This window comes from Vanellus vanellus (assembly GCF_965231255.1).
Source record: "Vanellus vanellus genome assembly, chromosome: 3".
NCBI classification, from domain to species: Eukaryota; Metazoa; Chordata; class Aves; order Charadriiformes; family Charadriidae; genus Vanellus; species Vanellus vanellus.
The window spans coordinates 65,407,827-65,552,005 of record NC_138907.1 but is presented as its reverse complement, the minus strand read 5'-3'; the positions used below and the strand labels follow the sequence as shown (position 1 = coordinate 65,552,005).

The window sequence follows — 144,179 nt, the reverse complement described above, 5'->3', positions numbered from 1 at the left end:
AATTACTTACTTAAGTAAACATAGCTACAGGGACAAAAACATTATTTCTCCAGGTGAAGCTTGTATGTTAAGAGCTCTGCCAGGTCTGTGATTGCCATTGGTTTGGGGTTTTTTTCCCAATGGTGAACAGAAACTCACTCGTACTTCAATTAAGTGATAATCAACGTCTCTTCTTCCTAGCAGATGTATACCTGACTAAGATTCAATAATGCGGACTATTGACTGGACATCACTTTCCCTAGCAGACACCAGTACTAACAGAGAGCATGACAAGGCTGCTTCTTACTCCAACAATTTAAATGGTTGTTCAGAATAATTTCTTTGCATTTTATGAACCTATTGTACAATAGATATAATATCTCATGTCACAGATCAGCAGAGAAGAAAGATTCCCGCCACTGAATGATCACGACTGCTATGGGAATGAAAAGATCCTGTAACAAGACTTAGAGGCACCAGAGATTAGGTTTAGAGTTCCCCACTCCATTTCTACAGGCAGGTGTTCAAAAACGTAAATTGCATTTTGGCCTTGGGAATAGCCCTCAGTGTCCCTATTACAAAACCCTAATGCATGCCTCCATTTCATCTGTCTAGCAGTACTGTAATTTTATGGCTAAACACGTCTGGGTTTTCTCCCTCAACAATCACTCTAAGAATTACTCTCGCAATATTGCAAAGTCGGGTCATTTCCGATTCCTGTTTCATCTTGTCCATTTTTGTTGCAGCACTGAATCATGTTAACTTCAGACCGTGTAATTGCTTATCCACATGGAAGGTAAGTAACCTCACAAACCACATAATGTGGGATCCAAATGGGGTTGCCTAATGCCAAGGCACCCCTGCACCAAGGCACCAGGCCACCCCTCCTTGCTGCTGCATCTCTGCGTGTCTCTATCCCCAGTGAGTTCTCCCTGCTGAAAATGAGCTAACTTTGCAACCAAGCAGAGCCTGCATTCGTTGTGCCTGTAGCTCTCCTCCCTCTCTGGCACGCAACGTGACAGTCTCACCACCGTCCTCAGACTGCCTTGGCCCAGGCTCTTTTGGTCATGGGTCTGGAACACAGCTTGAAACAGGCTCTGCATCGGTATGGGAAAGCACCATAACGTATCTGCAATAATCACATGGACCTGACGCATGGGTCTGTGCAACACCTGGTGTCTGAACACTTAGCCTCTAATAGAACCTATAGCAGATCCAGGGGATGCTCAAGGTTTAGTGACCACCGAAAGAACTTTTCCATGATACCTCTTGGCTGCAATACTCAGCACTGTCCTAGGAAGCATCATCCATGGGAGCTCCAGGTGGGGATAACATAGGGCACTGCAAGGGCAGACTCCTGCAGCTGCCTTCCCATAGCTGCTGTGTGCCAGGCTACACCGGTGCTTGAACCATTTACAGTCACCATGGAGAGACTGAAGCATACAGAAGTATCACATCCCCCAATTACAATGAGATCTCACAGAAATAAATAGCTATTTGTGAATTTAAAGGGGAAATACAATAAAAAAAATATGAAAATCAATGCCCAGTGACATAATGGCAAACATGAATTATTTGACAATAGCTAATCTATCATCCTTCATTATCAGTAGGCTGCACACCCTTAATAAGAAAAGAGAGGAAATTGGGCACAGTTGTGGCACCTTTCCTTTCATGACTTTCACTTTTAAACTCAAATACTTTTCATCTTAATGGTCTTGCAGCACAAAAATGGATTAGAGCAGCATTGACCTGAGTCACATTTTTGTGTGCAGAGCAATTTCTCACAAATTTTGAAAATAGGTTGGTCTCCCTCCCAACAATGAGATTTCTGCCCTCTGTAATTGTGCTGCTGCTACAGCAGCTACTAATGAGAACAGCACAATGATAAGACTGATTCTCTTTGATTGCAAAGAAGAGCTGAAACACCCACTCCTTCCGAGTGGTAGTACTTGGCAAGATTTCTTGAAGAAAGAAACAGTAGTATATTAAGGTTTATTGAGCCGATAGGAAATGACCAAAATCTTTTCATTTGGGCTTCAGACCAAAGTAAACATTTTATGCATTTTAATATTTTTTTTATCAGTTTGTTCTCTTTTTCTGCCAAACTGTGAATTTATGGATCCCAGCTTGGTATAGAAATGTTAAACTATTGCAATCAACTCTGTAGTCATGAGATAGCCCAATTTTGCAAGCTTGGTGGCTGAAGGTAATTTTGGTCAGGCCTTTGATTAAGCATATTTGCAGCACATAATAGCAATAATTTATTGAAACTACGGCTCATTGAACAATGCTATCTATACTTGTGTGTCAGTGGATGGCTCTTAATTAGTCATTTATGCGCGTGTAGCGAACGAAGTACATCAATTTCTTACTGCCTTCATTCGTTTGAAGAACTTAGAGGCCTAGCTGGGGACCAGCACTCCCAAACATCACCCACATTTGAGGGAGTTCAGTCTTAAACTAAACATCCAATCCCACTTTTTGCCACTGAGCCTTCTGAGTCTGTTGCATCGGTGATAGCAGGTAGAGAGAAACAGGCTAAAGGAAAAATGTACAGAAAACAAGTCATATAAAGTGTATTATTCTTACCAGAAGGTCCCCAGGCAAATGTTTCGGGGCTAGCGCTTCTGACGGTAGAGAGGGCAACTGTGCTAAAGCCCATTTTATTAACACAGACCCAGCTTCTCCCCCCCCTTTATTTTTCCCCTGGTAAAGATTGAAAGCAGAGACTGAAAATAAAGAGGTAGGCAATGTCTTTCATCTGTCCTAGAGAGAGGGAGGTGGTCTGTCCCGCGGTGATGCAGTGCCATCTAGTGATTCTTTCCTTCAGGGAAAAAAGAAAAGCCCACTAAATTACTTCTCTAGGATAAAAAAAAAAACCAACAACACAAACAAACAAACAAACAAAAAACTAAATTACACTTTGGTGTAGAGGAGGGAGTCTGGCAGGCACCCTGTTCCATCACAGGGTGTGGGTGTGAATAGGCTTTCCCCCTCCCAGGCAAGAGCTGCTGGGGAGGTTGGGGTTGAAAGCCATGGCCACCTCCACCACCTTCTGAGGGTACAGGGAGCCAGCGTGCCAACTCGGCGGCTGACCCCCAGCAGGCCAGCGGGTCTCCCCATCGGCTCGCCAGTGTCAGGCAGACCAGCACGTAAGGACGCCCCGGTTTTAAGGGTCCCCAAGGCCCATGTGACAGCAGATGTATAGCTGAGGTTCACTTAACCAGCACTTTGCTTTCCAGGGTTTAATTAGCTGCTGCTGCGCTAAATTACAGCTCCCAGGAGGCAGGGACACGTCAATGCTGTTAAATGCTGGTGCCTGAGTGAACCTGAAGGAAATCTCTAGCTCGGTGTCAGGAGCAGTATGTCCACCCCAAAGCAGTGAAGGTGACCTTCTTTCCACCCCTCCTGCTTCTCACCCTCTGCTCTGCACACTGTCAGGGGGGTTGAAAATACAAAGTTGTTCAGTGAGTGGTGTCCAAGCCCTTCCACAGCTGTCTAGACTCCTGCTCCCTTGGTGTTCAATTTGTTCATGTTCTTAGCTTTTTTCTGACCCATCACGAGAACAGGTTTGCTTGGTTCGTTTGAGGGTTTGTTTGGTTGTTTTTTTAATAAAACCGGTGACTGAGACATTAATGTGTGATTCCAAAGTCCTGGAGAAAAATAGCAAATATTACCAACTATCCTGATTGTTACCATAAGCTTTGCAACGCTGGAGCTTAACTGTCTCAACTACATATAGCTAAATCCAAAAGTTTTATTTCACAGCTGTGGAAAACTCCAAAAATGGGAAGGAAGCTTTTTTTTTAAGGAAAGTAAAACCAAAATTTCTCAACACAGGAGACTTCACGAACATTCAGTGATCTCTGGATGATGACAGTTACTCAAAAGCTGGTTTATCCCCATCCTTGTGAACTGAGGTTCAGATGTTGGTGTAGGTGCCTTCCAGAAGCTACACGTTCCCACGAGCTAAGCGCCAGGCTGGATGCCGGGAAATCCCACATATTTCTGTTTCCGCTTCTGTCTGGCCTAAAGAAACCCATCCCTTTGTATTGCTGCATTGTTGCCCCAGGCCAGGAGACCACTGCAGGCAGCACATACAGGTGGGGACTGAGGTGGAGTTGCATAGTCTCAACATCTGCACATGACCACTATGTGTGTCCACTGTGTCAGCAGGTGCTGATATGGGACTACTGCCTTTCCCTCACCAGCAAATCTATGTTTCATCTTCTTCATTACTAGCTGAGAGGAAGATGAGTGAGAGGAAGACTAGCCAACCAGTCTGGGATTTAGGAGTGCCAAATACAGCTCCTTGCCCACCAGACGCCATGGTGACCCCGTGTTTCCCTGGGCACATAAGGCACAGGCGTGCTGCTTGGCTCCCCTATCCAAATGCACTCTTTGGCCATGTCCTTGCTCTGAGGTATGACTCAGAAATACATCATTCCCTTCCATTTCCCCTGCCTGTCTTCTTCCCGTGCTCCCCATTGTCCCCCAAAGAAAGCCCAAGGCACCTGGGAGGGATCAGAGAGAGGGAACACAGGGCACAAGGCTCAGCCTTTGAGAAGAGAGAAGTTAAGAATATTGTCTTATTTTGCAAATGGGGAAAATAAGGACCAGAATTAAAAGACAGTCACCCAAGGGAATAAGATAACCAAATAGCAATCAGGACCTCAAGGTTCTAAGCCAGTTTGAAAGCTAGCAGACAGCTGTGCCTCCTATGGCAAATGGGTGGTTCTACCGGCAAATCCGGAGTAGTTATCTGATATGTATAATATATAGATAACCAGATATACTGGATACATCTAATCACAGAATCACGGAGTTTCAAAGTTGGAAGGGACCTCTAGAGATCATCTATTCCAACTCCCCTGCTAAAGCAGAATTGCCTACAGCACATTACTCAGGACTGCATCCAGGCGGGTTTGAAAATCTCCAGAGAAGGGGACTCCACAACCTCCCTGGGCAGCCTGTGCCAGTGCTCCATCACCCTCACCGTAAAGAAGTTTTTCCATGTATTTGAACGGAACTTCCTGTGTACTAACTTGTGTCCATTGCCCCTCGTCCTGTCACTTGGAACCATTGAAAAGAGCCTGGCTCCATCCTCCTTCAACCCACCCTTTAGATACTTGTACACCATTATAAGGTCTCCCCTCAGCCTTCTCCAGGCTAAAGAGTCCCAGCTCTCTCAGCCTTTCCTCATAAGGCAGATGCTCCAATCCCTTAATCATCTTAGTTGCCCTTCACTGGACTCGCTCCAGCAGTTCCTTGTCCCTCTTGAACTGGGGAGCGCAAAACTGGACACAGTATTCCAGTTATGGCCTCACCAGTGCAGAGTAGAGGGGGAGAATGACCTCCCTCGACCTACTGGCCACACTCTTCCCTATGCAGCCCAGGATTCCATTGGCCTTTTTGGTGACAAGGGCACATTGCTGGGCCATGGATAATTTACTGTCTACTAGGACCTCCAGATCCTTCTCCTCAGAACTACTTCCCAGCAGGTCCGCCCCTAACCTGTACTGGTGCCTAGCATTCTTCCTCCCCAGGTGCAGGACCTTGCACTTGCTTTTGTTGAACCTCATTAGGTTCTTCTCTGCCCAGCTCTCCAGCCTGTCCAGGTCACGCTGGATGGCAGCACGGCCCTCTGGAGTGTCAGCCAGTCCACCCAGTTTGGTATCATCAGCAAACTTGCTGAGGATACACTCTGTCCCCTCATCCAGGTCATTAATGAATATATTGAACAAAATTTGACCGAGTATTCATTAATATATATAAAATAATAAGGTAAAGTATGTGCTTTTAACCACGGCATTCCTATGTACTTGGAATTCAAGAAATAGCAAACTAGACCTTCCCTGTGGGTTTCCAGCCATAAATAACATAAGATGTTGACGAGAACTGGTTCTACCAGTCACTGCATCCCACAACAAAGATGTGCTCAGCATGCAACCAGCATGTGAAGGGAGGCACTGCCATTCCTCAGGAACCAGAGTCTGCAACAGGGTTGGAAGGGATCAGGATCAGCACAGGATTGTTTGTTTTATTTTTGCTCATTTGTGGTGAATGCATTATTCCAAACAGCACTGCCTCTATCATGGCTTGTCTAACAGCACTATAAAACCAAAAAAGGGTAATAGAAATTTCCTAACAATTAGGAGCAAATAATATCCATGTCAACAATTCCCTGATTCACACAAGAAAGGACTATTTTTATGTTTAGAGATAAAAATTAAATGGAGAGCCCTAAAATATTGAACATTAAACAATATATTACCTTTAAAACCATTAAGAATATTCAAGAACACTAGTAGTGCCATTCATTATCACTTTCATAGCCATGTTTCATGTTAAAAGTCAAAGCACTGAACTCATGCATTGCTAAGACTTGCTAATACAGCACCAAAGTAAATGGAGGAAGAAGGACTCCTTCCAAACGGAAAGCCTGCATCCCAGGAAAATGTTCCAGCAAAGGTGATGCATTTTTGCTCTCTGTGAGGACTTCAGGATTAACCCAATACTTGGGAGAGGAGGGGAGTGTCCCACAGGCACATGACTTCTCTCTCTCATCGCTATGAAGAGCATGCTGGTGAAGAAGGAATATATTTCTGAAAGGATTACCAATAACTGTTCTCACATTTTCTTCCAGTGATAAACAGCAATATATCCTAGCAGAAGTCAAATTCCTGATGCAGAACCAAACAGGAACTCATGCACATTTGTGTTTGAGCTAGTCTTTCCTCACTGGTGCAGTGTTTACTCTTTCCCATTGCTAACATTTTTTTCCTTCAACTGGAAAGACTTTCCTGAAAACTATAGTTTGCATATTGGGCCATAATAACATCATGGTCATCCAGATTCTGAGAAGATCAATTGAAAACAATGGGGAAAAGGCTTCTTCAACGGTAGAGGAACAGATCCTGAAGCCTGTAATATTTCAAAGCTGATCTTTGTTCAGCACTAACATGTAATCGTCAAACTCCATGAGGCACAGGAAGCAGCCCTTTGCCCTGTTCTGTCCCATCAACCTCCCACCTGGATACCATAGCCAGGATTGTCACCTTCTCAAAGTATGTGAAGCAATCCAGTGAAAGCCATGAACAAGAGAGATCCAGAAAGTATGACATACGAGGGAGGATTGTGTGGGGTAAAATAATCTAGCGACATATAAAAAGCTAGTGCAAAGAGGAGAGACATAATAAGATCTTCCTGTCCATCATGGATGGGAGGAAAATATAACGACATTCTTTTGCAGTTAAGGGGGTTCAAGTTGGATGCTAGCAAAAAGCATTTTAGCAGTATAGGTAGCGATACTGGAATAGAGTGCCTGAGAGGCTGTGAACTCTCCACCATTGGAGGTTTTTAAGGATAAATTTAATAAATATACAGGTATAATTACTCTGGCCTGAAGCAGAAGCAAAGCCTAGACAAGTTCATGAGGTTCTTCAAGCCCTATTGCTCTATGAGCCTCTGATATTAAAATTCTAGCCTAGCAAAAATGGGTTCCTTCCAACTGCAAACACAGACTCAAATTAAAAGTAGAGCCCGATTTCACACACAGTAGTGTAAATCAGGAGGTACTAAGCTAAAGGCAGTGGAATAAAGCCCAAAAAGATAGTATTCAAGGTCATTAAACTAATGGATTTTAATGGAATATGTGGCAATTTCAAGATACTTTTCGTACCCACGCTAGTTTCTTTGTTCTGTTCTATTCCGGGTTTTGTAGCAATGACAGTATCGCCACCTTATTACCCTGGCACCTGGGTAGCGTAGCAGGGTGGAACAAAATATTAGCCAGGAGAAAAATAAGCTGATTTGGTGCTCCTGCACCACGTTTGAAACCCACTGATGGAGATCAGTTTGGAGATCAGTGCATTCTTTATATAACTGCTTAACAAACGAATTTCTCTGGCTTCTGTAGCTAACAGTTCCACACAACTTTCTTTTTTTAACTGGCTAATTTTGTACATGGTAAGTGCATTAATTAAAAATGGAACCAAAGGGCCTAGCTAAATCTTTGATCTTCTCTGTGGCCCAGTTTCCCCCATCTGTAACACAGAGATCGCATTTTTCTCACCCTAGATGTCTGCTGGATGATTAGTTCATTAAGATTTGTAGGGTGCTTTGTATAGCCCCATATTATTAAATTAGATCATAGCAGATATTCCAACCACCATTTTAGAAATTAATTCCCATTTGTTGGGCTTTTGATAGAGTTCAGAAAATGGCTGGCAGATATGTTTTTTCTTCCTAGATAGATACACACTGTCACCCAGCGTGACTGCCCTTGTTAACAAGTTTCCCAGCAGCCTCAGTGGGAACGGGGTCAGATCACACTTTCTCCCTTTGCCTCCAGGACGCACGACTCCTACCGACACAACCAGCGCCCTCCAACAGATAGCTTCACTTTTGCACTTGCACCCTGTCCTGGAGGAAATCCCTTACCCATAACATCCCAAAAAGCAGGGCTGCCCCTTTGTACGCCTTTAGGCAACTTTCATTGCATACAGGAGCATTTCAATGTCCCTTCTATTTAGTGTGAAGGGCAAGGTAGTTGGTACAACAGTAGTTTTAAGGCAATTTACTGATTGGCAAGGACCAGCCTACCCTCGCTGGGTAGAATCATAGAATCAGTGAGGTTGGAAGGGACCTTTAAGATCATCAAGTCCAACCATAAAAATCAGCTCTCTTCAGAGGTAAAAAAGATGTAGTCTGCCTAGTTGCACAAATGCCACAGAGCATCACATTTAACAGGGATTATATTTAACTCTCCATGTGTGGACACTCTTATCCTAGAAGTAACAAGGGCATTTTCCTGTTTAACACACTTCTGAAGATGAATGTTGAATGTAAGTAAACTAAGCAGGAAGAGGAGATTTGTATGCCAGGAAATAAAAAAGGAAAGTTTATCACACTTAACATGAAGACAAGGCAAAGACACAGTGAGACACACCTGAAGCTATGGTTACCAAAAACCCAGGCTTAAGGCATGAACGAATCACCTTAAAACATTTGACTACACACGGGTAGCCTGTATACTAGCAAACAGGTATTTGGGTGTGTGAGGCAGTGGCCACTAATTCACCGAGGGTATCTGGGATGGTTTAATCACTTTCAACTCTCAATGCCTTTGACTCAGGACAGCTTGACTTATCGTGGGTGAAGTTATTCATGTGTCTGTAGCTAATTACCAAGCAAGGACAACTTCCACTGAATACTACAACAATGCTCTTGCTCGAGAAGCGCAGTAACTTCACTATTTCTCATATTATTTGGCAATTGTGTCCTATATTTCTACTCTAGCAAAGCTCCTTATTTTCTACCGTTTCTAAATATAAGTCTGAAATAAGTAAGCATTAACTTCAGGTTAGCTTTGAATGCCAGATTATGGTTTCCATTGTTCATTGCCACAACAGACTACTAAAGAGGCACCTCCGCTCAGTTAAATTTAAAATTTTGTCTTCAGGCATAATATCTCTAACAGTTGCTCGACTCTAGCAAGGTATTTAAGCATATCCTTAAAGCATGCAAATTGTCCTCTGAGGTCAGTCAGAATTTTGTTTAAAAATAAATCTGTGGTTAACTCAGCATACAGACTTTTTTTTTTCCCCCAATAAAATATAGCTACCATGGCAACAATCAGTAGCATAGCACTTGTGGTGAAATCCAGTGTGTGTTTTGATTATTAAATGAAGATTCAAACCTTCAGAATTAATTTTTTTTACTAGCAGCTAATGTCCTTCCTGTTGGCCCAACAGACTGCAATGAGTCTTTATTAGCTCTGATAAGCAGCACCAAGACAACGATGGTACCGCATGCTCTAAAAGACCGCTTAGTATTGCGGAATAAACAAAGCATTGACTCCCTCTATGATAGCCCAAAGACGACTCTATAGAACAGATATTTAACCTACAAGGAAACGACCTTTGCCTTGGTAAGGAAAACTTTTCATTCATCTCCTCAAAAATTAACACCTAATAGACTCTTCTGCAAATGCTGATCATGATCAAAGCAGGTACAAGAGATATCCAATCCATGATCATAAGTTTAGAGTTTTATTGTGTGTGCACAATATGCATTCGATTTCTGTCAGAACCTTACAGGGCAAAGAGCAAATATAGTATCAACTTGTCCACTGAAAGCAGGGAAATATCCCTAACTAACCAGAAGAAAAACTAGATAGAAAAACTAGATCTATTGGAAAGAATAAATAAAAAATATCAATGAAAACAGAATAGGAAGGGAGAAGTTACTGTGTGGCCTGAAGGTCATAGGCAAGTTTGTACAAATTTTTGAAACTATTTTCTGTGCTGAAAAACCTCAGACCTCCTAAATTGCCTGTTTTTACGAGATGCTCTCAAGGCTGGTCCTGAACTACCTTTTGGGAATTTTAGGAGGAAAACTCAGTTCCCCAGCCATGTCCCCACGACCCAGCTGAAGCATGGTTGGGCTTTTGCAGCTTCCAGCTATCCCCTCTGCCCTTTCAGTGACCACACCTGGTAGAAAAATGTCAGATGTCTTTCCTTGACGTCACTCTAAGATCACTTCTACCCAGCGTTTTGCTATCACCTGCCACAAAGGCACACGGGATTTATATGAAATCTGAATACAGGCCGCTACAGAAGACAACATCAACAGAAACAGTGAGGTCCTGAGGGTGTCTTGGGATTCAGCATGCTCTGATACTCTATTTCAAAAGTAAAGCACAGACAAGACCCCTGAAATTCAATTCAAATACATCTCTGATAGCAGGAGGCATACACTAAGTCTCCGAGAGTATAGATGAAAAAAAAATGGTAGGTACTTTCCATAGCTTAATCCTAAAGGAATCTGTATTTATTCTGACAGTTTTCACATAAAAGAATGGTCACTTGTTAATGACAGAAAATAAATAAGTAAAAATACTGAACAGCATTCATAAGTGCTATCTCACAGTGGATCCGAAAAGCCACTTTAACTCTGCTTAACTAAGCTAGCTTCAAAATGGGAACACAGGGGTGGAAAATATTTTTTGGCTCTGCTACCTATTTTTGGACTTGTCAAAAACAGTTTCTCATAAAATCAATCATATCACCTAGATTTTCCTGTTTTCAGCTGATAAAATATTTATTGCTTTTCCCCCCATACTTCTTTCGTACTGCAGTGCTTCTTCATGCACCGTAACTGAGCTTGCCGTACCGTAGCCAAACTGTGTTTTGCGAAGCCTGATATCTACGGTCCAATTCATAATGTTAGAGTCAGGTCTTATAAAACTGTGAATATCATATACCCTTCCACTTAAAAGTCATTAGTTTAAGTCTCAGCCTAGCCAGGGGAAGCTGAAAAAAGGGACATAACAGAATTATAATCTGCCACTAGAGCTGCCTGAACATTTTGACAGGCACAGGTTCACATCAATTTCAGGCAAATTTCCAAAGATCTGCTGTTTCAAAGTATATCACATCTGGATCTGGTCTAAAACCAGGCTTAGACCTTAGGGACAAAGGCCTCTCACAGGAGCAGCTTTCCTGCTAGCTTTTCAGTCCTTTTTCCTTTTGCTGTTGAGTATTTCAAACTTGCAGAGGCAAAGGTAAAGTAGACAGGAATAACGTCATGATAAAAAGCTGAGAACAAAGGTTTTGAACATCAGAACCAACATTTGGTTTGAGAAGTTGGTGATCTTCAGGTAACTACTTCGTTTAAATTCTTATTCGTGTTTTTAAAACATTTTTAGTCTTTCACTGTCTTTAACACTGGACACAGATGCTTGTGACAAAGATCTATGGGCTATGAGGTGGAAACCAGTATTTCTTCCTTGTCCAGAGGAACACTAGAGAGCTACTTGCTGGGAAACCTTCTTTGACAGCCACACAGGAAAGCCTCAGGGAATCGTTTGTCACAAACCCTGTGACAAAACCTCAAAACTAGGGATGTCCTCCCATACACATTCCGCACTTTTAAATGGTTGTAAGTGACCCACTATAAGAACTTGATGCTCCTTTTTGTTTCAAAATTAATCAGCTTTTGCAGAAGTAGCAGAACTGTTTCATCCATTCTCTTTTTAATTTATATAAACATTAGATTTATACATGTGTAACCACTGATTTTGTACTTCTAAAACTTCAAGTAGTGCACGAAAAATATAACTTCCTGCAAGACTGAAAAAAATCCCACCTTGTTGAGAGAAGAAAGGAAAGAACTAAGAGAACTTTCCTCTTCTGATATAAATGATCAGTCAGATAAGTTTTCTATAGCTACCAGCAGCTTTGGTTCAAGAATATTTCACTTTGTAATTCAACACTACTGAAACACCCCTTAAACTTAGTCCTTCTTGCTATGTACTGCCACAGAGGCTTATAACTACCAGAATATACGCTTGCTCTAGCAAAAATCTTGTACGCATACACACACCACCCCCCACTGCAAATTATTTTATTGGCAAAATTCTTTGTGGTGCTTGAGAGAAGTGCTATCAAATGGTCTTAATTCTGCAGACTAAGGCAAACTGTTCCTCAAATAAACAGCAACCAGGCAGAAAGGAAAATTCATTGCTTGGCTCAGAAGTCTGTGAACGCTGAGGAGAAGAGACCTCTGCGTGCAGGGGGAGTTCCTCAACCTCCTCCCATCCCATGCAAATCAATCAGCACTACAGCTCTACACACCCTTCAGGGTCGGTTTTATATTTAGAACTTAATCAAGAATAAAAAATAGCAAATCATACACCCACTCTGCTTTGGGGAAACAAATGTGCTAGTCAACGGAAGATATAAATAATCACACGATGACACAACAAAAAGCCTCATCCGGAGGCTGCGGTGCAAACTGCTGTCCACCGGCCAGCAGAGCTGCTGGATGTACTCCATTAATCTCTTTTCCAAAGTGATGGATTCTTTTTTTGGGAACTAGCCCAGTTCACCGAGGAGTCATTTTTTCCCCCCCATCAGCTGAGATCAGTCACCAGTAACTCATCACTTCTGATCCAGCCCGTGTTCTTCACTTGTAACTGAGACTTTCCAGCAATGATACCGGTGCCGGCCTGCAGGAAACACCTCCGAACTCCCTATTCATAGTCTGGGCAGGGCAGAGGAAGGAGAGAGCAGGCAATCAGATACAGAGTGATAGGAAAAGTGTGATCTTCCTTTCCCTCGGTAATGACACCATTTTCTCCCCTCAGCTTTAACCTTTCAAAAACATTCAAGAAGCCATGTGAAAACCCACAGCCCTGTGCAATCTAGGCATAGTAACGCCTAATTTTTAGATGCGAAGCAAAATCCGTAGTGCTGGGCGTGGGTAAATAGGCCAGAGAAAGTGAACGTGGCCACTCAGCTCCGGGGAAGAGCCAGTCTGGGCTCCTACTCCAACGACTGCAGGCACTTCTATTAAAAACTGCTTTTATGTTCCATTAGACAAATTGTACAGTCTGTCTTGGAAGCAAGAAAACAAGAGTTTTATGTACCCATCTCTCCCGCTTTGTCACAATTTACCTTTAGGGAATGTATGAAAAATAAAGCTTTATCAGGGACTTTCATGCCCCCTCCCACCCAGCTGCTACTGAGGTCGGCATGGGGCAGAAGTAATGACGCTTCTTAGACACACGTTAAAGGAGAAGCCGCTGCCCGAGCATTCACACACCATTCAGGGTGTTGCACACACACCAACCGAGTCTTTCAGTGCTCGGACCAGGGTCCCTTTGCAGCGGGCAACACCAGTGGGCCAACGGGTGCCCTTTGACTCCTCTCACACACACACACACACTCTTACTCTCAGGCGCACTCCCTCCTTCTTCAGGCTCAACCCTCGTTTTCCCACAGCAGAGTCTCAGACATCAGATTTAAAAAAAAAAATAAGTAATTTAATTGAAAGGTAGAGCAGCAAGGTCAGCCCAGGGTTGGGTGCCTCCAAAAAGGGAGGGGCCTCGAACAAAGAAATCCCCGGGCAATTACACCCTTACCATCTACACGCCCGCCCCTCACGTGCTCTTTACGTGCCTTTCACTCCAATGATGATTTTTGGTCTGGGGTCTTCTAACACGTTACTGGATTCTTTCTCTGTGTCCAGGCAGGCAGATCACTGGCTGCCCTGATCCTCTTGATTTGCAGTCTCTGCTGAGGGTTGTAGCCTCCCCATCGTCTGGTTTATGCTTCTTGTGCACCTGTGCTGACTGGCAGAACATGGGGAACTGAAAAGTCCCAGATTTAGGGAAAACACTATCAAAACATCAGCGTGTTATCAACATTTTTCTTACACTAAAAGACTAAAGGCAGCACTGTACCAGCCATTAGGAAAACTACTAGAAAATTAACTCTATTGCAGCCTAAAGGCTTCGGGAAATCTAGCTACTCATGGTAAGTATAGCTAGGCAAACAGCATAAATCACACCATATTGTAAGCCTAAGTAATTTATTCTAATTAAGACTTACTAATTTAAGCTAAACATCTAATATCTCTCAACACACTCATGTGAAAGGTTTGAGAAACCTGGAACGTTTTGACGTTAAATGCAGAGAGGATGGCGGGTTTGTGTGGTGGCTAAGCAGGGGCTGTGGAAACTGCAACACGAGAAGTCACTGTCTAAAGAGCCCTAAAGTCTTGCCTTGTCTGTCTAAAGCCTTTGGTGAACCTGGCTTTGTAAGTCTACTCAGCTTCACAAGTGACCGCAGACACGAGTTACTGCAAGCGTATAAAAACAGCCTGTGGTCTACTTTTGTCCTGGTAGAATCCATTCTGACATACCCCAAGGAACAGGGTCAAACTGGTAACTGGTGTGAACCAATGAAGCTCTGCCCAAATGTACCATCTGCAGATCAAACCCCTATCAGCCCAAATGTGACTGGAGGTGAGCAGGGGCAGAACGGTAAAAAAAATATGATTGGTTTATAAGGAGGGAAGTAGGATATTTACTGCTTTCCGGCTGTCTTACAAGAAAAGAGCGCTCATACGGCAGGCTTCTGCTCTCAGGGAGCTCCTCAGTGGGGTGAAAAAAAATCGGGGAGTTTATTTACATGCTCAGCTGCTCTCTCAGTTGACCTCTAATAGGAACACAATCAGCATGAAATGAGGTCCAGACTACCGTGGAGAATTGCCAGATAATGAGATTTAAGGAAGAATACACGAGTTTATATACACACCTCAGCAGTTAACCACTGTATCAAGCAAAAGATACGCTGCCACTTCAGAGGTTAAAAGATGTTCATTGTCACAAGGGACACTACAAAGATCCTAGTGCAGGACAAGTGTGTGTGTGTGAGTTTGAGTGTGTATATACACCTGCTTCTTCCAGCAGCAACAACATTTTCGTTGCACCTCCCCAGATACCTCAGAGCCAGCCATAAACTGCCGGACCTTCTGTCAGCTGAGCTGTTGGTTCAGTCCTGGATCAAGTTAGTGACGTAGCTCAAAAGCTGGTGCTGCCCGATGCCTTTTTGATGAGCAGCACGACGTGAATGAGTTGGATCCAACCCCCAGCAATAAGATGACTGCCAGCACCTTTGCTGGTAGTTTCTGTACACACTGAGAATGAGTTTCATCTTTTCAGTCCTAGCAGGACAGAGCTGAGGTCCTACAGCAGAAGTTATTGCCCGATGTGCCTCTATCTGTGGAAGAGCAAATTTAGGTCTCTTGGACTATTAAATCCACCAGCAGTTCTTCATAACTTCCCTACAGTTTCCTCAGAATTAGGGGTGGTGGAGGAAACTAGTCTAAATAATCACAATGCAAACATTTTACAGTAGAAAGAAAGCACCACCCTAAAAATAGCATGGAGCCATCACTTTAAATTACACGGAGCAAGAGCAACGCCCCTTCAGAAACTGTAATTTCAAGGTAAAGAGGGTGGTTGTTGAGGAAAGAGTGTGTGACCCTGCCCGTATTTCTTCTCCAGAGTAGTTGGGGATGTGCCACGAATAGCTGTTACCAACCGGAGCCACTCCTCATTCCCTCACGGCATGCTCTGCCTTGCCACCGAAGGACAAAGTGCCGCCGCCGCTGTGGCTGCTCCCTACGAGCAGCTCGCAGCCCGTTTATCACCGTGAACCTGCGGCAGGGAGCCAGCGGTGCCAAAAGGCAGAAATAGCAGCACTCCGTTTATCGCCCAAGGCGGAGCGCGTTTCACACCGCACAATGCGGTGCCAAAAGGTCCATGGATAGGGTGGGGAGAGTCCCCTCGCCTTTTCACAGGGCTCATCACTTAGTCTTGACGTTTACAAGAAGCGCGGGGAAAGGTTTCTCGTTTCCATGTGTGGCAATGTGACCCTCACCTCTCAGTTCAGGACGTGGTCTTTATAAAGATTAGACTGCAGGGGACACATCCTGAGGAAAGGGTGCAGTGCCGCTCTCCCTGACCACTGTCTAAGAACATGAACTCTATTAACCTTCTGGGGGGGCTTGTGGAGGGAAAGGGGGAAAATGAGACAGCTGCTGATCCGGGACATATGGTCACCTTTAAACAATACTTTGGTCACACAGTCTAATGACTGTCTCTTTACCTCTGCCCCCATCCCACGCCAGGGGAGAATCGTAGCTCTAAGTGGAAAGTTAAGAGCTGGAGCTGCAGATTTAGACTGTGCTTGGCCAAAGTTCCTATTGCGATGACCCAAAGCAAAGTAATGAGAACGGGCCGAGTCCTCCCAGCTCTGCAGGGCTGGTCTGAGCTCCACAGTCATGCTCACCCATCTAGAGCAGAGCTTCCCCTGACTGTAGAGAGACATCCATTTATGTCGGAAGAATAAAATGCTGCACCCAGCGTTCTCCCTAGGACTAGAGAGCACCTTTCCTCATTCACGTTTTTCCATTAACAAAGTTTGGACCAGTCTCCCCTACCGAGAAATAAGAGTTACTCCCATTCCTGCTGTTTCAGATGTCAAGTGTTTTGCGTGGAGATCTGCAGGCTCAGAAATTAGACCCGTAGCTATTAAAAGCGTGGCCAATTTTATCAGGGCCACACAGAAAGAGAAAACGGATTTCACATGAGGTTTCTGAAACCCTGGGCAACTTCCAGTATGGTTAAGACAGCATAACCGTGGTTCAGCCTGCCTAATGCTCCTGCTGCTCTGGCCATGCAGTGCTTACTCCATGCACGATCACTGCTTTGAATGATCACCTTTCTTAAATTCAACTCAGAGAATACCTAAGTCGTCTGCACATGGAAAGAGAAATAATGCTGTGAATTAATCACAAAAATGATCCAGCTTAGCTTCCAGGAACAGAATTCTTTCAAGAGCTGTCAAAATCTGACAGCATCCCGATGGCAGCTCCATGAAGTTCAAGTCCAGCCCTTTTCTAGTCCAGCCCTTAATGGCTGTTTCCTTAAACCAAAATAAGTTAAGCCCCTAAACTACTTTATGGCAGTGAAATCCAAATGAAAATTTAGTATTGCTCAGAATGTTGCTGTAGATTTGTGATTTTCCTGTCCTGCGCATGGGTGAGAGTCAACAGTTGCTTTTTCTTTGTGTACATGGTTTGAGTGCTCTCAAAGGCAGAAGCCTGTAAAACTTTTTTTAATTTTTTCTTTTCTGAGCTTCACCTGAGTCTAGTTCTCTCCTATCTTCTGGGTTCTTTACAGCTCTGACTTCTCCTGTGGTATAAATACCATCTGCTGTTACTCTAAGGTTTCTTTATGATTTAGAGGTACATAAATGGATTTGTTAGAGTCACCTACAGCGAAATAAGAACTACCCAGACAGACTGCCTGAATTAAAGCAGTCTGATCTCCCAGCTCTCATTTTCACTTTTCTAAGTTTTCGTTCTTATTTTTCTACCTCATTTCTGTTTCATCTCATCCTTACTAGATACCCAGCAGCCAGAGTACCCAGCAGCCAACACCTTTTTCATAGAATCATAGAATAGTTTGGGTTGGAAGGGACCTTTGAAGGTCATCTAGTCCAACCCCCCTGCAATGAGCAGGGACATTTTCAACAAGATAGGTTGCTCAGAGCCCCTTCCTTGAGTCCTAGCAGTAAGAATTTTCCAGGATGCTTGGAGACCACATAAACCGCATTACAGCCAAAGAAAGGAATATGCAGGAACATTTTAGTCAGGAACCTTCTGCCTCCCCCCTCCAAAGTGACTTTCTTCTCCGGCAAGGTTATTCAAGCCCTTCAGGGTATGAATGCATAAGGAAAAAAAAAAAACATCTTCAACTCCCTTTGAAGAAAATACCTTGTGGGTATTATATTCTGTCCATAAATTGCCTCAGCAGCAAAATGAAAAATCCTTCACACTTCCAGATGTAAGATGTGCAAAGAGGCTTAATTAGCTAAAGTTCATATGCTGCTTTGAAGATGGGAAGACCTCTGAATGAAGTGCTAAGAACAGATAACCAGAATCCATCTTTTCTGGTATAAAAAAAAAAAAAAAAAAAAAAAAAACCACAACATAAAAGCAGATTGATGTTGCACAGAAAATATATGCCAGCAAAATTGTCCAATCATAGGATTACTCATCAAAGTTTTACTTGAAGCCTCAGGGATTGTTTAGATACTGGTATTTCCAAGCTGTATCTCAGTTGGAAATGTTATTTCACTACCCATTTTTGACTGGCAACTCAAACAGGACATTAGAGTAAATATTGCTAGAACACTATGACATTTTCTTCAACAATCGGGGCTCAGAGCTTTGATGTTTAAAAGACAGGAGATTTCCGACAGCTTTGTCAAAAAGTGATCTTTTTTGTGTGTGTCCAATTAGCAGCCTAGCTAAAAATGCTGTGTCCGAAGCACAGTATGTCCATTAAATAATTCATATCGCTAACTAATACTAGTGAGAAAATGTATCTAGGAGCAAAACAACAGCAAGTGACGCCGAGTGCATGAAAGCCCATTTCCAAATATTAATTAGGAAGGAAAGAAAGATTAAGCATATTTAGAAATCAGACAGAAACACGCCTCTCACTGAATTTTGTCCTTGGACAGAACATTATCATCTTCACATCCAAACTCCATAAACTGCAATAACCCAGCCAAACCTCAGGAAGAATGACTGGAGGAACGACTTTCCTCCCCCAGTGGTGAAAAGCCACAGATCTCAGGTGAAGAAGTGCGAGGTGCTTTGGTAAACGGTGTTTTAAGCCCAACAGGGGAAAAGCGGTATTGATCAGACGTTGAGAAGAAAAGCAAAGCGAGTCCTAGGCAGGATAACAGCAAAACCAGGACCCAGCCATCAGCTGATGGTCAAAAGTAGACATTGCTTTGTATCAGCTGAGAGGATCATGACCTCCCCTGGACCCTCGTTCTTCAAATAAGGGAATTTTATTATTTTGATGAGTTGTGGTGTTAAGCACTTCAAATAAATAGCAGGTTGTGCTATAAAGAGCTCAGGAATCTGAAAAATTGTTTTTCTTTTAGGCTGCTCACGGAAAGAAACTGAACAAGAATGTAAGGTCTCAGACCAGAGTGAGATTTTCTTTGGAAGCACGTGGATCAATAGCTCAGCTTGCCCTTCTTACTGGAGCACCACACTATGGAAACGACATATCTGAATAGTTATGCACATACATACATACACATATTTATTTTTCAAACACAAAGCAAAGGTTTCAAAACATATCGCCAACAGAGGAAGCAGCCTGAAGCTCCTTGCAGGGGTCAACTGATTTAGAAGAATCTCACAGTGCTGTAACAGCAAATTTCTCTTCGAATTGCCAATGAACTCTTGTGCATGTGGCCGTTGCAGGACGCTGATTTTCACCCCGTCCAGTATAACTCAAAGCCACAAAAACCAGAGACCCATTTGATAATCAAAAAAACCCTCCACACTATGCATTTGAAGGGGCAAAACTGACAGCTCTGAAAAGAAAAAATATTAACTGTAGGAATATAATTATGGGCGACGAAAGTATCGTTTCCATCCTCAAAATGCTTAGTGCAGTTCTGGGAGAAAACAGCACAGGAAGGAGGTAATCAAACTTCTAAGACTATCTTATCATAGCTACTCAATGTCCTCTACATGGAAAACTGGCTCCAGTGTCTCCTTGGAAAAGGGGTAACTGAAATACAGCCATTAAGCAGGACTGAAATTGTCTATTTTCAGCTAACGTACTCATGTGAAAACACGGATATTTTAGCACAAGAATCTCAGAGTCCCAGACTGACATTCTGCTGCTTCCACCAACAAATATTTTGGTGTTCCGCCTGAGGACAAAAGCTTGCATTTTCAGTAGGTAAACATAGTTAATTCACTCAAGTCAAGTAAATGTAAACAAATCCATTTAAAAAAAAAAATTAAGACAAGATTAAGAAATGTTCCTTTTATTTCCTTAAAAAAAAAAAAAAAAAAAATCAACCCTTGAAAATGTTATTTTACAGCTGCACAAACTGTTACTTTTGCCTGACTTTTGTGTTGGGTCAGCCAAACTTGAAGAAAAACAAGAAATCTCTCTTTAACCAAGGGTAAACCCTGTCTTTAATATACACTCTTCACAAAGAAGAAGAAAATTCAGTTACTGAAATGGAAGCATAATCATCTTATTATTTCAGGAGCTTAGAGTTAATTGGACAAGTTTAGCACCCTGTGAATAAACGTGTGTCCGTACTTCTCCACAATAAATGGTCTGTACTTACTTCCATTTCTCTGAAACCAGAAAATAAGTCTCATTAGCATTACCCTGAAAGAAGCCTTTGGCTCTTTGGGGGACTTATGATGTATCTGCGCACTCCACAACACCTCTCATACCCAGGGAAATACTCTTATTTCATCTTGCACATAACTGCACAAAGGCCCCACATGCCCACGGTGAAGTTGCACAAGTACTGATGCCTTGGTCTTGACCGCGGTTTAGCGTCTGTCTCTCACCTGCTCACGTCCCAGTGGACTCTTCGGACCAGGGATCCTTACCTTCACCAGAGCCAAGCTGCAAGGTCCAGCGTATCTTCCCAAAGCCCAGGACAAAGACTGAATGGTCACAACCAGGTGAGAAACCTTGGCCTGATCCACATGACAGGTCACAGCTGCGCATCTTCCCCTTTCCATGCTTCAAATCACAGACCATAGACAGTTCAGAACACTTGTGCTCCCTACTGTGGGGGCATTTGCATTTTCTAGGAGATGATTAAGGACACCCTGTCCCAGAGGGAAACACCATAATCCAGGTTGTGCCATGGACAACAGACAGGACATCTGTCAGGTGTGCTCCACCACCTCCAGCGTTTTAGAAGACAAAACTTGCTTTTCCACATACCAGCCCCGTAGTGTGCATCTGCCCCTCTGGACTAATCACTGATCCTTGTAATTGCTTCCCCGCATCTGAACACACGTGCGTACACACACACCTGTTGTCTTAGTAACGCACGTGTTTCTGGAGCCAAAGGATGTCGCAACACATGGTCCAAGGTCTAAGTCCCACACTAGAAGGACATTTTTCAAAACTGGGAACGATTTTTGTCCCTCCACATCCTTTAAAAGAAATCAGAAATAGATGCATAACATGACAGTAATACTACATACAAAGGTAAAGATTATTTGCAGTTTCCACACACTTCTGCTTATCCCCTCCAGGATCATGCTGGCTCTCCCGTTAATTGCAATGATGTAGCAGAGCTCATGCTGAGTTCTACTCTGTTGGGCTAGTTTGGCCAAGCTAGTGTCCTCACACTGATTGTGCTTTCCCTCATGATCTCCAAATCTTTTTCAATTGCTCCTTTTTGGGAGGCAGCACCATACACATGCAGTTTCTGGACGCATAGCTAGCTTTCAGCCGCATTAAAATGGATCCAGTTTACCCAGCTATAATACTGCAGAACTTCCCTCTTTTTCTTATTATACACCACTCTTCACCTAGAATACAAGTGTTACCAATAGGGATTTTATATATTCTAGAACAACAGAGCTAGCTCATGGACACCCTCTAAGTACAAGCATCGCCTTCCGGGTGGAAAAACAAATGCTCGGAAAGAAGGGGAACAGAATTCAATGAAGAAATTGGTCCAGTCACCAGGATTTCCAGCAACTATTCTGGGTCTCCTCTTTTCATTACATTTAGCTTTCTACAGCATACTTAACTAACTGAGGTGGAGCGTGGGACCCAGGTCTTCTTCCAGCCTAGGAAAATTTCATTCAATTTTCATTTTTCACTCTCTCACCACACAGGAAATCCATAGGCTTAATAAGGACCTTGAAGTCAGGTACTTGGACACTCCAGATGACATCCCTTCTCGAGCTGAGACGGGTGTGGAGCAAACATCCTTCCAGACTGAGCAAAAACTTATACCTCAGCCCTGAGGACAAGCCTGACAAGGAAGTCCTCACAGTTCCCTCAGGATCCACTGCACTCCCACCCCCCGCCTTTTTTTTTTTTCTCCTTCTTTTGTTGCTCTTGTTGTAAGAGGAAAGAAGGATAAGAGAGCTGACTCTACCTGTGAAGCTGAATCTTAAGGTACAGCTTTCTGAAGTTTCGAAGTTCAAAGCTAAGGGTCTAAAATGAGCTTAACTTACATTCTAGTTCTGCCCATTTAAGTTAGGCATGAAACTTTCTTTGACCCAAAATGTCAAGTCTGTTTTCATCCCTGGGAGTTTTACAAATACTTCTTGTTTTGCCTAAGTTACAAACCCTGTGGGAAGAGGGACGTAGCTTTATTTGAATATAAACATTAGAACTGATGTGTCTCCTCTCCAAAGTACGCCCAGAGCCTCCCTAAGCAAAGCTGCTTTCAAGCATTATACAATAGCTAGATACAGATCTAAACATGCTAAGAAAATATCTGAAAGAGAACAAAAATAACCCTATGCTAATTGAGAGCTGTAAAGTATGGCAAATATATTACTACCTACCCTTGTAAAGTAATAATCTCACACCAGTGAGATAATCTTCTGGTGTTAAACAGAACTGTACTCGCTCCATCTGTAAGAATTAACAGATGGAGCAACTCTTCAGGCTTTACGTAACAGTAATTAAACAAATCCTCACAATGGCCGCATGTTTTCATGCGCAAGCCAGGGCAGTCTACAAAAAAAAAAAAAAAAGCTTTGCTGTCAGGCTGGAAAATTCCAGGTCGCATAGCCCAGAGACCTCCACGAGAGCCGTCAGCCTGATGCCTTGGATCAGCCCACCTCATCCTCCAGTATATGCTCTTCACTGCACACTGCGACCGAGAGCAGAAAATCGAGAAACAAAGCAGCTGCGACAGCCACCTTCATCATCTGCAGGAAAACGTTCTTTGACTACTTCACCTGTAAGATGGGAGACAGTTATGCACACACCTCGCTATGTTAGAAGTCAGTCTGAATAAAGACGATATGGGAAAGTTCACAGCATTTGGCACGTAGGAGAATTCAGTGTCCCCACAGACTGCCCCCTGGTACAAGCAGGTTACGTCTCTCGTGTCATCCGCTTCACAGCCACGAGCACCAGCAGCTCTCTTCTGGGCTAGAGAGGCTGGAGGTGGGCATGTGAAATGCAAGAGTTACCCAAAACTATATATAGGCAGGAAAAGAAATCTCCCTGTCAGGTAACACACACACAGGTGTGTATATATACACGTGTGAAACTGCTCATCTAAAAGGGCAAGAAGTGGGAGAATAAGCAAGTACTTATACTGCACCTTTACAGGAAAAGGACGGAGTCCATTGCAGATGGAAAATACAAAGAGGGACAGTACTTTGTAGCTCCACTTGGGCTTTCCCTCCTGACCAAAAGTAAGCAGCAGCAGCAGCACCAGCAGACCTCCCTGATCTCTGGGGTGCTAGACACAGGCATGACCAAATGGGGCACCCCAGGAGTTCACCTCTGAGAAACCCCCAGATCCATGCTGGACATGAATCTGCCACCTCCATGCTCCTCACCTGGGGGTCCTGTCAAGCTCTATCCCCTCCCCATCTACTACTCCACCTCTCTATAAAATACCTCGGGTATCTTGAGCCAGAAACACAGAGAAGACACACTTTGTCTCCTATAGATGAAATATATACAGACATCTGCCATCACATCTAACACCAAGCCAAAATCAACACCTGAGAGAAAATTCAGCTCACTAAAACTGAACCTAGGCCAGGTCCGGGTCGGTGAAGGAATCCATCCAAACCTACTAACTGTGTAATATCCCATCTGCTGTTGCCAAATACACCTGCCCCACAAATTAATGAAGCGTTTCACAGCTTTTGAGTTTTTTTGCTCTTCCAAACAGGATTTGTAAAAAAAAAAATAACAAAAACCAAAACCGCAGATAATTGGCAGAATGAAACATGCACTGATATAGCTGCTTATTCCCCTCCCAGCAAAATACGTGACTAAGGGATTTAAAAAAACAATGCAGGTGTTCTGCTGCCACCGCATGGTCGTGAACAGACCTGGGCAGAGTTTTAAAATAAAATGTTTGTGCTTCTTCAGAATACATCAATTCACCAAGCCTATCATTTTTATGCATTTCCTTAATTCATCTCCAGTTGAGGGCACTTGTTCCAAATCCACCAGATGACCAAGGTCCAAGCCTGCCTGGCAGGTCAGCCCTGCAACCGGGTTGGATCCAGAGATTTCAAGGTTCATCACACACTTGGGCCTCAGCTCTGGAGTACAAGTTATTTTCAAAAAGTCTTCTGAAAGAGAAAAATCAGCTTTTCAGCCAACTCGGGATGCACGTAGCAAATGTTCCTGAAGGGGGAGGGGGTGAGGAATCCATCCCCTACACTGTTAGAGCAGTCCCTGGCATGACTTGTGCGAAGTGGGGACAACAGCATGACTATTCCAGTGATTCCTCTCACGAAAAAGAACTTAAAGAGAGAGAAAAGACTGACTTTCTGTAGCCATAGTTTGAAACACCCTGTTGCTATCTTTATTTTTACTAAGAAAAGTGCAAATCCAGCATTAGCTTGGCCAGACTCCAGAAAGAAAAACTAAAAACTCTCTGGAAAATACGCTCTTGAAAGCTACACTATCCAAAAAACCCATCTTAATTGGAAATATCAAATAAAGGCATGGATTAGTATTCAAGGCCTAGAGCCTCCTCTAGGCTGTCTACATCAGTTTTATAAGTTATTACAGCCCTGCATATCATAGCTACACAGCTCTAAAAATGTTATAAACTATACAAAAAATAAAATTGCATTTTCTATTAAGCCCAAATCTCTCTCTGTTTTTTTCTTTTTGGTGTGCAGAGGAGCAGTAGAGCAATTTGCCACTCCATTCTTTCACATCTCATCATTAATAATTTTTCATCAACTTTTGTATTTTAGAGGTGCCTTCCCCCCCCTCCCCCCCTCAACAGCCCTGAAAAAACATCCCAATGACTTATTAGGTCTTCTCAGAATACAGGCATTTATGAAACTTCATACAGCTATGTTTACTGTGAAATTCAGCTCAAAACTTGAAAAACAAATCATGAAGGACTGCTGTAAAAATTCAATAGCAACATAGCCATCTCAGGATGGAGAGAAAATGTGTATCCAACTTTATTTCTCTTTTTTATGGAAAGTGAACAACTTTGTGAGATATGTGATTAAAAAAAAAAAAAAAAAGCTCTGTAAATGAATGATGGAAAGTTGCCAGTGGTTTTAGATTTTGGTGACAAACATTTCTAAGTTAGTTGTCTTAGGAGTCACTTCCAGTCTTTATTATTGAAGAATGACAGTATGCATGATGTAGCCAAATCTTTGTTCAGGGATGTAAAAATCTCCACCACTGAGGCTTAGAAGTGACAAAAGGCTATAATTTCAAACTAGTTAGAGAACACGTCTTCGGATGATTCAGCTGCATACCATAAAGCAGGTTATAATTAAAACGTTTATTGTCTCTGTATGTCACAAGAATTTCAGGACCCCACGGTTTAATACCCCTTAATGGATTAATAGTACTGCCTTAGGCATTCGGTGTGCTGTTGCATTAGTCCTTGTCTGACATCAGTGAAGTGCACTATGGATTGGTACGTGGACCATATGGTTTATAGTCAAAATGGGCTGATTCCCATTACAATATCAGCCTCACAATGTGCTTACCACTTTGTCCCTCAAGGTAATTCACCTACCAGAGGTACAGTCATATAATATCCTTTCTCCAAACTGCCTTAGAGGGAGAGATTTTTGAGACAAGAATACTCAAAAAGCTTTAGGATCCAAAAGATAAGCCAGTCATTTGTCTTGGGATGGTTGATCGTGGAGTCCTCGCTTCATCTTCGACATTTAACGTGAAAAGCTGCATTCAAGGTTAGAATTTGGGATGACTGTTTTCAGCTGTCATTGATATTACTTGATGAAAGTTCAGTGGAAAGATGGCCACAATCACACTCTGTGTTCCAGAAAGCCATTTATGGTAGTGCAAGTTACTGTCATTTATATTACCCTAAAATACTTCCACTGACATATGTCAGTGCTTTATTGTGATGGTTTTGACCTCAGTGAAGAACTCATAGGAATCCTTCGCTCCCTCCCTTCCTATACCTGAGGCTTTCATCCCACCAAATGGCAAGTTCAGATCCCTAATGAGCCAGCAGTTGGTCCACACCAATCCAGACTGTAGTCTTTGTGCCACCCGATGAACACGTCCCACATTGCTGGACCACACAGTGGCTGCCAAACCATATTTCACACCGTTGGCTCTTTCGATCACTTCTTCTTCTGTATCAAATGCTACCACACATGTCACAGGACCAAAGATCTCTTCTTGCATGCAACAAGATTCATCCTTGACTTCGGCAATAACTGTGGGCAACATGAAATAGCCTTTCTGGTTGCCAGCTGGGAGAGCCAATGAATCTACTCCCTCTCCGCAGAGGACTCTGGCTCCTTCAGCTTGGGCTTTCTTCACATAGCCCCTTACCTGGGGAACCAACAAGAAAACATCACTGCTAAAGGATACCAAATCCGGAGGGTTCGCCTCTCCAGTCTGGGCACATTAACAGGACCCCCTGAATATCTCCACCTGGATCATGCTGCCTCTACTTCCCTCCTGACAACAGAGGGTCATTCCCTAGCTTTTGTTATGTTGCTGTAACAGTAACGCTGGGCGTTGCTTGCTGTGAAACAATTGTTCTCTCTCTCTCCAAACACAGCCTAACGGGCAACACCGCTGGCCCTTCTCGCTAAGTACTCGCAAAAGGATAGGGGGTCCCTGGTGAAAACACAAGTGGTCTCAGAGCCTCCCTCCCTTCTTCCAGGAGCCTGGGCAGTTTGACACGTATTCCATGCCACGGTTCACTCATTTACCTCAAGGCATCAGGAATATTTTCCTACCTCACAGGCAGGCGCATTAAATGTTTACACGCCACAAGGATGGTGAAGCCATGAATGCTATAGAAAAACCTCATCAATAAATAATTAAAGCTGTGTCTGTGGCTGCTGCTGTCACATGCTACCTTGAACACACAGGACATGCTATTGATCTGCTTCTGCTGTTCTGAAACCATTGCCTGGTTTCTCTCCCTGTAGAAACACCACAGAGATACCACCGGGTTTCTTTCTCTTTTTCTTCTTTTAACCACCTCGGTAGGTTAGACTCGGAAGTCCTCTGCAGCGCCACAGACCGAGGACCCCGGGGAGTGGGTGTTTCTACCACTCCACTTCAGAACAGGCCTGGAGAACCTGCTGAGGCACCAGGAAGCATGACAAAGGTCTGGCTTTCTCTCTCACTCTGCGGTTTTTGATCTGCTTCTTGCTTATACTGATTGTGTCAGATAGTTCTGGGATGTGAACAACTGAATTCTTGTCTGACACCGTAAAAGTTCATTTTATATAAGCCACTAAGGCAAACTATGGTTAACAGTGCACCATCCCAGCTGCCCTCCACACATATGCAATTCCAAATTACTGCAGGCAGTCTGAAGTAACTGTGGGCTTGTATTCCCTAGAATTTGCCAGAGTGGTATAAAAATAAGACTTTTACCTTGTTAACTACCTTATCAGGCAAATAAGTGAGCTTAGCAAATGCAATATTTAAGACCATGAAAATGTTGCTGAGCTCTAAGATTGGTTGGTATAAATTCAAGATTTAGAATTAACCATTTTGATTTATTTCACTTCAGTCAGGAAGAAATATTGTTAAATTATTTTCCCCGTGGGATTGATTTTTACAGAGTAATCACGTGGTCCCAGGCCACGGGCAACAGAAACCACCGTATCAAAGGAAACCCTTATAATGTCTTTAGATCATCATCCCTCAGAGCTAATCTTGGAGAGGACATGGTCCTTTCCGTACACCTCTGAAATCACCTTTCATAGCCCTCTAAAAGATGAGATCACGTAAACTCCATGTCACATCACCTTTTCTAGATGCTCTTTACTTATTAGTGCTCCCACATCGACTGTAGGATCTGAGGGGTTCCCAGTCTTCCACTTCTTGGCCTCTGCCACAAACCTCTTCAAAAACTCACTGTATATGCCCCTCTGAACAAAGATCCTGGAGGTGCAGAGACAGATCTCACCCTGCGGGTGGGAGGGGAGGAGAGAGAAAAAAAAAAAAAAAAAAAGAAAAACAACAATATCAGTTCATATTACATTGTACTATTGACAAGTATTAGGAGTCACGTGCCAGAATAAGACTTGTGTCGCGACATCCTCAGGACAGCAAGAAACATTCACTGCAAAGTAGGACTTTTCCCAGATTAAAAAGGAAAAGAGAAGAACAAGACAAAACCGCAATAACGGGACTGTGTAGTCACTTACTACTGCAAGTAAATTTGATTTTTCATGGATTATATGTTCTCTTCTCCAATATTTTTCATAGGAAATGTGATTTCCAATTCTAAACTATCTCTGCCTTCATTTCCTAAAAAATCCCTTTCTGACACCAAGCTATTTTTCTGCACTTTTGCCCTGGTACAGTTTCCTCGTTTTGGTCATCTCTCCTGAGGGTGGTGAGGAGGGAACAGGACCGTTTGTAGAACTTTAGGGGAAGTCTCCTAATTTAATTCCAGCAAATAGCAAGCTTCCCACTTACTTGCAGGGTAGGATCTAAAGGCAGCTGCTTCCTGGAGGGATATCTGATCTATGATAAGCAATGTATCTATTTTGAGAGGGATAACGACACCTTGGTTATCTTCTGATGGAGAGCACAAAGAAGAACCCTTTATTATTTTGTTTCCCTGCTTGTGGAATAATGAAACCTTTTGCATATTTTTCTGCTTCGGGTTTGCTCACAACATAGAATCTTGAAACAGACCTTGGCAATGTAGGATTTGGATCCAAAGGTACGTATGTACACGTACGTGCTCATGCACACACACACTCTCAGACACATGCGCACCTCCTGCTGCAAACAGTGTTTATACACTAGAGAGATGGGAGGCACCTGGTTGGCAAAGCTGGACCTCAGGGTCGTGGGGATGCACTGGCTCAAGTCAGCATCGTCAAAGATGATCGCGGGGTTTTTGCCTCCCAGTTCCAGCGAAAGCCGTTTGCAGTGCGGAGCACTTTTCTCCGTGATCCGCTGGGCTGTCAGTGTGCTTCCCGTGAAGGAGATCAGAGGCACATCGGGATGGCAAACGAGGGCTTCTCCTGCCTTGGCACCCGTTCCAAACACCACGTTCACCACTCCGTGGGGTACCCCTGATGGAAGGAAGGCACACAAGTCATCGCACCCCTTTCCCTTGCTCTGTGGGTTTCGCCTCGCTGGGGTTCGTCCCTGAAGTTAGAAAATTACCAATAGTTCTAAGGTGACAAAGATTGACCCTTAACTTGTATAGTAGCTGAAACATATGATGTTTAGTAACTTTAAGGGAGTCATGGGTTAAAAGATAAAACCAAGTCCACTGATCAGTCAGCATCAGATATCCATCATCAGAGACCCAGTTTTCAGTCATTCAGGAAAGAAGCAGTTGCCCTCCCAGTTTTTCTTAATCGTGCACCAAATACAGCCATGACACAGCCACTGAGAACTGACTCTCTCTTACACCCTCATGGTTCCTCTGCTGGCACCATGGACGTAGGACATCCTTAAGTGGAGTGCAGGAGAGGGAAGGGGACACAAGACGACTTTTCATGAGAAGATAGTTGGGAAAAAAAAAATGGGAATAGCTAGGCTGGAGAGATGGGAGCGTATGAAGACAGGGAGAGCTTTTCCTTCTCCAGCGTGACATTCAGCTACGGTAAACAGTCTTTCCCAAATTCTTTCACCACTTTCTGATCTCTGCAATAAAAATGGTGCGCAGACAAGCAGTTCCACCCTGTTCCCCCTCCCTAGCACACTACAGGACTTACCTGCTTTCTCCAAGAGTTTGCACATCATCCAAGCTGTGACAGATGTCATCTCACTTGGCTTGGCAACCACAGTATTTCCACATGCAATGGCAGGAGCTATTTTCCAGGTCAACAAATATAGTGGCAAATTCCAAGGGCTGATTAAACCAGCTACAAAGCAAAAGCAAGAGAGACAGTATTTCATTCTGCTGGGATGCAAAACTAATTTCTCTAACCTCAAGCACTTATACACCAATTCAGATTTATGAAGGGAATTTGGCAATGGCTTTTATTTCCGGACAGCTGTACAATAAAATTGCAGATAGAAGCATTTCTCACTGGGAGATAATTTTAAAAGGTTTGTGCAAATGATCCTAAAGGTGGTCACCTGAACTCTCTGAATAAGTTTTGCTGCTTCTTCAGGGCAGAATCTTACATTCACAACAAGCTTTTCAGTGTTTTCTAGGAACATTGATGCATGGTTAGCCATAACAACTGGTTACATCAACTGGGCTGTGGTAATTCTCCATGTTAGCAAACAGCAAGTTAAGGTAACGTGCCAGCTCAGATCACTCTTGCTTTCTGTTGCTCTTCAGAGCTTCCAACCCCCCCCCCTCCCCGCCCCCCAATTTTGATATAAAAAGAGCATGCATAACTTACAGTGCATATTTTTCCTGATAATTTTAGCCTGGCTTATCAGTGCCAAAGTTTTTCAGTGTACAAACTGCTGTTTCCACAGATTGCTGAATTACCAGAATTTTTTCAGTAATTGCCTTTGGGAATATTTTCACCTTACATATTTATAGGACATAGTGAAAAAAAAATGTTTGTAATGGTTAGGTGTGACTGCTCACAAAAGCCACAGGCCTGCTCGCTGTTTGATAGAATAGATGCACCGAGGGACTTTTCCATATGAGAGTAATTTTACCAGAAGTACTCATGTTACCCACTGCTCAAAAAAAAACTTTCAAATGGACCCTCTAGATTAGCCATTTTTTTTAAATAATTCAAGTGTGAATGTGGAACATTCATATATATATATATATTTAGATAAAACACTTATTTTTGGAATCATTACGAGCCCATTACTCCTCAGCTCGGCACGAGCACTTTATTTCTGGAGCATGAGCAGCATCTAGTGGCTGAGTTGAGCAGTTCCCCGGCTAAAAGCGGTTTAACCACCCGTGTGCACTCCAGCCACAGGCTGGAACGTCACATCGCCGACTTCTGCTGCTCCCCTAAAGGCGAGGAGGATCCCGCTCCCCCCGCAGGAGCAGCAGCTCGGTGCTTCTGGATGCCCCACTGATGCCCAGCGGTAACACCTACTTACCCACACAGACACACACGTACAAAACCCAAGAGACATATTGATGGTGAGAGCTACCCAGTTAAAACAGACGCTTTTTAAGGCATATAAGCATTCTTTTTACCGTGCAGCAGCATAACTGATTTTACATAACGCTGCTCATGCTTTAGCAGACTGGTCATGTTTAGCACATGATCCAGAGACGGCAAATACTTCTGAAAAATCCTCTTTCTCTGTTGAGCCACTGCTGAGGCAGACACTCTGCCAAGCTTTGAAGCGTTTCAGGAGCGCCATACCAACTCCCACAGGTGTCCTCGAGGTGTAATGCACGCAGCCCATGGTGGCCATCTCGGTGCACTCTGTCATGTGATGAAGGATGGAAGAGGCAAAGAATCGGAAGTTGTACGCGGCGCGAGGGATGTCCACTGTTCTAGCAAACGTAATAGTTTTTCCTGAAACAAAGGCAAGCACACTGCTGCGTTATCGTGGGCAGAAACGGTGCTTCAAACTCTGCTCTGAGAGCTGATTTGCATGTTTTTTGGGACATGCCTTTTGTCCTGCACCCAAGGAATCTGCAGCACAGTGCAACCATAGTCAGTAACAATAGCTCTCCTGTAGTATTGCATTCCAAATATCTAACAACTGAAGTCAAACTCAACAATGCTGAAAACCAATAACGCCTCAGCAATCAAAAAATCAGTAATTTCTGCAAAGTTCATGCACATCAACTCCAATTTGCACCAACAGCTCATACCATACTAAAATTACGGACCGCATCCTCCATTTCAATATTCAGCAAGACACTCTGCATTTGAGATCAATAGTTCCAGTTTTTACCCTGATCCTTTGACTCTGCTTGCGCAAATGCTTCCAGGTCATGTTCAATCAGGTCTGCCAATTTGTTCAGGATCTGAGATCTTTCCAATGGACTTTTTGAGGACCAAATTGGGAAGGCAGTTTTGGCAGCTTTGACAGCAGCTTCCACCTAAAGAAGCAAAAGAGGGATGGTGAATATCAATAGAAGGCCTCAGAAAAGATATCACACAATCAGCAGATGAACTCATATTTGAGAGGCTGATAACCCAGACGACATTGTTGGAAGACTGCATCTCTTCAGGGTTGTGACTATTGACAGCTTCTCCATTCTCATCTTCTCAAGACACCATTTTATAATTCAAGACAGTTACTTTTCTTGACACTCTATTTCACTGTAACTCTTGCTTTCTCTACATTCTAGCAACTTTTGGGCAACACTCGAGGCCTGGAGGAAATGCTGGACCAGTCAACTGGCACCAGCAAGCACCACTGTCCAAACCCATGCAGAATCTTGTTTCTCATGGGGGAAAGTGCAAGAATCGCCCAGAGCAAATCCAACCTCAGTCTAAATGTCCACAGTCCTTGTAACACAGGACTTCAGCCACAGTGGGCAATGATGAAAGTAAGGGGTGGGGGAAGGAAGAGACTCTATGCCCTGCCAGCCTTTGATTTCCTCCCCCCTTTCTCCCAGGGTGGTTCAGGCAAGGACTAAGAATATATTTACAGAATAGACAGAGAAAATTTTTAATCTTACCTGATCACAGCTACGAACTCATTAACGTCTTCACATTAAAAAAAAAAAATAGCTCCTTTCTAAAACTTTTGGGGTTTAGTCAATTCTCTCATCAGATACCTAACAAAGTCTACTGATACGAAAGATCATTATATACATTTCATATAGACGCCTACCAGTTTTGCCAGTATTTTGCCTGAGATGTACATAACTGCTGCATGGTCCTTCAGCTTGATCTTTCTGAATAGTGGCAGAACACCAGCACTTTTCTGAAGCAGACCAGGCTTCAGAGGATTAAAATTCACCAAAAAGAGCTCTCTTCCATCAATCATTTCCTCTGGGCTCTTAAATGAAAGTTATCTGCATCTATTAATTTATAAGCAGTCCCTTCTCAATGTTGTTTACCAGTCTAAAGATGTTTACCAACATCCTTCCATATTTTAATTTACTGCCCTGTTTCCCAATTTTTGCTTCCTATGTATCACTTCTTAATTGCTTCCAATGTCTAACGTAATGCATCAAGGTGGGCTTTTAGCCAAAGCTGTCAGTTTCCCATCATTTTTGCTCATAAATTTCTTCAGCTTTTGGAAATCTGCCCAAGTCAATAATTAGGAGGATGCTGATGTAAGATTAATCAGATAATTCTGACCTCTCCTAATGTTGCTACGTTGCAGTCACTGAAGACTCCTTTCCACGAACTCCACAAAACTGAGCTCCAAATTTGTTCCTTCAGATGGTGCGGGTGTTATAAAAACCATCTCAAAATGTACAGACTCCCTAAAAATAAGGACCAGTGTTTGAGGGCCAGAACAGTAACTGGTACGGAGGCCAGGGTGGGAATAAAGCAGCTCGCACAAAGCGGCACAGATGACTGGCCAAGCTCGGACTCTTTCGACTGTAGTTGGACAACCCAGTGCTCAGGTGCCAATGGCGGCAGGCTGGCAGCCACCCGGCAGCTGGAGCGGGGCCAAGGCAGGCCTGGGAAAGGGGAACCGCGGCTTCTTGAGCGAGTCAGGTGCGGATGGCACGCTACCCTGAAAAGGTTCACCCTCTCTGAAACCATACCCCCCCCCCCCTCCCCCCCGCTTACTAATTAACTTGTTCTTCCACCCGCCCGTCATTAGGTGCCATTGTGGTGCTGCTGCTTCTCATCTCTTCTCTCCTCTCCTCTGTGGCCTTTTCCACCAGGTGCTTGGTGCATCAAGAGAGGGCTGGTGTGCAAATAAGGCTATCTGCATTTTTAACCCTCCAGCGGGTTTAGAATAAGGCAAATGTTGCATTTTCACAGACAGCAGAAAAGACAGTCAGCAAAGAAAGGAATGAAGCGGCAGTAGAGAGATCTAAAAAAAGGAAGAAGAAAAAACAGGAGAGAGATTTGTACAGAAGAAGTAAGAGAGCATACAAAGGTTAAACAGTTACTTAGACAAGCAAAAAGCAGCAAAGAAAGTCGAGCCATAAAGAAAACACACATAAGAATTCAACTATGAACTTGTGTGTCTGAAACACTTCCTTCTGCTTTCCTCTTTTGCACAAGACAGACAGAAAAAACACATAATCCAGACCTGTCATTAAAGGTTGATACCAAAATACCCCAAACTGCCCTCAGGACGTGATGTTGTGGCATTTCAGTACTTAAAGGGGGCCTACAGGAAAGATGGGGATAAACTTTTTAGCAGGGCCTGTTAAGAGAGGACAAGGGGTAAAGGCTTTTAACTAAAAGACGGTAGGTTTAGACTAGATATAAGGAAGAAAGTGGTGAAACACTGGCACAGGTTGCCCAGAGAGGTGGTAGATGCCCCATCCCTGAAAACATTCAAGGTCAGGTTGGACGGGACTCTGAGCAACCTGACCTGGCTGAAGATGTCCCTGCTCATTGCAGGGAGGTTGGACTAGATGAGACCTTTAAAGGTCCCTTCCGACTCAAACCATTCTATGATTCTATGCTTGCTTTCCCAGTAGATGATGCACAGGATCAAGGTTCTTTAGAGAGAGATGTTTGGTTTTTTTTTTTTTTTTTTTAAAAGAGATTTTTGCCAGGACTAATTAGCCCTCATCAGCCTGTCTTTTGGAGATATAGAGATATAGGGCACCTGTTCGGCCTGCTTTGGTGCTGCTATTTGTAATTTAAGACATCTAGCTAGGGGACAAATTAACCCCTGAAAAAACATTCCATGTTTTTGGCAGAAGCTGGCTGAAATGGCTTCTTCATCTGACCTGGTGTTAAATTCCAGGGTCAGCAACAGAGTCGGTCTGTCTCCATTCTGCCTTCTAACTCTCCATTAAAATTAACCAATAAAACCAATGTCCAACAGGACACTGAGCCTTGCTTGAAACCAGCATCCCAATTTCCTTGTTGAACCTGGGTCTAGAAGCTTACTTTGAAATCTCCAGATACCCTCTAAGTAGTATGCGATTGCACTTTCTCCTGCAGCATATTCCATCAGTCACCAGCGGATGCCAGCTCTGCAGAGCCCGACCTTCTTGTATAGTTGTCTAAAGGCAGAAGTAAAGCACTTGCTGGCTTTACAGGTGGTTTATCTGGGCTCCCACTGCTATGCACAACCGCTAACTCAGAAAGCTGAAAGAGAAAAGCCATTGTTCTTAACATTTATTTGAACTATAGCTGCAGAATGGCCAGCAGCCTATTTTTGTTAGGCTGCTCTGGCATTCTCACGTCTGTCTGGTTTTAATGATTTTGCAAATGAATGAATAGGAAGATTTGCACCTGCACATCAAAGAGAAGTCTTTTCAGGCATAATTAGGGTTGGCATGAACTTACAGATGTATTCTAGCAAACCCAACCTGTTACACTTTAACCCTCGGTCATCAGCATCTAGCAAATATTTACCCAGTTGAAATGACAGTGCAAAGGTTTCTGCTGAGAGAAGCAAAGATAAAAGATGTCAACAGGACTGAAATCCACGTGAAGGGAACAGCTACACACAGTAGCAGTTTGTTTGAAAAAACATTTTGAAAACTAAAATATTCTACGCCACTTGTCAGTACTTTCCAAGCCCTTCACGTTATCCAAGCTTTTCCAGTCGTTTCTCTCCTCAGTAAATCTGAAACACTGTCAGACACACACTTCTAGGTCTCTTATAAAGTAGCATTCATGAAACTGCAGCTCCCCAGACAAATGTCACATTGCTCATCCACACCTGACCACAGAAAAGGCATCAGGAGACATTCATCCCGCTAGAGAGCACAGCGCTAGGAAACACTACATTGATGCAGAGGACAGCCTACATTATAAGGAAACACGCTCATTGCAGCCACTTCATCACCTCCACTTAATATCCAACTGCTAATATCAAAAGCAGAGAGGTCTGGAAGCTTTTTACCATACTTCAGGGAAGAGCCAGTGAGCCAAAAATCCTTTTAAATGACAACTGCAAATCCTCAAGACACTAAGGAAGAACACATTTAGTTGCATACAGTGCCTCAAAGTTTATTTACAGAAGAGATCAATAAACCCTCTTCTCTCTTCCAGATTGTTTATACTTACTGCCAGGCTGAGCTTTATTGTTAACAAGACATCTCCCATGTCAGCTGAAGGAGCTCCACTGAAGTTAAAGCTTTGTTGATTTATACCAGCCTAGGATCCAGTCTGTAACTTTCTAACAGTAAAATGTAAAAAAAATAACAGTATTTGCTGTTGCAGCAATAGATTACGTAGTACTACAATGCAACCAAGAACTTACTCATTTAAGCAATAAAGTCTTCAGGGTTTTTCTCTTCTCTCACCTTCAGCCTCTCCCACTCAACATGTTAATGTTACGTGCATTTAATGTTTTCACTTCTTTGTACATTTGGATAGTACTCACCTCTTCTTTGCCACTGTCTGGCACCCTGCAATAGATCTCTCCGGTGGATGGGTTATAGGAGTCTATATAGGAGGAACAAGGAACAAATTTGCCAGCTATAAAGTTTTCCAGTACTAAGAGAGCCTTTGGGTGAGCCATCGTTAGCCGCTTGCTGCATCTGTGATTTTTTTCCTAGAGGTACCAATTTAGATAAGTAGTTCTGCATGTATTTGCACAGCGAGGCTGAACTCCTCCCCCTCTCTCTCCGTCTTCCCCGCACCACTCGCTCATGAGTGGGAACAAACCCTAGCAACAACAGCAGAAAAAAAGGAAAGCGGGGAAAAAATTACTATTTCTGTGACACTCGCGTCTTTTCTAGGAGTTGAAGCAGGGAGGCAGGATCAGCAAAGACGTTAAAAAACAGCTCCTCTCTGTCTATAGGAAATAAAATACTGAAGAAGGGGAGAAAAAGAAGGGTTTGACAGGGAAATTTCTCCCTTTACCAGTTTTTCAAGCTCAAGTCTGAAGACAGACATTTTGCAACAGCTACACAAAATAATTCAAGACCCAAACACCTAGCCAGGGACCTGCTCCTTATCATCAGTAGACATAGAGAACAGACACTTGGACCAGCATGTCTGCAGCTCGTGTTTACTGCTTTGTCATCATCACTATGTTTCCTTGTAACACCCAAAACAACAGTTCTGCCAAACCAAAAGGCTTTAAACATAAGAAATCTTTTTTTCCACCAACATCCCCAAACATTAAACAACGCAAGCAGTCTAGTGGCCCTTCAATTCAAAACAGTTGAGAAGCACAAGCCTACCTGGTACACTCTGTGGTATGTTGTCAGAAATCCAGTGTTTAAAAGAGAAGCAAGACACTGTCTTTCATGCTTTCCCTTCCATAGATATTCCAGTGGAAGCCACCTTACTATAGGGAAGCCTCTTACATATAATTCGTTTTTTCTTTAACTTCCCAAGAACCTGAGCTGCCCAGTAACAGCTGTTTAAAACACATTTTTCTCCAAGAAAGAATGCTTAGGCTATCAAATTGCTCTAAGACTGCATGCCACCTCCTCACACTCCAGAGATATTCAAAACACTGCACCCATATTGGAGAGCAGTATGTTGTCACCAGGAGATTGCGAACGCCTCAATCAGCAGTTTAGAAAGTTTTTGCTCCCTAGACCACTGCCAAGCCATCAAATTCCTTGTGGGTCAACCTGTAAACACATATTGATCTAACAAAGGTGATACGTTTTTGTTGCACAACAATCATTTATGCACCAACAAACTGGTGCCTCGGGGCAGAGTTCAAACCAATGCCAAAAGGTACTGCAGTCATGTTGAAACTGGATTAGGTAGTACCTCTGGCTGTCCCAAGCCTACAACCTGGGAACGCATACAATAGCTTTTCTGTACTCACAGAATGCCAAAGTCTCAAAGTTTAAAGCAACCATGTGTGAGAAGGGTTAACAGGGGTTCATCCTGTACCACACTTCCTTGTCCACCAACAGCAAGGAATTTACTGAAGCCTTAAAACCGAAGACACATTCTTCTGCCTGTAGCACTCCAGCTGTCCCCTGTCTTAAAAGCAACCTAAACATTTTCAAGTTTTGAAGGTAAGCTCAAGTGGAACAGGTTCAGCGCAGGAGCTTGGCAGTACGAATCTCTGGAATCCAACAATGGCACTGGTACCTTCACAGTGGCATGTTGAAACTGGGGAGTATTTAAATGCAATTTCTGGACTATAAAAAAAAAAAACCCAATAGTGATAACTCACAAACTTCAGTTTTCAGATTTGTAAGATTTTACAGAAGTCATTTCCACATAAAGCATTGCTAATACTTCTACAAACGTGCCTGCAAGTCAACAGTATAATTTATCTGTGTGGTCAAGCGAAGGTATCTGCTGAACTGGGGCTAAAGCATGTCAGTGCATGTCAGTGCAAAAAAAGTTACCTACCAAAAAAAGCATGTGGGAAGAGTAGCTAGGGATGACACACGACTTTGAACTAAATAACAATCACAGGCTTTTTGCATTCTTCACTGCACAGGGCACAGCTTTACTTCGGTTAACCCCAGGGACTGATGCTCTGGAGCAAGTACTTCAGTTACTGCCCCACGCTACTAACCCTGGTCAAAGTAGACTTGTCTCCACCCCGCACTCACGTAATACCTGTGGTCCTCTCACACTTCCTATTGAAAATAAATCCTCCAAGTTGTCATAAAGTGTGTCTGTTCTAAATTTGTGTTGGAGGTGGCAGAAGAACCCTCTTTTCAGTTGGGAGGTTCCACCTGCCCTATTACTGAAAAGTGGGAAGGAGTTACAGGCTTGAGCAAGCATGACAACATGGCTTTAGTATACATCCCATGATCAAACTGCCAGCTTTTGTTCAAAAGAGCACTAAATCTGGATGAGAGATGTGTACGTGCAGTAGATGCACTGAGTAACACGTGAGAAAAACTGAAATTATTTCCACAGAAAGATAAGTCGCGTGCCAGTTTCATGTTTTAACTCATAAGTTTACTCTGAAACTTCTGAGTTATGGAAAGTAAAGAATGATTTAACACAATTTAGAAGTGTTTAAACGACAAAAGATCAAGGAGACAAAAATTATGCTCAGACAAAGTTATTTTATTATTCTTATAGTTTAAAAAATAAAATTAGCCAATGTTGGCACAGCTTCCACTACACAGCAAGAGAAAACTTTTTTTTTTAAATAAATTTGGGACAGGGAAAACAATCCTGGGATAATACCACATGCCATTCTCTTGAAACCAAAGTAAAAGTTCTTTTTTCCCTGAATACGCATTCAACTCAAACCTCAAAATATATTAGACCAATAAAGTTATTTTACTGAATTAATGTGCAGCAAAAAAGCAAATCAAAGAAAGTATGTAAACAATTTATGTCTGGAAGTAAGGAGTTTGTTTCATGATGATTCATCCTCTTTTTCTCTAATTCAACTTTCTAAGATTTTTCCATCAAGGTCTCTAAGGGTTAAATTCCTCACGGAGTAACACACAAGATTCTTGAGATTGAGAAGTGCAACATTAGCAGTTCCTTGTCAGTTGGCATCTTGTTCTGCAGTGGGAGAAACTGATGAAAGGCTCCCGAGATGTCTCACATGATTTAACTTTTGTCATCATAGTCTTCTCCCCAATTAATTGCACTTGTTCCTTCAACTGAAGTAACCGGTTTCTTAAACAGAAGTTTGGATATCCAATTGCATTTTGGTTGGATGGTGGAAGTTCTGGCACCACTGTCATTCTTTAATCTAAATATATAAGCAAATGGAAAAGAAAAACGCTACAGTGAAAAACGAAGTAATAAATGCAAAACAATCACAGCTTTTTTCAACATGATATAGTTAAATGTGGAAAAAGTAATTCCTTTTGCTCTGAAATTCTCTAGAACGAGATCACAAGTAGTAAAATAGTTATTCCCAAATAAAAATTATTTAGTTATTTAGTCCCCAGTTCTACAAACGCTGGGCATCATAGATCTAAATAGGACCCCATTCACTTTAAGTTAAATGTAATGAAAAATGGGTGCAGGATTAAGGCCTTAATTCTGGATCCTACTTAAGATCAGACAGATTGTTAAGAGCATTAAAGCTCCATAAGGCACAGAGCCTCTGACAGACCTAGCACATCATTCCTACACACACAGGGAGAAGCCTGAAATTCTCACGCTCTAGTTCCAAGTTTTGACACTAAATGACTCAGCTTTAAGTCTCAGTACCAGAACTCAGTTAATGTGACTAAATTGCTCTCCTTCAGGCCTAGAATTAGAACTTAAAATTCTAATCCAAAAATCATAGCAAGGTTTTTTTAAAGTGACAGATAGAGGGACATTAATATTTTTTGCTCCTAGTAGAAGGGAAAACATTTATATTTAGCCCCACAGCCTTTGCTGCTTCTCCCTTACAAAGGATCAGAAAATATCTATAGGCATCGGTAAGAATCAAATGTACTACTGCCTTTAACACTAACAGGAAAAGATCTGGGACCCAAACTAGCCACAGTAAAAATGGCCAACAGTTCTTATTTACAAACTACTTCCAGTATATTTATACAGGCAATTAGATTTCAGAAAGACTGATGTATGATAAAATAGTGAAGGGTTATTTTTTAAACTCGAGAGGGGGAAAAATGTACAACATTCAAAAATTTTAAATAGAGTCATTTTTGCTACTAATAAATGGAGCAGAACTGTGGCAAGCTTTCCTCACATCTTGCTAAAGCACTGTCTCTTTTTCAGCAGAATAAATTCACTTTTTAGGGCAAAGGGTGCAAAACAGGTCTTAACCATACAAACTAAATGCTATGTGAAAGTTAACACCATTCCTTTACTGTAAAGTCTGTTACGAAAATGTCATACCTCTGTTACAACTCCTGCAGCAATAGTGGAACCACTGTAGCGTAACATAAACCTCCCAAGCTCTTTAAAATCTTTATACAACTCCAGAGCAACAGGTCTTTGCGTTTGTAGTTCTATTAGAGCATTCTGTCCTTTGGTCAAGAACCTGCAGGTCAATAAGCAGAAAACTCCATTATAAATATATGCATGCATAAATGGAAAAGAGAACGATGAATAAATTAAAAAAGTCAACTTAAAAAGCCAAAAGTATAATGATCAAGCTTGATTTAAAATATAACCCAAGCCACCAGACTGAAAACTCATTTGCTTGGAGCATACCTTTTAAAAAGGCATCCGCGTTTTCTTTAAACGCTTCTAGACAAGAGCATCCACCGTGACATTTAGCAAATTGTTTTGAAGTTTAGTATCTCATTAATACCTGCTTTTTCATGTCTAGTAGAAATCAAGTTTTGTTTCAAACCCAACGACTAAAGAGCAAATTCATTGCTCTGTAGAAGTCATGATTTTTCTTCCCACTACCTTTCAGCAACAGTTTCAGCCATGCAATTTCTGGGAAAGGATTATTCTGTTCTGACAAGGTTGTATGTATCAAATAACATTTCTTCCCAAATACAGTTTTGAACAAGTAGCGGGATGTTCCCATACAAGTTAAACTATGGGAAGACTCCCTAAATCTCTTTTTCTTTGACCCACTGTCTAGTCGAGTTTATTTTAGACAGTAACCCACCTCCAGAATTATACCAAGGATCCCATGGTTTTACAGGAAGACAAGAGATAATGTAAAAAAAAAAAAAAAAAAAAAAAAAATCCTTTAAGTGCAGGGCTGGTGGATCTAGGATTCATTCCCAATTCTTCAAGTGATTTTAGGCAAGTAATTTTACTTCTCGAGCGCTCAGCATTTATTAAGTAGGCAGGGGGTTTTTGCTTTGTAAAGCACTCTGAAATCTAAACATGAAACCAACTAAAACAACGAAAGCATATTCTTATGAACATATTACTGCTTCATAATAGAACCTGCTTGACGTATATTAATCAAAAGTCAGCCCATTTCTTGAGTAATTATTAACTATTCAAAACACTTACTTAGGCTTTTTCTTTGTCACTTCACCAGTGCTTTTGTGCAGGACACTCAACAGTCTTCTGATAGTAGCAGGTTCACTTACGGTTTGATAGTGTAAAAGCACCTAAAAATATTTTTTTTAATTATTAAATATTCTACAATAATCAGAAATCCTAGGTGTTAATACTTGAAAACATCAACTTAAGACTGATTTTTTTTTAAACAAATGCTTATAAAACTTCTCTCACAGGAGTCTGCCTCACATTCAGGAACTGTTCCTAGTTCCTGAACTTCGTGATCTCTACAGATACGACACAAAGGTCATGTATTAATTCATCATAAATAAATTTTTCATTAAGTGTTTTGCTTTTGCCACTTCAGTGCAGTGCTGTAGCATGAACTGATATTTTATTCATTTTAAAAGGTATCTTACAACTAAGCGCATCATTATACTCCTACAAGGTGTGAGCTTTCTAAAGGACAGCCTCGGCTGACTGTGGTGGAACTCATGTTCTCTGAAATGGCTCAGCTATGTATTAAAAGGCAGTAAGAATATGCACAAGCAGCCACAATAGCTCCTTACATCCTCTTCAAATTACAGAAGAACCCGTTTCCTCTGGAGGGACAGAACCACTCCTGGACACTAAATGCCTCTCATATTGTGGGGTTCGAGCATGGAGAGGAAAAGCCTGAGCAACCTGTAACAAACACAGGAACTTTCACAGGGACTTACAGGAAATCCTTTAGTGATTGGAACCTCAATATTGAAGATGAGAACCCGAGCTCTGAAACGAGTGCAAACTTTAATGGGTTCCTTGGGATCACAAAATACACAGCCAACACTACAAGAGAGGAGAATGAACTGATATATTATCTTGACATATGAATGCTAATCATTGTATTGGAAAAATATAAAATATTTAAGACAGACAAAGCAAAGGCAACACCACTTTAATATAACTGGGGGGGGGAGAGGGGGGACAAAAAAAAAAAAAAAAAAAATCAGGAATACCATATTAAAACCTGTAACGAAATTAATTCCTAGACAAATGTCTATGGTATTTTGTGGGTATGCATGAAGAGGTCTGTCTAGTTCAGTGAACAATTACGTCCATTGCTAACCAGTTTCTAAAAATGTCACTGTTTCCTGTGTGTAGGTACTTTGAAGAATTAGACTTTCATTCAGAGATTAATTGTTCCAGATCAACAGCATAAAATACTGCAGGGTGCCCAAAATTGCAGTGCTGCTGCCTGTAACTCAACTATTTTGTGGATAAACGAACATCATGATCAGGACTTTCAAAACTTAAGCTCTCAGCAGCACTCGTGCAAAAACTACATGAAGTCACAAGAAAGCTGCTGCTCATTACAAGTCAATAAGGTAGACTAGATACAACTTTCAGAGCAGCTAGTTTTAGCCATTTAAAATAAAAGGAAAATTAATCCCACCGAGAAAAACATGACTGAAGAGAACAGCATGATTAAACGTATACATCAGATGTAATCAAATTTCATCTATATCAGGAGGACTTAAAACTTCGTACCTTTTCTCGATTTATCTCCAAATGATGAATGACATCAAGGTAACGAATTGACTCAAGGCTTCATTCAACAAGTAGAAGACAAATTTTTCTTTCCTCCCCATTTACCACAGAGAATCACACCCCATTATGAAATGGCAATACAGAAAAGCCTGTGCTTTTCCCTTAAAAGCAGAGCGTAACTTTGCAAAACTACCAATGCAAGGAGTTTTTCAAACAGGAGCTTGGAAGTTTGTTGTCTGAAGTCCAACTGGAATGTAATGAACAAATTATGGATCCAATTTTCTAGCCTGAACAACAACTGATGCTCACCTAAAAGCTTGAGGCTAACACTTAGCATGAAACCTACAGATTGAAATAGACACAAAGAGATTTGCGGTGTCTCACTGAATGTCTCAGACCCCAAAAAAAGAGGGTCAGCAAAACATTTACCGAAACAAATATTACAAGCAGCTAAGTGTGTTGAATAATCAGTTCCCATCCATTCCACTTGTCCAGATTTACTTATTGGTACGCAATGGCAGTTGTTTGGATACTTTTTGTTAGAATGATTTATGATTCGATAAGCTCTTCAAAAATCTTTTGTTTCATTTAGCAATTAGGATTTACTTAATTCAGCAATTAAAACGTCCAAGGACAAGTCTTAAGGAAAAGGCGTTGAAGGTTACCAGAGTCAGCACTAGGTAGGGCAAAGTATGAAAACTAACAGTATTCTTCTGAGGTTGCCGTTGTACATCTAAGCAGATGTTTCCAACGTTTGTACATGCAAGCCAGGTGATATGCATCACTTCGGTTTTAAATATCCTGGTAGCCACATCATTCTTCAAGTAAACCGCTGATTGTTAAGTGTAATAGTTATAAAGCTTTTCATTAAAAACAAACCGTTACTTAGACTGAAACCCAGTTTTGCTCACTTGATTTTGATGATATCCATGCCGGTCAAAGTGAGACTAACGTGATCTCCTGCTGCAGCCCAATCAACTGGTTCATCGTGCAGTGTGATTCCTGGAAATGAGTAAGAACAGAACCTCACAGTGAAGTACCTAGGTTCTGAGCTACAAACAAACAGCTCTGTTTGGGCCATTTGTGCTTCATCAACCATTACTCATCAATTTTCAGTATGAATGGGTTGAGAGTAAAAGCTTTTTAACTGAGAAGACTGAGGAAGCTTTTTTTTCCCCCTTAGTGAGGATGCACTATTCTCTCACCCCACCCTGCACAATAACATGGCTCTATTTCAGCCAGAGGAGGGGACCTGGCACTTGTCACACAGCGCAGATGACGCAGTCCTGAAAATGCCGTAGTACTAATATCTCCGTATCTGCCCCACCCATCCTTTGAGGCACACGCACACCCTAGACCGCATCTTTCATATACTTTAATGGTACTATGTCAACTTTCATTTACCTTAAGTGGGTTTGCTGACTCTTTCATAAAAAAGCGTAACTCATGCCTTTCGTTCACGACGTCGCGTCTATTAGAAAGCACCTTTAAAAGTAATTTTATTCTGATTTTGATGTATTTTAATCGCTTTACAAGATAACCTGGCTGGTGGGTGAGGATAAAACTAATTGCTCCCGACTTAACATTTTGAGGTTTCTGCTAGACACAAAGAAGGAAAGAGAAACCCCCCACTTTTTATGAACACTGAATACATTTACAGGATCTAGTTCTATTTCACAACAGACTGTATTTATTGATTTGCAAATCTATTCCCAAAACCACTTGTCAAAAACATGCCAGAAAGCATCATTCAACTACAAGCACGTTAAGTACTGTTTTTTTAAGCAGTGTTGATAATTATTTCACATATATGTGTCATTCTCACAGAATAAACAAACCTCAGCCTCTTGAAATGAAAAACTGGAAGGAATCCTGATGTACACACTACCTTTAGTAAATATTGTATGATAAATCATCTCTTCTTTACATTAAATATAAACAATACATGCCTAATGAACTAATACCCCCAACCTTCACCTGCATTTCAGCCATACGAGAGGCAGCACGAAAGAAATAAAAACACAGAATTGTACCACCGGAGATACTCCGACAAAATACATCTTTTTCCACAGTACTTCCTCCATTCCCAAAATAGAGTAGTGACTACAGTGGCCCGATACCCACATTCATCCGTGTTATTGTAACATTCCTGTGCATACAAACAATCTGCACACAACCATATAAATTGACACTGAACGAGCTGGTTCTGGAATAGAACAGGACAGTCGAACCAGCACATTGCTGAATTCAGACTAAACAGTTGTATACAGAAACCTATTCATTTATTTTCAGGGCTTAATTTTTTAGTCATTGGTCAATGGGTGGGGGGAATAAAAATCACAATTTTATCTTTGTTTGCATATGAAACAAAAACAACTCTGCAGTACAAAACCAGCAAGCTTAATCAGGGAACAGCTAAACATTTAACATCTTGACAGCTATTCCTCTTTTCAGAAATCAACTGCATTGAAATTTAAATCCAATTTTCTTCTCTTTTGTTGTTGCTCAGGACAATTACATCCTGAAAGTTTGTATATTATAAAAGGATCAGTGACAAACATCATGAACATCAAATAGCAGAGACTTAATTCTCAAGCTTTTTCACATCTAGTCCATAAGATTAATTTCTAAAGGTTGTTCAACATCCTCACACTTCCTAACAGCAGTAACACTCCGCAGCAAAGCTGCATATTAATGATTCCTGTACTGCACGTTTTCATAGACATTGCTGGAACTCAGATGTTTTTACAGGTTTTTCATAAAGTAATGTCAAAATTCATGAGGCTATAACATTTGGAATATCTGATATGGTAAAAAAAAAAAGGTTAAAAAAAACATGCAAGATTTCACATACTCTTCATAGACATATTTATACAGACACAGTCACATCTAAAGAAATTCGTTTTATGCTTTCACATTTTATGTTTGACAGTTAGTATCAGTTTGACAGTCTGTTACCATTTCAGTAACTGCTTCTAGCCCAGTATTGACCTGAAAGTAAACATGCTTCTGAAGACTGTACCTTTTGCAGTGCAAGTTTCATTGGGAGGCATTGCCAGAAGTCTTTCTCCAACTTGAACATAGCCTGCTTCTATTTTACCGGTCACACAAAATCCTGATCCTTGGTCTGTAATAAACACAGTTATAATTTCAAAAAATTTCATAATAAGGTCAATTTCCCATCGCAAGTTAGGCCTTCAGCAATGCAAAGATAAGTTTTTAATATAATAAAGACTTTTTTTCCCCCAGCAGCATTCAGTACTTGCAAGTTAGCCAGCTGTGCATCATAATGAAAATGAAACATTAAATTCAAAACCTCTAGATCTTATGTTTTTCAGAAGTAAGGGAGAAATATACTTCTTTTAACAAATGTAGGTGCATGAAGAAATATTTTTTAGTTTTTCAATATTATATTAAGACCCTTAATTTCTAGCAATTTTATTTAATTCAGCACTTTCTAACTACAACTACAGATAAAAAAACATACCAGAGCTCCCTCATAAAAATTTTCATGCTTACAGGTGCAAATTCCTATGCCATTTACTGTTTAATTCAGTCAGAAACCTACATGTTCTGCCTGCATATTACTTTTGCTCCCGGAAAGTCAAAGATTGATTCAGTCCTATTTAATACAAGGAGCTATTACAATTGTGGATGACTTAAGGGTTTCTGAATAAAGTTTTTCTGCTTCAATGTTCTAATACTCTGTTCATTATTTGAGTATTTCAGTTATTTTCAGTAGATGTGCTACACACGCACATTTATGCACATACACCTTAAGAAATGCCTCATCTCCTTAGTATGTGTTTGCAGGTGTGTTTAAAGAGAATCCTCTGAAGTGATTCCACAATGACATTTTCAGTATCCATACAAACAACAAATATACCTTTTGCTGAACGTGTGATAAGCAAGCATCTTAGTATTTTGTGTGTCACATTAGATTAAAAGCTTAATTTCAAGCTGAATTCAAAAGAGCAAATTGACCTCAAATCTTGAGGTCACATACTACCAACTTGCTTTTTTGCATTCATCACCATTATTGATGAATGTTTACATCTATCTAGCTCGAAAGATACTACCACTATGCCTGCAAGCTAATTTTCTCTATTCACTCCAGCAAATGAGATGAATGCAGCCAATTAACAGATGACATCAGATGTCAAAGGAACAGAAAACTGGAGCAGCAGACGCTTGCTAGAAAAAGAAGCCTCAAGTCATGGTACAAATTACCACCTCAGTGTGGTATACAAAAGAACCTGAAGAAGCTGGCTCTCAAGCACTTGCAAGCAACCAGAAACACGAACCAGTTCTTCAAGGTTCCAAACACCCCCAAACACGATCAAGAACAGTTTCTCTCTCTCTCTTTTTTTTTTTTTTTTTTAAACATCATCACCAGCTCTGGCTTGGTAAACCAGCATGCTGTTTGAAGCTTCACCCTCTCCCATGCTGATTGCTTCCTGCAAAGCATCAAGTTTCTTCAGGCCCCCTTTAAATCAATCCAAGTACAGAATGGATAGTGAGGGACAGAATCAGGGCATAAAAAATGGCTTAATTTCTGTGTATCGTGGTACTCAGGTTCTGCCAGGACATGTTCTTTGTCCTCAGGATTTGGCTGCTGGACAAGGCTTTTCTAAAGTCAGGTCAAGTCATACCTTAGACAGCATTATAATATGGTAAGTGGGGACTGCTGCAGCAGTGAAGGAATTTACTGGGACCTCTTGAATGAGGAGATAGTTGGCCTGGAGAGAATATTATGAGGGCTATGGAAGACAACAGCTAAAATCAGGCTGAGGTAGATGAATCATACATGTGGGTAACCTTAATAAAGAAAGGGGTTTTCCAAACTACATAAGAGTATACTCAGCACTCTCACTTTTTACACACTTCTATGGACAGACAGCTCCTCCTGAGCATGCACAGGCACTGGAATAGAGCTCAGAACAACTGTTGCTTCATGTACTCGTACCTGCAGCTACTTCCTCTGGTGTCATACAAGTTAATTAAGTTTTGAGATCACAAGGTAAGAAAGAAATAGCCTGAAAAAACACACCTAAAAGGACACATTTAGTAAAAAACCCTGTATATGTAAACTGAGTCCTTTACAAAGCTTTTTTTTTTTTTTTTTTTTTTTTTTTTCATACTTCAGCAAAAAAACCCAGACTTTTCCAAAGAGTGGATTTTGTCAAAACGGTCATTTTGTGAAACTTAGCTCAACACAAAAGTGATTATTGCAACAAAAAAGCTGTGACAATATTTTGAAAGATCTCAATCAATACTCCTACCACACTTTCCCACAGCTCACAAAATTAAAAAGAAATATAAAAAAAACCAACAGTGAAGGCCTAGATGATGAAACTAGTGGTAACACACTAGGGTAAATTCTCATGCAGAGTTTCAATATTTAACGTTATGGCTTCAGTACCTTAAGTCAGCTAACCCAGGGCACGTGCAGCATCTAGTGTTTTCTCAAAGACCCACATGAACATTGCACAAAACTGATTTTTTCCAACTACGATCAGTATTTTCATCTGGTTTGTTTGTACTTCCCCTATAAATACCCTACATATAAAGTAAAATTTCTTTTTAAATATGAATTTCAATAATAATATTTGATTACAAATATTTACAGCATTTCAAATCATGCTGTCATTTTAGCTTGCAACATTTCTCAGGGGACCCATGGAACATTTGAAATGGGATGAGTGTTACAAACCTTATTTCTTCTAAATTACTTGTAAATACATTAAACAGGAAAAAAAAGAATAAATCAAAAAAAACGTAAGGGCTCAAGGCAGTCTATTTTCTCCAGACAATGGGAATAGATACTTGCTTATACTTGTTATAGATACTTGCTGTCCGTATCTCTATTAGTGCTAGGGAATAGCTAGGTGCCTTTCATTAATCCTTGACTGGTTGTAACCTTCTCACCACCACCACCTTATTCTTCCACCTCACCCCACCAAAATGAAGGAATTTAGCATTATTTACCACTACAACAATGAACATAAAAAGAACACATCAAGCTTTTTTTAAAATCTAGGGAGTTGAAGGTAAAAGCTCAAAGTCACACTCATAAAAAGTTTAAGAAACATTCATTTAGACAACAAGAACCAGTTTGGGAATGAGAAACTCCCAAATTCTGTCCCTCAGAACCATCAACTCATTACATAGCTAATTAGCTGGTCAGGCAGATTTTCCTCCTCAGTTTCTTTTCCAGTGTGTTTCTCCTCAGTGGTACTATCTAAAATTCAACAAAGAACAGTGCTTGAAAACTTACTATTCCTGCTCAAGACTACTGATGCACACAAGACTTCTACTTTAAGCCTTATTTTTACATCATTTTTCAACACTTGTGTTAAATATTGGTGAAATTATGATGAAAACATTAAAAAAACAACCAACCTTTAAAAACATCAGCAACACACAACCTAAATGGTTTATCCACTGATCTCTGTGGTGGCTTGAAAGAATCTGCAAATAAATTGATAAGACCTTTCAGAATTTCTGTATTCAGTAACTATCTCAACAACTTCTCACTTAGGGATAAATCAACTGTATCGCATTCCAAAGACTTTGTCCCAGACGTCCCCCAAAATAAAAGCTTTGACATACACAGGACTAAGAGATATTAGTTTTTAAATGAGGGAAATTGCACTCACCAATTTGCTCTAACAAACACTTTCCTTTATACCACTGTGTGAGGTCACTTGACTGACCCCTTGTGACCAGATTTTCACCCCCAAGGCCACTAGTTGGGATATAAGCTACATCTGATTCCTAATTAAGAAAACAAACAGAAGTTACACATACATAACAACAGGATCTTCTAGCAGAAGCAAGAGATGCATTTTTTCAATATTATGCATCTAAGCTATGAAAGAACAGTTGGCATATTTGTATTTCCCCTGGAGATGGCAGATTACTCAGTGGATTCATTTCCTTTCTGTTTACCTCTTGCCTGATAGAGTTGGAGATATTTAAACATGATGACAGTAACATTAACAACTAGAAAATGAGTTCAGGTAACACACGCTAATTCCATAACTGACAGGCAAAACTTCGGTTTGAATTGCTGGTTTATTCATAGGGATTTCAGGAAGGCCACAGCCAGTCCAAACAGATAGTAGTTGGAAGCAAGGAAACATGAGAAGAACAGTTAATTATGGCAAATGGAGAGTATTCTTATGAGTTCACAATCTACACTGACACCTGCTCTGGTATAACTCTCTACTGTCATTCATGTAAACCTGACCATTAAGATAGACAATCCTTGGTTTCTTCTGCTTTGTAGACAACAATCCCAAGAAGCTAAAAAATGAGATTAGTGCCCCAAAGATTCAACAGACCTAAACAAAGGATGATGACAGAGTATCAAAGAACTGACTAACCTTATCCAGGGCTCAATGTACATCCTGCCAGTAAGAAAAGGAATCTGCTATACTGTGTGCACACAGTAGTAGCAGGAAAGTGACACAAAATAACCTGACTGTAAGAAAAGCTCATCCTACCCAAATGCCTGAACAGAGCAACAAAGACCTCACAAGTTTACATTACCTTAAAGCCAGCTTGTTTAAGAAATTGGCCGAGCTTACTCGTGATTTCCTGAAATCTTTCCTGTTGCCAATTGACCTAAAATAGAAAACAGATTATGACAATAAAATTGTAGATGACCATAAGTCAAACATACAGCTGCATGTCATCAACTCTGAAGTATCAGTAGGTGTTCTTCACACGCAGCAACCAATGGATTTATAAAGATGAGATTTCCAGGTGGATTCATAGTCAAATACATAAAAGCATACACATTGACAATTATTAATAGCAAAAACCACACCACTTAACTTGCAAGCCCCTTTAGTTTGATCTGTCCTTGAACAGCACGTTGTTTTGGTTTGGGTTTTTTAAGTTCACACAAAATTCAGAGTCAGCAAGAACATATACAACATAGTAATAATCTAAAACACAACTAGTAATATTTAACACACCTTACCAGGTTTAAATAAAGCTCTTGGAGTCTTGACCTGAATGACAACCAAGATGCCCTTGCAGATGCCACAGGGTTAACTGCTTACTTGAGATTTTCTCAAGTACAGGAGGGACCCCTATTCATTTTAGCATCAAAACTACCCTTCTGTGTGCTTTGAAAATACACTCATTAAAAAAAACCCACCAAGTATTGTAAAGTCCAAACACAAGAGACAGAGCTGAGAGTCAAAGAAAGGAAGAATACTTTATTAGATTCACAACATTGATCCTTAAACTTAGGATCCACAATCCTAGATGGAAGCCCGCCAATTAAATGAAAAAATTAAGCACTTACCTGATCCATTTTATTGACTGCAACAGCTAGCTGTGTCACTCCAAGAGAGCGCACTAATAATCCATGTTCTCGAGTTTGTCCACCTGTCTCAAACCCTGCTTCAAACTCTCCTCTGCCAGCATCCACAACCAAAATAGCCACATCAGCCTAGATTAACGAAAAAGTGCAAAAGTGGTTAAGAGGTGGAAACAATCTAGGTAAATATGTCAATCAGTAACATTTCACAAAAAGTGTACTTCACACGGGAGGAATCTGAATGTGCTTCAAATGTAATTGAAGCTGCTCAGTCCTATCTGTGTCATACCCACTTCAGTGAGATATTATGGCATTACGTCATCTCATGTCATACACCACCATTTTCTGTTAAACACAAGCCAGTTCTTGGTTTTGGGAGCCTGTCTTCTTCAAACTACCTGCTATGGATGTGCTGCACAGACCCCAACTAAACAAAAGCGGCCCGTGCTCCAGAAGCTTAAGAACAGGGATGAGCACAACGTCCAGTTCTCCCTGCGTCAGACTGGACACCTTCATAGTGAGACGCTGCAAAAATTACAGATAAATTACTTCACTGTACAAGTGGGACAACTGGTTGACTGCATGTTGGACCTCGTTGCTTCACAGTCCACTCAACACACTGGAGTATGCCAAAATTATGAGGTGGAAAAGACAAAGTAGCCTATTTCATCATCTAGGCAAACTCTCTGCCAGAACATTGAGAGCAAATAGGTATCACGCAGTCTACAGCACTGCACAGAAGTCAGCATGTAAACATAGGGAAAACCCACAGATTTTGCTGTTAGCTTTAAACACTGCTAATATTTCTTCTACTTTTCCTCCTTTGGTAAGTAACAACCAGTTACACCATCAGCACGTACCAGGCAATGGCAACAGGCATGAACAATAAAGGTACTACTGTCAAGAGGCAGGTGTAAGACAATTTCATAGGACTAACAAGATGGACATAAGGGAAAGAGAAAGGAGACAAAAATTGGACTTTCTCCCTTTCTTTATATGCTTATGCTTCAGGATGCCAGGAGAAGGATCGGAGATAGCACATTGTCCTGGCTCCGAATTCCCCTCGCCTTGCCCTAGCCGTGAAATCCCCACAGCTCATACAGAGACAGCACAAGTGTGAGAATGGGAAAAGGACAAGGGATGAATTTCCCCACAGCGCTCAGCCTCAGAAGTGCATTGCAGTGAACTACTCCCTCAAAAAAAATAGACATCCTGTATTTTCTAAATCAGAAAACTTGTACCTCGGGACTTACGTGAATTAACCATAATATATCAAAGGCCAGATCCTGGCCCTGATAAGGCTGATTTGCATTTTGCATAACAGCAGTTGGGGATTCACCTCCTAACAGAATTCTCCACAATAGAAAGGCATCAGAGCCATTTCCACATTTGCTTTCTTCTACCCATTGCTTCAGCGCTGAGCCTACTCTAGTAGGCAACAGAAACTTGCCAAGTTTCAGTGATTCCTTAACAGGCTTCAAAACAGACCAGCCCCTCACCATCCTGAGAGCTGGGGGAACACAGACATACCAAATCTTATTTGGCCAGCCCCATCTTCTGCTGAACTGATACAACTGCTGGTAGATCTGCAAGTCTTCTCTTAACACTTCTCCCTGTACTACTTTTCCCCCAAAAGACAAACCAATTTAAATTGAAGTTGCAAAGAAAATGGCGTGGATGAGTCAACATTTTCCACTGTTCTGAAATTAAAGACCCATTTCTAATTTTAAAACTCCTGAGCTACCTACAACATACACTCCACAATACTTTGCAAAATTCTGACTCTTCTGCAGCCTCACCACTGAGTCACAAGGTCTGAATCCTTACCGAGGCTCTGTTTAAGAGCTAAAGCAGAATTTGGGGCAAACCAGTCTTCCTACAGTAGTTCTCTATCTGTAAAATCACAGTACCCATCCTTACTGGTATTTTAAGATAAAATTCACATTTCAGACTGTAATGATGTGCACAAAGCAAAAACCTCTATACAGTCGTTTAGCTTCAGGAAAAAAAAAATAAAATGTTTGATTATACCTCTACTTTGGAGAATCAACTCTACTGTTTAAAAAAGATGCCTTTAAGTGGAAAAAGTTTCACGCATTTTATGTCATGTAACCACGTTATTCTTCCCTTCCTCTGATTTATTATTTCCATAATTAAGTAACTAACCTATATGAGAATGGTAAGTGCCATACTGAATTCGATGTGGAGTGCCCAATACTTTTGACTTTACCCACTGTTTGTAAAGCAAGTGACACATAGTGTCTGCAAATATCCTATTGACAATACATATGCATTCTGCATAAACTTTATCTATGTTGTTTTCTCATCTCATATAAAATACATTGTTAAACAGAAGAATGCCTTCTGTTTGACCTCTCCAAATCTTTTTTCTTTCAGCTCAAAACCACTCAAAATCTTTACAAGACCACTTTCACAGAACTTCTTGTTGAGTAGACATATGCCACATTTGAATAGCTTTCAAAGCTCAACTCTGATTTTATCAAACTGCAACTCAGTATTCAAATTACTTCCCTAATAAGACTCTCCTCCAAAAAGTTAACGTCCCAAAAAAAGAAAAGCAACTGCCGTTAAACAAACACTTTTTTTTTTTTTAAGTTTAGAAAACTCATGTAAACCTCAAAAATATCTTAGCACCATCAATAATTCCATTTCATCTTCAATTTTAAAAGCAGAAGAAAACCAATTTAAGAAAAAGTTATAAGTAATAATGCTACTGGAAAAAGAGTTTTCAACCATCTCTACCTGTGCAGCTCCTGTGATCATATTTGGAATGAAGTCTTTGTGGCCTGGAGCATCCATCAGTGTAATTACTTTAGTCTTTGTCTCGAATTTGGTCATACCCACATCCATTGTCACTCCCCTTGAACAAAGCATATACGCAACACATCATTAGAACTGCTTTGAAAGCTTCATAGAAATATGAAGTAAGGTATTAAAAACACAATCATAAAATCACTTTATAGCTTTCATTTGATTTAACCTGCACAAAAAAATTTGAAAGAAACCTGCTTGCTGGAAAAGCAGACCTCTAGAGCTGCCTTTCAGTAACTCTAGTCACAAAGAAATAAACACCCAGAATTCATAGTACTAGCTCCATGTCCCAAAAGCATAGATTATGTCCCAAAAAGCACAGTGAGAACAGAGGAAAGATGAAGTCAGGCAAAAATGCCAGAAGGCCTGCATGGATGAATAAGGAGCTCCTGGACAATCTCAAACACAAAAAGGAAGCCTACAGAGGGTGGAAACAAGGACAGGTAGCCTGGGAGGTATACAGAGAAATTGTCCAAGCAGCCAAGGATCAGGTTAGGAAAGCTAAAGCCCAGAACCTGGCCAAGGGCATCAGGGGCAACAACAAAGCCTTCTACAGGTATATCAGTGACAAAAGGAAGACTAGGCAAAATGTGGGCCCGCTCAGGAAGGAAACGGGAGACGTGGTCACCCAGGACATGGAGAAAGCTGAGATACTCAGTGACTTCTTTGCCTCAGTCTTCAAGGACTGGAAGAATGAGGTACCACCCACTGTAGGAGAAGACCAGGTTTGAGACCAGCTGAGGAACCTGAAGGTGCACAAGTCTGTGGGACCTGACAAGATTCATCCACGGGTCCTGGACTGGTGCAAGGCATTTGACACCATTCTGCACAACATCCTGGTGGATAAGAAACTGGCTGGATGGTCACACTCAAAGAGTTGCAGTCAACAGCTCCTGATCCAAGTGGCAAGCAGCGACAAGTGGTGTTCCTCAGGGGTCAGTACTAGGACCGGTGCTGTTTAACATCTTTGTTGGTGACGGGGATGTTGGGATGGAGTGCACTCTCAGCAGGTTTGCCAACACCACCAAGCTGTGTGGAGCAGTTGACACACTGGAGGGGAGCCTGGACCTGGACCAGCTGGAGAGGCGGGCCTGTGCAAATCTCATGAAGTTCAACAAGGTCAAGTGCAAGGTCCTGCACAGGGGCCAGAGCAATCCCAAGCACACATACAGGCTGTGTGTAAAAGGGATTAAGAGCAGCCCTGAGGAGAAGGACCTGGGGGTGCTGATTGATGAGAAGCTCAACATGAACTGGCAATGTGTGCTTGCAGCCCAGAAGGCCAACCGTATCCTGGGCTGCATCAAAAGACGTGTGGCCAGCAGGTCGAGGGAGGTGATTCTGCTCCTCTACTCCTCTCTCATGAGACCCAACCTAGAGTACTGCATCCAGCTCTGGAGCCCCCAACATAAGAAGGGCATAGACCTGTTGGAGTAGGTCCGGAGGAGGGCCACAAAGATGATCAGAGAGCTGGAGTACCTCTCCTATAAGGACAGGCAGAGAGTTGGGGTTGTTCAGTCTGGAGAAGAGAAGACTCCGGGGGGACCTTATAGCAGCTTTCCAATATCTGAAGGGCACCTACAAGAAGGCTGGAGAGGGACTTTTTACAAGGGCATGTAGTGAGAGGATGACAGGGAATGGCTTCAAACTGGAGGAGGGAAGATTTAGAACAGATATTAGGAAAAAATTTTTCACTATGAGGTTGGTGAAGCACTAGAACAATTGCCCAGGGAAGTTGTTGAGGTGCCATCCCTGGAAGTGTTCAAGGCCAGGCTGGATGGGGCTTTGAGCAACCTGGTCTAGTGGAAGGTGTCCCTGCCCGTGACAGGCTGGTGGGAACTAGATAATCTTTAAGGTCCCTTCCAATCTGAACCATTCTATGATTCTATGAACATGGAAATTGTACTGCGTATTTAAATCATTACTAATTCTACTTTTAATACTTAGCTCTTCAGGAAAAAAAGCATCATACAGTAACAGAAACATAGCCAAGAATAAAAAAAAAAGTAGAAGGTATGGGACTATAGGAATACAGTTATATATTTGCAAAGATCTACATGCAGAACTGCTGATTTTCAAGGAGGGATCACAGCACTTTGACTCCAATCCACGTGTTCTGCACAGCACATAGGATAGGATTCATCTGATCACATGCAAACACCTATCATGCACACGTCTGTATCTGCGTTAGTCCCTGCATCTCCCTTTATAGACAACGAAGACAGGCACTTTCAAGGGACAAAACTTTTCACGTTAGCACAGACAGTTAAAATGCAATTTCCAATGACAAAAAAAAAAAACCAACAATAAAATAACCACCCAACCCCCCTGAACATTTACAGATGGCTCCAGAAAGTTTTTCTTTAAAAATACAAAACTCAAAGTAAAGAGAAAATGGAATTAATCAAAAATACCAATTCAGAAAACTTATCCCTTAATAATTACAATTTATCTTCTGAAGAGAAAGCTGGTACATAAATGCGTAACTGTTGGATACTAGAAAAATCATAGACCAAGGGACATCACTTTTAAGAATCATGACAATTATTCCACAGACTGTACTTTCTGTTAACATTTTACTCTTTGCAGGCAATAAATATTTGTCTCTATTTCCAGTTTCACATGTTAATTACAAGCTACCAAAGGTAGCTTGTATTAATAAAATAACACACTCAATATGGTATTTAATCATTCTATTACAGATCTTCAAAGTTTGTCCATTTTACACCCAGCTACATTTACGGGGATTAAGAAAAAGACCTTTCCCCCATTCACGACAACACTACCACTACAATATCATCAGCCCTAACAGATGTAAGGCTACTTTTAAAATTTATGTTTGGTTGCTTCAGGATTGTTCCCCTCCTTCCCTGTATCTGCACCCCCCAACACACAACCTCCCACTCAGGCTTGTATGTGCACTTCGTAAATAAAAGGACTCACAAAGGCAAATATACACAAAGGCTATATACACAGATGCTGCAAAAGTGTATCCACCTTTAAAAACAACAGCAGCTACACACTCAATAGGGACTGCTATATTCTATGTTCTTCAACATGAGTTTACATTGTGAAGGTTATCTTTCCAGCCAGAAGAGCTTATACGCTATGAAACCATGGGTGACAAGTGATTGGAAAAAACATAAACGCATAAGAAAATGCCTTTTTTTATTTTGTGAACACAGAATATCATGTCTTTAGCTTCCCATATAGTGTTCTAAAAAGCTCTTACAGATTTTTTTTTTTAAATTAGCTTCACTGTTTCCCATTACATACTTTTTCAATATGATAAAAGTTAATTTTAAATTTCATATTTCAAGTTAATAAATTAAAGGCAGTTTATAAAGAATACAAATATAATCTATTAATTTATTTATAGATTTTATATTCAATGTAATGCAAGTCACATGTGATGAAGTGACATGTCAGTGCTTAGTTTATAATTCTGACACCCTTTCACAGAAAAATTTAACCTGCAACTTTCCCATACAATGATAACCAAACTGAGAGAAATTTGGCAGCAATAAACCAGAAAGGCAGCTTTAAATGAACTAACTCAGCTACTAGAAGCATTCCGCATTGTATATAGTCCTACCCTGCACTCTACAGCATGAAAATATGTGAATACTCAACTTCTGACTCGCATTTCTTATAACCAAACGAGGACAGTATTTTTTTTTATTTGGATAACAGGTACTCATATAGACAAAGAAAAATATTTCCTAGTAAGTATTGAGTGTCTTTAAACATTTAGAATATTTCTACCAAAGCATTATTAGTAGACTGATATTTCCTAACAAATACTGTTCTTTCAGAGGAAAAAAGGTAATTCCCATTAAAAGATATTTCTACCTTTCTCTTTCTTCACCAGTTTCATCCAAGACCCATGCATAGGCAAAGGAAGCTTTGCCAGCCTTCTTAGATTCCTGTTCGTATTTGTGCATAGTTCTTTTGTTCACATTTCCCAAAAGGTAGAGCAGATGACCCATTAAAGTACTTTTACCTGCATCAACATGTCCTATGGAAGGAAATAAATATATCAATTGTATTAATTTACACACTTTAAGTATAGTACAAGAAGAAATATACTAAAACATATGAAAATCACATGCAATAATAATGCTTATGGAATCCATAGAATTTCATAATCCTGTAAGACAGAGATACAGAGAGACAGTCTATTGAAGCAGTCAGTTAGTATGACAGCCATATAGTACCTCCAAATTCATACTAAAAAGAACACACTGCAAGAATGAAACCAAATCAAAATATATTTTACTATACTGTCAAAAAGGAAGCTAAGTCAACCTCACTGCCCTCGTCAAGGACATCTGAATGTACGCCCTCCAAACAATAATGGTCAAGCAGATATGACTGAAAACGGTATGAGATTTCCCTTCCCAGGAGAGAGGACAGTTTTGCTTCTGTATCACTTCCAGATTCAATCTACACAGTTTTTAATTTCTAGGTTGGTAAAAAAAATGTAATTTAACACTATTACCTATTACCACCAAATTAAGCAGTTGCTTTCCTCCTTGTCTCTTCTCCAACTCCGCTTTCACATCTATTTGCGGTTTTGCTTTGCTTGACTTTTTTACTGGAGTAGGCATTGTATTCTGCTCTTCTGAAACCTGCATTACTTGGGATGAAAGAGTAGATTTTGAGACTGCCTCAAGTACCCCAGAAGCCACACTGGCGTCTTCAGTTAATAGTCCTTTGTGAGGTGTGTTAGCATGGCCATTTTCTTCTGCAATCACACTACGGGGAAAAAAAGAGAACACAAGGAATGCAAATGACAAAGAAGCCATAAAAATATAGGAAAGAAATTGAGTTTTCCCTTCACTATCATGTAAGCCCCAGTCAAAGAGTATGTGATACGCCCATTAAGGTGGAAGTGATAAGCAGCTGGATACAAACTGCACAGATACCAGCTCCAAACATTTCCTCTAAGAAGCACTGTGTACAGAAGCAAGATAAGAAATAATCTTGTGAAATACATGAAACAGATAAACAAAAGCTTCCCACAGCGACTTCTTTTAACAGGGAGGGAAAGCACCATCACACAGAACAACTAGATAGATCTGGTCGTCTCTGAAGTAAGAGTCCAAGTCAACTTTGAAGCATTGATCCCAAAACAGCTTCCACATACACTACAAGTATTGCAGCTGAATGTAGCTATGTTCTATCGTGAGAACAGCAATACGGCATGAAGAGTAGACACTCAAGTCTCCCCACATCCCATGTGAATTTTTCACTCTCTGCTTTCTGTTTACATACAGAATCACAGAATTATCAGAGTTGGAAGGGACCTCTAGAGATCATCTAGTCCAACTCCCCTGCTAAAGCAGGATTGCCTAGAGCACATTACTCAGGACTGCATCCAGGCGGGTCTTGAAAATCTCCAGGGAAGGGGACTCCATACCACAATTAACTTCCCAGTTTTCCTCTTTTCAACTTCCATAAACAAAACTACTTATTTTGGTACTTCAGAATCCCACATCGTGACACCTCTGCTTTTATTTGACGTTACTTCTCATTTTCTGTCTGCCTCGGAGTATTTGCATTGTATTAGTCCCTTTCCATTACGTATATCTTGGGAAACAATATCGTCCAGGCATGTTAGTCTACTGAACCAGGTAGTTCAAGAGTTACGATCTAAAAAATTAAATCTAAACAATATTCAGACCGAACGCAAAATTAGCCTCTCATTATAGCACTAAGCAACATGGGACATTTTATAGGTCTCCCTTTTTCCCCTCAGTTTCAGAACCCACATATGTAATCAGTACTGCAGCAGCCTGATTGATTCTGACGCCTTTTTCATAAAGCCCAAAGCCAAGTTCTTCTCTTGATTGTGAGACCTCAAAGCAGAAATGTGACCACTTGGGTTCTTTGGCTAGAGTTCCACAACCCAAGACCAGGGTTTCGCATCAAGGCTAGATACGCAAGCACATTTCTCAAATTAGCTAAGCAAATAACTTAGTTTATGCCAGCCATGCTTGCAGGGGCACAGATGGTACCTGCACTTCTGCATAATGGATATACAATTCTGAGTAAGGTCTAGTCACAAGAACTTACCCTATCAAAATATTCTAAACCACTTGAAGGAGAAGGACAAGTTTATATCAAACTACTGCCTTAGGTCACACAATCATGACATTTTAGATTTGACACTACGAAACCAGCTGTACTGTATCACCAAGTATAGCCTCTCTCATGCCAACTCTCATGTTTTTTGAAAGCTTTCCAAAATATATTCAAAGACTGTCACATCACGCCTATTAAAAGACAAGAATGTATTTTGAAAGACAGGCTACTAGTAAGCTTCAAATTCTATTTTGTTTAGCTAGGTAATGATTTTTTTTCAGGTCTTCTCAGATCTTCTTGCAGGCCAAAGCCTATGTCAGTAAGGACTTCAAAAAACAGGATGGATGCTGAGTGGTCAAATTCAAACTAATTACTGAAAGAATCATGATTATTGCCAGATAAAATAACTACTCTCTCAATTCTAAGTAGCTTTTATTGTGACTACCGCTCCTTAAGGCTGCCAAATAGTTTTCATTTGGGGTGGTGCAAAGAAAAAGTGCTAGATACAAGTGAAATAACGACTAAAATATGACTCCAGCCATCATAACATCAGACCTTGCTACTTTTTCAAGGGTGCAATATTTGAACAGTCAGTACGTTGCTCCATTTAGAGTTTTACAGGTTTCAGATATTACCATGTTTCGGAAACCTGAAAACAACCTGTGCCGTGATAAACCTAGACCTGCCATTTCAGAGGAGAAACATCAGAATGGATAGAGGATATGAACTACTTACAGAGCATCTCTGATGAGACAATTCAGCTTTTTGCTGACCAATGTCAGGGAAAGAAAGGGAAAGTAAGTTTATTGCTGGGTACCTAAACAGGAAGATGGGCAGATGAAGTGTACAATTCCAGTCTCATGGAAGTACATGAAGAGAGATAAGACCCTGACACATGGCAACCTGATGAGTGGTTTATTGAAAGCTAGATAACAGCTCAGAAAATGCTAAGGAGCTTCATGTCTAACAGTCCATAAAAAGAAATTAATGACATTGAAAATGCTTTTCAGTAAGCCTTTTCCACTGAGATGTTTCAAATTTATTGAATTGAAAATTTCTGTCAGAAGACAGCATATATGATAGTACAGTAGTACCTAGTGGGTTGCCAGTGTGGGCAGTTGAGGGCATAAACAAGTCGACTGCATGAGCAAGCATCTTTGGAGGCAAACTTCCAACTTAGTCTGAGTTATGTTCAACCACCACATCAAGAAAAACTTATGTTTGGAAAAAACACTTCCTAACCAATTGCTTGCATTTTTGTATGAGAACTTGATAGAGCTACCAAGAGCGGTCTCAGTTTGCTAACAACTGTGCCTGTGTGCCACATCACTGCTAGCCACTAACACGGTGCCATTGATTAAGCAACTCGACTTCTTTACAAGGACAGAACCATTAAGCACCTTCTATGTGCACTGGGGTCATGTACTCAAGAAAGCTTGACCATCAGCAACTCAGGCAGAAATGTCAGAAGTGCTTACCACAGCTTTTAGTTAGGAAATCAGCAGACGTACAAAAACCTGGCAAGGACCAACATTTAGTCAAAATTAAAACTGCCAGGCCAGAAACTTCCTATGTTATCTTGCCAACAAGCACTGTAAGCACAAACTGACTAAACAGTTATGGTAACATCACTGTTTTCCGGGGAAAATGAAGAAATACAACATATGTTGGTATAAGGCCTGTTAGAAGACACTCAATCTCACACAACTGTTGAAGGGTTCACACTACCATGCATTCAAAGAAGAGCCTGAAAGCTTATCCGCTGAAGACTAACTCTGCATAATTTAACTTTTGAACTTTATTTTCAATCTTCTAGTCTGGATGTTTAGTGAATTATTTTTATACAACCGACTCTTTCGGAGCACTTACAGTCATTACAGGAATGTCTACATTTATTTCCCCTTTCAAAATTATTAATTACACAATATTGGTCAGGCTGGTTAAAATAATCACCCTTTTTTGCTCACAACTTCTTCTGCTTCCTTCATGATTTAACAGGAAGAAAAAGCCTGGCAAATAATTTTGCTAGAGCATCAGAAAAACAGTTTGTCAGAAGTGAGCAAACTCCATTTTCTGTAGACAATCCCACTAAGAATACCCAGCAACAAAGGCAATCAATGCTCAAAGCAATTCATGGCTTCTAATAGTCCATTCATCTTAAATAAGAATCATTTATTATTATGAGGTCATACCTCATAAGAAGATTGAATCTGACTGAATAGCTAGTCAAAGAATGGTTATTTTTGCTAACGTTAGGCCACTGGTTTTAAAAACATGGTCTGTGAATTACCTTTAAGATCCTATAAAAGGTGGTAACAAAAACTAGTTCATACTATACAATCAATACTATACACACTATACAATCACGTTCTAATGGCATCTGCACCCACACCATACAAATATTTAGGCGTGAGAGTAGAGGGCACAGTTACAGGGTGTTTTAAAATCCAAACTGCTATGAATCATTTATAACACCGTGCTATAAACTATGTACTTAGAAATCTGTATTATTATAAACTCTCTGCAGTACATTTATCAATGCAACATTAAAAGGTAACATAAAAAGGGTGTGAAGAGAGTCAAAAGAATGAGCCTTTCTTGGACTTTAATAAACACAGATTCATTCTGTTCCCTGACAACTCATCCTTATGCTGTCAATAATCCAGAAGATAACTCTAGAAGAAAAACAACTCTTATACTCATGGACTTGAGGCAGGGGTTCATGTTTTGCTTTGCTTTTCAAGTTTAGAAATGGATATATACAAAGTCATTACAAGCTCACAAGACAATGCTAGTGCTTCAGCTCACCACAATATATTTAGCACAGACTTTATGGAGAGACTGTGGAAAGGAGCTAGTCAAGCTCCAACCGTTAGGAAAAGAAACGGGAGAGCAAGTGCCACTGTCCTACAGCAGAGAAGGAAAAATATGATGTAGATACGGTCAAGGCCTCCTCCCCCATTCTTCATGTCAAGGTCCTAGTGACTTGGCAGTGCCTCCACAGTGGCCTGTAGGAGGAAAGAAGAAAGGAGGCCATCACAGACTCCTTGATGCAGGGGTCTTTAGACATGCAGATAACTTTACAATTGAAATTGTGCTTTATTCCATATTCATAGACTGGCTGTGCTCCAAATCTTTTTTTTTTTTTTTTTTTTTTAAACACAAATCACTCCACTTCTTACTATTCCTCCCACTAAAAGCTAAATGCCTAATCACAGTATCACAGGGATTGGAAGGGACCTCAAAAGATCATCTAGTCCAATCCCCCTGTCGGAGCAGGAACACCTAGATGAGGTTGCACAGGAAGGCATCCAGGCGAGTTATGAATGTCTCCAGAGGAGACTCCACAACCTCCCTGGGCAGCCTGTTCCAGTGCTCTGTCACCCTCACTGAGAAGAAGTTTCTTCTCAAATTTAAGTGGAACCTCTTGTGTTCCAGCTTGAATCCATTACCCCTTGTCCTATCATTGGTTGCCACTGAGAAGAGCCTGGCTCCATCCTCATGACATTCCCCCTTTATATATTTATAAACGCTAATAAGATCACCCCTCAGTCTCCTCTTCTCCAAACTAAAGAGACCCAGCTCCCTCAGTCTTTCCTCATAAGGGAGATGCTCCACTCCCTTAATCATCCTAGTTGCCCTACACTGGACTCTCTCTAATTGAATGCGCATTCAATTTCTACAGCAAAAGAGGCTTGTTCTCAATTAGTTTTTTCAGCAGTACCACTAAATAACTGAGGTGAATTAAAAAGCATCTTCGCAATCACAGAATGGTCAGGGTTGGAAGGGACCTCTGGAGATCATCTAGCCCAACCCCCCTGCCAGAGCAGGGTCACCTACAGCAGGTTGCACAGGACAGCGTCCAGGCAGGTTTTTAATGTTTCCAGAGTGGGAGACTCCACAACCTCTCTGGGTAGCCTCTTCCAGTCCCTTTCCACAGAGCTGCTCTCCAGGAGGTCAGCCCCCAACCTGTACCGATGCATGGAGTTATGCCTCCCCAGGTGCAGTACCCTACACTTGCCCTTGTTGAATTTCATAAGATTTCTCTCTGCCCAGCTCTCCAGCCTGTCCAGGTCACGCTGTAAGGCAGCACAGCCTTCTGGCGTGCCAGCCACTCCTCCCAGTTTAGTGTCATCAGCAAACTTGCTGATGGTACACTCTATGCCTTCATCCAGGTCATTGAAGGGGATGTGGGAGACAGTGTCAAAAGCCTTGCCGAAGTCAAGGTAGACAACATCCACTGCCCTCCCCTCATCCACCCATCCAGTCGCCCCATCATAGAAGGCTATCAGATTAGTCAGACATGACTTCCCCTTGGTGAATCTGTGTTGAGTACTTCTGATAACCTTCTTTTCTTCCAAGTGCTTTGAGATGACACCCAGAACAAGCTGTTCCATCATCTTTTGAGGGATGGAGGTGAGGCTGACTGGCCTGTAGTTTCACGGGTCATCCTTCTTGCCCTTTGTGAAGACTGGAGTGACATTGGCTTTCCTCCAGTCCTCAGGCACCTCACCTGTTCTCCAGAACCTTTCAAAGATGATGGAGAGCAGCCCAGCAATGACTTCCCCCAGCTCCCTCAGCACTCACGAGTGCATCCCATGGGGCCCCATGGACTTGTGGATATCCAGTTTATCTAACTGATCTCTAACTTGTTCCTCATCAACCAAGAGAAAGTCTTGCTTCCTCCAGACTTTCTCTGTTACCCAGTCTGGGCCTGGGTCTCTCGAGGACTGGCCCAAACAGTGAAGACAGAAGCAAAGAAGGCATTCATCAACTCTGCCTTCTCTGCATCATCTATCACCACAGCACCTGTCTCATTCAACAGCAGACCCACGTTTTCCCTAGTTTTCCTTTTGTCTCCTACATACTTAAAGAAACCCTTCCTATTGGCCTTGACATCCCTTGCCAGGTTCAATTCCAAGGCTGCCTTGGCTCCTTATTTCATCCCTGCATACCCTGACAGCATTCTTATACTCTTCCCAAGCGGTCAGCCCCTTCTTCCACCTATTGTAAACTCCCTTCTTCCACCTGAGCTTTTTCAGAAGGTCCCTGCTCAGCCATGCAGGTCTCCTTTCCTTGCCTGATTTCTTGCTCTTCAGGATGCATCAATCCTGAGCTTGGAGGAAGTAATGCTTAAATAGCAGCCAGCCCTCTTGAGCCCCCTTACCCTCTAGAGCCCTCTCCCATGGGATTTGTCCAAGCAATTCCTTGAAGCAATCAAAGTTAGCCCTCCTGAAGTTTAAGGTGTCAACCCTATTTGTCATTTTGTGTATACTGCACTTAATCCTGAACTCAATCTTCTCATGATCACTGCAGCCCAGTCTGCCCCCAACCTTAACATCCTCCACCAGTCCTTCTTTGTTTGTCAGTACTAGGTCCAGTAGTACACCTCTTCTGGTGGGCTCCTCCACCACCTGAGTCAAAAAGTTATCATCAATGCACTAGAGAAACCTCCTGGTCTGTACAGGCCCAGCTGCAATATTGAGGATTTATCTGAAGGGATTAACACACAGGTCCTAAAGGCTTAATTTCTTATGTCACAAAAAATAGTATGTCACTAAAGCGGTAGCAAGCATGATACAAACTATTCCAGGGTCCCTCAAGAGAAGCAGAGTGGCTGAGAACCATGTTAGAGCCAACCATCTTTCCTCAGAGACTAAGCCATCACTAGCCTATCCAGGAATTACTCCAATCTAAAGATGAGGAAGAGTTCTTCTGATCTCCTCTTCCTCTATGGAGTAGGCACACATACACAAAAGCGTGGCAGCTGCTAAATAAGTATAAGAGATACAAATTTTTGTATTTGTTCTTTTTTATAAACAAACATATTAAATAGTCATTATTACAGCTAAAAAATTCAATCCCTACTATCCAGGACTAGCTGGCAGATCTTTTTCACTCACTTAAGACTCCTTTCTTTTTATAGACTTCTATCCAAATTTATTTAATCCACAAAAGTCCCCATGAAAAACTCCAACTTATAACGAAGTGTAGTAGAAACACCAAAGATGAAGGTGCCATGAGACAGGAATTTCATGATTAAGTCCAGTTGTCACACCCAGAGTCACTGATTAATAGAGGCAAGGGGGGGGGGGGAGGGGGGAGGGATAATTATGTTCCCTTTCATATACTGCAAATCTCAAACAGCACAGAAAGAGGATTTTGAAAGGCCCAGAAATTTTTCATTTGGAGCTTAAGTGGCTGAATGGAAGTGATGTCTCTTAGCAATGGCATTTAGCAGTATAAAGGGAATAATGACATCAGCTTCACACCTTGTATTAAATGTGCTTAAGAGACTACATAGATGCAACTCCTTGCTCTCCACTCAGTTATCAAACATGCACAAGATACTGTAAAATAAAGACCATGCTGCTCTCTTACTCCCAAAAATGCTTTCCAGATCAGAATTACAAACACTGTGGGATGAGGTGGGCACTGCTTACACTTGCAAATTTTTTTCCTGAGGATAAATTATGGAATTTCTTGCCACAGAGTAGGTAGCTATTAAAAGACTGGGTTCAAAACCAGAACAAGCATATCAAAGTAAGAAAAAAATCCATTAACCATTCTTAATAGAAACAGCCTAATCCAAAAAAAAAAACCAAACCAAAAAACCCACAAACAAACAAACCCAAAATACCCCAAACACCACCAAAACCCCAAACAGTGAGGAGCCACAGAAAGCTACATGTAATGACATTTCACAGACCATTTTCCCAACACACATGCCCTGTCCTTATACACTTTAAGTATTCACTGCTGGCTACTGTTTTAGGTAGACTCTGGATCCAGATGTCTGTTTTCATGCTCTCACAAGACATCTCCCCCAACAGTTCCAAGTCAGGATGAAATTAGAACACTACTCAACCACTCTAATCTAGCTAAAGCATAAGGAGGAGCAATTTCTTCTCTACAACAGTTGTACCCTGGACACCTGTTAAAGTTAATAAAAGCTGCAGAGGAAAGCAAAGTTTAGCCCTAAGTGATTGTTTTCACCATAAATTGTTCTTAAATGTATTACTTCCTTTGAAGAACAAGCAATTACAGTTAAGATTTATTGATTTCATAATTCCACTTAGAGAACTAAATTTAAAATAAACGAACCCCAAGAAAGTTCAGTATTCTATGAAGCGGATGTTTAAATAATCTGACTAGCTGATATCTCTCTGCTCTATTCATAGTGAAAGGATTTGTTAAACTCAAAACGTGAGGTACCATCTTCTGAAAGTAATTCTGAGTCAAACAAGAAGCTGAGATGGTTAGTTCTGGAGAGTGACACTAAAACTGCTGTAAAAATAGAAAAAAAGAAGAAGAAAACTTGCTACAGGTGCATCAGTCTGAAAGAAGAGCTGCTGATGTACCTTGATGTACGAGGGATTGGCTTACCATGGAACTTCAAATCCCATAGATTGTTTCTTTCCAGACACTGTCATTTTGGTAACTTTTGGCACAATTTCAGATTCCATTCTGGCTGACTGGAATTCCCTTGTTTTTCCTAGTAATAGACAAAAAGTAAGTTTGAACTTAAGGTTGTGACTAACAGGCGTTATATACAAGTTTAACAAGTTACATTACTTCTCTTCAATCCAAAGGTACCAGTCTGTGGTGATGAATTCTCACACTTCAGTGTCTTACTTGCATATATTACATATTTATTCAAAATAATCTACAAGCAGTTATACCTTTGCTGTGCAAATCTCATCTGTATCTCCAACCATTCATGACACCTACACCATTCAAGAGCTTTACTCGCAGCAGTTCTGCAGGATGCCGGAAGCATTTCATGCAATATAAGGATGAAGAAATGTTTTGCAGCTGCTCATTAGCTCATTAGGTTAATTCTTATTTAGACGTTCTCCTCTGCCTCAACATTATTGAGCTTCAAGGCTACTGTAAGGCAAAAAAATATGTCTACCTCGGGTACTGCTAGCAGCAGCACAAGCTTTGTGTGGGCTATCAGGTCTTCCCTGAAACCTGTAAAGAGAGTGGTCTCGTGCTGAATTATGGCAAACAAGCCAAGCAATACTCAAAAGCTAGCTAATATAAAGGTTACTTAGAAATAATTACCAGAACTGAGTAACTTAATTACTTTAAAGGTATTAATTTTTACCATAACTTAAATGAAAACACAATTACAGCAAGTTTCACTCTTAATTTTGAAAAACTACATTTTCACCACTAATAGCACTACAGTGCTACTAGTTTCTTGTCAAGCTGTAAAAAAAAAAAAAAATAAAATAAATTAGTTACTCTGGGGAGGGGGAGTTTAAATAAAAGTACTAAACTAGCTGTTTTCTTTCCACAATTCCCACTTCAATGTTAGGATCCCATTCCTCTCCAAGGAAAGAGACTTCCAGCTTTACAGTGTGAGTGGCAGCGGCTGTACCTTGTGTTCTGAAGGATGTCATACACACAGGGAAAACAAAACAACAACCTGGATTCAGAACTAAGCTGCAAGTTTTAAAAAATCTGCACCTACAGATATATCTGAAAACCAGAAATATGCCACCAGCCTTCCAGTAATAGCCAGTTTGGATAGTCAGAGTGACGTGAATACTTATTTTGAATAACAAGTTAATCTTTAAAGTATTTTAGATTCCTACTGTAAGATGAACTGTTGGAGTCATTTGGTCCTACTCATTTAGGTTAACTCTTTATTGCATTCTAAAGTATGACGGCTACACCTTTAAGACCACAGAATCGTAATGGTCTGCAGGTTATATAAAGTTGTGATGAAGGCTGCTGAAGATTTCATTTAAGGAAACAGAATGCCACAGATATGTCTATGACAGCATACCAAAAAAGCTGTTGCACAACTTTTTCTAAACAATCATACTATAGATTGAGACATTCTAATTTAACTGATGACTTGGTGTTTATCTCCCTCATTTGTCTTATCTGCTGATACTCATTTTATTTATATGCCACCAGGAAATCTCTGGAAGAAGTAGACTGTATATGTATTATTAATAGTTGCATACCAAGTACACTGTAAATAATGAAAAACAGTAAGAGAAATAAAGGCAACAGCAGAAATCATGATTCAAAATATTCAAAAAGTATGTAACTGACAGACAAATGGTAAAGATTCAGAATATAAAATTCTCAGATGACTGGACAAGGACTCCTAGTTAAGTACATTTTGTTTCAAGCCCCTACACAGATCACCTAAAGCATTTTTCTAATAAGTAGCTAATCAGCTTGAGTTACAGTAAAAATTACATTACTTTTGTTGCCAACTTGGTACATTTTTTCCATTTCAATTCTAACAATTTTCAAGCAGCCATCGCTTTCAGCTGCCAGTTAAACATGAATACTTCACCTGTGATTTGAAAGCTGAATTACAGTTAATTCTCAGAAAATACCATGTTTGAAATCTGGCTGCTAGGAATTAATAATTACAAAAAACGCAATGAAATTGAAATAAGATTAGTTGAAAGAAACCAAGGTAACAATTCATATCATATAACTTGAAAATAACTTGCAATCTATTAACAATATTGGCTACGTATGATCCAAAACCAAAAGTCAAAGGTTTTATAAAATACATCTTCTCTAATCGATTTAGAAATTAAGCTTCACTCTGAACAAATACTGTGGGGTGTCTGACACTGATCCAACGTTAAATGTACAAGGAGACAAAATATATTCAACAAATAAAGTATTTGACAACAGAAATTTAGAACTAGAGATTAGGAAACACTAAAACTTGAAAGAAGATACAAAAACAAAATTAGAAAGAGCAAGAGACAGTAAAGTAATTGTTCATTGACAGCACTGACAGTTTGTGTGTTTTTTTCTTTATTTATTTTTCTAAAGCACTAATACTTCAGCATAGGTAGAGCGAGGAAGCAGACCAGCATCATAAAAAGACAAACCAAGCCATAGAAGACAATCCTGGAATGGCGGTATTCAAATAGATGCACAGACAATGCAAGAATTATTAGTTACACTACTGACAGAAGTGTCACATATAATTTTGACTTCAATGGTTTTATAACCAAGTACAATAAAAATCACGCAGTGCATTTGAGATAAGGAACAAGTTTGCCTTTTGTGCACTGCAGGTACCATTAAAGATTAATAATTACGGTTTTCATTACAAAGGACACAAGGCCGGGAAAGGAGTTGAGTTTACTATCTAATCTATAGGGCACCAGAGAAAACCACATGATAAATTCTTATCTGCTTTAGCAGGCAAAACAAAAGCTATTCAGCACTTAACAGATAGTATGCAAATCCTTAAACTGCACCTTGGAACTAAAAGGAAGTAAATGCACAATGCTGATACAATTCTTAAAACACTTCTTAATAAACAAGCAGAGTATCCTATGGCAACTGAAGTGCGTTACAAGACCAGAAAAAGTGTAGGAGCAGTAATCCCAGTCTGATTAGGACAAGAGCAGCTGTGAGGAAAATTAACCTGTGGAGGGAAAGAATATATAGGATATATAAGTTTTTGCCAAGAACGGCTTTATAAAATTCTTCATGCCTACTGCCATTTGGACATTCCTAAACACAAATGTAAGCAATTCAATGACAATACATTTCCTAAATCAAGTGTACACATAAAATGAAAACAAAGACAGATACATCTTTCACAAACTCCTAAAGAAGCCCCAATACCTCCTTACTACGTTTCCTTAAGTCTAGCATTGCAAAAAGCAAAAATAAGAGCGGATTACATGCAAGTAAACACATCGGTTGGCCAATGGTGTCAAATTGCAGAGCAAGTTATTTTACTGAAGAGGACACTCCATAAAAATTCTGGCAGTTCACTAACAACACTAGGAAAACTAGAAAGAAACTTCCCTTCCATGAAAACAGAAAGTATATGTTCATAAATTATAACAACATAAAGGCTTATGAGCATGATAGTTCTCACAATTCAGAATGTCTAAAAACCAAAACTTCTAGCCTATTTTAAGCAAAGTAGTTTTCAGACAGATATTTGGTGTTTATACTGGACTGATGACAAGTTACCTAAACAGTAGCTAAAAGTCAAACACTATTACAAAACAATACATGCACTGATGAACCTTGTCTCAGTGTTGAATTAGGATGAGCCTATGAGATGTGGTTTAAGATGAACTGACCACTGGGGACATGGTCAATACCAAAGGGAACAGAGAGACCTGCACTGACATTGCTCCAGTACAACTATGACAGCGCATGATAACTTGACAACCAAAGATCTCTTCCCTTTATTATTCTTGTCTTTGCTTTTACCTTTCACGTGACTGCCAGTTGGTCTTCTGACTTAAAAACCTTTTGAGTTAGTCAAAAAGCATTAGTAAGGACACCTGCTGTAACTTCAAAATTATTGGAAGTACAACCCCAAAATCTGATGGCACAATAAAGTATTTGCTGACTGATAAACAGGACAGACACATATATACAGAGACAGCAATTACAACATAGGGATAGTCTTTAAAAATTAAAACAGTCTCTCTGGGTGTCCAAGCTGGAATAGCAAAAGCGTATGGATATAGTCAGTCATCTTCCTTTGCTGTAAGCAACTCACAAGATTTTGGATTTCCTTTGTAAAAATAGTTGTAAGGAGTACTTGTAAAGATTTAAAGAAACAAACTGAAAGATTATTCTGGCTTCTTTATCACACATAACAGGCATGAGAAGTTCTTTTTTCAGTTTTTGTTCATTTATATACTTACACTGAACGTAACAGAAAGATAAAAATCATTTTTTTCTCCAATTCTGTTGGAGGTATGGAAGTTATGTTTCAGTACTTGGAAGAGTTGACTGTCAGTCTACTCTGTTCCCAGGTAGTTTAGAGGCGCACAAAACCAACAGGAGTCTGTTAAACAACCATCATCTCAAGCAAGACATGTTAATACCCAGTGAAGCAGGGATACCAGTGCATTCGTAGAAATTCATACATGCACTGGGTATTTAAATCCACACTGACTTCATTCAAATGGCCACACCTTTTCAACAACAGAAACAAAATGCCACCATTTTCGATTCCTATACACAGAGGCTTCTCCTCCCAATTTGTCTTCCCCTTATCAAACTGCAAAACGGCACTGAAATTTTAAGCTCAACTGCACCATGGCACAGAGAAGCCTGCTTCTGAAGTTTGCTTCCTCAGGGGTCGGTACTGCGGCCTGTACTGTTCAACATCTTTGTCAGCGATATGGACAGTGGGGTCGAGTGCACCCTCAGCAAGCTCGCCAATGATACCAACCTGTTTAGCGAGGTAGACACGTTGGAGGGGAGGGGTGCCATCCAGAGGGACCTGGACAGGCTGGAGAGGTGGGCCCAAGCCAACCTCATGCAGTTCAACAAGGCCAAGTGCAAGGTCTTACATCTGGGTGGGGCAATCCCAAGCACAAATACAGGCTCAGCGGGGAATGGCTGGAGAGCAGCCCTGAGGAGAAGGACCTGGAGGTGCTGAATGACAAGAAGCTCAACATGAGACAGCAATGTGCGATCACAGCCCAGAAGGCCAACGGTATCCTGGGCTGCATCAGAAGTGTGGCCAGCAGGTCAAAGGAGGTGATTCTGCCCCTCTACTCCACTCTTGTGAGACCCCACCTGGAGTACTGCATCCAGCTATGGAGTCCCCAACAGAAGAAGGACATGGACCTGCTGGAACGTGTCCAGAGGAGATCCATCAGCATGATCCGAGGGCTGGAGCACCTCTCCTATGAGGAGAGGCTGAAAGAGTTGGGGCTGTTCAGCCTGGAGAAGAGAAGGCTCCGGGGAGTTCTTATTGCAGCCTTCCGGTACCTAAAGGGGGCCTACAGGAGAGCTGGAGAAGGACTTTTTATTAGGGCATGTAGCGATAGGACAAGGGGGAATGGCTTTAAACTAGAAGAGGGCAGGTTCAGATTAAACATTAGGAAGAAGTTTTTCACTTTGAGGGTGGTTAAGGCACTGGAACAGGTTGCCCAGAGAGGTTGTTGAGGCCCCATCCTGGAGGCGGCAAGGCCAGGCTGGACGCGGTCTTGGGCAATATGGTCTAGTGGGAGGTGTCCCTGCCTATGGCAGGGGGTTTGGAACTCGATGATCTTCAAGGTCCTTTCCAACCTAAACCATTCTATGATTCTGTGAAAAGCAGATTTAATAACTGAGGCCTCTATCAAGATAATTATTCCCTTCCTATATGCTGTGCTATGACTTAAAACTAATTTTAAGGCCCCACAATTGTGAAAATACTCCAAATATGGACTACACGTGAGACAGCCAGATGCAAAGATGCCAGCCTGTTTACACACAATTTCATTCTCAGAAGCATGTATCACCTTTCTGCCCACACGTGAGTTTAACATCTAAATACATCCATCCATAATTGTAATCAGCTGTTTCAAAATTCTGACTGTATCATATCCCAGCTAACGAATTTCAAACTGTTTATATCCTTATGTTTATGCCACAAACTCTGCAAGCTTCTAGCCTTTAATTAATAACTATTATTTGCCTTAAAACAGTGGAACTGTAGTTTTCTCCCTTCAAATTTCACAGCACATACAAAAAACAATAACATAAGGAAGTATGTTATTTTCAGTACTGTATCTTTAATTTGACAATTTTTATTTTTTTTTAATAATTCTACTGAATTATTTGACACCCAAATTCTACAAAATGCTGTAGGACATAGCAGCAACTTGCATGACTACTGAACTTATAACATCCCAGATTTCCTAAATTCCTAAAACCAGAGTTTGCTAACCTTTAAAACATTGTACCTGCATATCACTTGCCGAGCACTCATTCCTATAACTCATCATTTAAATGTCTTTGGATGTAACAGATCAGTGACAAAGTCTGCTGCATGCATGAGAAGTAAATTCTACATAGAGAAATCCTTTCTTAAATATGCGTTGCTTATATGTAAATCAACATCAGATAACTGGGAAAGGAAAAGTTAAATTATTTAGAAAAGTGTCCCCCTCTCTTCTATGATCCTAGGAGCATCAGCAGCCCTCCAAGGAGCACCTCTGATAGCAAAGAAACACCACCTAGCTCTAATAAAAATGCCACATGTGAAAAAATTGCAAAATAAAATGTTACCTTAGTATTTAAGTTATACTAGTTCAATGTACTTATTTTTCGGAAAACGCATGACATTATACTACTATTGACCGCAATATACAAATGGGTGCTACCAAACATCCACAGCACCACTGCTGAGACACAGCCATTTTAAAGGCACTACTGAAAACAATTCTCCAAACAAGAACACTGAATTTTTCTTTATAAAAGAAAGGTTATTTCCTAATAGAAGCCACAGTCAGGGGTTTTCCAGGTAGCTTCATCTTGTTGTTATAACTATTACCTTCTCTGCAAAGTTTCAGATGGTGAATATGACTTTTCTTTTTTCATGAAACTGGGAGTAGGCATTTTCACTGAAAAATGCTGAAAATAAAAATGTCTACTTGCACCTGACTGCAAGAATTTTTTGTTTTGTTTTTAAGGTTTGATAGAGCAGGAGGGAGGAGGGATACAGCAGGCTATTGAGTGATATTCCTGAGTATCTCCAACATGGGTCCAGTTTCTGCGGCCCACATCACACAAACAGCACAACAACTTGCCAACCCAAGACTCAAGTTCCAGAAATAGTTTGCTTCACTACTTGCAGCTGCAACAACTGAGTGTGCAGCAGGCATAGTCAGCAGGGCTGGCAGCCTCACCTATTACAGTCAGCTGCCACTTCTCATTGCTCAGGCTTCTCTTTTAATGCTTGCAACTTTCAGCAAGTTGAACTCTTTAGTCCAAAAATTAATTTGTTCAAGTGAGGTACCTGCCTGGGGGTTGACTTTTTTTTTTTTTCCTTCAAGACAGGGAGAACAGGGAAACTGGAAGAGAAAAGATCAGACAGAAAGGTTTATTTTCAAAAATGGCACCTGAAGAAAATAATATTTGCAGAAATTAAATCCTTCAAGTGATCTTTTCACCTTCGGAAAATCCACTTGATCTGGCCTTAGAAAACAGTTTGCACATGCTCTTATGGCTCAAGTTTTAACAACTAAATCCCAAAAATACTTTATCAATATGTAGCTGCTGTGACTGTTTGTGACCAGGCTGGACTCTGTTGTGTCACTTGAAAGCAAATCCTACCTCTCCTGTGGTCTCCGTAGTTTCCTAACGCATCAGTAAACTGGAGGAGTGAATCTGCCTCAGATAATCATAAAAAATAAACAAAACTGGGGGGCAAAAGAAAAAAACACAACGGTATAGTGAGCGTTTCTTCTAGAGATTACACAAACATCAGCTGCCCCTTTTGATGTTTCTGATACGTAAAAACGTAAAGGTCCAATAGAAATTCACAACAATCAAAACAGCGACTTTCTCATTTGTCAAAGTATACAAAACTGAGCGGCAAGAGAAAAAAACAACAGTATAGTAAGCATTGGCAAGCAACAAGACTATCAAGCAAGCAGATTATCAGACAATGAGTACAAGAACAAAAATCAATAAAGCAGAGAAGATTAAATGAGAGCTAGCCTAACTTGGGGAAAAACTGCGTGTAAGGGGAAGGAGAAAGTAAGAGTCCACATATCTAGTGAGAAGTTACATGCAGAGCTAAACACGATCAAAGGAAGCAGAAGAGGATCGAACTGAAAATGAACACAAAATATGAGTGAAAAAAAATGAATGTGGAAAATAATCCTGGCCAATGACTGGAAAATAGGTAGGAAACTAGAAATGGCTAGATAAGGAGTTTGGAATGATAAAGTGGAAAAAATGGTACTACAATGAAAAACTTGGAACGACATGAGGAAATGTTGTGTTTAGGGCACAAACAGGAATTAAACAAAAAAATTTGAACATGACTAAATAAATTAGAGTACGAGAAGGACACAGACACTGACATTACATCAGGTTGAAGTGGATGGGGTGGAATGTGTTGCAACAAGGCAATAACACATTTTCTTTCCTGCCTGGAACTTGGGAACTCAGCCAAAATTTCTGGAGTCTACCATTTCTCTTGCCATCAAGATTTCCTCCCCAACTGAAGCCAAATGATACAGAATACAGCACTTGGCTACTGCTGCATTCTCTTTCTCTTCTTACCTAAAATAAACACCTTCCCATGGAATTCTCCTGGCCATCAGAACTTATTCAAATTACATGTACTCAAATACTCAAACAGCACAACATTAACATTACCTATCAAAGCCATTTTTAATCTGTGACTCTTTATTGCAATCATTCCATTGAATGGTGTTCATTTAATTTAGAATATCTGATGTCCCACAGAAACCTTATGTCTCAGAGAATGGTAAAATATATATTTTTATATAAAACTTTTTCCTGACCTCTATTACAGCTGTGAGAATTCAGTGTTTTAGCAAATTAAACTCGTATGTCTCAATATCTGGATGCTTGCTACGACATTCCAGTCAGCCTCTATCTCTAAGAAGTTATGTTTACGCAACACACGTCAACAAAGGAACACATAGATCAACTCTATATGTAGACCATTGGTATGGTCCTTCCAGAAGCACAGATATTCGGTCTGGTTTACATTCATCGTTAATATATTAGGGGAAAGAAAGGCACTGTCACTGGAGTAAAAATCTCAAGGTTTCCAGTTTCACTAAGCCAACACTTCCCGTGTAAAAGAACAGAGATCTGCTGTACAGAAAGGCAGACTTGGGGGGGTGTCTGTTTTCTTCGAGAGATTACACAAACATCAGCTGCCTCCTTTTGATGTTTCTGATACGTAGAAACGTAAAGGTCCAATAGGAATTCACAACAATCAAAACAGCGACTTTCTCATTCGTCGAGTTTTTGAAAAGAATGTCCCTGTGGTATTTCTCTTGCCTACTGCTTACAGTTAAATGGACTAAAATCCAGTCTTTCACATAATCGTAACTCAGTACAGCTCATCCTGTAACTACTGAAACCTTATTTGGGGGAGGTGTATTGCTTTGCACTCTAGCAATGCCAACAATGCCCCTTCTCAATCCGTAACTGAAGCTACGAACCGCTGTAAAAATAATTTATTAGACATTTGCAGTTGTTCTGTAACAGCACCTTTACTCCCCCACACATACACAACCGTAAGTCGTTGGTGGTGTTTTCTAATTCAACGAATTTTTCTTAAATGACTGTGAATCGTCTTTCACTGAGATTTAGAAAAAGCTCGGTCTGATATTTCTGAAGTGCAACTTCCTACCATAAATGGTCATGTAAAGAGCAGAGTCAGCACTATGGGCAGGATAACCCTAAAAAGATATCCCCTTTAGCCAGTCACTTAATTGAACAGAATACACAGAGTCCATGCAAATTACCAGAATTTCTGTTAAAACCTTGGCCCAAAATGAGTATGTAAAACTGAAAGTACAATATGTACATTCTATTACAATTATATTGAATTTCCAAAAATAACAGACGGCAATTTCAGGTTTAATTCTTAACTAGTATTATAATGCCAGAGGATGGTGCTATTTGCCTGCACTTCATCCAGGTAATTCAGAAACATGCCTTTTACACATTGACATGATCTACGCAAGTACATTCCTGTTGATTTTACTGCAAGGGTGCAAGGCATTTTACAAAAGAAAGCCTTCCTGATCCACAACATCTATTTATGCACTAAAATTACTCCAGTATGAAAAAGAAGTTTAAATATAAGAAGAGTAGTGAACAAGAAAAGCATACCAGCAAGTTGATAGTATATAAAAAGTAAAATCATACATCTGTTAAACTCTTCCGCAACCACTCTGCAAACTTTTGCCAGAAACTTAATGGGGTGGCTTTTTTAAAAGTTGCAGAAGAAAAAAACGTATTTACTAGTCCTGCACAACTAAGTATGTTGAAGCTGAAAGTATTTTCAGCATTTATTAGTTCCGGAAAATTGTAGTTTGCAAACTTTTAGTGTAATGAGAACTTCAAGTTAAGATTAGCTAAAATCTTATTTAATTTAATTTACATTCTCTGGATGCTCTACTCTCCCACTCTGATGGTGACATTACAACCATACTAGACCCTGACTGGGCCAGACAGCTGACATATCTGTGGGAGAATTAATCAATTTTTTTCTTAAAAGTCAGTCAAATTTCCAAGTTTTTACTTGCCCATTCATTCATTTTTTTATTTCTCTACATAGTTAGCCCTGTATAAGAAAAATACATTTACTTGATGCCCCTCCATGATTCCAGGGATGGCAGTGAAGATATCACATTGCAATCTGCACTACCACAGCACAGGGCACATTTCAGAGTAGAAGATTCACGGCTTCAGAGGACCAAAAAGAATAACCTAATATTATATCAAGAATTTATCAGCTAGCGAAAAAAGCAGTTTAGGAACTTACACAAGACATGATTTCAAAGAACAAAAAATGTTCAACAGATTGAGTGCAGTTTAAAAGAATAAAGAAATAATCAAGGTCCAGCAGTACAGCAATTATTGAAAACACTGTGTATACACACCCTCTCCTTACTGTAAACTGAAACACGAATGCATTTAATAACAAAAAATAGAAATTGTTCATGTGTACAAGGGAGACAGACTCACTGACTGACAGACTTCTGCATTTGTGCATGCAAAGTTATGGTAATTAAACAGCAAATCCTCAGAGACGTCCACTTTTAGTTTGTGGGTTTTTTTCCTTAAAAAGACAAAAGATAGACATACTCTACTTACATATTTTACAAAAAGTCAGCCAAAGACTCCAATTTTGAGAACTATGATGAAGATGAAAGGTAATGACAGTACGCATTAGAATTTCATTAAATGTAAAGATGGTAGGAATGGTGGTACAGGATTGCCAACAGAAATGGGACTGAAAAGATGGAAGCGCATTATGTGGAACAGCTCATATTTCAAGGGGGTTTACTTTGCATGGTGACAAAACTGACTTCTTGAACATGCTCGCCATGCCCACCACCTCCTACTCAATAGAGATGGAGACGTCTTCCCAAGCTAGTAGTTGGGGTACTTGTCTGGGATCTGTTAAAACTAGGTACAAAGTCCTTACTATAACCTACAGAAACTATAAATGAATACATGTAACATCCACAGCACAGCAAATATTCAGACCCTTGACGGGTTTGGGGTTGTTTTGTTGTTTGTTTTGGTTTTTTTCCCTTTGGCAAGCTACAATCTTCCAATTAAAAACTATTTCACTATAGACTACTAATCTGTTTTAGGCGTAAGCCTCAGTTGAAAAACAACCATCTTGGTGTGGGAAGTTCAGTATTTGTTCACGGATGGAATTCAAAGCAGACCTATCTCACATTTTTGGTACAAATACTTAAATGCTAGTTAAATTCTACAGTTCATAACCATAGCGGAGACTTGAGGTCAACAAGAACTGCTTCAGGACATTGCACTGCTTCCACTAAGACAGAAAATTGCTATTGAAGAAAAAGATACTTAGGTACAACGAATGAAGTTACAGAACTTTTTTCTACATGAACCATAAATACCCTTATAGGAAACAACATGCCAAAGAGTACAGCTACTCTCTATACTGAAAACTACAATTAGATATAAGAATACAAACAAAAAGTCATTGCCGACAAAAAAAACCAAACCTGTAATATGGTGAAAACTATTGTGCTATTACAAATCCCAAAATAAAAATCATTAAAAGACATTATTTTGACCAAAGAAATTCGATACAGTCATTTTCCAAACTGTCATAGAACAATGTTTAGTAGTTGTGTTTCTTGACCATGAACGATTTTAATAAATTGAAGAAACTGATAAGGAAAAAGCTGACCATGTTCACCAGAATGGAAATAATGATGCTGGCTATGATGAAGATGAAACCAGCAAAACACAAGACTAACATTCTAAAAGCTTGCCTGCTTTGCAGAAATGATTGTGTTCTATGTAAGGCCTCCAGCTCAGTGAATAAGCCACGCCTTTTACTCTGATGGAAAAAAAACTTCCGAAGGAACACGAATAAACCAAGAAATAGGAACTAGCATATCACACATAATAGGTGCTCTCACCTTTTTAAGGCAGTCTAGCAAAACAGTGTCTTCCCATGTGCCCCCTAGACAATAGCATTTTTTTTCAGAGCAAGTATTTGCAGCCGTGCACATGGAAGCCTTTACTTAAGATAAGTAGCTAGCTACTGTAAATATTTTTTTTAAAGAAAAAAACAAGATGTCTGCTCACATGAACTAATAATGCAGCTGATGGAATGATGCAAAAGGTACCTGAGAGCAGACGAGTCCAAAACACAGAGCTTCCAGTCCTAGCAGCTCATAAACCCCTGATTACAAAAGAGCCATATTAAAAGATGGATGACAGAGCAAGAGATATGACATTTTACAGGGTTTTATAAAACAACATAGCTTAAAGGTACTGTAACTTGAAAATCCTACCTCTCTTGCTATTCCAACCAGCCTCTTAATATCCAAAACTTACGAAGTATTGGAAATGTATAACCTTGAAAAAGTTAAATGATACGTTGAGTTTACTTTTAAAAGCTGTGAATCTTAAACAGTTTAATACATACATTTAAACGTCACCTGAACAATTACTTTGAAGAGAAAACTGTTAAAACATGTTCAGATATTTACCATTTTTAATGCATCAGAAAGAATAAATGTTAAGAAAGGACAAATTGGAAACAAAAGGCATTAAAATGCATTGATCTCCTTTGCACATGTAAATTAGGTAAAGTTAAACATTTCACACAATCTGTTCAAAGAATATTTGCTGAGTGAACATACACCTTTTATAGTACTCATTTTATTAGGACTAAATGTAAAATAATGAAGCAAAACACATACACTCATCAAAACCAAGCAAAATAATTAACAAGGTGTTGTTTTTCCTGTTTTTTCCCCTCCAAATTAGAGACTAATATTGATCAAGTACCTGCTCTTCCCCTCCTTAACTGTTTCAAGATTTCATATTAAGGGTTGATGGTTTATGCAATTAGTTCAATTTTCCATTATTCTGCAACTACAAAATATTACGTAGCTTTTTTAAAAAATTTAACTGCAGGCAGGATCACAATTTTTCAATAGAAATTTCAGAAATGCTACTTAAAGTTTTAACACTTTTTCTTATATCCGATTCAGCCTAAGATAATTAAAAAGAAATGAGATTTATAAATTATTTCTATGTAGAAGGGACAGTTTAACTATTCTTTAGACATTCAATATCAATTTCAAAAAGATAACACCAGGAGAAAACACGATTTCCTCCTTTTAGCAGAATCTTGTTTTCAGTGTTCTTACATCATGAAACCAAAGGCGGTAGGTGCACCATCAAACAAGACGTTCCTACAATATGCTCACAACCTACCAATTCAATACTAAAGATTGCACCTTACAATGTGCTATTTCGCAGTGTGCTCTCCCTGCTTTTTGTATTAGGTACCACTTAAAATCAGAACATCTTCCCACCATTACCCAAAGTCTTACTCCTCTCCTTAATGCTATTTCCCACTTATTGTAGAACATCAGAAGGAAACAAAGGGAAATGAGGCTTAAAGTCAGCTCACGTTCTTGTCTACCAGTTTTTGGTACTATGTCCATAGCAACGGGGTATATGAAGGTGTGTTATTACACACGTGACTGCTCGCTACCGGAAGAGACCTTGACTGGTCATAATTATTCTAGAGAACCAGAACTTTATTCTACTTTAGTACTGGGATTCAAAGCTCAGCTTTTCTGATATAGCTAGCTGCATCACCACTAGAAGCTTTTGCTGGTACACCTTCCAGATATTCCTGTGCTGTAAAGGACTTTTTTCTGTATGTACCTCCTAAACTTGAGCAACTCCTGCCATTTGGAAAGAGTACAATTTCAGTTTTGTCCTCTACTACACAGATGAAAATTCAATAGATCACATAGAAACCTACTAAACAGCAGCTGTCTTTGACAAAAGACAAACAATAACTAAATACATCCACAAGAGAGGATGACCACATTCTTAAAGCGCAGATTGAGATGCAAGGTGTTAGATAGAGTAGTTTGAAACTACTAAGGCGTGTTTACTGCCACATAATTTTCTTCAAGTTTGTTTCTGTCAAATTTTCTGTTTGTCTTCTCTGTAAGATCAACAGGCTTCAACATCTACTTTTGCTGCTTCCTTTAATTCTAATTGAAGGCACCCTGCTCATCTCCTAAATAAACAGAATTAGTTTGCCACACTGTTATCTAGCCTTGTTCATACAATAGAGTACATTTGAGGAAGAGCAAAAATGCAGAGGAAGCAATGGCTATTAAAAAATACAAAGAATAGGGAGAAAGAAAAGCTTTAGCGTTCTTTGTTATTTAAATGTGTTAGTGGCAACACATTTACAGACAAAGAATCTTTGAAACCTAGGTGTGAAACTGCTAAAGATCTCTGAATCTAACTTGCAAAACAAACTCAAGCTGCATCAATGCAGTAGGCTGATCCAGCATACTGAATTTAACTGCTGTCCAGAACTTCTGCAGTATTAAAAACAACATATTAGTAAGCGTTGCTACGTTGAAAAAAAGGCAAACAAGTTCACACATCTATTACTACTATTTTAGAGCCAAATCTTAAGCTATCTGAAAAGACACAAAGGCAATTTTCCTGGACCACCACTGTACGCCACACTTTTCATACAAACACTTACCTACAACAGATTATACACCAGAAAGACATCATTCCATAAGAAACACATTATGGATGCTACCAGTAACAATGGATGTTATTAGGGACTTGGTGAATCTAACATTAATTAGACGATTAAGGTGACAGTAGGGCTTTCAGTAGCTAACTGATATAAAAAACTAGGATTAAGTTCTAATTGTATTTATCAGGGAAACGGTTGCAAGAAGTGCAGATACTGGCGAAGCTGAATGCCAGGAAAAGTTCATTTGCCAGTGTGAAGCAGTGCCTTTCACTCTATCATGACTTTAGAGAGGACCTTGCATGGACTCAAGTTCATTGCTTAACGTTTTCCTCTTCCTTGATGCAGTGAAAGAGTTGTTAACCGCTTAATATTTACAGCAGTACCTGCAAGCACACAGATAGCATCCACACCCTTACAATAGTTTGTTCCTGTACACTATCAGAAAAACAGCATTAAAAGCATACCATTCAAATCACATTTCTGCTTGAAAAATTGTTACTTAAAATCTCGTAAGAGGTACTTTTCCTTCTGTTCCCAACTTAAGCATTCAATAGCACTTAGTGTATATGCAGTTTCCCCATCTTGCCTAGTTGACAAGCAAAGTTAGTCATTTTCCTGTTTATGTGGGTCAGCAACAGGGAAGAGGAAAACATTAAAAATAGGAAAATGTGATTCTGAAACCACAAAAGTGGTAACAAGGACTCAAACAAGGAGTACCCAAAACAACTTCAACTCATATTTTGGAATTAATTAGATATAAAATTTCCATTTAGGCTGAGCTTTTATATGCAGTAAAGGTATGGAAGAAGAACTGAACCAACAACCAGTCAAAGCTCTTCCATGTCTCTGCCAATTGGGCATCACAGCTTCTGCAGACAGATGTATTTTCCATATTAAAGTTACCTAGTTTTCCGAGCTTTTGGCATTTTAAGCATAAATTTCTACCAAGGATTCTGACAGTGAACTCATGAGTTTTAAGATTCATGGCCATTTCAAGTGTCACAAGTATAGCAGAAGGGAGGAACCTGGTACATTAAGCATTTGTAACTGTGCACTCTGCAGACAGAAATGCTAGTTTTATGAAAGAATACAGAAGCTGAGATAATGAAAAGCAGATAATATTTTCTCACGCAAGAACAAACCAGTTCAGGTGCAAATAGAGGCACACAAGTAGTGGGTGGGTGCCATTTCTGTTGGCACCTATGTGGCATAATACACTAGACTATGCAAATAGTATGTTTTGTAACAATATTGAATCACACAGAATAATAAAAAAAAAGTATAACTGCAGAATCGCATCCAGAAGACAGTACAGAGAGAAGGTAGGTATTAATAACGCAAATTTTATATGGAAGGAACAATAGTATTTATAGCAAAAGACAACTAGCATGAACAGACACTGTAAAGTAATTTCGCGTTTTAAGCTTTTTTTACACCTTCCTGGCTTTTATCTTTAACTTCATTTCTGAATTTTTACATATGCTTCCTATTAGCATTCAATCTCCTTTTCATCAGTAACTGATATATTTTAAACAGTTTCTTTTGCTCCCACAATTTTGGATTTGATATGCCTGTACTTCTAATATTTAGATGTCTTACTAGTATCTAGAGCTGAAATGCATTGGTTTACAGCTGCAAAATACTACCGTCTAAGCCTTGTCAACAGCTTTGCTTTCAGTACTCAAGTGCAAACTTCAGACAGGACTTAGAATCTTTAAACTGATATGCAACAGCACTACACCAGCAACCATCCATCCTTAAAACGTGACAGGATTTAATAAAATGTGATTCCACCCATACCTTCCTGGCACTCCAGCAATCACATCTGAGAAATTAGTAAATTCTTCACTTTACCTTCTAAAGCAACAGAGAAAACCAACTGATGGTTCATCTTTACCATGACCTGAAGGGACTGAGATAGAAGGCCACTGTAAGAACAAGTGGAGCTACTGTTTCCCCAGGAACTCTGTTTCTTCTGGAATCCCAAAGTTCTAAAAAGGACACAATCATTTTTATTTTAATCTCAGCTCTCTTGGTTTCCAAGCAAAACACCCAACTTTCATACATGATACAGTTAACTATGAAAATGATTGACTTTGTATTGGTTTACACTTTGTCCTTTAACACTAGTTGGGTTTACTTTTTTTTCGGACCATAAAAGAAAACTCAGAAAAAGCCTGGAGTGTCACTTTTTCCAGTGTAGGTGTACAGTATGTATGAGGAGAATCTCAAAAGGGTATCTCAAAGGATTTTTAAAAGCTTTTCATTGCTGGTGACACATTTTTCCCTGAAATAAGCCACTTCCTTTCTAAAACCCACACAGTACCTCAGTGTCGAGATTCAGTAACTTCTCGAAGTCTGTGTATATATTTTTCTTACAGAAAACACGGAAGTCTTAAATTCTCATTACTTTCCATGATTTAAGATATAACTATATCATCAGTCATGTCAGATTTCAAACATTTCCATTCAGTAAAGAACACATTCTCTTTGTCACAGACTGAATACGTGCCATATCTGTGTATCACTGAGCACAATGGGCTCTCATCGCTATAGCAGGGATTTGAGAACTGTCCAGTTACTGAAAAGTTACCATAAACAACTGAATTTGGGGACAAAAATTTATTCTGAGCTACCCAGGTATAAATACTTGACTTTCAAATGTGCAAAATCAAAGTCTTAGAGCCTAGGATGATAAACGGAATTAAAACCTGACGGACTCTAAGCTAATGAAAATATATTGTACATCACCATTAAACTTCAGAATGTTTGCTCCTCCAGGATTTCTTTCGAATTCTCCCTATAAATAAAATCCAAAGTATCAGTTTGTTTGTTTTTTCATTTAAGACTCCCAACTTTGCTAGTCCATTAACCACAAAGCAGAAATGATAAAAGTTATCTGTTAAAGCGCAATAATCTGCATTCTGACACTTCACACTAGGAAGCAACTGCTATCGCCGTGTCCATCTGTAGCATACAGAGACAGAAGACAAACAAGTATTTGTCCATGGACTGAGAAACGCCCATCATTCTGAACCAAAACCAAACTTTGCTGCATTCAACTGAGTGAAAATAAAAAGCTAATTACGTTAAGTCACACTGTGGTAACATTTGTGGGATTTTTGTTTATTTGCTACTGGTGTAAAGCAAAAATGAAGGAAGGTATTTATAAAGGAGATGCAAAAAAAAAGAATTCCATAAAATTGAAACATAAACAACATTAACAAAATGCAAGCTAAGCACCTCCTAGTTTAACTTGTGACTTGTATTCTTTAAAGTGCCCACACTGTTTTAATAGCTACATCAAAAACCTAAATACATGTAGTATTAATAATAATCATAAATCAAAAATAAATGCCAGTGAAGAAATACCTCCTTCTCTATTAGGAGAGGCAGCAAAGCAGTATAGTCCAATATTTAGAAAACTAGACTTGAGCTTGAGACCTGCGCTCTATTCCTAGATTATCTGCCATATCATGAGTAAGACTTTTCAACTTCCTGTGCCTTACTTTCGAGTCTTTACTGTGAAGCTTGTTTCTTATTAAATATTTATACATACAGTCTTATAAAGGCCCCGTTCTTGGTGCTATTCCTGAGAAATTACCATAATGCAAAATAGACAGTGCCCCCACAAAGATAGCTCAACTACAAGAATGACTTCATTTAAAAAAGACTAGATTCCTTGCTACCCCAAAAATAATCAAACTAAACATGCTCAGTTCACAGTAGTTTTAATTTCCTGCAAGGACTGCACATTTACAGACATATGACCTCCTTCTTGCTCCTACATCACTAAAACCAAAAATCTTAGTGTCATAAAGCGGTTAACAATTCCGTTAATGGTGCCCAAAATGGAATAGAATCTAGCTCACTCACCAGTATCTGTATTTGTTCGGCAATACTAACATGGGCAAAAAGAAATGAAAATGCAGTTTAGCCAGAAAAAGCAAGAAGAAATGAAATGAATATGCACAGAATGCAGATCCTTTTGACTAAGAAGGTACCATTTTTTACATAAACAATTTTTTGAAATTTGAACTGTAAGAAAGGTTTCACAGAGAACCCATAAATATCAAACAAAAATACTTGCTTCTCTTCACTATAGCGAAAGCAAACTTACTACAAGAGTGCATTTCAAATTGCAATCTCTGACCAACATTAATACCCACTCCTGAGATCAAGTGAAGGATGCCCAAGAAACGCTACATATGTCAAGAACATATGTCACCAGTCAAAAAGAAGTTTATATTAAGATTTAATTCTTTGATTTTATGGACAAAAAGACTCAAAATAGCCAACAGAAATACTAAAATAATGTCCATCTTCATCAGCTATTACCTCCATACATTGACATGATGATGAGTAAATACTTCACAAGCAACTCTTCTCTAAAATCTCTACGTTCCCATTATAAAAGAGTAAGACAATTTTCACTATGTCTCCATAAGTCTGTATTTCTTCACAAATTGTTCATGAATTCTTTTGAAATGTACCATTTTAATCTCTGCATTCCACAACCATTTTTCGGGTTCTAGTCATCTTCTGGTCATTCTATTTCCAGAAAGTTGTAGAGAAGGGCAATGGGTTATTTTCTAAAGGAATTCTACCAACACTATGCATCCAAATCAATTACTTGACAAAGTAACAAACCACTGACATACTTCAGAAGACACTGAGAACTGTTTTTAATGGGCCATTTTTAAGTATGCAATGTATTATGTCCACAAACCAGAAAAGAACACTTCCACGACAACATAGACACCAGAAACCCATGAACCATTTCATAAGAATCATTCATCTCAACAATCATCCAAAATCACAAACTGCAATTAGCTTTTACTTTTGGTAAAAAGTATACTTCAACAGTCTGTGTAAAACAGCAACTGGCTGTACAGTACAGCAATACTAAAATAGAGACCGATTCCCATTGAACGGCGTTAGGAAAGCAATTTGGGAAGACCAAAAGAGCTTGCTTCGATAAATAAATAAATAAATCACCATTGGCTTTGATTTTTGTTTCATCACATTTTTTTCTAGTGCAGATTAAACACAGCAGTTTCAGAAAAGAAGTTTTGCTTACTTTCCCACAGAATATCCTCTAAGGTCAAACATTAGCACATACAGAAGTATGGATAACTTGGACTAATGACATTTCCTCATCATCTAAACAGCAGTTTGGACATAGCGAATTGAACATAAAAACTACTTAAGAGTTTATCAGCTGTCTACACTTCACACAAACCAAAAAAAGGATTTAAGTTATCCGTAAAAATTCAACTCAATTTCCAAAGAACTGAAAATTCAGAGAAGCATCCCTTTTCAGAACTTTAGGAAGTTTATTTTTACTGCATGAATTACAATGTGATGAAATTTTTGCTTTGCTTTTTTTTCCTCCCAACTACAATTCATAATCAACATTTAATACAAAAACACTTTAACAACGTTGAAAAGCTGAGCATTTTAGATTTGAAAGAGATGTGAATAATTATGTTTATAACCCTAAACTACTGCCCTTGTACAAAGGTACTGCAATAAACTCTGTATATTTCATAAAGACAACCTGTATCCTACCTCCATGCAAATACTTTGTACACCTATTCATTTTTGCAGTAGTAGTAGTAGTTGCTCTTTAACTTTTTGCATAAGTATAGATTTTCAGAAATTGCTGATTACTGAAAAATTTATTTGAACAACATGATTAGAGGAAATAAGGCAAAACACAAAATTGTAGACTACCTCACTGCACCACTTAATCTCTTAGAAATAAGATTTTGAAATGTTAATGTGCAACAGTTCCAGAAATTCAAGGCTTGCTGCCTCTGAACCTTAAGATCCTGAGAAATGTCTTAATTCAATGAGAAATTACTCATATAGTTATTTCTGAATAAAAAGTAAAAACCAGGTATGTGAAGTTTTAACCACATGGGTTTTCTTTAAATCTGAAGCTTGTCTTCCTCACATTCTATACTTTTCTCAAAACAAAAGTGGTTTTTGTTGTAATTAAAATACAGCTAAATATAATTATGTTAAATCACATCCCAACAGGTACAAAGCATCAATCATTTTTGATATCCCAATAGGTGCTGTCATTTTCCTACCCTTCTCATACTTTGACTTTCAATTTGCCCCGGTTTCCCAAAACAAGTTTAGATAGAAATGGGCTAGAAAAAGGAAACCTAAAAAAGAAAGATGGAACAGGTATTTAGAGACATGTTAAGAATGTTGATCTTAAGAAATCAACTACAGTAGCTCTAATTTCTACTGTAAGCTGAAAACTAACTTTAGACAGTTATTTTTTTTTCTTCTCTCATCTTTTCCTTTTTAAGACCCAAACAAGGTTTAAAAATGCTACCAAAATGATCCAAAAAAAAACCCAAAGCTTTACAAACGCATTTCTAAACAAAAGCAAACTGGAGCCTCGGTATGGTATCTGAAGACACGTTATTAGATGCTAGTTTTTGCCTTACTTTCTCCAAACGAGAAAAGCAGTTTCTCCATGGAAAGCAGTATGCCCATACAAAACTAGACAAGAACTGGAGCCTGTTTCCACAATAGATAGAATCATTATAGAACATTCAATCACAACTCTATTTCTATCAAGTAAATTAACACGAATTGTAATTAAGTCAGTCCTTTAAGAATATGCATTTTATTTAGGTACATAAATCAATGTCCACAAGGCAATTTTATATCGAAATTATTCAGCAGCCACTTAAAATGTACAAAATAAACTTAATGTACAAAATACCTTAGGAGTATACAGTCTGAATAGCAGTAGTATGTCTATGTAGTTTAATATTATCTTTTTATGTCCATATGCAAACACAGACACAAGTACTTTGCAATGTTAATATGCAAATTCCAAAACAAATAACACAATTACCCGTATTAGACAAAGAAACACACTAGCTGCAAAACCGGGGTGGGGAGGGGAGTTTTATGCTTAGCACAATGAGCTTATTTTATGTATGTATAAAATAGACAGATTTAGTTAACAAGAATTCTAATATTCATCAGGCAGAAATACTTCATGGCAAAGGCCAAACACAGACTTCTTGTACAAAAACGCCATATACCGTAATATTATGCAGTATTCCAAGACAATTAAACCTGTCACTAATGACACAAACCCAGTTCTCAGTAAGGAAATTAAGGAATAGTTAAGGAAACTATTAAAATGCCCGTTTCATTTAAAAAGTAAATATAGCAACACATTATCTTGTGTTTAGAAAACCAAGCCTCTAAAATTTTCCAAGCATGGAAATAAATAATCTCTGCTGCAAATTAATTGGAATTCAGGTTTATCCACCACTTAGGCAGCTCTACTGCGTTCAGCCTGCAGGTTTGTACTAATTCAAGGCTTACTTCAGAATTCAGTATTGCAAAATGAAGAAAAAAATCCTCCCCTACTACTTGTACACTGAACAGCACGTATTGCTTCTTCCAGATCACTAACAACACTGAGACGAATGCAAACGAAGAAGTATTTATGTATGAAAATCTAGCTACCCAACAAGATCCAAAGTTGTTTACTAAGGTATCAATCCCACAGTGAGATCCACAATAAACATATAATGCTGATGTCCTTTGCCTTCAGTCACTTGTTCGGCCTTTACCTGCACGAAATCTATGGGAAAACCGAGCTCCAGGTACTTCATGTTGCCACCTATTACTTGTACGTACTTTCCAATGGAATCCATAGGACATATGTTTAGGTGTATGTCCAGTTCAGGCTCTAAAATTATTTAAAACGCTAAGAAGTTTTAGGCAAAGAAAAGCAGCCATAGGAATGAGAAAACAGACCAAAGAGAAGTTCAACAAGAATAAGAGAAAGGATTTAGAGGGAAAAATGAAGCTATTCAATACAAATTTAAGAAACATGCACGTATTCGAAAACTCCACCTACATTAATTAGGGCCTCAAGAGTATCTGGAAACTAAGAAAGCAAAATCACCTAACAATATAGCAAGAATCACGATGCCAAACTTTGCACTAAGATTTTACTTTTGAAAATTAGAATTTCTCTACGAGAAGAATACACACAACTTTGGAAAAAGTGAACTTTAATTATAAACTCTCCAAATAGGACATTTCGCCTCAGTGGGACTTGGACTTTTAAGCAGTGGGAAGTTAATATTTGGACTAACTACAGAGAAACTGATCACTAAAAAAAACATTTCATATTGTTCAAAGAGCAGAATTTCCTATTAAGACTAATTAATAACACAATCAGTATACAAACAGCTAGACTTCTATAGAAAGTCTTCTGAGGAAATAAATCAATTATGCTCAAGAACTTATCAGATCATAGTATGTACACTGGATTGTATTATTTACACATCAGTGCTTTAAGGCACTCAAAATAGGTAAGGACACAGAAGGTTAGATTAACATGTCAAATAGAACATAAAGACTGCGGCGCTGTCATTATATAAAACTTTTATTAGTAAGGGTAAGAAACATTAATTTTGTTTAAAAGGTTAGAGGTCACACTCTTCATAGTCCTAAATGACAATAGCATCAACAAGTAAAATATACAGAACATGAAATTTGTACCTGAGAGCACTGGAACATGTTTTATTTTTATTTAGAAACAAAACTGTAGTGCAACCTGAAGTCAGGAATAAATCTAAAGTTTTTGTCTCCTTTTCAATGTAACATGCTCAACAAAAAATAGATTAAAACTAGATGAAAACTATATCTACTGTTCCATACTAGCTGCCAAGTTTAGCATGAGTAAGTGTATGGCAGTATATGAACAAACATATTTTTCTAGTTGCAGCAGTATCTTTATTGCACTTATTGCTGTTCAGGATCTAAAATACTGACAATGACACTGGAAATATATTAAAAGTAGTAATGTGTACTAAAAGGAAAGTTGAAACATACATGCAGTTACTAATTTGACTAACAGGAGCACAAGAATGTGGTGCTAAAATAATAAGTCCAGAATGTCCTGATTCTGATCTTCCATCTAAAGATTCAAAATAACAGCAATGGGTGCAAACAGTAGAAGAGAATATGTTTCCATTACTAAAGGAAGCTTTCTTCAAAACAGTCAAGAGGCAGACACAAACACCACTTATGCTTTGCCTGATTTTTTTTCCATTGAGCAAAGACTTTCATGCTAAATTTGAAAGAATTGTTATTCCAATACTTTTCTGAAAGACTTGAGAAAAACACACAGAATCCTATCAAAACTTCTCATAAAATACATGCAACATGTATATACCTACAAAATAGCTGTTTTAAAATCCACATTTTGACAGCTAATTGGAGGGGGGGGGGCACACAATTTTAATTGCTTGCTCCCCTACAAATTTGGTCCTATCAAAAACTATACATGTCCTACCGCAAGTAAAACTGTCAAAACCTGAGGTTCGTATGGCTTTTCAAAACTAAATGTATTTCTGTTGCAAATACTAAATGTATTTCTATTGCAATTGATATAAAGATAGAAGAGAATAATGACATTGATTGGAAACATCAATTACAAGACAGGCAGTTTAGTAACATACCTTATCAGAAAATCTAATTTTAAGAACATTTAATAAAACAGTCATAATGTAAACTGAGGTTCCCGCTCCCCAAACTATACACCATATAGCAAAACTAAATTGCTTAACAAAATAATAATTATGTTCTTCCCAATGAACTGTAGCTTCAACACCCAGAGAGATGTTTCAAGAACTCTAATGGTGTTTATAGAATTTTGTACATACAATATCTAGATACTAGAGCTCAATATTTTGCAAAAGTTAAAAATGTTAAATTGTCAGTGAAAAATAGGCAAAAATAAAGATATTCAGTGCAACAGCTTAAAAGTTCCCATACAAATTTGGTACCACACAGCGAGAACTGTAATGTCAATTAAAAAAATAGAAAAATTCAATTCTGGATTATAAATAGGTCCTATATAATTAAAATTGGTTTCAATACACCAAGATATAAACGTTGATTTTTTTTTTTCCCCCACTACTCTCTTGTAAAAGCTCTTTTTTGGTTAGCTTTCACAATATCATCAGGAGATGCTGATTTGAAGTCAAATGGTGTTATGGCTATTATAGGACCAGTTTCCTTGGGTTTTACATCTTGTACTTGTCTACTGTACAGGAAAGCTTTATGTATACCAACTGCGCGCCGCTTATAACCTTTTGGAGGATAACGGAGACACAAGGTTAAAGCAAAAGCTGAAGGTCTTGCACGCAGCGCCTTCATCCATGAACGGGATAAATCCTGCCTCTTAGGAGTAAGTCCTCTTTTGGGTTTTTTATTTGTTTTGGCAAAACCAGAACATTTTCCCGGTTTTTCTTTTAAAAGTTTAGTTTCAGGACTTAAGATATTTGACTGTCCTACCACATTTTGTTCTGCAGATACATCTGCATTTTTTACAAGGACACTTAAATCAATGGTGGTTCTTTTAGAGGGCCTTAATTCATTTTCATTGAGCATGGGGAAGTCCATCCTTTGTTGAGTTTTATCTATTTCAATAGTCTCTGCTATTAAATCCGAGAGTGATAAATTCTCAACCTCCTTTAGTGGAGAAACTTTAGAAAGTGCTAGAGAAGACAAAGATCCTGTTAGCTCTGGCATCGCCCCTGAACTTTGGGGTTGACTTACTAGTTGTGATAACGGTGAGGTTCCCAATTTCGTATCAGCGAGACTTGCTGTTGACTGTGTATAAAGATCAGCCAAAGAATAACAGGGGCTAGCACTGCTTTCCTGGTGCTCCTGAAGTAAGTCAGCCAATGATGTACTTCCAGACCTTAACAATGGCAAAGCAGCCAACTCTGAAGAGGGGCTTTCTTGTTTTCTACTTTGCACGAGTGGAGAAAAATTTTCAAGAAGTTCATTCTTTCTATTTACAGTATGACTGACTTCATTATCAAGAGCCAATTTTCCTAAAATACTTGTTAAACACGGAGGATTGTAAAAATTTGCATTACTATTACAATCAGAAGTATTTGAGGAAACAAGAGGAATGCTGTCTTCAGGACTCAGAGAATCACAAACCACATTCTGCATCAGCAAGGATTTCAAGTCCTGCGTTTCCTTGCATTCCAACTTCTTAAAGGAAGAATTTCCAGATGGGTTACTTCCTATGCTAAAGTAAACATCTTCACTTTCAGGAATCGAACTTAATGCATTAGCACTTTCTGTTAGTTGATTCTCTGCCTGTTTATTCACAGGTTCATAAAATGATCCTTTACACAAATCATCACTGAAAGAAGATGACAGAACAAGTGAAGAGGATTTCAATCCCTTCCTTTCAGATGAAGGTATATTGGATTTTTCAGCATTAAGGAGCATTTTGTCATTTGTAATTAAAGAGTAACAAGCTGAAGCACTTTTGGCTGTCAAGTTTCCAAACTGAGGTTTGCTGGTGCTGTCAGCAACATTTTCTACTGCACAATAGAAACTGTCTGTGTCAATACACATTTCTGGACAACAAAGTAAGTCTCCTTACCTTACAATAGCCAATAATTTTCAGATGGAAGTGCAGTCACAATGAAATATCCAATTTTTTTTAGAGTTGACAGCAGCAACAAAAAAAATCAAGAAGAAACATGAAAAGGCATTTAATTACTAAGTGTTATCCAAAGATATGCAATGTACTATAATTAAATTACAGGTATCTACTGAAATACTTAAGAAACTTTAAAAATCAGCAAAGAATGCCAGTAAAGATTACAAAGATTTAAGCATAAATCAAAATAAGGCAGTTACTGTATAGACTCTACCCACAACAAAAGGGAGGTATTGGGCATGGGAGATGTCAGTTCACCAAACAAATAATGGAAGTGCATAAAACTTAAAGATGTTGGTCCAACTTTTAGGACATGTATTCATTCAGTTAAGACATGTGTTAGAAATCAGAAATTTACTATGAATTGCAGATGGTTACAGTTTGAATTTAAGCTGACACTAAGGTTTTATTTTGACTTCTGGCTGAAGAAAAGCTACTGTTTCCTTTAAATGTTTTCAGAACACAGAAATAGAAGAGTAAGTTGGTCTTTTTAATTTTCTAATAAATGACTAATGCAATAACAAGCATCTTCACAGCTTGTAAAGCCAAAATTAAACTGTACATAGAAATGAATCATCTTGAATGTAAACAACTAAATTGACTGTAAGCAATTAAATAGAAGTATACCTTTTGTCGTCTTTCCTACTATCACAGCGTCCTCATTCTTGGTCTTCACATTTTGCTTACTGCCTTGTGAAAGCACAAGATCCAGAGCCTTCTGTACATCAAATTTACTATCCAGTACTGCTTGCACCATTGTTTGCTCTGGTACAGACTCTGCCAAAACTTCTCTCATTTGATCAAGGCATGAATTAAGATGGGCTAAAAGAGATATATTACTGTTATAAGCTGCACAAAAAAATGTTTTAAGTGGCCTAATCACTAGCACCACATATCTGATTAAGAAAAACAGGAGAAAAATATCACAGTAAGAGATAAAACCTTTAGAAATTAATTTTGATCTCACTTATTGCCATGATAAACCTTGTCCTCAAACCCTGCAGAATATTTGACTAATTTCAGATATTGCTATAAGGAACATATCACTGAATAGTATTTATTAGTCTATAAAGTCTCAATATTGAAATACTTTGATGTTGTAAAATTAACTATCTTCACTCCAGAGAAGAAATACAAATAATCACCTTAAAATTACCCAAAGTAATTTAGTAAGTCAATGTGGAATCCCACTGAACAGCATATTTTAAGTGTTTACAGATGCTATAATTAACACCCAAAGTCAAACAGCATTTTCAAGGGCCTCAGGCCTTAATAACTGAAAACTCTAGATCAACACGCCAGGTTTGAAACTACCCACAATCTTTACCTTTCCTAAAACTGTAATACAGTTTTTGGCTGATTAAAACAACTTTCTTTGGAGCGTATTTCTGCAACTAGTGTAAGCCTTGACTAAGATAAGTTTTTGAAGTTTTGACTTGCCGCACAACAAGAGATTGAAAATTCACAAGGCTGCCACTTGCTGGAAGTAGTGTGCTGATCAGACATACCAACACAAGAGTACAGAAGAAAATCTTCCTGAATATCACAGTTTCTGACAGTTCAGATTTTAGAAAACAGGAACTGAACAACAGGAAGACAACTACAGATTATTTATTTGAACACCTCCTCAAAGATGATGATGTTTAAAGAACTTTACTAAGGGAATTCAACACCACAGAATTCCAACTTCCTCAAGGTTACTTAAATCAGCACCCTCGGCCTGTAATCCAAATAGCAAGTCGATGTTCCCCAGATATTTCCTCTGCAAAACAAGTACTGGCAGAGCCCTGCACAATGGGCTGGTTGGCATTTTACTATCCAATGCTCAGCAAGGACAATCTTGCCAAACTCTTTGCAGCCAGACTGACTGCAATCAATAATTTTATATTAATAGCCAACACTGTACGCTATACCAAACATAACAGGTCTTGTGGGACCACTACTCAGTAGAAATGGTTATTTCTCGGTTTCTTTTCCATCTTTTTTTAGTCCAGAATATTACTTTTCTTCTTCTTCTTCTAATATCAAATCTTAACTGAGTCTGTCAAAAGCATTCTGAAAAGCCAGAAGCTATTGTCTAGATCACCTGTATACACATAGAAGCTGATTCTTTCAAATTACCTTCTGCAGCATTATTTCCTGCTGTAAAAACATGCCTATGATACTCCAATTTATGATATTTACCTATACGTCTATGCATTAGCATAGCTTCTACCAATTCACGTGACGCACAATCTAAGTTTCTTCTTTTCTATCTATTGTTTCTGAACTTTCTACAACTTGTTTTAAATACCAAATTTCATTCATGCATTTTATTATCTATTCATTCACCAACACACTTTACTCTGGGCTTATCAACATTATTAAAACAACCCTGATTATTTCCAAAGTATTAAAAACTACGTTAACTATTAATACTTAGGAAACAGACTAATGAATCTTTTCACAAAGCATGTCATTAAGCTATCAGGTTTAAAAAACAAAAGCAAGTAATTTTTTCCCCCAACCATTCAGCTCAGAACTCAGCTTGTAACATGGAATTCAGGGCTGCAGGACTGAATGGAAATCAAAGTCTAATGAATTCAAGACAGGGTAAGAAAAGACCCTAGAAGATACAGGTATCTAAAGATATTGCCTACTGTTTCAAGGAAATGCTCGACTTTGAAAACCTCTCAAATTCTGCTAATTGACATAATTTGGAATGCAATACAAGCAAAAGATCATTCTACAAATACTCAGTTTCTAACACTCTTCCCCAAGCACCCGTTTGTGAAGACCTTGAACTAGGTGGATGCTTGGCCTGAGCCAGCACAGCTGTTCTTACGTCTGAATTTTGTATCAAATTTCATTATTTCTAATAAGAAACTAAGAACATATTTCAATGCATGCAACCAAGTTACAAGTACTATACAAAAGGTAGTTACAAACTTGCAGAATCACACTGAAGCTATGCTCATGAAGGGTGTTGTTCTACAAGATTACAAGATTGTGAGCAGCATCAGACAAGTAACAAATATTAATTTAAGCTTATTTTAGTAAATCCTTAATTCATAAAAAGACTGTTCTGAGAATTAATTATTTTCTACAATTACCTCTGTCAACTTCAGTCAACTGATGATTGGATGTAAAATAATCAGCAGTATCATCTGTACCTTCATACCCATATTCTTCTTCTAGTGGCTCAGCAAATGTCGCTGGTTTGTCTCGTCTGGAGTAGATAAATTGAGCTGCTGCATTAGGTGAAAAATAAAGTATTAAAAAAGTGAAATCTTTTTTCCTCCTTTAAAAACTAACCATATCTAAAAGTCAAAAAAAAATATTAGGATGCTGACCTGTTGCAGTGGTTTGCTTTTTTTTGGGGGGGGGGAACGACATGACACACACACTACTGTGTAATGACTACTAGCTGAAGACTGTACAGAGTATACACCAGCTCATGCTAGAATGTAAGGCATTCATCATCACAGTGAAAGCACAGGCTGGATAATATCCTTGTATCCATGTAATGCAATAATTCTGCAAAGTTCAGTATTCAAACAAAAGAATATACTCCAGGTTTGGAAGATGGTAATTCAGTACAGATAATACTATTTATGGCCTAATGTCTTCAGAACCTTACTCCACTATTATTTTTTTTACCTCAGTTACAAGGGAAAAAAAAATATAATGAAAATAACATTGCTTTTACAATATGGTACTGTCAAACTACCGATAACAATGTAATGCAGTTGAATGCATTCTTTTCTTCTTGAAATTTCATTAAAAATACAGCCCATGAGTTGAAAGGTACATTCACACAAAAATTTAAACAAGCGTGTAATTCCACTCTGATTTCACAACACATTAAGGCATATACAGTTCAGGTTCTTGTTGAACATGAGCTCAAGTCATTACATACTCTCAGAAATCTACAAAGTATAATGTAAACAAATTTCCTTATGTTATATAATATTCTCCCCAGCTCTGAAATACATACTGAAAGCATAGGTATATTCAGCAGTTAACTGGTATAGCCTTAGCAACTGTTTCCCAAATGCATACCATTTTGTATTCACTCACCATAACTGAAGCAACTATTAGAAGATTGCTATACAATCTAGATCAGATTACTTTATAAATGAAGCTTAAATAAAAATGATTCTTAAGAAAATTACTGTGCACAAGCAAGAATTAGTTTTGCAGTTTAGCAGTTTATACGTAATTTAAAAGTAAACACAATGCACATTTTCAGCACAAAATACAAGGCTACCTTAATTCTTAGAAAAAGTCTGAAAAATTCTAGCTATTAAACTTAGAAATTGAATGCGACAATCAATTTAAACCAGGGAATTCGACTACAAATAAAAAAAACAGACATCTAGATTCGCTTATATAAAATCAACAGGATGACAAAGGAACAGATTTTTAAAGACCTAATTAACTCAAGTACCTGTGGCCAGAGGTCACAGACTACATCACAGTCACAGTGGGTTTAGATCCAGCCTAGTTACCTGCAGTAGCAACACTTCACATCAACATTAGCCATACTATTTTCAGGGCCTACTCCGCTCTAGAAACACTGCCACCAAATCTGGGGAAACGCTGACCTGACAACCTTGCCAGAGATTTGACTGGAGAACACAACCTAATGGGTCTACGCTCAGGTTGAATTCAGCTGAGCTGAGCCACTCCAATTACGTCTTACCTGAGCACACAGCATCACTATTATTATACCTACTTTGCAATATTATAAATGCCAGAAGGCTTATTAGCTCCACATGATCTTGCATGAGAACAGAAGCCAGCGAGGATAAGTGCTGCATCCCACAATAAGACTCCTTACCTCACATTTTCTCAAAGTTGTGGAGAGACATCAACTACCAGGTGCAGAATCACAACTGTTAAGCCCAGCTAGATCCTACTAACAGTTTTCAAAGACACCAAATATTTCAAGTCTATCAACACATTCCCATAAACCAGATTTTTGCATTATCAAGTATGTTCTGACCATCCAAGATAATACACTTGTACAACTGAAGACATGCCCATTTGTCTAATGTGACTTCCAAAAGTACAACAACATCTAACACTACCTAACTGACTTTAACAGGATTATGGCTGCTAGGCACTTTTCGAAAGTTTCACTAGCTTTCGAAGATTGTTTTATTCTAGAAATAAATATCAGAGTAGAAATCAATGGACAATGTTTATTTGAACTAACCTGTTGAAGGAGAAATGCAATAATCATCTTCTACTGACTGGCCATACACATCATCATCTTCAAAATCTGTGAAGCAGAAACAATAAGATTAGTCTGCACAATTTCTAAATACTTAATGTTATAATTATAAGGGTAGTTTTTACACAAGAAATTATGCATCTGCAGTACTGCAAAAGTTAAGTACTGCTTATTTACATAGGTAAGAAATTCTAAGTGACAATAATAGAATTTTGACGTGTAATACTCTATTTGTTAGGAAAGCTGAAAATTTTCAGGAACTGCCACGTGTCACACCTTTTCCTTCAGCATCTCCTTTGGAAAGCTGCCCTCACAGTCCAAACCCAACTTTCTTCAGTTCCATAAATCTTTACCGATGGCACTTCCCTTCACATTTCTGCTTGACCTCTCAATAGTCTTATCAAAGACAGTTCAATTACAATCTCTACTCCAACAACTCAGGATCAGCATTTCTACTCCATACTTATCTACTTCTCAGCTTTCTTCTCTGTTCAACTGTCATGGCCATCTAGCTTTCAACTTGAGTTCAGCAAGGCAAAAACAATTTACAGTTCCATTTGAATACACAAAATTGTTTCAGCCAAAAAGCAAGTTACTTAAACAGAGATATATATTTTCCCCTTTAAAAAGTTATCAGGAATTGGTTACCAGGAAACTCAAGGAGAAAGTAAATTATTGCCCCCTCAAAAAAAATCCTAACAAAACTTGAAGTCTTGAAAATAAATTTGTGATTTTGACTAAGTAATAATTAAATGCACAAAAAAAGTAATGAAATATTTTTAAAGACACTATTGCATACACTTGGCAGTTTCACAAATAACATGTATTGTTTGTTGTTTTAAAAGAGCGGAAAAAAGTAGCTAACAGCTAAAAAAAATAGGCAGTCTGATACTAACTTACAGACCACAGATCTGGGATATTACAAACATTGTATCCATTTATAAAAGGCTCAGAATTTGGGGCATGAAAGGTTCATTATCTCTCCACATGGAAAAAGAAAATTAAAGTAAACTTAACTCTATAATCCACTGTAATTTTTTTTTTAAAAAAAGTGCCAACCAAAAGCAGTAGCTAAAAGGGCTGGCACAAGTGTATGAAAAGTGTAGTGAAAGACCCAGGAAGCTACTTTGGAAATTAAATATCATGGGGCAAAGAAATTGTATTACAGGCTTGTTTTGATTGCTTGTCTTTAAAAAAAAAAAAAAAAAGAGCATATTGTTATCTACTTTTTGACCATGTTGAAAAGAACACACTGTCTCTTGGTTCCATGCTATAACCAATTAACTTATAAAAGATCTAGAGAAGAGGTATACATTTTTTTCAAGGTAAGAACACTTTTTGTAGTTTGGCCAATACTTGGAGAGCGTCAAGGAGAACTCCAAGATGACTTCTGTAAATGGTTAAAATTCACAGCTAGTAGTAAGTGAAATCAAGGTAAGTCTTGTCAGTGTGCATTACTTGAATCACTTGTATATCCCATACTGGTTTAATTTCTAGACTAAGTAAAGACACCCCAGTGAAAATGGCTCTTGCATTGACCATAAAAATAGTTATTTTAAAATGACAGAAATTACAGAGAATAGAGTAGATGCCACAGAAGCATTCCACAGTATCAACAACTGTATCACCAATATACTCTCAGCTGGAATACCACATTCAGTTCTGACCACAGAGAGAGGAGAAATAGAATATGGTCAAATAAAGGTCACAAAATCTAAGGCCTCAGAAGCCTTTCTAGGAAAGGAGACCAAAAAAACCTGCAAATATTTACTTTAGAAAGGAGACAAATAATGGGGAGAGAAAAAGCATTACAGAATCATAAGTGGCATAAAAAGAACACATGGAATTATATTACACAAAAGAAAAGACACAAAAGTATACTTCGTTTGGGACAGAAATTACTGTATGCAACTACAACAGTAGTACACAGTGTAAGTATAAAGACCACACATATACACACTTCTAATTAAAACTGATGTGTAATGCAACAGTGAAGTTTCAAACAGCAACTCAAGCCTCATATGGCTTCAGTAAATTACTGTGTAACTCAGCAACTTCATTAAAAGAGATTCTAATGAGTGTACAAACAGTGAAAGGAATTCTACAGATTAGGCACCCAGCTTCACAGATGACAGAGATTCAGTTGAAATCAACATTTCAACCAATCTTTGATGAAGAAAATCTCTAGAGGATGAAAGAATCAAGCAGTAAAATCCCCAATCCAGCCTAAGATTTTGCCTATATTGGCTAAATTTGCACTAGTAAAACCTGCAAGGTAGGCCACACAGATGTCATGGCTCACAAGGATTTACATACTTCCCCAAAAATTCCAAGACTACAATGCAAACCCAATTTGCGCTACTATAATGCATATACACATTGCATCTGTCCGCTCAAAAGCAAGAGACCAGAGGCAGATTTCTTGCAATTTTTGTGTATTTTGTGTATAACCTGACAAAGTGAAGCAACAAAATAGCTGCTCCCATACCTAAAATACCAATATCAACTGAGCGCGTCCATTTTTCTACAGCCCAAGCCAACACAAAAAAAAAAATCACTGAGAAAAAAAAAAGTTGTGATTTACAGTTTGTCTAAGTTAACAGGACAAGGCACAAGGAAAGCTGTAGCACTGCAGGCACTAGCCGAGTTCTTACACAAGAGCTCGTTCATTCCATGCAGGCTTAAGTAAAATACGGCAGAAACGTGTCTGAAAAAGAGGTTCTTCCTTAGGTGCTCAACTCCATCCTTAAGAACCACGTTTCTTCTACAAGGAACGGCTGTTGCCTCTTATCTATTATTACGGCTGAACATCAGCAACAATTTGCTAGCGTTAGACCGGGAACACAAACTTTTAAAGTTTCACGAGAGCGGAGAAGGGCGGGTTCAGTCGTACCGAGGCTGGTTTTCGAGCCACTCCCACCCGCCAGAAAAGCGGTCAACTCCGCCAGCTTAAGGCAAACCACGTAAACCCTGCCGGGGCTCGGCCTGCGTGCCGGGGGCGCGCTCCCTCCCCGTACCATCCCCCGCCGTGGGGCAGCCCCCGGCAGAGCAGGCGGCGGCCATGAGGGGCAGCGGCAACGCGGCCGCGTGGGCCCGGGCGGGAAGGCGGCGGGGGAGGGACGGGCCTCGCACGGCGCCCCGTCCAACCCCCGCGGCGGGGAGCGGCGGGGCGGGGGCTTCCTTCTCCCCGCCCACCGCCGCCGACAGCCCCCCGCGCCTTCCCCTCCCCTCTCCTCTCCTCCCCTCCACCGGCCCCAGTGCCGCCGCACCGGCGGACACCGCCGCGCACCTCTGAGGGGCGGAAGGGTCCGCCGGGGGAAGGGATGCGGGCCCGGGGGGGGGGGGGGGGGGAGGGAGGCGCGAAGGGACCGGCGGTTGGGGCGGCGTCCGGGGCGGCCCCCGCAGCTCTGCCGCCGGCTCCTGCTCGCCACTACCTTCGTCGTAATTATAGCCTCGGACGTTCCTGTGTCGGGACATGATGGCGGCGGCAGCCGCCGCCTCGTTCTCCCACGGTGGCTCTGGCGCGGCGGACCTAGGGCGCCATGTTGGTGTCCGGCGGGCCTGGCGGAATCCCCCTGCGCAGGCGCGCCGGGCACCCTTCCGGCCTCTCCGCCGCTGCCGCGCATGCGCGGGCTCTCCCGCCTCGCCCGACCGCTTCCTGGTCGGCCGGTCGCGTGGGGCGAAGTGGGGCGGCTCTCTAAGCCGCTCGCGCTCCGCCCCCGCGCCGGGCCGTTGTCCACGTCAGCGGCGGGCCCGAGCCTCGCGCCGCCTGGCCCGGTCCAGGTGAGGGGGTGGGGACGTCGGCGGACCGGCCGCAGGGCCTCCGCCCCTCACCTCGACCTCGGCCTCCTTCGGCTTCCTCAGAGGCGGTGAGGGAAGAGCCGCTGCGGCACCGCCCTTTGGGAGGTCTCCGGTGGCGTCGTGCTCGGCCCCCCGGAGAGCAGGGCCGGCGCAGGGTAACACCTTTACACCTCACCTGTCCCCCGACAGGGAAGCAGGCCCGTCCTCGCCATGCTGCGGCCGACGCTGAGAGTGTCAGCATCCAACCATCCCGCTCATCCTGCTACCGACCCTGCCATGTGTCCGATCCTACAGTTGGGTGCAGTTTCGGCATTTGAAGTGTAACTCATTTCTACATCATTATTCACACTCCAAGCTTAAAATATGCTGAACTTCTGCAGCCATATGTGCACATATGTAAGTAAGCATATTTAAGATTACTCCAAATGGCTACATCAATGACAATGTAGCATTCTGGGTTGGCTTAAGTTCACTGAAGGGTATGCTCATTTAAACACACTCTTAAGGTACCGTTTCCATATTTGTGTACCACCACAGGCACAGAGTTTGAAAGGCTTTGACATGAAAGACAAGTTTTTTTTCAGTTCTGGATCTGAAACAGCTCCAGTTGACCTGGTTTGTTGGTGACCAGTAGCCATTACAATCCAGTGACCGACTAGTGGCTAGGATTAAATGAGCTAGCTGTAGGTAAATGCAAACGGTGTTAATTAGCATTGCTATTGGCAGTGTTAAGCACCACAGTGTCAAAGCATTAGGCTCTGTGGAGGTCTTGATTTGACATCATTGGCACATTGCTGTAGACACCATCTAAAACCTGCAAGTGCTGTTGCAGTGCCAAGGGATTGGGTAATCAAGGAACATCCCTACAGCTACCCCACTTGCTGGGTCATAGAGAGAAGGGCAAGCAGAGAAGACCATTAGCTTTGGTGGCAGAGGGAGATGGGAGAGAGATCCCTGTTCACAGGCCCTACCTGTGATCCCTGCTGAACTCCAGCTCTGACAGACTCAGTTGCTTCTACATGCTCCAGCCCAGCAATTCCCCGGATACCTGCATTCACCTGCAGGAGCTGCTAGGCATACGTTCCCGTTAATACTTCTCAAGTGGGATGTCTCCATCTTCAAAACCTTTAATACTTTATTTACTGTCTTTTTACCCAATCTTGACAACATCAGAAATCCAGCCTCCTCCAGCCACCTGCATGCCCCAGGTGTCCTCTGATATCCCACCGCGTAGCCACACATCCCTACAAACACACATACCCTGGTTTTGTAACTGCCACCTAGCTATTGTCTCATCCTGGCCCACATGCCAAAACTGTCACTATCTGCAACTCCATATCCTTCCTGGTCACCGCCAGAGACAGGGTGTGTTAAACATAAACCAAAGTTTGTGTTCGTATACAAATTGTATGCAAATGTGCAAATTGTTTCCTTATATTATTTGCATATTTCTAACTAATTTGTACAGAACAGCACATGCAGCTGTACAAACTTAGGATCTGTATAATGTCTTTCATATGGTGCTAAGATTAAAATAGAATTGGAAACAAAGATTTCTAATTAATGCTGGTGTCCTGTTGACCTTTAGTGACCCAAATGTTCTTTACAGCAGAGGTTTGACAGAAGTTGTGTTGATCCTTATCTGTCCCAGTCTCTTGATATGGGTCAAAGATACAAAAGTGAAGAATTGCTATCGTACATTATGATTTAATATTACACAGCCAGGGTGACACATTTCTAAATTCAAAACCCTATTCCAGCATGTGCTGAGCTTTTAGTGAAGTTACTTAAGACATGGTAGCACTACAACCCTCACAGTGTCCTGCCAGTCTGCCTCCAACAACTTTGCCTTGGAAATGGCACTCTTTCCAGCCTCCAAAATTACTTACATCCCTTTTTGAAAATGTTAAAATCTCCAGTAAATCTTAATCATGTAAATTTAGCATCTTTTTTTTTTCAAGTAGTGGAATTTCTTATTTCACACCAGACCATCCTATTGACAAGATGTTTCTTTTATCCTTCCTATTCATGCTTTTTACACAGATCACCAGCTGCTTATCAAATAATCAGTTTTTCATGTTTGAATTTTACATTCTCATTTATTATGTTATTGCTCATGATTTTCAGTGACTGTGACCTCCACAAATATGACCTACATTTCATTTGCTTGATATTCAAATGTAACGTTGTTTTCAATATTTCAAAATTAGTATTTAAAAAAAGAAAATAAATTATAGTTGTAAAAATATAAAGATGTTTTAAGCCCAATGTAGGAGATGTAGGCATTAACAGTGAACGTGGAAGGCTGCTATTTTTCTTCATTTAATGTGTAGTAGATTATATCATATGAAGACCTGAGGAAAAAAAAAAAAGACAATTCCATACAGAAGTGCAATTATTCCATATTACAGCAGTATCTTGAGAGAGTCATAAATACACTGTGATCATTCCTTGCCTTTCCTTAACTCTGACACCTATGTAAATGTTTTAGGGAAAGGCATTCAAGCTTCACTCCTCAAGCCCTAGCTATACCTCAGTTAGTGCTATTTGTAAGTGAATGCAAGGTTCATGAAAGGCATTCATTTGGTAGCAAAGCAGTCTATAACTAAACATTATCCATTCAGCAGCAATTGAGGCGCCATCAGAGAACCTCATCCACATGGCTCCAGCAGCTCAAACTGAGGAATGACTAACCAGGTCACTTCTGGTAAACACTATGAGTGTTCATTTCCTTTCTGCCCAATGAGATTAGATATTACTTTAAGGCATGTTCATTAAGAAGTGAACTAAAACAACCAGTCTTAATCCAACTGGAAGCATCACTGGTAATCCTGTTTTTTTTTTCAGCAGTCCCAGCCCCAGCACTACTGGGGTTTTTTTGTAACAGTATGAAGCAATAAAATATTCAATAATTTCTTTTAGCTAAGCGGAAGTCTTTAAAATTATGATATTTCTTCTTGAAGTGAAGTTACCCAGCTTTTTATTAGTTTTAAAGTTCTTAGTTAAAAAACATTCAGTCTATTTCAATATTGTTTCTTTTTTAACAAAAGTTAAGCAAGACATGGTCTGGGAAAAAAACAGCATAATTCCAGATGTTATACCACAGTATGCAGTGTGGGTGTTATGTTTTAAAATATAGATATTATCAATGTCACTAAGCACTTTTCCAGCTGATAAATGATCTGACTAGATCAAAAGAACTGCAGCCAATAAATACATGTCCGTTTTTGTTTAAAATGACACCATCTAGATCAGAAGCCAATTTAGGAGTCAGAAAGTGAAGAGTATTAATAAATGATCATTTTGTACATATGGTAAATAGCAAGTGTCTCCAATTTTCCACAGTATGAATGAGTGTGTTAAATATATTTATTATTTCTTTGAGAATGTATCAGTCTGCAGAACAACGAGTTTTGCATGCGAGTTAGTGATTTATGTTAGTCAAGACCTTACACAATTTCAACAGGATCTAGCTAAGTTAGATGAATAGGAAATGTAATGCGAATTTGATCTGGAAACGTTGCCTATTTGGACAGTTTTACATAAGCCATTTGCATTCCTCACAAGTGTGTAAAGTTACAGTTACAATAAGGAATAAAATACTTCAGTGACTTTAGCTATTCTATACTTCCTGAAATATTTTGGGTGTAATCCCAAATTCCCGTCATCCTATGGCCTCCCTGCTGGTTCTTAGCCTGCTTCTTGTCTGCAGTGACCAAACAGTCTCTGCAGGGAGGGGAGCCACAGGGTCTGCGAGAGCAGGAGTTCAAATTCAAGCACAGTTGTGAAGAGCATGGTAGCATGTTAAGCACTCACTGAAAATCCCTGATCAATTGTTTTTGCCACTGAATGCAAATAAAAGAAGGTACGATCACAGCAGAGATGGGCATTCACTTCTTGTAGGTCTATGAAGTATGTTGTTGATACAGAGTGAGATAAATAATGAGAATCATCAGGGACATGGGAAATTTCTTACACAACAAAAGATTAAAAGGATTAAGAATTTGGCTTATAGAGGAGATGCATAAAATGGGACATGACTAAAGAGTATACTAGGAAATAGCTCATAAATAGCCATTGCTTTTTCCCTCATAGTAAAAGAGGAAGTTCCTTGAGATTGAAAGGAGGCAAATTTTAAACTGATAAAAGTAAACAATTTTCATTCAGCACAGAATTAGACTGTAAAATTCACTGCCAGAAGAAATGATCAAGGCCAAAAACTTAGCAGGATTCAAACAGTTTGGAGACTTATGTAGTTGACAAGAATACTTAAACGTGATCACAGTAAATATTTAAAATCTATATAAAAGTTCTGCAAGGTATGGCAATCTTAATGTTAGTGATTCAATCTACTTCTAATTGTTACAGGTGACTGACAGAATAAATTAATGGGTGCTACAGACATAAGGAAGAGACAAAACAGGAGGCTGTCATTATGACTCGGTTGGGTACGATGCACGTGCTTGTGCTAAAGCATATTATAGTGACTCACATATATATGTAGTGGTAGCATTCTGTTGTATATGATTGTACACATCAATTTAGCAAGCATTTTAAAAAGTTTGTCATGGATCCTGGCTACTACCATAAACTGTGCCTTCACCAATACATCTCTGGTGGTATATTTATTGAACACAGGGATGCAGTCAAGCTTCCAGTAACACCAGCGGGATCATTTTCTGTTGCCTCAGTAGAAAAAAAAAACAAACCACTTAGACTCTGGAAAATATTTTTAAGAAACATTACACAAGCATCCACAAGTGCAAATCAAAGCAAGGGCGAGCACAGTTTGAAAAGTCCCTCACTTTTCTGGATAAAGTAATTCGTAATACAAATCTGACTGGGACATTCCACTACTGAGCTCTTCATGTAGACCTTAAATTAAAAACTAATGCTGACACATGTATGATTGTAGGAGGCATAATTGTAGTTGGTTTGTTGGGAAGGCAGCTTGTTAAACTCTAAATATTATTTTACAATTACTCTGATTTTGTTTTCTGTGTTCTGCACTTTGAAATTTTTGGGACCTGGCTTTGGCAAACCCAACTATATAGGCCAGGCAGAACAGACTGAATATGTTGTCAAGAAAACTCCGTATGCTAGTCTCTCAGAGACTTGTTTTTTTCCCTTTCTGGTTACTGACCTAAAAAAACCCCAACATCCTGAGGGAATGGGGATGGGAAATTGCCTAACGCATGGAAAGCACAACAAAGACTTCCAGCAGAAGAATAAATTCTGAGTTCCAGAAGACATCCAGAAGAATTACCATTTGATATTCCTATATTAATTGGGGCTGTGGCAAACTCAGTGAATAAGTATCCATTTTATTTGAAGTGCAGACTCACACATGGGGTCTACGCAAGTCGTTGGGGTATCCTGAAAGGGAAATCTCAGCTACGTGGTGTTTGTTAGGCTCATTTTGAGTACAGCTTTACTGGTGGTGAGCACAGTCTGCTGCCCCTCCATACCACGGCACATGGAGCATTGCCATGCCTCCACGTTGCAAGACAGCACAGCTGTCTGTGGTCTGCAGGCAGCCCGAGATTCGGTTACCTCTGTGTGATGCAGAAGGGGCAAACTACAAGCATCCTAACAGCAGGGATGGCATGGCCACTGAGTCAGGGAAACCCTCTAGACTCACCTCTCTTGGAAATCTGCTACCTGCAGGGTCTTCCTGAGTCACATTCTTTTGTACATGAGATTCAGAACTGAATCTGTAAAGCTGGGATATGTCAGGCTGGAAAAAGTTATACAGTATAAAGCTGGGATATGTCAGGCTGGAAAAAGTTATACAGTATTATTAAGTGTGACAGGGAGTCCCATTAGATGAATAAGAAATATGGCTTCATTCAGACCGATGCTATACTTTGGTCTTTGACTAAACTTTTTGTTTTCTTCCCCCCCCCCCCCCCCCCCAAAAAAAAAAATCACTTTAAAGGGGTAATTCTACATTAAATTCTCAAGTCCCTCTTTATCTCTCAGTTAATTCTCATGTACTGCAGACTGAAGAATCCCATAGCAGGTATTGCTAATTCATCCTGTAATCACAGGAAATAATGCACTTCAGATGTTCTTTTATTCTGTTTTCCTTGCTTTGTCATCTGGTTATATTTTGTATATCCTCAAGCCAAATGTAGTCCCAGACACTAGCAGAGAATGGAAACTTGGCCTAATCTTGCACAATTATATCCTCTTAGTTCAGTTGTGTTTACTTTATCTGATAAGTAGGAATTACTTAACAAGATGCTCATTTACTATCTAGTTTGCTTCACATGTTTAAAGTATAACATTCTATCACTTGCTATTAGAACAAATGTCCTATCTTCCATGAGCTAATCTTGTATGGCAGATGCACTGTCTTAAGAGCATAAATCTACTTGAAAACCAATCTGATAAAATTTTATGCCTGCAAAATGATGATTCACTTATATCAATGTACTTGTCACTCAGACCTTTAAAAAATACATATAATACCACAGAGTTGGGTGGGTGCTGAAAATATGCAAGACCTTGATAATAGGAAAACATTAGCCACAAAGTGTAAAGGAGAAACACCAATTAAAAAAAAAACAGTACCAGTCCAAAGTTCCCTGGTCTGTACACCATGTATTACAAAAAGGAACATGTAAGCTTTTGGTCTTATGGTGCTGCAGCAGCTACCTTGTGGGTGATGGCAGGATTTCAGTTTAACTGGAGATAACTTACTCATCTTCCCAGTTTTCATATCTGCGCTGTTTGTGAAAACGAACATGGCTTAGGCCTTACGAATCAGTATTTTAATACTGGTGTCAAAAGCTTAACTGGTGTAGCCGTTCTACTTAAACATTATTCTACCTCCAAAGTATCCCTTATGAAAAGGTTGTCATCTCACTTTATAAGCTATCTCTAAGGTCAGGTTAACTACATAATTTTTTTCTTAGTATGCTTAAAATTATAATTTGCTTTATGTGATTTTGTTGCTGATTGGAGATGTGGTGAACTTTCATCTTTGCATTGAAGTCCACACTTTTTTTTTATGTTTGCATGCAATGAATTTCCTGACAGACACAACAATCTTGCAGTGTAAGCCAAATTCAGTTAGCACTAAAGTAATTTTTCCCAAATCATGCACGGAGACAATGGAAAGAAATTGTTCTTTCTGTCCCTCTGCTATGGATAGAAATAATTTCGCACAAGACTTAATACTGAATCACGTGTGCCTGGCATCAGTCATACCTGCAAACAACCTCAGAAGAGGCAACACATCTGAGTTACAGTAACAGCTACATCATCTTTGAGCGGAGGGGATCCCTGCAGCAAAAAAGTCTCTCTTTGCTCTGCACTCGTGGAAATCAAGAATTAAGTTTATTTTCCTTCTACGTCAATAATCTGGGTGGGGTTTTTCACAAACTTCTGTAGAAGCAAGGCTTATGGAAAAATAGTTTTCATATATTCCTTCAATCTTTATAAAATTCAGTGGTGAGATACAAGAGAGGTACTCATATTAGTGCGCTCTAAAATGGAAAAACATATAAAATTGAACTGTTAGATGTTCTCTGTGTGTGCGGAGTTTCACATTAGCCACAATATGGGCCCAGTGATGGTATCACAGAGATATAGAGACGGCTCTGGTTACTGCTGTGAAAGGTGGTCAGGGGACAACAAATACAGTGCAGAAGACTCCGGGTTTCATGCTTTTGCTGCTTGTGGAACAGCTTTTTTTATTTCACAGAAGCTATTCCTGGAGTCTGAAGGATTTAATATAGTCACAGTCTATCCACGTTACTTAAGTTGATAGTAGTATATTCAGGAGATAACAAAATTACTTCTATTCAGTGTTTAATAATTGATACTCAGCAGTATTAAGAGTGGATGAATTAAATCAGTATAATTTATTTGGCAAGCCAGATAAAAGTGACTTCAATGAAATTTAATCAGGAATTAATTTAACCCCATAGCAATAAATTTTAATACCTACTTGCCATTCAGAAACCTTATTTTGGCAGAACATTAGATAGATGCATGAGCCCTTTGCTGGATTTCATAAATTTGAGATTTTAATTTACAGCTATGGTGCAATGCCAGCACTCTGTATTGGTCACTTAACTTTGTTGAAAGAAAGTTTAGAATGATTGGAAATGTTACAAGCAGGATCAGTAGGAGCATTATTAGCAATAGAAACAAAAAATATTCCTACTGCATTTTAATTCAGCTGTCCTCATGTGGAAATCCACATTTCATGCTCAGTAAATGCTCCAGCAGAATTCTCCTAATACTCTCCAACTAAGAGATTCTGGTAATCTTTTTATAGGAATTCATTTGGGACCTGGTCCAATCCTCAGGAAAGGCAATAGAAATAATTGCATTGGCTTTCATGAATCAGTTTGATACTAACCAGACCAACAACACATATAAAGGAGATTTCGATAGAACAAAGCTGCAAAACGGAACACTGAGTTCCAGCAGAATAAATTGTTTTAGAGAGACACCCTGTTACTGCTAAAGGAACCATGAGCTGAGCAGCAAAAGATAATAATAGGTATAGAAAATTTCTTATCTATATTGTCAGGCAGTGAGAAAATGTCAATGGATGTTATCTGTGGAAACACAAGATTGAGTTAAAAAAAAAAAAAAGTGAAACATAGCAAAGAGGAGGCGAATAACCGAGGCTGCCCTTTTGAGTCTGAGGAGGTGGGAGAGGAGCACTGGAACCAGCCGGTCCTGAGCCATCATTTGACTGAAAGGGAAGGCATTGAGTGAGTCCTGCTAAGGACCACGAAACTCAGCTGCATCCGTTGACTCCTGGTTATAGAGGCCCTTGGGGGTAGCTTTAGTCAGGGGAAATAACCTCGTGTTGTGCTGCTTGGTAAAGTTTGCATTTCAGATAATACACACTGCCTGAGGGAAGGGCCTTAAAGAGGCTTGGGTGTGGTACCGGATTTTTTTTTCCCTGGCTGGTGAGGGAGCCTGCCAATTTACAAAAATATAGGGGCTTAGCAAATCCTGTGTGCTTGTACAAGACTTCCTTCACCTTGGAATAAAGACATGACGCTTTCCAGTGTTTTAAAGCAGACTTGACATATTATCTTTGAGCGCATATCAAGAAAAATGATCACCTCTCAAAAAGAAGAGGAAAAAGAGTGTTTGTGATCCATTGATTCGATTTAAAAAGAAACAACAACTTCTTGTATGTTGAAAAGTAGCTATTCTTCAACTAGAAAAAAACGCTTGTCTCAGGTTATAAGCTCTTTGGAAAAAGGATAATCTCTATTTTTTTCTGTATTTTTACCCTACTGAGTACAGCATGGTTCTTCTCCAACACTGGCACACAATAGCAATAGCGGTAAAACAGTGGTATCTCAAAGATGGATATAAACACATACGTATGTATGACCAATAAAAAGACTGTCAATGTATTGAAAGTCCAGTTTTAATCTTACAGCAGTTTTGCATTTATAAGAATCATACGACTTCTGTAGGCTCCTGAAATAAATTAACGTTGTTCAAATGAGAATTATTTCCAGACTCTGCAGACACCTTTAATGTGGCTGCACATTAAATTTGCAGGTTTAAAACTTCCACTTCATAACCTGGCTGCAGCTACCATATCTTTTTTAAAGAAAATTCTGTTCAGGTATAGGCCTAGAGGAACTGATTTTCCTGTCTTTTACATCACACACTTATTCTGAGAAGAATCCCAAGCTATGTGTGAAATAGTAGACAACTGTATTACTTACCACTGTAAGTTGAGGAAGCCTTAATTAGTCACACTGGTTTTGAGCTTCCAAGGCACAAAATGCGCTCTTGACATCTTTCGGGGATGTTTTTCTATTGAAAATAACCAGGGGAAAATGAAACAAATGAGAATGGAGGGCAAATATGTAGCCATGAGAGAGATGTATACATGAAGAAAGGAAAATAATAATAGAGGGAAGTCAAAATGGTTGCGTATATTTTCTTGAGTAAGGGCAAAATCTGTAAAACTAGGTCTACATTCAGTTTTACCCAAACAGATTGCTAGTCTTTATGGTATCCTGTCTCTCTGATTGGAAGCTAAAGTTGTCTCTTACAATGCTTTATATCAGTAAGAAAAAGTAAAACACAGACAGACTTTCAATATAGTTTAAGTGTGATCTCTTTGCATCAGCAAGGTTGAGGAGAAAGTTACACAATTTTGGCTGGTGAATGGATGAATGTGTTGCTTCAATGTAACAAGTTTTATTACATAAGAATGCTCAAACAAACAATCGTTCAAGGTATAAGCAATGTGATTATTTATAGTCTGAGCCTAATACAGACCTAACATACTTAATGGTGTGTGAACAGTAAATACTTTGTGAGGGTAAGAAAATGAAAAAAAGTTGTGTTTGCAAGCACTGCCACATGGTGTACCGCATTTACTGAGAATGATAATGTAATATCTCCTCCAGATCCCCACAGGATGTATATTCTTGTTATTTCAAGGTCTCTTCCAAATTTGTTTGACATTTTTGTACGATCCACACAAAATTCAATGGACTTCAGTCCTTAGCTTGTCATGTAAAATACTGTCTCAATACAGAGTTTATATTTGGAGAGGTGAAATAAAACCTTCCTATTCCCACACCCTGAATAAGCACTTTCACCCTGTTTAAGATCATTCCAAAAATAACAGGAAGCAGGCAGGTAATAGGTACTATCTGGACTAACATTATAATTGCAGCCCCAGGGAAGGAGGGAATAATGGATTCTTCTATACTCATTTTCCCCATGACTGAATCTTCAAGAAAAAGGGACATTTGTAATAATAAAGATTCCAAATCTTTAAATAGTTGCCTCTTAAAAGCCAACTGATTAAATCATTACTTAAAAATCAATCATTTCTACCAGTTCTATGCAGTACATACATAGTTGTTTATATTTGCTTTGTTTCCCTTCTTAAATTGAGTGATAAGTGTTTACTATTTACTCTTTCCCTTCTTAACTTGAGGGATAAATGTCTAATGAAAAACAAAGTACAGAGAGACTTGACAGCTCAGCAGATGAGTGGAGAAAAGTAAGCGTGTGCTTCAAAATGTAAACCTCAGTTGTCAGAGTGTGCAAATATTAGCTTATAATTACTCTTTAGTAGGCTTTCTGCTGGTAGGAGTTAGGGGTCCTCTGCTGGGGTTGTGAAGGCATGAGTGGCAAGGGAAGCTGGACTGCCATGCTTATTCTGGGGAACATGTTGTCCATCCATCCATCCATCCATCCTCTGTGAGTATAACCACTATGTTCCCAAATGTTGCAGAGCTCTTATATTAACAGAGCTTGTACCTTCAGCCGGTGATTTCCTGCTGTTTGTCAGTGACCTTGGCTTCACCCTTAACGACTGCGGTGAGCCTCAGCTCCATCTTACCTGTTCATAGTACAGCAGCCTCTCGTGAGCTAAACTTAGCCCGGAACACCAGGAAGTGAAGGCAGCACCACAGTGAAGGCTCCACTTTCAAGTGGAGGGATGGTTGGAGGTAGGACAAATATGCTGCCATGACTCACTGGCAGGAGAATCAGACGGGATCCCGGGAAGAAGCAAGGGTCAGACACTGGCCTTTGGGTGTCTGTCTGTCTGTGAGGTGGGGGGTAGGAGGGAACAGAGGTGGGTGATCTGCAGGCAGCTGTGTAAGACCATTGTCTTAACGGTGTAGTCATGGCTTATGTCAGTCCATTCTGATAAAGGATTATAGCTATGCCACCATCAATCAATCAAAAAAAAAAAAAGCTATATAGAAGAAACTTTTTTTTTTTTCCATTGTTGCTTCATGGATGTGAGAATTCCCATAATAATATTTCTCAAAGAGTTTCCCCATTCACCAGTGTAAATTTGTTCTACTGAACACCAAGTGGTTGGTTATGCAATTTCAGTGTAACGATTCCTGGGGGATTTGTACACCACCAACAATAAGGGCTCTATACTCATCAGATATGTGGCCTGCAGATGATCAGAGAATGTGTTTCAGCCCTCACCTCACACTATCTTGCTGAACTTGTCTGGGCTGAGGAAACTTGTTTTTGCTCTTCCCTGTGGGCCTCCCACTAAGAAACAAAAATGAAATTATTTCAGTATTTCCATCTCTGCTCTCACAACCCACCTGATTTTAAAAAATCAAAACGTCTCCCCTCAAAAAATCACAAAATGAAGCAGCTATCTCTGTAAAAGCAAGAAACCATTTACAAAAATATGAATGAAACCTCTGGTCTGTGTGCAAAAGACAAAAAGTAATCCATCAAGAATAATGCATGTGATTTGTTTACCTAGAAATATTGCACTTCTTTATGCTTCAACAGCAAGTGAAGGCTGTGAGGCTTTTCCTGGTAACACCAGTGAGACCTGGAAGACAATACTTTATGTTCATTTATGACCCCCACACACGTTCCTGCTGATTTCCTACTTAGCTCCCACGCTAATAATGGAACAACCTCCAACCTTGAGGCAGCTATCATCTTCATGCAAATTAAACTTCCCTGTGCATGGTTTCTCTGCAAGTTTGTGATTCCTTTCTGACAAAGATTCTTTTCCGTATTGTCCAGGAATACTGATCACTTTACAGATTATAAATCAAAAAAAGACTAATATTATCACATAATCTGACCTCCTATATAAACTATCCAAATCAGTTCTTATTTGAATTGGTGCGTGGCTTTTAGATGTATTGTTTTATCTTGGTCTCATGAGTAAATACTTCAAAGCCAGAAAAAAACATTTGAGGCCTGCATCCAAAAAACCCTGACCACTCTGTTCTTCCTCCCTTTCTACAACAAGTATTTTGGGCTACATGTATGCTACTAAGTAAAACAGACTGTGCTGTGGCCCGGAAGACGAAAGACATGGTATGGCATGAATCCAAGTCCAAAAACCCCCACCACCCCATCCCAAACAGATTAATTTTATCCAAACCTCCCGATGGGAAAGTTTCATGTAACATGCTGTCCACTTAGCGACACCCACATGTTTTCCAGGGTAGTTGTGCTAGTTGGCGAGGGCCAAAGTTATGCTTGGAAGTATGCTAAAACTGTAAAAGTATCAGCAACTGCAGAAGGGTACATAAGTATGAGCTCTGACCCTGTTTTATTTGCAAGTGTAAGAAAAGCTCAGTGACCTTTATCTAAGCTTGCAGTCATCCTCGTAGGTTTCTCCATCTGCAATTCACTTCTCTGTCATTTATGCAACACTCCCTCTGTACATACTCCCTTTACTCCTCCCTTCTATTTGTCTTGACTACTGTGTGTCTAATAAACTTACCTAGTACACCCTACCACAGTCTGGGGGCCTCGGGATCTCCAGGATGCGTGCTCACAATTTCAACCTGTATCCCAGTTCTTGGGTATTTTGTTTCTTCGTTGTTCCCCCAAGTAAATATGTCATGTGGTAGCAATCCTTAAAAGCAGGCTAACGGGTAGCTGAGCTGCCTGTACATGCTGAGGAAATGGACAGGTTGTTGTCCATCCTGACTGACGGTAGGTTGGTTTTACTCCAAGTGAAAACAACGTGTGAGGGAACAGTCACAGCCTTGGTGCATAGGATTGTGAGATCATGGTAAATGGAACAACATGAAAAAGTAGCATTTTGAGAATCGAAAATCCTGAGCATTTATGGGAAGGTGAATGACTATGAAGGAGACAAACTAGTCCCAACTCTATAAATTTGTCTTCTGAAACTGTCTTAGAATCAACCTTATATTTGGACTGTGGGGGGAGGAAATGAAGATTTACTATTTAGATGACCTTTCAGTATGAATTTGAGTAGTGTTAATTGTTATGGTATTGAATTTGCTCCACAGGTTCTGGTGGGCAAAGGGGACCATCTATTGTTCCCATTCATGCGGGCCAGAGCCGGGGTGGGGAAATAGAAAGTATTTGAAATATTTATTTAGTCATCCAAGAATCTTTTGGGTTTTGTCACTATTTCTCATGGTTTGAGGATCTTTTTGGCAGTACCTTTCTTTCAAAAAGCCTTATATCCTCTAGTAAAATTTAATGATGTGAGAAGGCCCAACCCTTCAAGCTGAGGTACTTGAACATTGAGAGATACCTACTGATATCATCCAAGTTTTATCTGGCTGCTTGAGGAGGAAGGAGGGAGTTCTTGACTGTTGCTGCTCAATCATAATTCTGTCATGATGGTGGTGAGTTTTCTTCTCAGGTAGGCAGGAGATGTCAATTCCTTCTGCACTCAATATGGCTGAAGACAGACAATGAGGTCTTACGAAAGATGATGTTCACAGTACTTGAATGAGAGGCAGCCCCAAGCAAAAAGACCTTCTGTGGATACAGCTGCTACTGGGATCCTAAGGTGGGATGGGAATGTGGTACAGAGTTTGGGGATGTAGTTTTTGGGAAAGATCTAAGAAGTAGGGGTAAGCATGTGAGGATATGGCTAAGACCTCAAATTTTCTTAGTGGAGGTAATTGACTTCAGTGCTTAAAATACGTTCCTTTTTGCTAGCTAATAACTAACTTCTTTAAAGCCATATAATTTTATTTTCAAGGTCCTACACTGGACCTCTGACACTCCTACAAAGTCAGACATGATTCACGTTACTTTTGAGACAACTTCAAACATAGATGCAGGTGGCATCACGATAGCGTTGGATGTCACCCTCTGCAAGATGTGCCTTTCTCAAAACCACAGTCTGCCTTTGTGGTTGTTGTTTTAGAAGAAACCCTTCAGCTGGTGTTATCACATGATGACACAAAGTGTGGGAAATGAGACAGTCAACAGGTGCTAAGAGACCTTGAATACTAGAAGCAAGGAAAAAAAAAAAAGAAAAAAAAGAGAGACTAAAGTTAGGCCAAGGAGATACAAAAGCACCAAAAGTTTTGAAAATAATTTTCAAGGTGGAAAGGCCAAGAGAATTATAGGTCATTCTGGCTAGACCAGAGGAAACACTGTGTGAGAACAATGTATTTATAGCCCATATCTTCATGTGGTTGTAAGATTTCCCTACTCTATTACATCACACTTTCTCTAGGACTAAGTAGAAAAAAAAATACTTACTGCTCTTTGTTTGGAATGTTTTGCTTGTAACAGTAAAGCTATGCAATACTTTGTTGTTTTAGTTGTTGCTTTTTCAGTGAAAATTTATTTTCAGGACATGGGTTCCAGGACAACCATAGGGTCTGGGGCAAATTCAGTCAGTTTCCAGTGGTGAAAAGTTAGAGTAGATACTGCAAGTCAAATGTCATAATTTTTCTCTTTATTTTTTAGCTTGATTTCCTTGAATTTCCTTGAATCAAGCTTGCAACGAGGATTTGATTGTGCTATCTGTCCAGAGGTCTGTCTATCTCTTCCTTCATATGTCTCCTGCCCCATACCTTCTGATTTCACTAGCCAGTTTCTAGAAATTTCAAAGCGTGGCAAGTATCTCAATGATAATTATGATCCTAAGTGTTTCTTGGAATTCAGCTCCTGGGTGGATACCATCCCACACTGATACCATGGTAGAGCAAAAGGAAGGAGAACTCAGCAGTTACAAAAAATATTTGCTTCATTGGCCAATGAACCCGCACATAGTGGCTGGCCACCATGCACATCAATATCTCCAGGTCAACCACAATCTCAACATCTCCTTTGCACTGGAGGTGTTGAAGGAATTATTGTTGAGCAGGGGCTATTGTGGGGGCAATAGTTAAGGGACAAAGGATTAAAATCTGTAGAAATCTGTAGGAAGCCAGCAATTCCTTTGCTTATGGAACCACCTATTAATTAAACATACAAAACCTCTCTGCAGTCAGAAATATTCAGCATGCAGTAGGCTATTCAGTAAGCATATGCATGAAGAAGTACCCCAAATGCATCTTTAAATGCAATTAAATATGTGTAAAAAATAGCTAAGGAATATGTTGATATGTTTATGCATCAATTCTAAATATTCAAATGCTTACTTGCATATACAAATACAATGTACAATTACAGCACTTGTAATACGGGCACCCAGAAAATTTGATTATCATTTCAGTTTAATTAGCATTATCAATTTTCTCTAGACCACTGACAAAAATCTCAAATCCTGTTAAAAAAGAATAACTGTCCCAGAAGTATTTTAATATATCCTATATATGTACATTTACCAAAGTAAGACTTTCAAAATTAGTGCAAGACCAAAATTGAACATAATTAATTGTGAGAATATATGTTGCAAAGCAAAGACTGATAATGAAAGGTATCTTCTGAAACAAAGGCTGAAACAAACTTTCAGTCCAAGACATTGTTTTTTCATTGCTATCACCAGTGGGGCACATGTTCCATCGTGGCTTCTCTGCCAACTCTTTTTTTTATGAGTCAGCAGGGGATCAAAAGTCTGTCAAACAACAGAAAAGAGATAACACACCCGTAGACCACACTGTTTCATACGTGCCTCCCCAGCTTTATTCTCATATGCCAGAAGAGGAGAATCAAAATGCCTGCTTCCTCAAATCCAGCCACGTGCCATCCTGTGCGAGCCTTGGTGAGTTGGGCACAAGGGCAAAACTCTCTGTAAATGAGATTAGGATGAACAAGGGCAGTGGGGAGTCAGCTCGGTCACTGCTGCAGATCAGCCCGTGCTCCCGGCCGCTCTACCCAGCAGAGACGCTGTGGTGCCCCAGGAGCTGTTGCCCAAGAAGTGCTTATTCCACCTACCACAAACCCTTGGATTTCACTCCAAGAATGCCAGGAGGGAGAAGTGTGGGGGCAGCTACTGGCAAAACTGAGTTACAGCTTTAATCTTATTGATTTTAAATTGAACCCACATAAAGGGTAAAGCCCTCTATGTAAAAGACTGTATTGTGCTGGTGAAGAAGATTTCTCCCCAGATCAACAAACTGGCAATGAATTAGTCTAAAATGAAGTCACTACCTTAAACTTAAGCAATAACGAAGTTCTTTAAAAATATCTACAGCAACTTTAAAACATGCTTTTTTATATGTTTTAATTTCTAAAGAAATGTTCAGAGAAACTCTCTGGCCCTTTTATTATATAAGTTCACATCTTCCAGATGTGACAGCAGATATAAGGAATAATATTGATAGATCACATTTATTAGATAAAATTCTGCACTAATAAGTAAAATAATGAAAAATTCTAAAGATAAAAACGTCATGTACAATACAGAAAATATTAAAGAAGATTAAAAAGCAAACCAAATGGAAAATCATCTTTAAAATCAGCAGCAAGTCTCTTCCCTAGAGACTGAGTACAGTCAAAACAAAAAAATTCTACTGAATAATTAACAGGTGTTATTGAAAATGGGGTGGAGTGGTTTTAGGCTTATATCCTGAAGGAAGTAGCATGGTGCCACACTAAATCATGCATTACAGGAAAATGAAATCCTACCCACCTAGCTGCTGTTGAACCTCTAAGAACTGCCATTGCACAGGTGGTTAGTAAGGCAGGAGCTAAGTCTGGAACACAACTGCATCGCCGTACTTAACAGAGTTTTAGTATTGCTCCAGCAGACAGCTAAAATCACCCCAGCAATGTTATAGGCAGTAATGTCAACAAACAATATCGCTGCTACACTCTACATGAGAATCCAGATCCAAAGCTCAATGAAGTCAAACGTGAGTGGGATTCAGTGGGCATCGCGTTAGGTCCAGGTTGTGTGAGGCAAGGAAGCTGCACGCACCGCCTGGGAAGGGAAGAAGCCCGCTCAACCCATCCCGTAGCAATCAGCAGGAGATTGCCTTTTGGGGACCTACATCTAGATTTCTCTCTCAAAACACTGTAATCCAAAAGTGAGCTCAGCTCTCTTTGTTTTGACTATTCAAAACTTGTGATAGCTGAACTGAAAGGCGCACAGAACATGGTGTTACACAATTAGCTAGTCTGGCAGTCCAAACCGTATGTGCTCATAGTATAGACTGCTGCAGAAGACTAAATACAAAGTAGTATCCTGAATAACTGAAAATAAAAAAGAAACACCAGAAGGCATTCTTTGAGAAAAATACCTGCTTGACATATGAAAACTCTGACCACAGTATGAGTCACTGCAAGTGACTTCTGATGATTCACTGCCATATTTTAAAACTCTGATAACAATCTCTAGTTGTTTCCAAAAAAACCTATTTTTTTTTCTTCTCTTCAAAAAAATGGTTTGGGCAGCTTTTCATATCAAAAGCCTGCAATTTAGTGTTCTTCTTTTGAAGCCTATAAACAGCCATATTAGTGGGCTGTAGTAGGCTAAGATTGGTTACATTTCTTGCTCCTTGTATCTTGGAATGCCATTTCTAGATCTTGACTGCTCCATCTCAGACTGTCAATCACTTGTAATTCCGGCACTGGTAGTGATCTCCCAGGAAATGGACCAAGGGAACAGAGCTCATGCTAGTAGACCACTGGAATGTCACCAGATTACATCTCTTGGTTACTAACATGGCCTCTGAGTAGTGCCTTGCGTATGCAGGAATGTTTAGTCACTTACTTACACCAGTATCATTGCTCAGATAAAAATAGCTCTGTGGACGTTCTGTCAGGTATGAGAACGTTCCTCCCAGTCAAGCATGAATCCCTTTCCAAATGACATAATATAAATGGAAAAAAAAATGTTTTTCCATATCAGAAAGAGGCAGTTGTGGGTTGTTTGAGTCTAACTAAATCAAAGTTGACTCATTCAGCAGTGCCCATGTCGATGGAGCTCAGCAGTGAAAGACTCGGCTCTGTAATTACTAGTCCTCTTGACAGTTCCCACAGTCTTCTGTCCTAAAGCTTTTCTCTCCTCACTTGATCTGAATTTAGGCATGGTAAAAAAATGTCTCAGCATTCTCAAGGTATCCAGACAAATTTTGCAGGCAACACTTTTGAAAACTGACATTATATAGTTTTGGAATAGCTTAGGATAGTTTTGGAAAGTCATTCAAGTGTAATCTGCTTTGCAGATAAATTATTTGAATAAAATAAATTATATACTTCCTAGCTTAGACTGCAGGAAGAATTTCTTCAGTCTGTTCATTCTGCTTCTTATTACACATACGTAATATGAAAATTTTGCATGGGAAACGCCAATAGTCAGATAATTCTTCTAGTAATTCTGCTCTGAATTTTTGTTTTACTTCAAGGCATACGTCAGTGATTGCAACCACAGGGAAAAAAAAAAAAAAAAGCTGGTCTTGGGTTGTTTGTTGCTTGTATCATTGCTGACTATGGGGACACTCCTAGTCCGTTTCAGTGCAATATCAAAGAGGCTAACTACTAACTAAACCACTCTCAGCCTGGTTTGAGCTAATATGTTTGACTTCATAAAGGAATGCTTATATATTTAGTTACCAAGTCTCAGCGGTAATCGCAGTCAAGAGTAAATTTTTCCTAAGATGTTTGTTAGAAAAATATGGCAGAAATATAGTCAAGTCATAGGAATGCAAGAGCAGACTATAAAAATATTCATACTCGGTCAGACCTAAAACTCAGTATTCAACATCTGCATTGGCCACTAGCAAAAGTACTAAAGAGGGGGCATAAGGAACAAGGCCAAATACTGAGTGATGCTGATATGTATCAGCAGTCAATGATCAGCAGTTTAGGGGTCTCTCAGTCTGAAACCTCCTGATGGGCCCACCCTATGCTGATTTGACTGATGTCTTTTAATTAATCTACATTTTTGCCTTCTTGCTATCCAATGGCACTGGTTTTGCCACAGTACACTTGAGCATCACATGGAGAAAATATTCTCCTTCTCTTAAGCCTGCCGTCTAGTCATTTTGTGGAGTGGCTCAAGTCCTTATGTTGTAAGAAATAGAAGCAGAAGACAAGAAAAGCTTTTACTAAATGTAAAACCAGTTTATTGTGTCATATTTAATGCATTAGGCATTATTGTTTACTTATAAATCAATATAATTGTGCAAGCCCTTACTGAATTTTCCATTTGTTTTTTAATGCATGTGGACCTGGCAGTTTACGCCATTTCAGTTACAGTATGGAGATCAACGCTTTTCTGATTCCTCTGGGGACATCTGTTCATTAGCACGCAGGGTGGCCAATATCGCTTTAGGTAAAGATCAGCTAGTTCCTCTGTTCTACACACTTGGGAAGAATAGCGTTGCTTATAAAATGTAACAAATGTTTCCTGGACTCTAGCCAATATATTTTTGATCCTTTCTTGATCTTCATTTTCACTAATCCTTTTCTTTTTGTATTTTTGCCTTTTGTTGACATGCCAAAATTCTGTCAGTCTTGTTTCCTCTTTCAAAAAACGTATTTTTGTTAAGTTGAATCAAGCATTCTACCCTGTTGCCAAGAGCAAATTAAGTTCCCCCACACTGAAATCAAATTTCGTAAAGTGTCCGGGCAATTAGCTCTAATATGTGGTTGCTGTAACTCTTAATTTTCCCCTTTCAAGGGTTTTCTTTTTTCTCTGTCTTTGTTTCTGAACAGAAGACGTGAGATTCCTTCTCTTCCCTCTGGTTGTGGCCTTTTAGTTCCCCAGCATCCAGCAACCATCCACTGATACTTAGCCAAACCTCACTTTTAATCTATAACCCAAAGGTATTTGAAGTAACAAATTGTTCATTCTTCAACCAGAAAGCTGAGCTGGTGGACCAGCCTGCTGGAACTGGAACAAAACTTGAAGAACAGACTTCTGAAGAGCTCACCCAAGCACCACGTTTAAGCACATCATATGCACACTGAGAGATTTCCCATGACGACTGAAAACTGGCACAGCTCAGCCGCATAACTCAACAACAGAAGTCTTTCACATCAGAAGTTAACTTTTATGCATTTGTTGTCAGGGGTTTGATTCCAACAGGTTCAGGGAGGACAAAATATGAGCACATAATTATTCCAAGTAGACGGGAAAGTCCCCATTTCAGAAAGATCACAACAAAAGCCTGCCTGGTGTTGTATGGTGGAATGGCCCAGGTCTAGCTTAGCCTTCTAGCAACGCTTTAGCATTCTCACATCTACATCAGCCTACTGTAGGCTTTCCTCTCCAGACTGCCTTCAGCAAAGAGGTCTTCCCTATCCACTTCTCCAAACCCTTTGTATTGATGCAGAGGCAGGATGCGTAAGACAAGGAATAAGACTTCACTCCGCTAGCCATACCAAGCACTCTGTGGTGAGGAAGGATGTAATCAGAGCCAAGGAAGCAGTTGTTTCAGTTCCAATAAAAAGTCATATATAAAAAAAAATATCCTGGATGGTTTCCCAATGTCAACTAGATTAGGATCAGCTAATTTGTTCATAAGGAATTTGACAGTTTGAACATTACTCAGTCAGCCACCGTCCCTCTCTTTCCTTTACATCCCCATTTATTTTGGCAGACTTAAATAGTGCACACGATAAAGCTGTGTTATAGTAACAGCCATGATGCTATTCTAAACAGAACACTAGAAGTCAGAGAAAAGCTGCTTGGATATATATCTACAAATTGACCAGCCATACTGCAAACGCACTAATGAAGCAACAACTGATTTTAACACATGAAACCTGGAATTACATGAAATAGTCTTCTGTTTAAAAAAGTTATTTCTATCCACAGATGCACGCAGAAGTCTTTTCCTGCCTCCCATACTTCCCATTACTGATTGCCAATCCCTGTCAAGGTACTACTCCTTTAAGCCCAAGATGTGGGTAAGTTTTGCTGTTCCTGTCCTCCCCTTGTTATTCCTACTCACCCTTGCAACACTCCCTAGTCTACCTCTTCCCTAATTTAATTTTCTATCAACCCTGTAAGTGATTCAGAAGGGAGGCGCAGCTGAGAGTCAGATGTCTAGCTCTCATTGGCATTCACTGGGGACTAGGCACTAACGACCCCTCCATGTTTTGAAAATTCCCTTATGAATGGTAAAATCCTAGTAACTTAGTCTCTATTTCAATCTAATGTGGACACAACAGCATCCAGAAATTCACAGCTAGTCTTTGACCTGGTTTATATGATACCCATCTATTGCAGCCAATTCTTCTGCTCCTTCAGGCCACTTAAAATAACCTGCATGTGGCCAAGGGCAAGAAGCTCAGTATGTATCTCCAGAGAACAGGCAGAAGGATCCTGGGGGAGGATGTGGTGACAGGTGGGAGGTGAAGCATCTTTTCCTTCAGCCGTCCCACCACTGCCCTGTGGAATGGGTGGGAAAGGGCTTGGAGCTCGGTCATGAGGCAGCCCACATCTGAACCCCCTCTCCTTTTTATTCTAGGCATCCTGGAGTACTTATAGCAATTCAAACCCCAGCACAGGCTCATATCATGGGATCTCACCATAGCAGCCACATGTGACCTGCTCCCAATGTCATGCAGTACAGTAACAACATCTTCCACCTTTCTCTATTGTAATCAATACCAGAGCTGCAGTGCCTGTACTCATAGTGCCTCTAAGAAAAGGCTGGGATGTTTGAAGGCAAATCTGATAGCTTGTGAATTCCCACAAAGCCTGAAGTTTCACAGTAACACTCTGCTCCCTAATTTCATCCCCCTCCTCTATTTCATGAGCCTCCCCCGACTCCTCCCTCTTCATCTTTTCATTTTCCATCTGGCAGACCTGATTCATGGTCTATTCTATTCCACATGCTTCAGCTTCTTAATCCTCCTTGATCCTCACCCCTGATAAGACTGACTTCTTTATTATTAATGCTATCAAAAGAATGAATTAAAATTAATGCAAGACTTGTAATTCAGCTGTATTGTTGAAGTGAGAAGTCAAGCCAGTCAAAACAGCAAATGAAACATGCTCAAAGGCATATCACCACAGCTTTTAAAAGAAAACACAGCCTCTTTAGAAAAGCCTAGGCTTCTAAACAGAAGAGAGGAAGGTGCATGATCATACAAGGGACAATAAGTACTCACAGAAGCTATTTATGAAGTACATATGATACTTTTCAAATATTTTAGGTCAGTTACATGATCAGCAGAACCCCTCTCGTGATACAGGTATGGTATTCCTTTGTCAAACCTACAATATAATCTTCTATAGAAAAAACAGTATTTTTTTTATATTGTAATCTTAACACTATTTTTATAATAACATCAGTTACTATTTTTTTTCTGTAATTTCCTTATATTAAAAGGCAAAGGCTAAAAACGCAAGTATTTTATCCAGTATCTTTTTGTTAGTTCATAATGCCATATAACATACAGCTACTTGTTTTCAGCTTTGAGTGAGATGAAGAGGTCCCTTTCTTTTTGAACAATGATTGCAATCTGTTTCCCTTATGCTTTAATTCTCATAGCTTTTGAAACTTTATTTTGCAAGTTAAGTAGTACTTAAACTTGTATTTCCTGGCCCTCAGTTTAGGAAGTCTTATGAGGAACGACTGAGGGGACTGGGGTTGTTTAGCCTGGAGAAAAGGAGGCTGAGGGGAGACCTTATCACCCTCTACAAGTACCTGAAAGGAGGTTGTAGAGAGGTGGGGGCTGACCTCTTCTCCCTGGTGACAAGTGATAGAACGAGAAGAAATGGGTTCAAGCTATGTCAGATGAGGTTTAGATTGGATATTAGGGAAATTTTTTTCACTGAAAGGGTTATTAAACATCGGAATAGGCTGCCCAGGGAGGTGGTGGATTCGCCATCCCTGGAGGTGTTTAAAAAAAGGGTAGATGTGGTACTTGGGGACATGGTTTAGAAGTGGTTTTGTCAGGGAAGGTTAATGGTGGGACTTGATGATCTTAAAAGTCTTTTCCAGCCTCAGCAATTCTATCATTCTATGATTTCCACTGCTACAGCAAGCACTCTTGAAAGGAATATTATTTTCTAAGCATTATTTCCAAGCATGATCAAGTGGGGAAAAATCAGAAAACCTCAGATGGAGAACAGATTTAAATTATCATGAGGCACAAAAAGCAAGACAAAAAGTGGCTATGAATGTATCAGAAAGAAGAGGAAAACAATGTATAGATCCACTGCATAATGTAGGAAGAAAGCAAGCATGGCTTCATACACAAAACCAATAGATAAATTGCAATCAGACACTTGGAAGAAAATATATTCTAACAAGGACAGAAGAGTACCAGACAGAGCACAGAAAAAGCAGGTTAAGAACATATTTAGATAAATGAGATATGTTCTAGCTCACAGAGCTAGATGAAAATTACTCTAGACAAAACTAGCAAAACTTGGAAGTAGCCAAACTAGCTGGTTTTGGAACTAAGCAGGATACTTTCCCAAATATTAGTGATTGCCTGTGGGAACTTGGGGAGGATAAAGGAGGCTCCAGAAAAGAGAAAAGGGCAGAAGCCTTTTAAAGAGGGAGAAAGGAAGATGTGAAGATGCCGAGCATCATAAACTAATCAGTCTATAAACATCCTGGAATGAATTACTGATCAATCCATGTAAAGTGTCTTAAAGATAATATAGCGATAAAAACAGGCAACAAGGGTGTGCCGAGAACAGCTCACTTCAAACTAATTTATTTCTTTGATAGGTAATAGACATAGCACAGAAGGAAGAAGCAGAAGATAGGCTGTATTTCAACTGCAGTAAAGCTTTGTCATTGCCCACGTGGTGTTCTCAGAGTGCAGCAGAATCTTGATATAGTCACCATCAGGTAGATAAGGTTGGCTGAAAAAAATGGTTTCAAATCTACTTCTCAGTGATTCCCACCAAACAAAGAAAGTATCTATCTCAAGCAAATGCAATTCTGTTATGGGTCTTCTGAATCCAGTTATATTTAATGTTTCCATAATGACTTACACAGTACAATTGAAATCATATTTTTTAAACTTGTGGGCAGCTACAAATACTTTGGTGAGAAGGATCACATTTCACACTAATCTTTTTCAATTGGAAGAATGGGAAAAAAGTAGTGTGCTGAAAATCAAAGAAGAAACACGCACAATGATGCACAAGAGCAGAACACTGCAAACCCCAAAGGAGGAATGATCTAGGCAGTGCAGCAGACCAACAACTGGAGTGCCTCGCAAGCTGGATGAGAGACAATTATATCACATGGTTAGTTAAAAAAAGCAAATATTGGTTTGTTCTGTGCTGGGGAGATTTCTGATGGTGCCCTCCCCATCTGTGCTGGTACCATGGGCCCCAAAAAGTATCCTAGTCGCAGCCGTACTGCATACTAGACATATTCTGATTCTCAACCATCTTGCAAACCCTGGGAGCCATCCTGGTTCTCCTGTTAAATAAGAGGTTGAAGGGTATTGCTTGTGCTAGGGAGTTTTGAAGAGGCATATGGTATTGTGAAGTTGATACATGGATCTATGGATCTGCCTCAAAGACCACTTCAGTCAGTGCAAGTGATATTGATATGCAGATGGGTGATAAAGTCTTTTGGATAGATTCTGGAAGACTTTACACACTTCCCTAGCAGAGTGACTGAAGTATTTGAAGAACAGGTTGGACAATAATCTAACAGTTACACTTGTTTTTACTTCAGTGGCAATAGTCTTTTGGGGATGGGTCCACGCTTCCATCATTAACTTACACTTAAATAATTTAAAAACAGTAGTCCAGATGCTCAGTGAGGGAAAACCAGCTATAGCTCCGCTTGGAAAAAAGTAAGTTTGCCTGATTTATAAGAGGCCATGGATCAGGCCCCAACTCTTCAAATGTTAATATGCCAGTCTGTATTATGTAAATGGAATGGTCCTATTTTATTTGGGAGTATTTTTGAGTTTTATAGAAGTCTCTTAAAAAAGAAAAAATATATATACATTTCTGGTTTATATGGCATTTTTTATTGAAAAAAATAATAATCTATTAATCGATAGAGTTGGGTTTGCTTTTGTTTTTGTCAAACATTGGTACGTATCACATACTTAGGCCATTATATCATAGGCCAACAACCACCAAAGTCAAGCTTAGGGGGAGGATTTCCATTCGTCACTGAATCATACCTATACTTCTTGTTAACTTCAGGGTCAAATCACCTTTCGTTCTCCATCTCCATTTTCCTATCACAGACTGCACAGAGAAAAGGCTAGGCTTATTCGCAGGCACCAAGGCACAAGAAAGTTTGATCAAACATGGTGAACTAAAGTGGCAAGCACAAAGTTTCTGTATCAAAGACTCAAAGTCTCCTCAGGCAAAACACCAGCCCTACATCTTAGCTGAGCACCAGAAGTACCCAAACAGCAGGATACTGGCTTTAAGTACAAAGGCAGATCAGCTGAATCTTAAAAATTAGTCTCATGCTATTTGGCCCAAAGCCTGGACAACTGAACAAAATGAAGGAACCTAGATTAACTTCCAGGTTAGCTGGCCGAGTGTTGTGGGGACTCTGCCTCTGTGGATATCACTTCAGAAAATGTCATTTATTTTTCATAGCAACCACAGCCTTTAGGTGCAAGAACAGGATAAAAGGGAGGAAAAAGAAAGCAATATTTACAGTTGATCTTTTTTTCACTTAGCTTTCACACAAAGAAGTGATTCATTTTTACCAATAGGGAAAGTAAGGGCATCCCTTTCATGAGTCAGATTCTTTTTTTCTTGTGGATTTCTCTGTTTTCAACGTTTTGTTTCTTGATTTTACTTTTAATTCCTTGTGACGGAGATAAGCTTAGCAGTATAAAGGTGACCACCAAATGTGCTTTCTCCTCATCCTCTCTTCCTTAGTATTTTTGAACTAAGTTGCAGTTCAGGACTTCTTTGGCTAATAACAGTCTGAAGTGAGCGGTTCAGGTCAGTCTTAAACTTAAGTGCCTAAAGTTATGGAAGTTAACAAATACGCATCTTTTTCATCTTTGGTCAAGAGACACAAAACCTCATCAAAGCAGGCTGTATTTCATAGACAGTTAGACAAGTAGATTGAGAACTTACCTTTAGTCCTTACAGTTTGAAGACCTTGATCAGCTTTTCTGAAAACAGCCAAAAAAACTCAATAAATTTTATACATACAAACTTAAATTTCGCAGTTTAGCCCTCATGTAACTCATCTAGGCTCCCAAATCACACCAGAAATTAATCAGCCATACAGAGGTAAGGCTGAAAGAGCTCAAAAGTATTCACTGACTTTGCATGCCTCTGTTTACGGTTGTCTGGCTTTAAACACTTACCAGCAGGTGTCTAAATTAGGCTATCTAAAAAAAGAAGAACCCAAAATGTGGGGGACTTTTTAGAAAAGATTTCCCCAAGTGACTTGTTCAAGGATTTTGAGTGAGCCAGTGCTCAGTTCAGAAAAGGCAACCAAGGGCCCAATCCAAAACTGACTGAAGGACACGGTTGGCTTGTATGACTTTCATGTCTCTGGAAGTGGCAATAACAATGTATGCCAGATTGTGTAGTATAATGCATATGTCACAGGGTTCTGAGGCAGAGAGATGGTCATTTTCATATTGAAACTATATATTGCTTTTCTATGCACCTGGCTAGATACTTGGTATACAGACCTTGTCTTCTCTAAAAGGGAGAAGGAAAAAAGAAGTAAAGGCTGGTTTTAATCCAGTTCATTCATGATCTATGCTACAATCCTGAAACCAAGGAAAAAACTATCTTTAATCTTTCTCAGCTAGTCAAGGAGTGCCTGAGGAACCTACTATAATCATTTTGACTGGTATTTAGAAAGTGTACCTAGCTTTTCTTGAGTTTTCTTGGACTTCCTGGAGCTAAAAGAAAATCTGGGAAATCAGTGTCACTTGGATACCAGCCATTCAAGTATTCTGATGCCAGGCTTTTATCTCAGTTTTCATCTCCCTCATAGAGTTGTTGCATAAGATTTAAAAACTCAAAACATCTTAACCATTTTTTATATTTACGACTCTTAAAATCCTTAGCTCCCCCTCATTGGCTAACAGGGCTTAAAAATGCCAGTTGTCTTGTCTTCCTCAAGATTTTAGCAAAGATTAATTAACATGGCTTGAAATACATCCCTTTTCTTAATAAAAGAAAGGCTGTATTTAATATTTTTTTTAAGTTACCACCAGGAGAGTCAGGATATGAAAATAAAAGATAGACAATATAGACAATATAGACAAAAAGACAGTTTTAGAGGTTAGACTAACCACCTGACAGTGGCAGAGTGCAAACAGAGGTGAGAAAGGAGGTCAAATGTACATCAGTTAAATACACCTGTGAGAAAGTAGGTGTCAAGTAGAGTTCACTTAAGAAAAACCAGGGAAATGTAAAAGTCTATATGTCACTGAAAATAGATTGTTGAGCTCCCATCCTTCCACAGCCATCTTGCTGGAAAAAACAGGACTGTATTTGCCTGCCTTTTCGTAAAGAAAATCAGGGCAGATTGACAGCTTTTCTGACTCTTTGTACAAAGGTTTAAGTAGAGGAAGAAAATTCCAAGATCTTGGTTATTACATGTATTTAACTAAGAACAGAATTTGGCCTAACATTTATCTTTGTAAGAAAGATTTTTTTTTTTCTTTTCATGAAATCTTTGCTCAAGCAAGATAATACCTGACTTCAAACCACAGGGTGAAATCCAGTAACTATGCATAGGACGGCGAGAAGAGCACTGATGTCCTCGTTCCTGGGTGGGGACCCGAGTTACAGAGCAGTTGGAGGTTAGGTGCAAAAGGGACACAGCTGAGCATCTCCACACTTGATTCCCACTCTGTGGCTACACTAGCAAGTAGAGAAGCTCAAGAGGAGTGGATTTGCTGCATGAAATGGTTGATGTTGGGGACCAATATCCACCCACTGAGTGTTTCTGGGGGTTTTAATTGCCTATTAGCACAAGAGTGCACAAGGTGGGCTCCTGCCACGGACTCCCAGCTTACTTCCTCCTGAGAGAACATCCAGCCTGTGCGCTCCCCAGCCACTCAGCCGCCCAGGCTGGAGCAGAGGAAGTGGGGCAGGATGATGGGGGTAATTCACTTCAAAGGTGTGACCATAATCTACAGTGAAGACACTGACTGTCCCCTCGCTTGGGACCCAATCGGATGAGCTAGCAGCAGGTGAGCCTGCCAGCCAGGCCCTGTCCCCGGTAGGAGGTGGGTGGAGAAGTGCCAAGGCTTCTCGGCCACGCAAGCTCAGGCATGAGCTGGGCACTGAGCTGTTTGGTCATGTCCACACTGAAGCTTTTCTTTCTTACACAGGCAGAGAGAAACAAAAGCTCAGGGGCTTGATGAATTTCAGGCCACAATCAGCAGTGCTTTCAGGACTGTGTTTTTTAAAGTATTAAAAGACATGGACCTTTTGGAGCAGGTCCAGAGGAGAGCCACAAAGATGATCAGAGGACTGGAGCACCTGTCCTACTAGGACAGGCTGAGAGAGCTGGGGTGGTTCAGCCTGGAGAAGAGAAGGTTCCAGGGAGACGTTATAGCAGCCTTCCAGTATCTGAAGGGGGCCTACAAAAAGGCTGGAGAGGGACTTTTTGCAAGGGCATGTGGTGATAGGACGAGGGGTAATGGTTTTAAACTGGAAAAGGGCAGATTTAGATTAGATATCAGGAAGAAAGGCACTGGAACAGGTTGCCTAGGGAAGCTATGGATGCCCCATCCCTGGAGGTATTCAAGGCCAGGTTGGATGGGGCTTTGAGTAACCTCATCTAGTGGGAGGTGTCCCTGCCCACGGCAGGGGGGTTGGAACTCGATGATCTTCAAGGTCTTTCCCAACTCTAACCATTCTATGATCCTATGACTATTTTGCTGCCTATGTAACATTTTAGGGACCTGTATAGCACTTTAAGTAATTTGTCTGAAGCCACCACAGCCATTTGTGGCATAACAGGGAAATGCACCTTCATCCCCAGAGGCTCTGGCTAACACCATAACCGCACCAGCGTCCTTCCTCTTTTCTTCTTCCTCCTGGCTTGTCAAAATCAGCTTAAATTCACATAACAGGAACATATTTTGATCACAGAGAGATAGAGCCTTGAGAGGCACCGCAGTAAGACAGCTCTTCCTGAAAGGGAGACACTTCAATCAGAAGTCCACGTGGCATGTAACAAGCTGCACAGAGCCCACCGTGGTCTATCAATTACGAAATGGTCGGAGCAGTATGAAATTAGAGACAAAAGGAGGTGATGAGGCAAAAGGAAAAGCTAAGAAAGATACGTATATATTCAAAAGAAAATAAAGTTCCTAGCTATCAACTTATTTCACTCAATGGCAGAATTTCCACCAACTTAAACAAGACAACTGGCTGACAAGCCACACACATGACTAAGGAAAGTGGGCCACCACTTAGAACTGTCACTCCCTGTGAGACTTTGAGGTGCCAACATTTCGTTTCATCCCAAATCAGCAGGAAAATGTAATTATTTTTTTTTCCAAATTCTAATATGCGGTGAGTATTTGTTTTGATTAAGTCACAACGTTTATTTTGAGCCTTGAGGTTTTGGCTAATGCTGTGATAGAAAAAGCTACAATAGTAACTATAGAATGCCCTGCATATTTAGTACATCAATATATAGAATATGAAAATTGAACTGATAGACCATTTTGGTCATTTCTTGCAAAAGTATTACAAAAACTCCACATTCACATGAACTTTTTTTTTATTTAATTGAACAAGCACTTCAGGATTTCCACCCAACTTTCTACTTGCTACTTTTTACAGGCTGTACTGGCATGAACAGGAATTTTAATCTCAAAATATAAAGCTTAAGTTTTCAAAACTCAGGCAAGTTACCATGCTTAAAATCTTGCTCCTCCTGATGGAGGAGCCTTGCCAATCAGTTTTAATGAAACTGCGATAGCAACTATTACCTTTCACAAGCTATGGATCAGGCCTTTAGTGAAAAATCTCTAGTCAGCATCAGAGTAAAAATCTAAAGAAATGGAAATTAATAAAAAAAAACAGATTTTTTTCTCAAGGCTTGTTCTAACTTGTTTTTTAGTTTACTTTAGTTGAATATTTCATTTGTAATACTTTATTTATTGGTTGCAAAAACCAGTAAAACCAGTAATAATTAAAAATAAACTAAAAATAATGGAATATTTCTCTCTGTATTTATAATAAGCTCTTCAACAATTCACATTTTCTAATGACAGTGCCAGAGCAATATGCTGTATGTTTTCACTGCACATGCAGAAGTAGCAATGTATATGTGAATTGCTACCAAATATTCTGATGCATGCATATTCTTGTGGTATGTTTGCAAAAATAATACAAGATCTCATTGAATTATTCATCTCCCATTCTGTCCTTTATAGTAATAAATCATGAAAAAAAAAGTATCTCACAAAAAAATTATACGGAATGAGATGTGTCTCTGTTTCTTTTCCAACTCTCTAGGGTTTTTTATCAAGCTCCCAGAGTCTGGGCTCCTACAGGAGGGGAAAAATGTCTCAGCTCTCGTCCCATGCAGCTGGGTGAGTGCACAGAGAAGAGGACTAGTATTGGGTTTATGGCTCTACTATTAAGATGGGAATGAGTGGGGTAAGAGGAATGAAAACAAGCATCAAGAAGAATGACTTATCTCATATGCACCCTATGCAAACTTAGAAGAGAATGGTGCTGATTATCAGCTTGGTGCCAGGTAAGAAGAAACTGCATTTCCAAATTTGGGCAAAGAGTCAAAATATTGAGATTTGATTTATAAAACAAATTCCAAAAGGTTTCTGGGGAATCATCAAAACAATTGTATCAAAATCCTAAATATTGGAACAGTTCTGCTATGTGATGTCAATTTAGCAACACCAAGTGTTATTATTCTTTCTATTGTTAAGCAGAATACAGACATCATATTAGCACTAATGTAAAGGCTTTAAAAAAATAAAAATATTAATCAAATAAAAATTAAATAGCACAAGAAAACTGAAATAGCATATAGAAGTTGATATTTCCAGTAAAATTCAAACTATTTTAAAATGAAATAAATATTGTAAAGTATTTGCATTTTGATAGCAGAGTAGCATTTTCTGATAATTTTCCAGTCTTTTGAAGGAATCTGATAATGAAGATCATAAGGCAATGATACATTTAAGTTGTGCTTGTCCTTTCCTTTTTTTTTTTTGACATTTTGGTTATTGGAAAATAAAATGTGCAACTGGAGATACTAGTATCTAGTTCTTTGTATATAATGGAGACAGGATATGATAGGATATGGTTTTAAAGATTTTTTCCCTGTGAATCATCTTTATTCTAAAATAGCATAAAACAAATGCCTGTCCCACTTACAGTTAGCACTTTCCTACTGAAATGCAACACTATGTAACATGGTTCTTAGTTTAAGAGTAAAGCAAGCTTTCTTGAAAAGCGTGGGAGAAAGTATTCAGAGGAAGACCAAGCCACAGCAAACAGCTTAAACTGGACCCTGCTCTGCTAAACGTTTCCTTACACAGGGCTGCCGGTGTCCCTCCAGAACCCCATGGCCAGTGATGCTGTGCAAGCTGATACGGTTTCATCCATGTGCCGTAACCTGCAAGGTCTTCATTCCCGTTGCCTCGCTGTGGCTTGAAAAGCGGAAGAAAAGGACACCAGGTAGGAAGTTGCTTACAATCATTCTGCTACGTTTTATGAGATTAAATGAGGGGATTTCCCATCAAGGTGAAGGAGAAAGCACACCTGTAAAGAGTGAACATCAGCAATAATTTGGCACAGCCTCCTTCCTGCTCCGAAACCTGCTGGAAATTTTTTCACTTTTTTCAAACTCTCTTTTGTGTTACAGCTGAAAAACAATATACAATTTTAAAGCTGCAAAGCTGTACTTTCCCACCTGCTCATGTCTTAACATGACTGGACTATTTTTGGTTCAGAAAAACCGAAGAACAGCTTTTACATCTCTACGTCTTTACCTTCCAGTCTCGCTCTATGATTTATTTTCTCTCACTCTGTCTTTCTCTCCCATGTGTCATTCTGTTGAGGCTCTTTAAAAACTGCCACACCCTCCGTCCTTCACCATTGGGACAGCCTGGGCTTTTCTTGTGTTTGGATCACTCACTTGGATGTCACTCTGCTGATAGAAGCGTGGAGTGCAGAAGGGAGATAAAACCCATTTCTCCTATATAAAATAACGGTTGGACAAGAGTTGACCAAAATATGTTCTGAAAGGGCCTGATCTAATATCCCCTGCAATCAATGGAAAGCCTTTAACTGACTTCGGCAGGTCTTAGATAAGGACCCACATTAATATTATTACCATTATCACTTGTAACGGAGGCTCTCAGCATTGCTGTACAGTACGTTTTGTAAGAATTAGACAAAATATGGGATGGTACGTTTCTCTCTGCTGTTTTAAAAGAACATTCATTCTATGCAAATCTTTCCTTACTTTGTTTTCTTTCCTGCTTTCATATATCAGATGTTCCCTTGTTAGAGGTCCTCCACGTGTTTTGAGATCTCTCAAGCCTCAGCAGAAAGATAAGAATATTAAAAATCAACAAGGAAATTTTTCTCACAAATAGTTTAGGCGTTTGCGGTGATTAAGTGTTAGAGAAAAGACCTCGGAATAATTCAGATGAAAGAAGTCCCACCTTATTTAATCGTGTCTCACTTGTATGGGTCACGCTGATACCATTATCCTTCATGTTGCATTGTGTTCCAGGAAGAAACAGACCTACATATCTGATATAAAACCCCAAGCTGAACTTTCTCAGGCTGGACATGTTGAAGGCTTAAACAAAGGCATAAATACTGCTTCCCTTTTAGAAAAAAATGCCTAAATACTATGTAATAAAAATCTGTAGAGATCAGAAAAATTAATAGGCCTGTCTCTGCCCTTATTGACCTCTGCTGTCTGGAAAGAAGGAAGTAGAGCAGGAGAAACTGTTCTAAAAGAAAGATGTCTCTCAGACAGTTTTTTGCTTCAGTAACTTTCCATTTGATTTATATCACGATCATTTCGGTGACTCTCATGAACTTTACGGATTAACTTTTGCAACCTCCTCTAAGGAAAGGAAACGTTATTACCCTTTGTAACAGTCCGTAAGCTGGACCTGCTGAAGCTAGATGATGTGCTTTGGGTCATGCAACAGGTCTATGACAGCATGCAGTCCTCTTCTCTCAAGCTCTTAGCCTGACAAGTGAGCTCAGCAACTCCAAGATCCCACTTGAGCACTTGTGGAAGTGGTACATGTGTGATTTGCTGCTGGCCCTTGCTCTTGAAGTCATCGCATCTGGGACTGAGCTTCATGTGCTATGTTTGGGGCGTTGTCCTACTCTCGTTTAGATGATTAGAAAAATCCTTTTGACTCTGCTATAAACAGAAGCAGGCATACGACATCATGCAAGGAGCCTGTTCAAGAGCTCACAACTAAATTCAGGGTTGCATATGAGTCTGAATTCTGTCTAAACTGACATACTTACATATACACATATGTACACATCATTTTCTATCGGTATCTAACAACCTGTTTCTTACACCACTTTGCTCTTTTACACCCTTTCCCTGACGTGCTGCATACCCTCACCCACCATCTCTGCCGCTCTAAAGTTTAAGAGAGCTTTTAAAATTGCAGTTTGTATGCCCAAACGTCAATACAGCAACGAAGGAACTAATCAATAAACTCTTAAGTCAGCCACTTCTTATCTCTAAGAAGTATCTAATAACTTCTCCAAGTACTTTGGTTTCTAAGTTTTACTAACTCAATACATTGAGAAGTGTATATAATTAGGGAGTTTAAATGAATGTAAGTAATATTGTTTAGGTATCACCAGTGACATTTGTCTGTATTAAAAGTTACATAGTTCTAAAATTGCATTTTCAGTTAAACTGATGCAATAAAATTAATTCAAATGCTTGATTCATATAAATTTTATCCCAAATGGATAGTTAAAGCTAAATTAATACAGGTCAGGCTGAATAAAAAAATATCATTTATACCATGTTTTGCACTGTTTTCACTAATTTATTTTCCACTGTGATTTCAAGCTAAACAACTTTAACTTTGGTAAAGATGAAAACCTAAGTCTGGCCTTAGTACTCTGAAGCACTAAAATGCTGACAAAGTTACAGAATAGCCAGAATAGAAGGAATTCTCACAGGTAGCTACCAAGTTTTAACACAAGGACAGTTAAAGGTAGGGGAAAGATCCCTCAGTTTGCAATAGAGTAGGAAGGGGAGAACATTGGTTTGCCAATCACAGCTTTCCTAATCAAGGAGGAGAGAAAAAAAAAGTGAAAGCCTCAGAAAACTTAACTACAACTTTATGTCCAAATAAAGCTTTATGAGACGGAAATACAGCCAAAGGGAGACTGCAAAGTGCTCGCCAAGATGTAACTCTACAAGAATAATTAAATTTGAGACAATCTGGAAATTGTTATCTCTGAAAAGGATTGATGGATGGCTTTCTAGTCATTTACTCCTGGCACTCTAAAAAACACTACTGAGATGACCCTAAGAAATAAGAAGACAGCCATTTAACAACGTATTTGAGACAGATATTATGAAAGTATTTCCAACTAATGAAAGGACACAGAAAAGCATAGCAAGCATACGTGACCAAAGCAGTAGGCAGGACTTAAAGATTGATCTTGGTCACAGACGTGCAAGAAATGCAAAATGTAGGCAATGCCAGAGGAAGCGTCATTTTTCAGTCCTGTGCTGAACACAAGGCATCCAGGAGGAGCATGCAGAGCCGTTCTTCTCAGGCTCTCTTATTTGTGTTGGTAAGCTTGATGAATCCCAGAAAGTGGATTTCCAACTTCATGGTAGGCATGCAAGCTTTAAAACAGGCCTGGTGTTTCTATTGTCAGAGCTAGTATACAACAATCTTCATTACCAGTCCAAACTAAAATAAACCAGTGTTGCCCTTGGTAGCTCATCGGGAGAAAAGGCGGTTTACAGAGGAGACAGCACACAGTGGCTATTGTTGAGACCCAGTGTATAGGAAGGGTACAGGTTATCAGCCTGTTATGCTGTAGTGTCATACCAGTGCAGCTGATACAACAGTTCAAAGGGAGCGTCTGAAGAATGTGCGTCCCTTGAAATGTGAGGCAAGAAGGATGAAAAGCTGGAGCAGCTTTTTTCCCTTGTAGCAGTGATGCAGAGCATCAAATCTCATTTCTTGACAAGGTCTGGAAGATCTAGCCAAGAGATGCAAGTGCCACAGTAACAGAATCTGCGGCATGAAACACAGCATACATCTAGACAAAAAACAAACTGAAAAAATTCTGAGAGGACAGCAATGTGTTCAGGTAACCCCTCTCCCAAAACCATCGGACAGGCAGATACATTTCCCCAAGAGATGGTATTTCACGTGGACGTGGGCAGAGCTTCCTTCTTGCAAAGAGTTCTTATTTTCAGATTTCTTCATTTGACCAGTGCTTTTAATTTTGAAATTAATCTTTTGGTACTGGCAATGTTTCCCCACTTCCAACACAAGCGGCTAATTGAGGAAGGCCTGAGCCTTTTGTACTTCTGTACTCAGTACATGAGCTTAATCAAAAGGAGGTCAAGAAGGTTTGAGTGTTTCCTTAAGGTTCATAAGTGCACAAGTGTTTCCCTGAATCAGGGCCTACATCACCATTACTAATTCAGAGAGCGCAGGAGATAACGCAAGTGGAGAGCATCTTCCTCATGCAAAGGGAAGTAGCTGGTATGTTTTGTGCTGCTCTCCTGTGAAATGAGACCAGTGGAAGACACTTATTCTAGGAATGAATCTTTTGTGAGTTTCACTGTTGACTACAGTGACCCTGAGGTCATTCTCTGCAGTCAGCTCATCTCTATCAGAAAGAAAAGGAATACAGAATGATGGGGCCCTTCCAACACCCATAAAAAAAAATTGTGTAGTATACTGAATTGCCTGAAAATGTTTCTTGTAAAACAAAGAATATTCTTGGTATTGCTACTTTCAACATAAAACAGTTGTCTTCCTTTCTTCTCTTATATGAAACCATGTGAAGCTTTTATGACTCGTTCCTTACACGAGATTTCTGCTAATAGACTACTGGGGTAAATTACCCCAAATCCAGGCATGACTTTGTCCTATGGAAAGTTTGATAACAATGGATATCCCAATCTGTCACCCAATTACAGAAACAAAAATCTCAATATATTTATCCTGTGGAAGAAAGCACAGACACCACAGGGTCAGGCCATTGCTCTTTGGGAAAGTCACAACCAACAAAACTACATTTTCCTGACCAGAACCTTACAGAGTAGAGTAAATAGTCACAAAATACCCCCTGCCTTTTCAAACATTAGTGAATTGCTAGTTACAAGCAAAAAAAAAAGCATATTCTATTATGAGTTTAAAGTAATCCCTAAAACCTGGAGAGGAAACTGAATATAGAAGACAGGATGGCCCTGAGGCTTTTAGAAACTGCTGAAAAAACTCACTATTTCTAGAGTAGCCTACAGCATGTAAAAAAGCCAGAGAATCTTTAAATTCTGACACTTTAGTAAGGCAGTAAAAAAAAGGGGGGGGATAATTTTTCTGATAATACCAGCTTTGTCTGATGAAGACCAGAAGAGTGGATATCAATCTTTGTGCACTAGAGGGAGAGGAATAGCCAGCTGGGCTAGAATATTAGCCAAAATACTTATGAACTGTGTGTTTGCCAAGTACAACTAAAATGTCACTGGAAAGGTTAAGAGTATGTTTTCTTACTGGGGAATTCCAGAGGAACTCTTCTGAAAAAAAAAATAAAAAATAAAAAATGGACCAAGGTTTCAAAGCTTTTTTGGCAAGATATAATTTCTACCGCATTATCACCAGCCCTCAATATCCTCAAGCAAAGGCAGAGACTAGAAGAAATGTGCAGACAAGATGATCCTTCCTTGGCACAGTTAGGTACAGATCAGCTCCGGTTATGTCAGCTAAATAAAACAGACTTTGCAGAGAAGCACTTGCCATCTCAGTGAGTGATGCTCTAAGAAGCTCTATCTATCCGTCTGTCATCTATCTATCTATCTGTTTACAGAAGATCGAGGTTGTACAGATTATATTATGACAATGTCCAGCTGTCTCTGAAACATTTAGATTTAGATGGGAATTTAGGTGAGGAGCAAAGGTGAACACCGTCTGCAAAATCACAGGAAAATTTGCCTTAGGAAAATCGTGTGAGTACTCTTCTACAACAGATGCTCAAGTACTGTCAGGAGTACCTAAAACTGCAGCTTTAAACAGAAACAGCAACATTGCCTCTATTGCTTGCAAAGCCGACAAGTATCTAAGGTTAAAAAAATCACATGATTTGCCACAGAAGCAACCTCTGGTAGTGTGAAAATAGGTTTAATACATATTTACTGCAGTCGAATGTTTTTATCCCCTGCAGCTGCATAGTCGAAGGAACTTTTGCAGTATGAACTGGTATGGGATTTACACCCATGTTTAAAGCAGCCTGAAGAAGCAGCTCCTCTGATCAGCTTATGACATTCATTTGGCTAAGTCTGAAAACTAGAGATGGACCATTTAGACATTGTCATTGACTACTTCATCGTTTATATTAGAAACTATAAAAATGTTTCTCAGTTCTGCCCAAACTCCTACAGAATTACTTTTCTTCTAACCTAGAGTAAATGCCTCCAGCTTCATTCTTGACCTCTAGAAGGCACTGGCACCTCAGAGGACAGAATTTGTGTGTGTGTGTTAGCTTACTACAGTGAGATTTAGGGCGTCTGAGGTTAATTTTAATGCCCCTTCCTGTGTAATCAGATAGCTCCTACATGTCTGTCAAGAAGTATCTGTCAAAGCTCCATAATGGCACTTAGCTGGTGTGTTGCTGCTGTTGACTTCTAGTACCTCACCCTAAGAGTTGAGTCCTACTCTCCAGTTACATTTGTGCATAGAGTGGGGCTATAAGCAGACATTGGCCTCCTCATCAAATTAAAACAACATCTGACAAGTGATAGATCAGTAAGGATGGGTGCTTTACTTATTCATCTGCACCCCCCAGCAATTTAGCTGGTTCCCTAATTGTCTTATTTAAGAAAAGTGAGTTGCCTCTACTTGTCTTATATTTCTACTCACAAAGCACTAAGGATCCATCTCATTTTGTCGTTCTCAGAGCTACTAAAAGTACTTTTACCTACTTTATTTTTCCTTTTCTCTTGCACAGCAATCACATCCAGTGCAAGACTGCCTCTCTGTTAGTAACCAATGTGAAGCGTCAGATATTCAAGATGGAATTGTTCTGTAGTTTTGCTTATGTAAAGTAGGTGTATTTAAAAAAAACACTCCCCAGAGGAACTATGAAATACCCCTATTTCTTATTGAGAAAAGGGAATATCCCTGAAAATTGCAATTTACCTAAAACTGGAATAAAAAATGTTAATGAAAGTTTCATGTGAAAACATAAAGAGAGGCAAAGCACTAAGGAATCATATGTGATTGCAAGTGAACAAAAAATGAACTGAGTATAAAAAAATTATTATACTCATACTTTATTCTTAATGAACCAAGTAGTAAATATTTTATTACAGACTTAAGACTAATAGGTGACTAAGTAAAGGAAATTTTTTTCTATTAATAATGTTGCATGACAAGTCCCTCCGCCTGATTGCACACGAAGGAAAGGAAGAAATAGCCAACTTTGAGCTATAAGTACAGTCCAGAAAAGCCAACTTTGGCTGCATCTGATTCTAATCTAGCAATGATATCCCCATCAAACTGAAGTCCAAACAATTGCCCCTACAGCAGGTTCACCTCTGGCAAGAAATTAAGCACTCTTGATGCTCAGTTTCTGTAGCAGCTCCAAAAATAACTGAGGAATCAGAACCCAACTGCTGAGCTGGTGGTACAACAGGCAGATGATGAGCCAGCTCCCTTTTCACGGCTCTTTGTGTTTTACAGTGCTGACAACACCAGAGCTTGTTTTCGTCAGTATACTATCCAGATATGACTCAGAAGACATATGGAGAATAGATATGTGTACTACCAAGATTCAATTTTTAAAGTCACTTTTCTGTTCATAACCACACTGCAAAAAAAAAAAAACAACAAAAAAAAAACCAAAAAACAACCAAAAACCCAAAAAGCAAACCATCAACCAGCATACAACAAAAATGTGCTAAACTGACAATAGCTGTCACTAATAGTTGTCTAAATCATTAGCTGCTCATCTCCTGCCCTCTAACTTCAGTGAGGATGTGAAAGGGGAAAGGTGCTTGATGTATAACTAGGAAAAATGTCCATTTGGGGAAAACTCTTAGATTAACAAACCTGAACACTGAGCGCTCTCTATTTCACAAAATGAAAAACTGTAAGTTTATGGCAGCTGAACACATGGCCCAAATATATTGGTTACGATTCAAAAGAAATAAGATTTCAGTTTGCTGTGGAGACTTTTGCATCACAATATGCCTGCAAAATAAGAAGTGCCTATAAACAGGAGAATAGGCACTTGTGAAGTCCACCTTCGAAGCTATATGCATAATATGGCCATTTGCTGGGCGTTCTGTAATCCATACTAGAAAGCAACAGTAGATGGCCTACTTTTCACAAAAAG

General features: G+C 39.7%; 2 protein-coding genes across 7 annotated transcripts; both read right to left on the bottom strand.

Moving 5' to 3' along the window:
* Positions 1–26,242: 26,242 nt before the first annotated feature.
* On the bottom strand, positions 26,243–36,865 carry ALDH8A1 (aldehyde dehydrogenase 8 family member A1; the record flags this gene model as incomplete). Of its 3 annotated transcripts, XM_082481040.1 has the most annotated exons (7): positions 26,243–26,695; positions 28,135–28,296; positions 29,162–29,418; positions 30,070–30,219; positions 31,651–31,806; positions 32,192–32,339; positions 36,728–36,865. In XM_082481040.1, 7 exons carry the CDS (start codon positions 36,863–36,865, stop codon positions 26,243–26,245), a joined length of 1,464 nt encoding a protein of 487 aa, XP_082337166.1. The 3 variants fall into 3 exon arrangements, with proteins under 3 accessions (XP_082337166.1, XP_082337168.1, XP_082337167.1); XM_082481042.1 differs by lacking the exon at positions 28,135–28,296; XM_082481041.1 differs by lacking the exon at positions 30,070–30,219.
* Positions 36,866–39,330: 2,465 nt separating this feature from the next.
* HBS1L (HBS1 like translational GTPase) lies at positions 39,331–103,801 on the bottom strand. 4 transcript variants are annotated; one of them, XM_082481800.1, is made up of 18 exons: positions 103,678–103,801; positions 100,226–100,291; positions 98,118–98,255; positions 95,653–95,847; positions 68,336–68,444; positions 59,364–59,620; positions 58,715–58,880; positions 54,797–54,914; positions 52,019–52,165; positions 51,253–51,327; positions 50,358–50,475; positions 50,101–50,169; positions 46,721–46,825; positions 44,610–44,700; positions 42,888–42,996; positions 42,178–42,278; positions 41,095–41,239; positions 39,331–39,988 (listed from the first exon to the last, which is right to left on the bottom strand). In XM_082481800.1, exons 1-18 carry the CDS (start codon positions 103,718–103,720, stop codon positions 39,977–39,979), a joined length of 2,064 nt encoding a protein of 687 aa, XP_082337926.1. In that variant the 5' UTR covers positions 103,721–103,801; the 3' UTR covers positions 39,331–39,976. The 4 variants fall into 4 exon arrangements, with proteins under 4 accessions (XP_082337926.1, XP_082337927.1, XP_082337929.1 ...); XM_082481801.1 differs by having other exon boundaries at positions 98,178–98,255; XM_082481803.1 differs by lacking the exons at positions 95,653–95,847; positions 98,118–98,255; positions 100,226–100,291; positions 103,678–103,801 and adding an exon at positions 71,203–71,494.
* Positions 103,802–144,179: the final 40,378 nt, after the last annotated feature.

Coding starts and splice junctions, on each gene's coding strand:
- HBS1L (XM_082481800.1), bottom strand. CDS start 103,720: ATGTCCCGACACAGGAACGTCCGAGGCTATAATTACGACGAAG. Junction 46,826..50,100: donor TGTTGCTGATGTTTTTAAAG/GTTGGTTGTTTT, acceptor TGTTTATTACAG/ACCAAGGATCAGGATTTTGT. Junction 42,279..42,887: donor CAATCACTAAAGGATTTCCT/GTAAGTCCCTGT, acceptor AAATATTTTTAG/GTGCTTTTACACTATCAAAC.